General features: G+C 44.8%; 1 protein-coding gene across 6 annotated transcripts; it reads left to right on the plus strand.

Annotated features, from left to right (window-relative positions):
* The first annotated feature begins 617 nt into the window (after window positions 1–617).
* On the plus strand, window positions 618–65,264 carry COX18 (cytochrome c oxidase assembly factor COX18). 6 transcript variants are annotated; one of them, XM_073590449.1, is made up of 8 exons: window positions 618–717; window positions 1,912–2,002; window positions 20,652–21,141; window positions 22,012–22,112; window positions 52,163–52,329; window positions 55,282–55,397; window positions 55,836–55,943; window positions 65,039–65,264. In XM_073590449.1, the coding sequence occupies exons 3-8, from the start codon at window positions 20,662–20,664 to the stop codon at window positions 65,210–65,212; spliced, it is 1,146 nt and encodes a 381-aa protein (XP_073446550.1). In that variant the 5' UTR covers window positions 618–717; window positions 1,912–2,002; window positions 20,652–20,661; the 3' UTR covers window positions 65,213–65,264. The 6 variants fall into 6 exon arrangements, with proteins under 6 accessions (XP_073446550.1, XP_073446564.1, XP_073446573.1 ...); XM_073590463.1 differs by lacking the exons at window positions 618–717; window positions 1,912–2,002 and adding an exon at window positions 10,771–10,949; XM_073590446.1 differs by lacking the exons at window positions 618–717; window positions 1,912–2,002 and adding an exon at window positions 11,003–11,374.
* The last annotated feature ends 78,915 nt before the right edge of the window (window positions 65,265–144,179 follow it).

Below are 144,179 nucleotides of genomic sequence, written 5' to 3' on the forward strand. Positions count from 1 at the left end.
CATCGGATCGACTTTTTTAATACGCTAGTGTGACTCCAGGCTTAGACTGTGCGCCCACGATAAATCTGTGCTGAGTTTTTGACACTACATACTTACACTGCGTCAAAAATGCAGTATATTTCCAGCAAAGTGGATGGGATTCATAGAAATCTTATTCCCAATGTGCTTTTTTTTTTTTTACCATAGTAGTGCAGTTCGCAGGTGTCGGGAAAGGTCAGAGAGGCCCAGCACCTGCGCACTGCAGTGCTTTGCTCTGCCCTCAACAGGGCAGATCAGTAAGCCTGCGCAGGAGCCAGGGCAAGAAGCAAGAAAGATGACGCCATCGCAAGAAGATGGGAGGCGCCGGACAGGGCCGCCATCAGGGCATGACAGGCCTTACATGTGTATGGGGCCCGGTGATTAGGGGGGCCCGACCATGCTGGCAGCCCGATCCGCGCTGGGGCCCCCATACATTTTATACAGGCTTCTGCAGCTTTATTTTAAATTCAGACTCAGCGCCTGCCGGGCCCCCCCAGGCCCCTCGGGCAGGCCCCCCCCCACACCATGGTCCAGCCAGCGCCGAAATCCCCCCCTGCACAATGGTCCAGCCACAGCTCCGCCCTCACCTGACGTCACACACTGCTCTGCTCCTCCACTTCCTCATTCAGTCAGTGAGTGTGCCACGTGGGACTGGGAGAGGGAGGGAGCCTCGCCGCTGGAGCACAGCCAGATAACAAGGTAAGAAGAATTTTTTTTTTTTTTTTTTTTTTTTGAGAGCGGCTATCCAGGGGGCCTGGGGCAGAATGCTGGGGGCAGAATGCTGGACGCTGGGGGCAGAATGCTGGACGCTGGGGGCAGAATTCTGGAGGCAGAATGCTGGACGCTGGGGGCAGAATGCGGGGGGCAGAATGCTGGACGCTGGGGGCAGAATGCTGGATGCTGGGGCAGAATGCTGGACGCTGGGGGCAGAATTCTGGAGGCAGAATGCTGGGGGCAGAATGCTGGACGCTGGGGGCAGAATGCGGGGGGCAGAATGCTGGACGCTGGGGGCAGAATGCTGGACATGGGGCAGGAATGCTGGGGGCAGAATGCTGGACGCTGGGGGCAGAATGCTGGATATGAGGGCAGACTGAGACGGGGCAGAATGCTGGACATGGGGCAGAAGAATGCTGGACGCTGGGGCAGAATTCTGGACATGGGGCAGAATGCTCGAAGCTGGGGCAGAATGCTGGAGACTGAGGCAGAATGCTGGACGCTGCGGGCAGAATGCTGGACATGGGGGCAGGCTGTGAGCTGGGGCAGAATGTTGGACGCTGCGGGCAGAATGGTGGACGCTGGGGGTAGAATGCAAGAGACTGGGGCAGAATGCTGGACATGGGGGCAGAATGTGACAGTGAGACAGGAGGGGGCAGAATGTGACAGTGAGACACAGGAGGGGGCAGAATGTGACAGTGAGACACAGGAGGGGGCACAATGTGACAGTGAGACACAGGAGGGGGCACAATGTGACAGTGAGACACAGGAGGGGGCAGAATGTGAGACACCGGGCATGATTTGAGATAGATGGAGCAGGGTCATGGGGCAGGATGGATACGATTTAGACAGATTGGTCAGGAGGGGAGATCATATGGGGCAGAATGGATACTGATGAGGGTGGGATGGGAGAACATATGGCTGAAGCCAAAAATGAGACACACGGGAGTCAGGATGGGGGATATTATTACCATAGGGGCTAATTAAGGGATATTATTACTGCAGTGATGTATTTTACTTTCTTGAGGATACTGTTGTAAATGGGGGGGCGGTCCTGTTACTGTGTAGAGTGATACTATGTCGCCTTTTTTTCTTCATGTGGTGTAATGTAGAAGTTGGGAAAAAATAAGTAATGTGTTCTGCAAGCGGAGCTCTAGATAACTGTGTTATTTCCTGCAGAGACAAGTCCTGGCTGGAAGACGTGATGGCGATCTGTGCTGGATGAAAGATGAAAAACAAAGATGAAGGACTTCACCTAGAGACATCACTGGTGAGTTAGTGTGTTACCTGTACACTGACACTATGTACAGAGGTCCTGTGTATAATGTCACCGGTGATCACTGTGTTTACCTGTACATTATATACAGAGCTCCTGTGTATAATGTCATTGATCACTATATTACCTGTACACAGACACTGCATACTAAGTACAGATCTTGTGTGTATAATGTCTCTTATGGTCATAGTATTATGTTTTTTTAATTAATGTCAGTATTGTAGTATTCAGTCTCCATGTGGTGGTAATATGTGGTCTGGGCGTGGTGCAGTGGTATTTGTCCCTTGTATATTCTATTATTTGGTCACTTTGTGGTGGTAATTTGCGGTCTGTTCATGGTGCGGTGGTATTTGTTCGTTGTATGTGATATTATTCGGTCACTATGGTAGTAATATGTGGTCTGGTCATGGTATGGCGGTATTTGTTCCTTGTATGTCTTATTATAGGTCACTATGTGGTGGTAATATGTGGTCTGGACATGGTGTAGCGGTATTTGTTCCTTGTATGTGATATTATTGGTCATTTTAAAAAATTGAAAAATAAATAAAAATATACCTAAATTGTATTACATATTTTAACAAATATTTAATAGGTTACAGTAGAGTAGGGCCTGGCCAAAAGTGTCTACCCTGTTATGGTGGCGACTTAAAACAATCTTTTGGCCAAAGCAAAAGCTGCTGGCTATATGTGTGACCTGGTGATGGGAACTGTTAATGTGTGATAGGTGAGAAGTGGAGTTTATCCAAGAGAGCGGTGGGACTGTGGACAGTTCGAGTGGTGGAGGCGGGGCTGGATGGAGCCTGGGCGGAGTCTAAAGGGGGCCCCGAAAATGTTGCCAGTATGGGGCCCCGAAATTCCTAGTGGCAGCCCTGGCGCCGGACATGGACCTGCGATGCCCATCAGACCGGAGCGCATCGGACCGCCCCCGGATGAGTATCATAAAACTTGTTTTTCTTATGTTCCAGGTTAGATCAGGGGCTTATCTACAGCATTATAGAATGCTTGTTGATAAGTCCCAAAAGGCAGTGGCCGCAGTTCATAGCTCAAAAACGAGGTGACAGGTTCCCTTTAAAATCCCCAACATGTCATTTTCTTTTGCGAGTACTACTTTTGAGTTTTATGTGCAGATCTTTCCCATAAACTTGCATGAGATATAGAAAACTCATAGGTAAAAAATGTACATGCGTTTTTAGTGTGTTTTCGATGCAGAAATACATCAAAAACTAGTGTAATCTGACCATGACTATCAATAATGGTGTTTGGCTTTGACAAACCTTTAAGTATCAAAAATCAAAGCAAGGACGCAGTGTCACAAACACAATGAAAACCTGTCAGAAGATTATGACTGCTTGTGGTTTGACTGCATTATTGCAATCAGATTTGTTCTACACTGAAAGACTACGGCATTTCAGAGTAAACATACCTTGCAATACTAGCCAGGGACTATGGACTCAATTTATTATTGCATCTGCACCTTTTTTTTTTTCTTAGTTTTTAGTGTTTTTCGACTCTTTCTCATTTCCACTGTATTCTTTTAACTTGCATTTTTTTTTAAGTCTACTTTTATATGTTCGCCTAATTTTTTTTGTTCGTCATTGTAGCCGGCGTTTTGGCTTTTTTTTTAAAATTGCTAAATTTTTGCCCAAATGTACTCTAGTCTTCCCTTGAAGTGATTTTATGTACAGTACTGTGCAAAACTTTTAGTCAAATGTGGCAAAAAAAAAATGTATGTTTTCAAAAATAGAATTGTTTAGTTTGTTTTGACAGTTAAAATGCAAACTGAAAAAACAAGAGTTTAATTTCATCCAAATTTGGCGTTGCCGCTCAAAATTGCATTAAAACATCAATTCTTCTAGGTACACTTGTAGACAAGTTATTGATGGAACTCGGCTTGTGCAAATCCTTTGCTTCCCTTCATGTAATCCAAGACATATTCTATCACTTCCAGGACTCCTTGTTCTTAGTTACCCTGAAGATAGCAGTTTATAACATTGGCTGAATGTTTGGGGTCCTTGTCCTGTTGCAGAATAAATGGGGAGGCAATCAGACACCTCCCTGATTGTATTGCATGATGCAGTACCTGTTGTACCTGTATTTCTCTGCATTGTGGACGCCAAGAAGTGGGCGAACCTGAGAACTATAGATGTAGCAGTTGGCCAAGGAAACCTAGCGCAGTGGATGAAAGAATATCTCTCTTCCCTTCAAAATTGTTAAATGTCTAGTAGTGCCAATAGCTCAGAACTGGCAGCAACTAGTGGTACCCAGCTACACTCATCTACTGTTTGGAGAAGACTGACCAAAAGAGGTCTGCATGAAAGAATTGATGCAAAAAGCTTTGACATGGAGACAAGGCCATGTGACTTAACTGTGCTTGAAAACAAAACGGGTGCAGAAAAATGGCACCAGTTGCTCGACTGATGAATCAAAAATTGAAATATTTGTGTAGATTCAGTGCAAGTTTGGTATTGTATCACAGCCAATGGAATTGTGGATTTGGTCAAAAAAATTGCCCGTTTCCTTTTTAGCTGTCAGGCTGTCCCGTGTGGCAAGCTAATGCCTTAATTTCTTGCAGCATCCAGTGGTAATCCACGAGGCACCTTTTTTTTTTTTTCTTCTCCCTTTTCCTCAAGGAAGCCACGCCGTGTGGCAATACGCGTGGGGCTCCTTTTCCTCCACACACCATAATGTGACCGGGTGATTTCTATCTTAAATTTCTACTAGCAGGTCCTACACAGCTTTACTTTCCTGGGCCCCTGTGTCCCTCTATTGTTTTGTTGCATATCCCTTACTGTTTGGATACTACAAAATTTGCCTCTATCCTATTTTTCAACCTCCTAGGAGTTACTATTGTTTGGGGGCCTAACAACACTGGACCATGTAGTAGTTGCCCATCTTCTACTGTTCATGTTTATTATTTATGAACTGTACTGTCTAGACTATTTTTGTCTTTGAACAGTTACCTTTTCAGGACATTTTTTTTGTGAGTGCAATATCTTAAGCACACAGTGGAGGAAACTGGTTGGCCCCTACATGGTCCTCCTGCAGTTATTTACACCTAGCCTTTTTTATTGTTTTTAAAATGTGTTTTTGTCTTCCTTGTATTTTTGAATCTCAATAAACCTTATGTATTTTTCATGTGTAAAGATGATCCTTGCCTTAGTTTACACACTCCTTTGTTTTTTTTGTTCATTTGTGCTTTTTTATGTGAGTGGCTAGTGCCTCCCGTATATATTTCTACACGTATTCGTAGTGCCCTCAGTTTGTTTTCATCCATCAGTTCTGATATAATACACACAAGTGTTAAATGTTATAAAAAAGGAATATATATTATCAGCACACTTTGAGTGCATCAGCCATATATAATTCTTGTGACTGTATATACATTATATAAATATGTCAATATAAGAGTGAGGTATATAGTTTTTTCTGCTTCTGTTTTCCTCCTACTTGTTGATGATGGTTATCTATTTAGGTATCCCATTGTATGTAATATTATTTGTAAATAATACATTTGGATACTGTTTTTGTAAACTTGGATCCCAGAAGCTCTATATGAACTCAGCAGATTATATATGTTCGCATGTAGGAGGGCATTGGATTTATATAGAGGTTTATGGCTTATCACAGTGCTGAACCAGGGCTTGTGTTTTCAGACTGCGAGGTACTGACTGTACAGAGTGTAGGGATGAAACAGGAGCTTCTGCATATTAGGAGACCCTGTCAGCTCTGCTATGCAGACAGAAAGCTGAATTTCCCTTGTACTGACATAAGTAATAAAAAGTATGTATTAATATGTAAAAATGCTCTTCAGATGTCTTTTAACCCCTTCACGACCTATGACGCCTACGTAGGCGTCATGAAAAGCAGTGCCCAAATGACCTATGACGCCTACGTAGGGGTCATGCTATAAATAGCCCCCCTGCGGGTCGGGTGACCGGGGTCACTGAAAGGTCACCCGACCCGCACACAAAGGACCCTTCAGAGTTAACACCTGGGGGTGTGGCTTAGCCCCACGTGCCTACGATCGCTCTGATTGGCTGTTAAAAGTGAAACTGCCAATCAGAGCGATTGTAATATTTCACCAATGAAAATTGGTGAAATATTACAATCCAGCCATGGCCGATGCTGAAATAGCATCGGACATGGCTGGACACCGAGACCCGACCCCCCCCACACCGACTGACGGCACCGATCGGCTGCCGCCACCTTCTGACGGCACCGATCGGCAGCCGCCGTCATGATCTGCCCCCCCGCCTTCTCTCCGCCCCCCCAGCCCTCCGATCATCCCCTCTCACCCTCCGATCACCCCCTCACCCTCCTTTGTGCCTCCGATCTCCCGCTATCCGTCCCGGTGTCCTGCCGTCCAGCGTCATGGGCGCTGCCATCTTGCAAGATGGCGGGCGCATGCGCAGTGCGCCGAATCGAATCTGCAACGCTGCAGATTCATTCATTTATTTTGATCACTATAATAAACTTTCATAGTGATCAAAATAAATAAAAAGTAAATCACCGCCCCCTTTATCACCCCCATAGGTAGGGACAAATAATAAAATATTTTTTTTTTTTTTTTCCATTAGGGTTAGGTCCAGGGCTAGGGTTAGGGCTAGGGTTAGGGTTGGACTAAGGGTTAGGGTTGGACTAAGGGTTAGGGTTGGACTAAGGGTTAGGGTTGGACTAGGGGTTAGGGTTGGACTAAGGGTTAGGGTTGGAATTGGGATTAGGGTTGGGGTTGGGATTACGGTTAGGCTTGTGGTTAGGGTTAGAGTTGGGATTTCGTTAGGGGTGTGTTGGGATTAGGGTTGTGGTTAGGGTTTTGATTAGGGTTGGGATTAGGGTTAGGGGTGTGTTGGCGTTAGGGTTGGAGATACAATTGAGGGGTTTCCACTGTTTAGGCACATCAGGGGCTCTCCAAACGCGACATGGAGCCACCATTTATTCCAGCCAATTTTGCGTTCAAAAAGTCAAACGGTGCTCCCTCCATTTCGAGCCCCGACGTGTGCCCAAACAGTGGTGTACCCCCACTTATGGGGTATCAGGGTACTCAGGAAAAATTGCACAACAACTTTAGGGGTCTAATTTCTCCTGTTACCCTTGGGAAAATAAAAAAATGGGGGCTAAAATAATTATTTTTGTGGAAAAAAAATTTTTTTTATTTTCACGGTTCTGCGTTAAAAACTTCTGTGAAGCACTTGGGGGTTCAACGTGCTCACCACACATCTAGATAAGTTCCTTGGGGGGTCTAGTTTCCAAAATGGGGTCACTTGTGGGGGGTTTCCACTGTTTAGGTACATCAGGGGCTCTGCAAACGTAACATGACGCCCACAGACCATTCCATCAAGTCGGCATTTCAAAGCGTCACTACTTCCCTTCCGAGCCCCAACGTGTGCCCAAACAGTGGTCCCCCCCCCATATATGGGGTACCAGCGTACTCAGGACAACCTGGACAACAACTTTTGGGGTCCAATTTATCCTGTTACCCTTGTGAAAATAAAAAATAGTGGGCTAAAAATCACTTTTTGAGGAAAAAAAATATTTTTTTATTTTCACAGCTCTGCGTTATAAACTTCTGTGAAGCACTTGGGGGTTCAAAGTGCTGACCTCACATCTAGATTAGTTCCTTAGGTGATATAGTTTCCAAAATGGGGTCACTTGTGGGGGGTTTCCACTGTTTAGGTACATCAGGGGCTCTGCAAATGTAGCATGACGCCCACAGACCATTCCATCAAGTCTTCATTTCAAAGCGTCACTACTTCCCTTCCGAGCCCCAACGTGTGCCCAAACAGTGGTCCCCCCCCACTTATGGGGTACCAGCGTACTCAGGACACACTGGACAACAACTTTTGGGGTCCAATTTATCCTGTTACCCTTGTGAAAATAAAAAATAGTGGACTAAAAATAATTTTTTGAGGAAAAAAAAATATTTTTTTATTTTCACGGCTCTGCGTTATAAACTTCTGTGAAGCACTTGGGGGTTCAACGTGCTCACCACACATCTATATTAGTTTCTTGGGTGATCTAGTTTCCAAAATGGGGTCATTTGGGGGGGGTTTCCACTGTTTAGGTACATCAGGGGCTCTGCAAACATAACATGACACCCACAGACCATTCCATCAAGTCGGCATTTCAAATCGTCACTACTTCCCTTCTGAGCCCCAACGTGTGCCCAAACAGTGGTCCCCCCCACATATGTGGTACCAGCGTACTCAGGACAAGCTGGACAACAACTTTTGGGGTCCAATTTATCCTGTTACCTTTGTGAAAATAAAAAATAGCAGGCTAAAAATTTATTTTTTGAGGGAAAAATTTTTTTTTATTTTAACGGCTCTGCGTTATAAACTTCTGTGTAGCACCTGGGGGTTCAAAGTGCTCACTATGCATCTAGATAAGTTCCTTAGGGGGTCTAGTTTCCAAAATGGGGTCATTTGTGGGGGAGCTCCAAAGTTTACGCACACAGGGGCTCTGCAAACACAACATGGTGTCCGCTAACGATTGGAGCTAATTTTCCATTCAAAAAGTCAAATGACGCTCCTTCCCTTCTGAGTCATGCCGTGCGCTCAAACAGTGGTTTTCCCCCACATATGGGGTACCAGTGTACTCAGGACAAACTGGACAACTTTTGGGGTCCAATTTATCCTGTTACCCTTGGGAAAATAAAAAATAGCGGGCTAAAAAATCATTTTTGAGGAAAAAAAATTATTTTTTTATTTTCACTGCTCTGCGTTATAAACTTCTGTGAAGCACTTGGGGGTTCAAAGTGCTCACCACACATCTAGATAAGTTCCTTCGGGGGTCTAGTTTCCAAAATGGGGTCACTTGTGGGGGAGCTCCAATGTTTAGGCACACAGGGGCTCTCCAAATGTGACATGGTGTCCGCTAACGATTGGAGCTAATTTTCCAATCAAAAAGTCACATGGCGCTCCTTCCCTTCCGGGCCTTGCGGTGCGCCCAAACAGTGGTTTATGACCACATATGAGATATTGATGTACTCAGGAGAAATTGCCCAACAAATTTTAGGATCCATTTTATCCTGTTGCCCATGTGAAAATGAAAAAACTGAGGCCAAATAAAATTTTTGTGAAAAAAAAAAAAGTACTTTTTTTTTTTTACAGATCAATTTGTGAAGCACCTGGGGGTTCAAAGTGCATACTATGCATCTAGATAAGTTCTTTGGAGGGTCTAGTTTCCAAAATGGGCTCACTTGTGGGGGAGCTCCAATGTTTAGGCACACAGGTACTCTTAAAACAAGACATGGCAACCGCTAAACATTCAAGCATATTTTACATTCAAAAAGTAAAATGGCGCTCCTTGCCTTCTGAGCCCTGCCGTGCGCCCAAACAGTGGTTTATGACCACATATGAGGTATCAGTGTACTCAGGAGAAATTGCCCAACAAATTTTAGGATACATTTTATCCTGTTACCCATGTGAAAATGAAAAAACTGATGCTAAAATAAAATTTTGGTTGGAAAAATTAAAATGTCCATTTTTTCATTCCATGTTGCTTTAGTTCCTGTGAAGCACCTGAAGGGTTAATAATCTTCTTGAATATAGTTTTGAGTAGCTTGAGGGGTGCAGTTTTTAGAATGGTGACACTTTTGGGTATTTTCTGCCATATAGACCCCTCAAAGTGACTTCAAATATGATGTGGTCCCTAAAAAAAAATGGTTTTGTAAATTTTGTTGTAAAAATGAGAAATTGCTGGTCAACTTTTAACCTTTATAACTTCCTAACGAAAAAAAATGTTGTTTCCAAAATTGTGCTGATGTAAAGTAGACATGTGGGAAATGTTATTTATTAACTATTTTGTGTCACATAACTCTCTGGTTTAACAGAATAAAAATTCAAAATTTGAAAATTGCAAAATTTTTGCCAAATTTCCATTTTTTTCACAAATAAACGCAAAAATTATTGACCTAAATATACCACTATCATGAAGCCCAATATGTCACGAAAAAACAATCTCTGAATCGCTAGGATGCGTTGAAGCGTTCCTGAGTTATTACCTCATAAAGGGACATTGGTCAGAATTGCAAAAAATGGCCAGGTCATTAAGGTCAAAATAGGCTGGGTCATGAAGGGGTTAAGACCTTATGGGAGTCACAATGTGCAAAATATGTGAAGAAAATAGCACAGATCAAATAGAAAACGAAAGCATCCAAAAGAGGAGTCTGAAATGTTGTTCTAGCCTCGGTCCCACTGAAAAGAACGTACAATATATAAACATTTCTATTGACAAAGGAATACAATTTAACATGTTTTAGTGATCTCAAGAAAAAAAATATATGAAAAGTAATGTAATAGACACATATTTACATTTTTTTCTTTACATTCCCGATATCAGCAAAAAAAAAAATATAAAAACTGAGACCGTTGTGTCATCAAAAAAAGTGGCGCAAATTGTTATTTTTTTTTTTTAGAGCCGTTAAAGGCGCAACACGAAAAAATAAATAGAGCAAAATGTGCCCAGCCAGGAAGGGTGAAAATGGACTGGTCATCAAGTGGTTAATCAAGACTCAACACAAGGGGGTCTTTTGCACTTAGACAGAAATCGTGTTGGGGGTCCCCAGAGCTGACAGCGCTCTTACCACACCAATGCCATGAGCTCTGCCTGGTGCAGACAGCCCACAGCAGCGCTAGAAAGGGGCGAGAGAGCGGGCAGGTTGGCAGCTAGCCGCTGCACAGCTATAACACAAAACCACTGTTCACACAGCGAGAACGTGAGCGCCGCCATCACGGGAAGTTCAGTGGTGACGTCACTGATAGGCGCCGCCTGCACTCAGGAAGTCGCACAATGACGTCTGCGAGGGCGATCATAGAGTTAGACGAGCGCACAGGACTGATTGCAAGCGAGGTCAGCCCGATGAGTCTGCAAGACGGCGCCATCTGCCGGCTGCATTGTTGTACTGCAGACGTGGCGGTCAGATTGAATGGACGTATCTCCAGTAAGTGACGGGCGTGTCATACTGTGCGGCGGGTCAGGGCTCAGTCATAGAGCTCAGGGTCACGGGGTAAAGTGGCATCAGGCACACCAGGGTTAGTAAGGTTTGCCCGGCATGCCAGCTCCTCATCTCGGTGCCACCACTGGGCAGAACCCACGTGCACAAGATCGTTTCAGATTATTTCTGCTTTTAATGATAAGATTTTGTGCATGTTCTATATGGCCAGGAGTCATTTCTACCCAATGTGTACCCAGTCACATAGTTCAGGGGAACGGCGGCATCCATAGGAGCCCAGCTCTGTGCAGCTACAGCGGCAGAACCCCCACACAAAGCATCCAGTGCTCACCTGTCCCCGGGGTAGCGGCATCTATGGCACCGCCTCATGACCGTGCCGATTCTTACAATTCTGACCACTGTCCCTTTATGAGGTAATAACTCTGGAACGCTTCCATGGATCCCGTTGATTCCGACATTGTTTTCTCGTGACATATTGTACTTCATGTTAGTGGTAACATTTCATTCAATACGACTTGTGTTTATTTATGAAAAAAACAATTCTGGTGAAAATTTTGAACAACTGCAATTTTCAAACTTTTAATTTTTATGTCCTTAATTCAGAGAGTCATATCACACAAAATAGTTAATAAATAACATTTCACATATGTTTACTTTACATCAGCACAATATTGGAAATAATTTTTTTTGTTAGTAATTTATAAGGGTTAAAGCTGCGTTCATACGTCTTGTTTTTGCAGCGGTTTTTACCGCGCTTTTTTTGCCGCGAACACACAGAAATACAGCATCCCGTGCATTCCTATGGGATTCCGCAATGCTGTGCTAATGCTGCGGACTTTTCCGGAAACGCATCGCGGAAAAATACGCAGCTTGCTCATTAATTTTGCGGAATCGCGGCGATCCCGCACCCATAGGAATGCATTGTTCCGCTTACTTCCCACCAGCGAAAAGTAAGCAGAACATTTGCAGATGGTACCCACGGTCCGGAGGAGAGGAGACTGTTCTCCGGGCTGTGGGTACCATATCCCTGTAAAAAATAGAATAAAAAATGGTGTTATATTCACCTTCCGGCGTCCCGTGCAGCGTCCCCAGGCCTCAGCGATGCTTCCGTTCCCAGTAATGCCTTGCGAGACCTTTGATGACGTCACGGTCTCGCGATTACTGTAGCGGTCCCTATTCCTCGTGAGATCGCTACATTATCGCGAGACTGCAACGTCATCAAAGGTCTCGCAAGGCATTACTGGGAACGGAAGCATCGCTGAGGCCTGCGGACGCTGCGCGGGACGCCGGTAGGTGAATATAACCTGATTTTTTATTTTTAACATTAGACCTTTTTACTGCTGACGCTGCATAGGCAGCCTCAATAGTAAAAAGTTGGTCATAGTGTTTGACGAGTGTGACCAACCTGTCAATCAGTTCTCCAAGCGATGCTATAGATCGCTTGGAAAACGCTAGCATTCTGCAAGCTAATTACGCTTGCAAATTGCTGTTTTATCGCGGGAATTCCGCAACGTGTGCACATAGCCTAAGAGTTGACCAGCGATTTCTCATTTTTACAATACCATTTTATTTTTAGGGACCACATCACATTTGAAGTCACTTTGAGGGGTCTACAGTATATGATAGAAAATACCCAAAAGTGACACCATTCTAAACTGCACTCCTCAAGGTGCTCAAAACCACATTTAAGACATTTATTAACACTTCAGGTGCTTCACAGGAATTTTTAGAATGTGGAACTAAAAAAATGAACAGTTAATTTTTTTCACGAAAACATTAGGCTATGTGCCCACGTAGCGTTTTAATCCGGACACTGAAAACCGGACTCCTTCCCAGAAATCGCGCGATTTTACCGCGATTATGTTCGCGATTTTTCAGCGATTTTCGCGTGCGATATTCAAGCACTTTCCAAGCGATTTGAAGCATCGCTTGGAAAGTGATTGACAGGTTGGTCACACTCGTCTAACATAGTGTTTGACAAGTGTGACCAGGTTTTTACTATTGAGGCCGCCTATGCGCATCAATAGTAAAAGATAGGATGTAAAAAATAAAAAATCGGGGTATATTTACCTTCCGACGTCCCACGCAGTCTCAGCGACGCTCCCGTTCCCAGCGATGCCTTGCGAGACCTGTGATGATGTTGGTCTCACGTTGCTATAGCGATCTCGCGAGACCACATCATCTCAGGACCTTGCCGCAAGGCATTACTGGGAACGCTGAGGCCCTGGAATGCAGCGCGGGACTTCGGAAGGTAAATATACCCCGATTTTATATTTTCTATTCTTTTTTTTTACAGGGGTATGGTACCCAGGGCCTGGAGGACAGTCTCCTCTCCTCCACACCGTGGGTACCAACCGCACGAGACGCTTAACTTCCCGCATGGTGGGCATAGCCACATGCGGGAAGTAAGCGATTCTCATGCATTCCTATGGGTGCGGAATCGCGGCAATTCTTTGCGATTCCGCACAAAAGAATGAGCATGCTGCAATTTTTTCCACTATGCGATTCCGCCACGGAAAAAAGCGTAGCATTAGCACAGCATGTGCGGAATGCCATAGGAATGCATGGGGTGCGTTCTGTACAAGATTTTTAAACGTTTTCACAGCGTTTTCGCGCCGAAAATCGCGGCAAAAACGCTTAAAAATCGCATCGTGGGCACACAGCCTTACTTTAGACCCAATTTTTTTTTTATTTACAAAGGTAACATGAAAAAAACTTGTGCAATTTCTCCTGAGCATGCCAATACCCCATATGTGGGGGAAAACCACTATTTGGGTGCATGACAGGGCTCGGAAGGGAAGGAGTTTACAAGACCAAATGGGCCCAACTGCACCAGGAAAAATGAAGTGCAAAAAACACATAAAAAAATGTGAGGTATTAGTTGATATTTTGGCCAAAACACGTAAGCTCGTAACCCTCGTCACGGATCCCCACACTAAACAGCAATAGCACAAAAAGAGGACTTGAAAATCCTCAAAAAATTCAAAAATACAGCAAAGAGTGGTCTTGTAAACTATGGTGTCTATTCACATGACATGCATTTTGATAGCTCTGGGCAGCACGCCTGATCTAATAGAATGGCGTAAATAATAGGCTGTTAACCTGGATGCTGTGCATTGCCATAGTGGGAATAACGCTGCATACAAGTCTTCATTGTGCATTAATATACTAAGCAACCGCCCCTTCCATGGATTGGTAGGATATGAGCAGTTGCCTCTTCGGTATTCTTGCACCTGTGTTGCCCCCATTTTAACTATATGGGTCCACTGCATCCTGATAGTGCATTTGTTTGGAGGCCTGGACAGGGAAGCATCTCTGCCTTTTTGCTGTGTTTCTGCAAACAGCAAAACCAGACCTGCAATTCAGCACTGAGGCTACCACCATTTGGCAGCAGAATACTCAAAACAAACTGGGTTGATATAAGACTGTAGCGCAGTACAAAAAGAATAAGCAAACACAGTCAACAACAAGCCAAGTTGGTCAGTACCAGTCAGGAACAGATATGCCAAAGACAAGAGACAAAACAACAGGTCAGGGTCGAATCCAAATCAAAACTAGGGAGTCAATACACGAAAGGGGAACACAGAGTTGGGAAGGGAAGAGGGGATAAACAAACACGGGTTCAGTAAGCAAGCAGCAGGACAAATCAGGGCAAACGGAGTCAGCTACAAACGCCGTAGGCAGAAACTAAAACTAACATGGTCTGCAGTACACAGTGGAGATAAATAGCAAACCTGAGGCCAGACTGAGGCTGAGAAAGTTAACCCCTGGCATGACCAGACCGGAATAAAAGGAAGACAGGACTCAAAACCTGGTCTGGATCATGACAAAGGTAGCAATGATTTTAACTTTTGACTTTCAGCCTCCATATCTCACCATCCACTACTGCTTCGAATGTGAGACTACTATCATTTTATAGACAATCATCTTGTCTATCTCATACATAAATTTGACTTGCAGTGATTTATCATATGATTAGTTATGCAGATTTTTGTTATGTCACTGCATTGTTACTGTTTTGCTCCTGGCGGTGGACATTTTTTTTTCTTCCGGTAAACTACAAAATAAAACTTGTCACATTTCCTAATAGCTCAGTGTGTTATAAGGTTGATTCTCAAGTTAAATGGCCACCTGATGCATTAGCTGACTGTTGGTGATAGTGTTATTATATGGAGACCAGCCTTGCACTTGCAGCTTTCTGGTTTCAGCTACTTCTGGAGTTTGGAGTCCTGTTTCTGTGTCCTCTGTGGTGTGGAGCTTGGCAGCTGAGTCTGGAAGCTAAGTGTGGTGTTCTTACCTTGTCTGTCTCTTGTTGGTCACTGTCTCCTGCGTTTTAACATCTTCATTGGTGTAGCTAGCATCCTTGCCGGCCAGTGCTCTAGCCAGGGCAGTGCGTGGTGACAGCGAAGGGCAAGATTTGTGACAGCGGTGGGAAGGACCCGCGCTTAGGGCATTAGGGGATTGAAGGAACAGGCTCAGGTTGGAGCTCAGGAGGTGTCCACCCCTCATTTCCTATCGTTTGGGCCTTCCTCTCCCCAGTTCCATCCCGGTTTTTGTGTCATGCCATCCGCTGACCGACCCCCTGGTGGGATCATGATATTATCACCAACCATAACTTTTTTCCAGTGTACCTATGGCTCAAGCATAGGCTATTGCTCACCTGATCCTGACCCTCATGGATGAGGTTAAGGAGCTGCAGTGTCAGGTGGTGCAGCAGCTTCAGCAGGTGTCGAGGTTCTTGGTCTCGGCTCATGTCCAGGCTCAACTGGAACCCAAAATATCTCTCCCTGACAGGTTCTCTGGAGGGAGAGATAAGTTTATTGTATTTAAAGAAGCCTGTAAGTTGTATTTCAGGCTTTGCCCTCATTCTTCAGGGAGTGAGGAACAGCGTGTGGAGATTATTGTCTCCCTTCCTCCCTTCTCAAGGATGATTTCCAATCCTGGGCCTTCTCCCTGCTGACCGATTCACCATCTTTGTGGTCGAAGGACCAGTTTTTGCTGCATTGGTGCTGTTGTATGGGGATCTTGATGGAGTCTCCCTGGCTGAGTCTCGACTACGTAGGATCAAGCGGGGGGGGGGGGGGGTCGGCCAGCTGAGGAGTACTGCTCAGAGTTTCGGACATGGGCCACTGACACACAGTGGAATGACCTGGCTCTTGGGAGCCATTTTCGTCAGGGTCTGGCAGCTAGGCTTCAGGATACTATGGTGCAGTATGCTACTCCTGGGTCGTTGGAGGCAGCCATGGCCCATGCTATACAGATAGATAGATGCCTCAGGGGCATACACCGAATCAACTCCCTGTTGTTCTTTCTAGGGAGGTGAACACACTGGTGCAGACGGATGAACCCATGTAGGTGGGAAGAGTCTCCTCTCAAACTAGGCTGCCTGCGGTTTGCCGTGGGACGGGTGCATGTTTCTACTGTGATCTTATGGATCATTTCATCAGTGTCTGCCCTGCTCACGCCAAAGTATGTTCCTCATCACAAAAGCCACGTTCCCCTGGTCGTATGGAAGGAGACAACCAGGGTATGTACCATGTTTTTCGGACTATAAGACGCACCGGACCATAAGACTCACCCCAATTTTCAGAAGGAAAATAGGGGAAAAAAAAATAATGTGTCAAATGGGGGTCCGTCTTACAGTCCGAATTCAGCTTACCTGGGAAGGGATCCGGAACAGGTGGAGAAGTAGACACAGGGGTCACTCAGTGGTCCAGGCTTGTGCGGTGGCGGCGCTGTGCTGGGGCAGGTGGGCTGGGGTAGGTGCAGCTGTGCTGGGGCTGTGGCAGCTGTGCTGGGGCAGGTGGGCTCTGCGCTGGTGGCAGCGGGCGGCGCTCTGCGGTGCGGTGGTGGCAGCGGGCTGTGCTCCGGTGCAGGGGCGGCGGCTCCGCCGGCATTTCTTCGCAGCCCGGGGCCCCCCCGCACAGCCCTTGCTGGCCGCCGCCATGTTGCGGAGGAGGGATCCAGGGGAGGGTGATGATTTCCTCTGTATGTAGTGAGGGTATGAGTTTGGTGACACAGGGGGATGCCTCTGTTGTTGGTTCCTCGAAGCGTTCACCATCATTCGGCAAACGCATGCATGAAAATAAACATTCAGGTCTGGACCTGTGTGTGAATGAGTACGTGTGGTTGTCCACTAAAACGTCAGGTGGAAGTAGTCATCAGGGACCTGGAGTCCTAGGGTGATCGGGCCGTATGGGGTGTCGGCCATCCTCAGCCCGGGGACTTTTCAGCTGGAGTTACCCCCAGTAATGCACGTCCACAACGTATTCCTCAGGTCGGTGCTCTGGAGACTTGTTGCATCTCTGGAATCTACGTTATTGCCATCTCCATTGGGCTGTGTTTGACATAAACCTGACGATCAAGTGACTGCAGAGGTAAATCTTAGTGGATCAAGTCGACCTCACCATACGTCGTTTGCGGTGAGGTCATGTGTTATGTTAAGGGTCCAAATGCCCCTCATTGAAGGGGGGGTAGTGTCACGATCCATTTTTGGATTCGTGACAGCTGTGGTTCCACTATGATTTAAATGTAGCTTTTTTCCTTTCAAACCAGCGGGGGTTAATGTCAGTTTCCCTTGCTGCAACTGCAGAGTTGCTAGGTCAGCTGATGTGGGTGGTGACCACTCCCACCATCCTTCAAATGGTCACCTGATGCATCAGCTGACTTTTGGCAATAGAGTTATTCTATAGAGACCAGCCTTCCATTTGCAGCTCTCTGGTGTCAGCTACTTCTGGAGTTTGGAGTCTTGTTTCTGTGTCCTCTGCGGTGTGGAGCTTGGCAGCTGAGTCTGGAAGCTAAGTGTAGTGTTTTTACCTTGTCTCTCTCATGTTGGTCAATGTCCCTTGTGTTGTACCATCTGCAGTGGTGATGCTAGCACCCTTGCCGGCCAGAGCACTAGCCAGGGTAGTGCAAAATGACAACGAGGGATGAGGATTGTGACGACGGCAGGGGGAAGGACCCGCTTAGGGCATTTGGGGAGTGCAGAGACAGGCACAGGTTGGAGCTCAGGAGGTGTCCATTCCTCATTCTCTATCGGTAGGGCCTTACTCTCCTCATTTCCATCCCATTGTGTGTGTGTCATGCCGTCCTCAGTTCTGGCGTGACAAACACAGCAGTGGAGGTGGCTCTTATGCTTCCTAATAGTGAGATCACTGACGTCTGTGCAAGCACCGTGTGACGCACATTACACAAGTATGGAATGGCGGCCATAAAAAAGGTGACTAAGCTTCGACTTCAGTATAATCTTAAGAAGCATTTGCTTGAGTTTGCAAGAAAGTACAAGAAGTGGATTGTAGAAGATTTGGAGCGATGAGAGCAAAGTCAATAGACTAGACTTGGATGGGTTCCAATGGATATGCAAAAAACAAGTATGGGAAAGGGGCTAATGGATCGAGAAATTGAAGAAATTGTCAAGTTCAGTAGAGGAAGTCTGATGATATTGGGTTGTTTCACAGCCAAAACTTTGGATCCTTGACAAGGAACGATGGTGATCTCAATGCTGAGTTATATGTGAGTATCCCACATGATGAGTTATTTCGTACACTTGAGTACTATGGGTATGAAAAGGACAACGAACAAATGGTTCAATAACAATGAAGTAGAGATGCTGGATTGGCCCTCACTTTCCCCAGACCTCAACCCATTCGACCACTTGTGGGTTGAATTTAAGAAATCGCTGTATACATACCCAAGTAAGTCGACCAGTTAACACCAACTTTAGGATCATCACAACTTTTGTGGTAGCAACATAATACAAAATTGATACCACACAATGGTGTATACTTTATAAAAATATACTTTATTGAAACATAAAGACAAAGTACACAAGAAAAAATGCTGGAAAATACAAATGAAGGACTATACGTCCATGGAATCTCACCTCACAGCATTACACCATAAAATGATGCAATAGTATTTATAACCTTTGCATCTACTAATATAAATGAGTCACATGGCAAGGGTAATAACATAGTTAGTAAATAAAAACGTTGCAGCAATATATCATAGTAAGAAATATATCCAAAAATGGGTGTACCTATGTCTAAATGTAAAAGACAAATGCCCAACATATGTTTAAAGCCTGAAAATTACCCTATGAAAAGGTTTTCCCGAGGAAGCAGTGCGAAACGCGCGTCGGGGCAGAAGGACGTCCAGGCATCTCCACCAGCACACATAGGTATGGATTTGTCCAGCGTTTACATTTAATATTTGTGTTGGTCTACTTTTAGATCCATTCACATGAGTTAGAACCTTTTCATAGCCAAGCTGAGCTATCTCTGTTAGTTCCACGTGCATGTGTGATGCCTCCACTCCATTGAAGAACCTCCAGAATGGGAACTCAGGACCCCTGTTTTAGTAATCAGCTGGAACCCCATCTATCCTGTAGCTTGTTCTGTTTTTTTTTCTTTTGTGGGCTAATCTATTATTGTGCAGATCTGCTCAACAGTGGGCATCACTGAGAATCCAAGGACGGGTGCATGAAATTGGTGCTTGGTCAGGCTGTTTCTCCTGGATCTATTCCTGGCATTGTGCATTTATACGCAACACATGCCTCCTCTATACTCCCTTTCTTGGTAATAAATGATTGTCCCCTACTAGTGATTCTCCAGCGTTGTGGACCTCATGCCAATCAGGATAACCTTTCTCAGCCTTCACGGAGTATAATTCTGCTTTTGAGCTTGGGGTATTTTAGACTGGAGCGACATGACCACATTTAGTTGTAGGCCAGTATTACTGATTAGTGATCACAAATTTTCAATGTTCTGACTGTCTAAAAAAGCCTGATATTGTGTGTGATTATCACAAAACTGCATGCAATATTGTTCTTCTTTGAGGTACATCAAATTTACCATCACTCACAAGAAAGTAAATGTCTCCTTTTTAGCCCAAGTTTTAAAGGAGTCGTCTGATACTAAAAATGTTATTCTTAAAATGCCATTTTGAGTAGATGAGTATTTCTTCATCTACATTTATTCAAATTAAATGTACTCTTCTGCTAATATTGATCTTGGTCAAGTCTTGTTCTTCTCTCGGATGCCCTCTACTGCTGATGTTGTTCCATTCGAATGTCCCATCATACTTTGCACAATTTCAAACAGTTCTGAGAGCATGACATCTTGTGACCAGAATGAATATCGACAAAAAGGTACTTTTTTAATTGATGCAAATTTGAAAAATGCTTGGATGGGATATTAGGGTTAAGGTGTAACTAAACTTCATTGCATTAGTTTGTATTGTGTAAGCCCTTATATTCTCTGCAGATTGATTGAGGAACATGTCCTGAGTCCTCTTCTGATTGAAGTGCAGAGTTCTGAAGGCAGAAGTTCTCACCTTCTGCCTGAGTGTGCATAGAGCAGAGTACAGACTAATAGACTGCCGATTGCGACCATATGCCACTATGTAGACGCTCAGGTGAGCACTTCTGCCTTCTGAGCTGTGCACTTCTGAGCCGTCTTTTTAGCAGTCAGTGGGAGTGTCAGGACTCTAAACTTCACTGACCTACATTAAGGGCCTACACAATATATAAGGTAATGCACTAAAGTTTAGCTACACGTTGTCATTTTTAGTATCAGACAGCCTCTTTCATGTAGAGTTCCCTTTTAAGAGGAAATGTCTTGCCTTGTAAACAATTAATTTGGATAACTGCGTGAATGAAATTTATTATACATTGTGTATTTTTACTTTTAGTCTTAGAGCAATGTATTTTAAATACTTGAAGACCCTGACAACATGTACCACAACTACTGAACTTCATTCTTTGAAAATATTGTTATCCAAAAGATGTCACCAGGCACGGTCCTTTGGAATCGCCACTATCAAAAAACATCAGCAAGGACTGAAATTTCCAGCGCAGACCTTACCGCACAGCCACAGATGTATTTCTGTCAATGGCAAAAGTCTTTTGTGTGCAGCATATGTGGCTTCTGCATCCCATCACAGGACTATTACCTCTACAGGTGCTTCTGCCGCTGCTTCGACAGGGCAAGTGAACAGTGATTATGGCGTATTTGCAAAAATAGCCGACTCTGCTCCTGTTCATTTGGCTGAGAACGTATTACTGTCTGTTCAAGAAGTCACGGGTCTACCATGGTGGGTGACTATAATGTGCACAACGATAGTGCTGAGGACGGCTGTCACCCTCCCTCTGTCGGTATATCAGATGCACATCCTAGGCAAGGTGCGTATTTTACTGTCTCATACTTGCTGTAGTCTAGTGAATGAGAGTGTCCCATCATTTAAGGCTCTATATACATTCACTTTACAGAATGGAATATGTTTCTGTGAGATGGGGACTGACTGCGGAAACCCCCACCAATCCTGAGAACCAGGACTCTATAGTTAGTCCTGTGTAAATGGAGTGGTGGTAGATTGTGCCGCACTTCTGCTCCATTCGCTCTTAATAGGACCACCAGAGAGAGTTGATCTTCGGCACTCCCATAAAAGTGATTGGAGCAAAGGTATGCATGATCAGCCACTGCTCTTCTGCACCCTGGTTCTTTGAATCAGTAGGGGTCCCAGCGGCCGATCCCCCTAGTGACCAGGAAGTTAAAGCCCCGTCACACACAGCGATATCGCCAGCGAGATCGCTGATCTAATTTTGTGACGCCACAGCGATCTCACCAGCGACATCGCTGTGTGTGACATGTATCAGCGACCGGCCCCCCTGCCGGGTATCGCTGATCGAGCTCGAACGTCCTGGGCCGTTTTTTGATCATTGGTCTCCCGCTGGCCAGCGCGCATCGCTGCGTGTGGCAGCGAGAGACCAGCGATTAGCGACGCTGGTTTCCAAGGTAAACAGAGGGTATCTAAGAGCCGCACGGCTCTTATATACCCGCTGTTTACATTGGAAACCAGCTTGCTCGCTGGTCCTGATCGCTGGTGGGTCTGTATGTATAAGAGTTAAAATATATTCTAAAATGCATAGTCCATTTTTTCTGTGTAGGCTGTCTACATCTACAAGTTTAGGATGTCTATAGAGGTGGGATGGAGAGTGCAACACTTAGCTACAAGTCCTAATAACACTGACCTCTGCCTTATGTTCAGCTAGGTGGAGAAATTGCAACCAGAAATAAAAGATTTAGCAAAGGAGCTACAGTATGAAGTAGCGGTGTATGGGAAGCAGCAGGGCTGGAGTGACAAAGTTGCAAAGTAAGTTTTTTTTTAATATTTCTCTTATGTGTTGTGTATATGTAACTGCAGTTACCTATATTTGTCCAGCACACTTTGCTGCATATTTGTATTAGAAAGCAATCTTAGGTTTTTACCCCAATTATAACTATGGTGGCGGACACTAATTGTGGGTATAGGGGAATCTCAGTAGATAACCACATAATAACAGCGCTCCTCCTAGTGCCCCACTTAATAATGCCCAGCACTGTGTCCCTTACATAGTAATAACACCTCCTTTGTGTCCTTTAGATGGTAAAATTGTCCCCCTAGAAAATGTTAATGCCCTATGGAAGTGCCCTAGGAAACAGTGCCCAGATTTTGCCCCTAGAAAGTAATAATGCCCTCTATGCACCTTTGGCAGTCACTCTACTCTGAGTGTCACTATAACAATAATGTTTCTAAGTGCTCATATAGCATATAATAATGTCCCCTGAGTCTGCCAATGTACAGCTCCTCTATACACAATATGATGGGCACACAGCTTCCCTATACACAGTATAATGGGTCAACAGTTCCACTATACACAGTATGATGGGCCCACAGCTCCCATATGCAAAGTATAATGGGCCAACAGCTCCCCTCTGCATAGTATGATGTCCCCACTGCTCCCCCAAAATATAGTATAATGACCTTCACATTTATTTGATATATTAAAATTTTTTGCATCCCCTGAGGATCTGAGATAGTGGGTTATAATAATCACCTAGGAAGGTTAACAATGCAACTACTGTATTTTTTGGACTATATGATGCACTGGACCATAAGACGTACCTAGGTTTTAGAGGAGGAAATTGACAAAAAAAATTGAAGCAAAAAATGTCAATTCTGTACTTTAATATCATGGTAAATATCCCCATCCTGATACACATGGCCCCCTCATCCCTATCCTGGTATGCATGGCCCACTCATCCCTACCCTGGTAGGCATGGCCCTCTCATCCCTATCCTGGAGTGCATGGCCCCATTATTCCCATTCTGGTAGACATGGCCCTCATCCCCATCCTTGTATGCATGCCTTCTCATCCCGAGCCTGGTATGTATGTCCCCCTTATCTCTAGCCTGGTAGGCATGGCCCCCTCATCCCTATCCTGGCAGGAATGATTGCCTTCATCCCTATCCAGGCATGCAAGGTCCCCATCTCATTATAGTATGCATGGCCACATCCCTATCCTGTTATGCAGGTGCCCATCCCTATCCTGTTATGCAGGTCCCCACCCCTATCCTGGTATGCAGGGTCCCCATCTCGTCCTAGTATGCATGACCCCATCCCTATCCTGATATGCAAGGCCTCATCCTAGTCCTTGTATGCAGGCACCATCCTTAACCTGATATGATTGGCCCCCATCCCAGTTATGGTATGCATGGCCCCATCCTTATTCTGGTATGATTGGCCCCCACCCCAATCCTGGTATGCATGACCCCATCAGAAAACCTTAAAAGAAACAACAACAAAAAAAAATTACACTTGCCTTCCCAGTGCTCCTTCGCAGCATCTTGTTCCGATGCCAGCAGCTGCTTTATGCTTGTAAGCAGCGCATGGCAAGGCTGTCATGCGCTGCTTGCAAGCCAAAGGGCAGCTGCCGGAATATTCATTGCTCTGCATGCCGGGACTGTGTGCGTGCAGAGCAGTGAGTATTCATTGCTCTTCAGTAGGGCGCACAATGTCAACCACTGGCTTCCTGCAGTTGCTGGCTGTCACGTTTGCTGCTACTTAAGAGAAATGAATATTCATTTCACCATATTCCACTCCCATAGGCGTGGAAGGCGGTGAATATTCATTCTGTTTCGTAGCGCCTGACACCGTGCGCTCCACTGAAGAGCAATGAATACTCACTGCTCTGCGCGTCGGAAAAAGATGTTGCGAGGGAGCGCTGGCAAGCATTTTTTTAATGTTTTCTGATGGGGCCATACATACCAGGATTGGGGTGGGGCCAATCATACCAGGACAGGAATGGGTACATCCGGACTATAAAATGCACCCCACATTTCCCTCCATAATTCCGGGCAGATGACCAGCATATGGTTGGTAGTTCCACTGCCCCCATACCAGATGATGCCGACTGTCTCGAAACTTTATATTCCCTAGAGCTTTTGTATGTCCCGTCAGTATAGTCTGTAGTCAAAGTCCATGCTCCACCAGACGACGGATACCGCAACCGTAGCACGTATATCCAGCTTAAGCCAGCAACAACCCCCCGATTTCCTTGTCAGTGTCCTCAATACCCCAAGTCGTCCCACAGAAACTGAGCCCAGCCCTCAGGCCCAGCCCAATCACCTGGAACTGCATGTGAGACCCCCCTGTGTTGACGGCTCCACTGGATCTACTATACTCATACACAGAATGGAACTAGTGACTTGGAGAACATTGGAGTAATTGAGACCCCTAAGACAGTGATGAGTATTGGAATGATTGCTTTACTTGATTACCAATCTCCTGTCTGACCTTATGTATACATAAAATCTAGCCCCCACGTCTTCCTCTTCTTGTTATCACAGAATGGAAACAATGATTCCTGAGGCTGAACACTTTCCAGGAGAGATTTGTGCACCTTAAACTGATGAGCAAGCAAATATCTAGTAAAACACAAAAGTAAGATCAACATAACTGGTGCTCCGTGCTGGAAAAGTTTGCATCCCTTAGAGCCGAGAACTCTGCTGTAGTTCCATTGGTCCAATAGTCCTTAGTCCATGGCCAGCTCTTCGCACATCCATTCATCTTCCTTGTGGGACATGTTCTCATGAGGGTCCTTGGTCTTCACCATATTATATAATTATGCCTATATTTTGGTATATCATACTTTCATATCTATTTCAGTACTTTAGTACTTACATGCAGTGTTGTTCTGGACATTCCTACCAATTATACTATTATAGCTGTTGCATTTTGAGTCTGTATGATTTTTTATACTAGCTGTGTGAATTTATGTATGGTATATATAATTTTCACTAGTGTTGTTTTTGGATAACTTGAATATTATCATTATTATTTGATTGGCAAATGTGGATAGGTGTTAGCCTTATTATAGCCTCTCCTCTGTATCCATAATGGCCGTTTGGCTTTTTAAATGTTTTTAAATTTCCGTGGGGTTTTTTTGTCACTAGCTTAGTGTCTTTTGTATTAATATTAATAAAAATTATGTACAGTTCTGCTCAAATGTTTACATACCCCGACAGAATTGTTGCTTTCTTGGCCTTTTTTCGGAGAATATGAATGATAACACCAAAACTTTTTCTCCAATCATGGTTAGTGGTTGGGTGAAGCCATTTATTGTCAAACTACTGTGTTTTCTCTTTTTAAATCACAATGACAACCCAAAACATCCAAATGACTCTGATCAAAAGTTCACTTACCCTGGTGATTTTGGCCTGATAACATGCACAGAAGTTGACTCAAATGGGTTTGAATGGCTACTAATGGTAACATCCTCACCTGTGACCTGTTTGCTTGTAATCAGTGTGTGCATAAAAGCTGAGTGAGTATCTGGGATCCAGACAGAGTCTTGCATCTTTCATCCAGCCACTGACTTTTCTGGATTGTGAGTCATGGGGAAAGCAAAAGAATTGTCAGTGGATCTATGGGAAAAGGTTGTTGAACTGTATAAAACAGGAGAGGGGTATAAAAAGATATCGATATCAACAAATTGATAATGCCAGTCAGAAGAGTTCAAACTGTGATCAACAAATGGAAAATCAGGGACTCTCTAAAAGCAAAACCACGGTCAGGTAGACCAACAAAAATTTCACCCACATCTGACAGGAAAATTGTTCAAGATGCAAAGAAAAACCCTCATATAACATCAGCTGAAATACTTGCCTCTCTGAAAGCTAGCCATGTGGCTGTTTCAAGATGCACAATAAGGTGGCACTTGAAGAAAAATGGGCTGCATGGTAAAGTCGCCAGAAGAAAGCCATTACTCCGCAAATGCCACAAAATATCTCACCCACAATACGCAAAACAGCACAGAGACAAGCCTCAAAACTTCTGGAACAAGGTAATTTGGAGTGATGAGACCAAAATTGAACTTTTTGGCCACAATTATAAACGTTACATTTGGAGAGAGGTCAACAAGGTCAATGATGAGAGCAAAACCATTCCTACTGTAAAGCAAAGAGGTGGATCGCTGATGTTTTGGGGATGTATGAGCTACAAAGGCACAGGAAACATGGTCAACGTTGAAGGAAAAATTAATGCAGCAAATACTGGAGGTAAATTTGCAATCATCAGCCCGGAAGCTGCGCATGGGACGTACTTGGACATTCCAACATGACAATGATCCAAAACACAAGGCCAAGTTCAGAACAAACTAAAGATTCTGGACTGGCCATCTCAGTCTCTTGACCTCAATATCATTGTGCCACTCTGGGGAGATCTCAAGCACGCAGTTCATTCTAGACAGCCCAGGAAATAACAGGAACTGGAGACTTTTTGCCAAGAAGAGTGGGCAGCTTTACCATCTGAGAAAATAAAGAACCTCATCTACAAAAGAGACTTAAAGCTGTCATTGATGTTGTCGGATGCTGCCAATCATACAGCTTATTACAGTTCTGTGGTTTACAAGCATTTCTCTTGCATTCATAAAGGGGATGTATCCATACTAAAATTTGCTTTAGGTTATAAACCAGCAAGGGGAAGGGATATTAAAAGAAAAATCTTGAACAGAGAATCGTATTGGATCCTTAAATTGGAAATTAGAACCCTGTCAAGACTTGTCTATGCAAAATATCCTTTGCCAAATCTGTGCTGCCTGCTATGTAATTCCATTGTATGTGTGTGCCTTTGTGCCACCATTTGCCCCGATATTTGTTTTAATAAAGGCTATTTTACAATATTTACTACTTTTTTGTTCTCCTACTTTAAAACTACCGTTAGACCGGTACTCATTTTTCCCCCTTTTTTTGTTCTTTTCTGTGAGAAGAGTAGGCTTGATAGCTTTTCTGAAGGAAGCGTAGGCTTAATATCCTTTCTTAAGGAAATGTAGGCTTCATAGCTTTCTGGTAGAAAACGTAGGCTTCATAGCCTGTCTGTAGAAAGCGTAGGCTTGATAACTTTCCTGTAGAAAGTGTAGGCTTGAGAGCCTTTCTGTGGGGAGCGTAGGCTTGAGAGCCTTTGCTTTTCATTGAATCAATACTCCTTCTGTCTGCGTGCTCAGGAAGGGTTTGTGCACTCCTGTTTGCAGAGCTGCACACTTAGGGGTCAATTATTGACAATTTCTGTATCTGCTAAAGATGAAAAATCAGGAATAATGTTTGGTTACATTTCAAAGGGAACCTGTCATCAGGTCAAAAGTTTGCAGTTTGTTCTCTTAGTTTATTCCCGCTGTTGTCCTGATTTGTTCTACTTTTTTTGGGGGGGAGGGGGGATTCTGTACATTATTAGTCTTTTTTTTTTAATATGTAAAGTAGTTTCATCCAAAACCTGTAGAAACACTTGTCTTGCTGTCCTCATATACCAAAAGTTAGAATAGTATTACACCAGTACTATAGTTGGGTGGACTTTTTCCCTCTTTTACCAGCATGCATTGCTTCCGGCTTTATGACATTTGACTGACAGGAGAATAAGTCCCCCAACACTTCTTTTCAGCAGTGTCTGTGCCTCTGCTGCTAGAGACGGATTATGTTTGACAACAGGCAGTAGACAGCAAGTCAGACCGAGAAGAGATGCCTTTTTTTTTTTTTTTTTTAATAAATTATCTTTAATAAAGTTTTCCAACAGTTTTTACACAAACATATTAGGCCTGTTTCACACTTCAGTTTTTTTGTGTCAGTTAAAATCCGGCAAAATGGCGGAAAGCGGATCCGTTGCTAACTGATGTGAACGGATGCCACCGGACCGTTTTTTTGACGGATCCGATGAATGAAGAATTTTAAAGGAACCGCAGCCCGGGTAGGAAGAGGAGAGAGAGAGATTTTTTTTTTCCAGGCGCCAGAACAGACTTTAGGGTTAAATTTCAGGCTGAGTGAAGTCTTTCGGGCATGCGCAGTGTGAAGTGCGGATCCTGCCACCCGAAAAAACGTTACATGCTCCGTTCGGGCATGTCGGCGGACAGCAAAATTTTGGCGGATCTGCAAAAAAACGGATCCAACGGATGTCCGTCAAGATCCTCCGGTAATGCAACTCAATGGGAAAAAAAAACGGATCCGCCAATCAAAATAGCGGATCCGTTTTTTTTTTTTTTGCAAAACGGCGGATCTTGACTGATGGACAAAAACCCGAGTGTGAAACAGGCCTTAACCTCTTCGGGTAAACACAGAAAATTAAGAACAACTGGGAAGGAGGGGGGGCAATGGGACAAAAAAAAAAGAGGACAAACATATAGTCACCATCACCACGGTAATACCTAGAAAGAAAAAAAATCTCCTTTTGGAGCTTGTAGCAGTGCAATCGTTATTATTGTTCATGGTATAAACATGGATCATATGCTCTTTAATAAATCAAGGTCAATCTATATCTCACTAAGTCCCTCGACGTGAGCCCTGGTTAATCCATACAAGAAGCCCAAAGCTGATCAAATTTAGTAATATTGCCTCTTTTTTGTACACAGCTTTTTCCAAACTTATAAACCAGTTTTTGTTGATATATTCCTTTCTTGTTGGGCTCTCAGTATCCAACCAGTGTTGCGCTATTAGATTCCTTGCTAAATACAGCATTTATGCTATAGCTATTTTACCCGGCTCAGTTGTCTGTAGATCTTCCACATATCCCAGCACACAACCTAAGGGCGTAGTTTCCAATACCACCTTAAACACTCATTTAATTTATCCTAGTACTTTCCTTCAGTATCCCTGCAGTTTATGAAGTAGAGTATACGGCTCCACCCCATGCCTAGGACAGCATGCGTCTGCTCTGGCACCAATGTTGCACATAAACTCCGGTTTTCTATACACCTTATGTATTAGATCAAGTTGAGAAAGTCTATGCGCTTCACTAAGAGTGAGTTGAGGTACCCTTTCCAATATCTCTGTCCATTGACCTTCTTCTATTGGGACGATCTCTGCCTCCCATCTCTCTTTACTATGAATTGGGTGTTTGCTTAGCACTAATGTTAATAAAGATCTAAATAGCCGCGATATTATCCCAGATGAACTATTTGGTCTGCTAATTAACTGTATAACAGTATTTGGTATATAGACTTTCAAACCACTCTCCATAAAGTCCGCATTGAACGCATGACGTAGCTGGAGGGTTTGTAAAAGTCCTTTGGATTGAGATCAAACTCCTCCTATAATTGTGCATAAGATTTGAGTACATTCTCTAATAGCAGTTGGGATACCCAGCCCACCCCCCTCTCCCTCCACCTCCCAAAACCCACCAATCTTCTCAGATTAACAAACCATCGGGTGTCCCATATTGATTGATGTAAATTGTGAACAACTCTATTTGTTGCAGATCTCTTAATTTCCACCATATTTTATGCATTAACGATAATGTGGGAAGTTTTTTGTAGAAGATTTGAATTTGTTACCCTCTAGTGCTTCATATAAATATCGGCTATTTACCCCCCACTGCAAGAGATGCTTTAACACATTTTTACCTGTATCCATGTATCTGTACCCATCCTCTAAAATATTGAGCTTGGACTGCCAATAAATAGACCCACGGGTTAGGAACCCCTAACCCCCCATCTGATTTGTTCCTCTGCAGAGTTTCCAGTTTACTATGAGCCATTCCACTCCTGCAAACCAGAGATCTAAATACCCCTTCAATAGCCCAAAAGAACCTAAAAGGTCCTAATATCGGTGAATTGTGAAGAAGTTACAGCAGCTGGGGCATCCATATCATTTTAATTAAATTGGCTCTCCCTACAACTGATAAAGGATGTTTAGACCACGCATCCCTTTTCCGTGTAAACTTAGTGAGGATTGGGGCTAAATTTAGTTTTTCATAATCTAGCGAGCTAGATGAGACCATCACTTCCAAATATGTAAATATTGATACCTGTTGCAGTCCAGAGAAACATTGATTGACAACCTGATATTCCCCCTCATCTAATGGCATCAACACCAATTTAAACCAGTTAATCACCAGCCCAGAGTAGGTCCCAAAAGACTGGATCACCTCCATTGCCATCGGCAGAGACTTAGACGCATTAGCTAGAAAGAGTAAAATGTAATCAGCATAAAGTGCAATTTTATCTTCCAACCCCCCTCTTCTAAACCCCTCTATCCCAGAATGTTTCCGTAGCAGAATCCCTAGGGGCTCAACCACCAATGCGAAAAGCAAAAGGTGACAAGGGACAACCTTGTTTAATACCTCTCCCCAATGCGGTGCTTCAGAGAAGGAACCATTCACCCTGAACCTGGCTGTAGGATTGGTACAGTGCCTTGCGAAAGTATTCGGCTCCCTTGAACTTTTCAACCTTTTCACACATATCATACTTCTAACATAAATATACCAAATGTAAAATTTTGGTGAACAATCAAAATCAACAACAAGTGGAACACAATTGTGAAGTTGAACAAAATTTATTGGTTATTTAAATTTTTGTGGAAAATCAAAAACTGAAAAGTGGGGCGCGCAATATTATTCGGCCCCTTTACTTTCAGTTCAGCAAACTCACTCCAGAAGTTCATTGTGGATCTCTGAATGATCCAATGTTGTCCTAAATAACCAATGATGATAAATATAATCCACCTGTGTGTAATCAAGTCTACGTATAAATGCACCTGCTCTGTGATAGTCTCAGGGTTCTGTTTGAAGCACAGAAAGCATCATGAAGACCAAGGAACACAACAGGCAGGTCCGTGATACTGTTGTGGAGAAGTTTAATGCCTGATTTGGATACAAAATGATTTCCAAAACTTTAAACATCCCAACGAACACTGTGCAAGCGATGATATTGAAATGGAATGAGTATCATACCCCTGCAAATCTACCAAGACCCGGCCGTCCCTCTAAACTTTCATCTCAAACAGGGAGAAGACTGATCAGAGATGCAGCCAAGAGGCCCATGATCACTCTGGATGAACTGCAGAGATCTACAGCTGAGGTGGGACAGTCTGTCCATAGGACAACAATTAGTCGTAGACTGCACAAATCTGGCCTTTATGGAAAAGTGGCAAGAAGAAAGCCATTTCTCAAAGATATCCATAAAAAGTGTCATTTAAAGTTTGCAACAAGGCACCTGGGAGACACCAGACATGTGGAAGAAGGTGCTCTGGTCAGATGAAACCAAAATTGAACTTTTTGGCAACAATGCCAAACGATATGTTTGGCATAAAGACAACACAGCTCATCACCCTGAACACACCATCCCCACTATCAAACATGGTGGTGGCAGCATCATGGTTTGGGGATGCTTTTCTTCAGCAGGGACAGGGAAGATGGTTAAAATTGATGGGAAGATGGATGGAGCCAAAAACAGGAACATTCTTGAAGAAAACCTGTTGGAGTCTGCAAAAGACCTGAGACTGGGACGGAGATTTGTCTTCACACAAGACAATGATCCCAAACATAAAGCAAAATCTCCAATGGAATGGTTCACAAATAAACATCCAGGTGTTAGAATGGCCAACTCAAAGTCCAGACCTGAATCCAATCGAGATCTGTGGAAAGAGCTGAAAACTGCTGTTCACAAACGATCTCCATCAAACCCCACTGAGCTCGAGCTGTTTGCCAAGGAAGATGGGCAAAAATTCCAGTCTCTCGACATACAAAACTGATAGACATACCCCAAGCGACTTGCAGCAGTAATCGCAGCAAAAGGTGGCACAACAAAGTATTAAGTTAAAGAGGCCGAATAATATTGCACGTGAGGATATGTATGATGGGTATATGGGCATGGGACTATGAGATGAAGGATGTGTGATGGGTATATGGGCACTCGACTATGGGATGGCGAATATGTATGATGGGTATATGGGCATGGGACTATGGGATGGAGGATGTGTGATGGGTATATGGGCATGGGACTATGGGATGGAGGATGTGTGATGGGTATATGGGCACTCCACTATGGGATGGAGGATATGTATGATGGGTATATGGGCAACGGGCATATGGGATCGTGGATATGTATGATGGGTATATGGGCACGGGACTATGGGATGGAGGATAATTATAATTTGCTATAACTAACCACAGTTAGTTACTATGCCCGGGCAGCACCGGGCTCTTCAGCTAGTTTTGTATAAAATTCAATGGGGATCCCATCAGAGCCCGGTGATTTATTATTTGCCATGCCTGCCAACGCCCCCTCCAACGTGATTGGCTTGTCCAAGAACGTCCTATCCTCATCTGAGATCTTAGGGAGACTTATTCCTCGCACAAACTCCTGCGTCTTTGATTGCGTCCCAGTTGCCCTAGATGTAAACAGGGATTCATTGAACGTTTTAAATTGTTTTAATATTTGTGGAGTTTCATACATAATCTCCCCAGTCTCATCCCTCAGTGCCGCAATATATGTTGCCCCCCTCTGTGTGTTTGCTATTAATGCTAGGACATGTGTTAGGGTCGGCGGAACGCACCAGATATAAATAATAGGAGGTGCGTTCGCCGCCCGGGGTCCACCGTGGGGTAGGTGACAAGACCGCTGCTGAGTAATGGCGTATGCACCGAAAGGTGAGGTACTGCGCTCGGGTTAACGTCACCCGAACGCTAAGTACGGCTCTGTTCACACACAGAGTCGCTAACACAACAGAGTTGTATGAGGACGCTGGCCCTGTTTACTTCACAGGATACCCAGCGAATGACGCTGCAACCGGAGACGCCAACAACGCTGCAACCGCAGCGCGGCAATAACTATCGCTGCTGAGCGACGGCGCCGGAACGACCGAGCACCGTCGGACGCTAGTGTGTCGTGCAGGAGGCACAGTGGCGTGTAGCTGGCCACAACCTGGAGCTGACTACCCAACAATCTGTCACCATTCGTAATAACCGAGGGAAGGGGTTTCAAATGAGTCAATCACCAGTCCATGCATCCATCACCATACACACACAGCATAATATGCTACACTAGCGCATGGCCGAGCCGCCATGCGGGCTTTTTATAGCCATGCGCTTCCGGGACCTTCCAGTACTATAGGAAGGACCAATCAGATCCGACATAGGACCTGCACATGTGACCCCTGCTCTCCACTGAGAGGACAAGTTGTGGGCATGCCTAGTAGCACGGCATGAGGACTTAGCCTTGGGAGCAGTTCCCTGCAAAGCAGGTTGCGTCACCATTGCTGCACCAGAGGTGGCAGCAACATCCAGGCTCACAGAACGAGTCAGAGGGAGATGCCTGGCCAGCCGAGATTGCTGAGCAGGAGTCCGAGCGGTCGGAGAGGAATGGGAGACCGCAGGATGTCTGGCTCTGGATTCCTGCTGTGCAGTGCCAGGAATCCGGCGCCTAACATTACCCCCCCTCCTAGGGCCCCCTCCCCTCTGAGCCTCACTGCGCTCAAAAGCCGCGATCAGGAGCGGTGCGTGAATGTTTTCCACCGGCTCCCAGGTCCGAGCCTCGGGACCATGACCCTTCCAGTCCACCAAATAAAATTTTTTGCCACGGACAAACTTGCGCCCCACGATGGCATTAACCTCAAACTCGTCAGACGATAAGTCTGATGACCCGGCAGATGGCTCGGAAAACCGGGCCATGTGAACTGGTTTGAGGAGGGACACAAGGAACACGTCCGAGATGGCCAAATGTGGGGGAAGAGCCAGACGGTAGACCACCGAGCTAAGTCACTCAAGGACCTTGAATGGGCCAATGTATCGTGTTGCGAACTTGGGCGACTCAACCCGCAGTTTAATGTTTCGGGTAGAGAGCCATACCATGTCGCCAGAGGAGAAGCTTGGAGCAGGACGCCGGTGTGCGTCAGCGGAGATCCTCATTCTCTCCTTGGAAGCTCGGATAGCATCCTGGGTGCGATCTCAAATGTCACGTGCCTCCACCGCCCAGTCTGCCACCCTGGAGTCGGTGGAAGACACGGGCATGGGCACAGGAACGCGCGGATGCTGACCGTAATTTAGGAGGAATGGGGTTTGACCGGTAGAGTCGGCCACAGCATTGTTCAACGCGAACTCTGCCCACGGCAGCAAGGATGCCCAGTCGTCCTGCCTGGCTGAGACAAAATGTCGAAGATATGTTATCAAGGTCTGGTTGGCTCTCTCTACCAACCCATTCGTCTCGGGATGATAGGCCGAGGAGAGATTCAGCTCAATGCTGAGTAGAGAACAGAGCTCTCTCCAAAACCGGGACGCAAACTGAGGACCTCGGTCACTGACAATCTTGTCCGGCATGTCGTGCAGGCGGAAAACGTGCTTGATGAACAAGACTGCCAGGCCCCGCGCTGATGGTAACCGGGAGAGAGGTACCAGGTGCACCATCTTAGAGAAATGGTCGGTGACAACCCAAATGACCGTGCTGCCGCTGGACTTGGGTAGCCCCACCACAAAGTCCATACCGACCATCTCCCAGGGCCTGTCTGCTATCGGCAGCGGGAAAAGAAGCCCAGCGGGCCGCTGCCGAGAGGACCTATTCCGGGCGCAAGAGACGCATGCCTCAATATAGTCCTTGACGTCACGGGCCATATGTGGCCACCAGTACGTCCTCACCAAAAGGTCGGAGGTCCGTTTTGTCCCAAAATGTCCACCCACTCTGGACGAGTGAGCCCAAGAGAGGACCTCCGGTCGCAGACGGGCAGGGACAAATGTCTTGCCCGGAGGCACAGACTCAAGGGCAACCGGAGCCACAGTCCTCAGACTTTCGGATGGGACGATCAGCCGAGGCTCCTCCTCCTCTTCCTCCGATGACACCACGGAGTGGGAGAGAGCATCGGCCCGGACGTTCTTCTCCCCGGAGAGAAAGTGGAGGGTGAAATGGAACCGGGAAAAGAACAAGGACTATCTAGCCTGGCGAGAGTTTAGCCGCTGGGCTGTTTGTAAATACACCAAGTTTTTGTGGTCAGTGAACACCTGGAAAGGGTGACGAGCCCCCTCCAGGAGGTGTCTCCACTCCGAGAAGGCCAACTTCATCGCTAGCAACTCCCTGTCCCCGATGGCATAATTCCTCTCTGCCGGTGTGAAGGTCTTGGAGAAAAAGAAGCATGGATGCTTCCGACCTTGCGTGTCCTTCTGGAACAGGACTGCTCCAGCACCGACGGAAGAGGCATCCACTTCCAGAATGAAGGGCTTGTCTACATCGGGGCGATGTAGAATGGGAGCGCTAGCGAAATGGGACTTAATGGTGGAGAAGGCCTTGGAGACCGGTTCCGACCACAACTTGGGATTTGCACCCTTCTTGGTGAGGGCTACCAAGGGTGCTACCAAAGTCGAGAAGTGGGGGATGAATTGGCGATAATAATTTATGAACCCCATAAAGCGCTGCCAATCCATCACCGCCTGTAGCTTGGCAGGATCCATGGCCAATCCCTGGGCCGAGATGATATAGCCCAGGAAAGGCAAGGACTCCTGCTCAAACACACACTTCTCCAACTTGGCATAGAGGGAGTTCGCCCGCAGGCGATCGAAAACTTTGCAAACTTCTCTCCGGTGGGAGTCAATATCTGGAGAGTAGATGAGGATATCATCCAGATAGACTACAACCGAGGTGGTAAGCATATCCCGGAAGATATCGTTCACAAAGTCCTGGAAGACGGCCGGGGCATTACAGAGCCCGAAGGGCATCACCAGGTATTCATAGTGCCCGTCCCTGGTGTTAAATGCCGTCTTCCATTCATCCCCATCACGGATGCGAATCAGGTTGTAAGCCCCCCCCCGCAGATCAAGTTTGGAAAATACCCTCGCTCCTCGTAGCCTATCAAACAGTTCTGATATCAGGGGCAGTGGATATTTATTCTTAACGGTGATGGCGTTAAGACCCCTGTAATCAATGCAAGAACGTAGTTCCCCACTCTTCTTCTGGACGAAGAATCCCGCCCCCGCTGGTGACACTGACTTCCTAATGAATCCTCTTGCCAGATTCTCCCTGATGTACTGAGACATGACCTCAGTCTCCGGGAGAGATAGGGGATAGACTCGACCCCGGGGAGGCTCAGCACCAGGCAAGAGGTCAATAGGACAGTCATAGGGGCGATGCGGTGGAAGGGTCTCCGCCGCCTTTTTGGAGAACACGTCTGCATACTGCCAATAGTGTTTGGGGAGCGAGGAGCGATCAGCGGGAACCTCGGTGGAGGCAACCTGAACGCACTCCCTCAGACATCTACCCTCACATGACTTACTCCACCCAATAATCCTCCCTGAGGACCACTCTATATGGGGGGAGTGATACCGCAGCCAGGGAACCCCTAGAAGTACCTGGTCAATACCCTCGGGCATGACGAGGAGGGATATCGTCTCCTGATGAGACGGAGCCACAGAGAGTACCAAGGGGACGGTCTGGTGAGTTATCTGCGAGGGTAGAGTGGTGCCGTTTACCACTCTGACGTTGACTGGTGTAGACATCATAACCAGAGTTATAGCGTGCCGTTGGGCGAAGGCTGACGACATAAAATTGCCCTCCGCCCCGGAATCCACGCAAACCTCCACCGCCAGAGTGGAAGAATTAAACCCAAGAGTCCCCTTAAAGGACAGCTTGGAGGAAAACGTCGCTGGCTTTAGTGCGCCGCCTCCTACGGCCACTAGGCGCGAGCGTTCTCCCTGCTGCTGTGGGCACCGGTTGGCGAGGTGACTGGCCTGCCTACAAATATGACAGCTCACAGGAGCTCGAGCGGACCGGAGTCTAGATCCCTCACGGGAAGCCCCCTGACGCTCGGACGCCCGATCGGGGGATTCCAGAGGTCTAAAAAAACAAGGTGCCAACCTAAACCTCTGCCTACACTGGTCCCGTTCCAACCTTCGCTCGATGAAGCGAAGATCGATTCGGGTGGAGACAGAGATAAGCTCCTCCAGTGTAGCGGGAATCTCCCTGGTGGCCAGAGCGTCCCTCACATGGCCAGCCAAACCTCTCCAGAATGCCGGAATGAGGACCTTATCTGGCCACTCTAATTCTGAGGCCAGCGTCCGGAACTGGATGGCGAAGTGACTGACCATGGACGAGCCCTGTGACAGTGCCAGCAGCCGGAGCGCGGTGTCATGGGTGACTCGTGGTCCCAGGAAGACCTGTTTCAGAGTGTCTAAGAACCGCGAAGCACCCTGCACCACATGATCACCACGCTCCCACAGCGGTGTGGCCAACTCCAAAGCCCTGCCCGACAGAAGGGAAATAATAAACCCCACTTTAGCCCGCTCGGAGGGGAATCGGGCGGCCAGCAGCTCCAGCTGTATAGAGCACTGGCTTACGAAACCCCTACAAGCTGCACTATCACCCGAGAACTTTTCGGGCAGCGGGAGGTGGGACAAAGTCGGGGCAGGGATGGCAGTGGTCACACGGGAAACAGCCTCTGTGGCTGCCTGAACAGCGACTGCAGTAACATCCGCAGCTGAGGCTGAACGCTCGAGAGCCGCCAACCTGCCCTGCAGCTGCCGGATGTGCTGCAGCAGTCGCTGTTCATCCGCCATTACTAGCCAGACCCTGGCGCTAGTGTAATGTTAGGGTCGGCGGAACGCACTAGATATAAATAATAGGAGGTGCGTTCACCGCCCGGGGTCCACCGTGCGGTAGGTGACAAGACCGCTGCTGAGTAATGGCGGATGCACCGAAAGGTGAGGTACTGCGCTCGGGTTAACGTCACCCGAACGCTAAGTACGGCTCTGTTCACACACAGAGTCGCTAAAACAACAGAGTTGTATGAGGACGCTGGCCCTGTTTACTTCACAGGATACCCAGCGAATGACGCTGCAACCGCAGACGCCAAGAACGCTGCAACCGCAGCGCGGCAATAACTATCGCTGCTGAGCGACAGCGCCGGAACGACCGAGCACCGTCGGACGCTAGTGTGTCGTGCAGGAGGCACAGTGGCGTGTAGCTGGCCACAACCTGGAGCTGACTACCCAACAATCTGTCACCATTCGTAATAACCGAGGGAAGGGGTTTCAAATGAGTCAGTCACCAGTCCATGCATCCATCACCATACACACACAGCATAATATGCTACACTAGCGCATGGCCGAGCCGCCATGCGGGCTTTTTATAGCCATGCGCTTCCAGGACCTTCCAGTACTATAGGAAGGACCAATCAGATCCGACATAGGACCTGCACATGTGACCCCTGCTCTCCACTGAGAGGACAAGTTGTGGGCATGCCTAGTAGCACGGCATGAGGACTTAGCCTCGGGAGCAGTTCCCTGCAAAGCAGGTTGCGTCACCATTGCTGCACCAGAGGTGGCAGCAACATCCAGGCTCACAGAACGAGTCAGAGGGAGATGCCTGGCCAGCCGAGATTGCTGAGCAAGAGTCCGAGCGGTCGGAGAGGAATGGGAGACCGCAGGATGTCTGGCTCTGGATTCCTGCTGTGCAGTGCCAGGAATCCGACGCCTAACAACATGTCCCGCTTTTTCGCCTTCATTAAAGTAAAACTGTTTTTGAAATTATTTATTAACTTTAGCTAATTATAATACATGTTAATTGTAAGCATCTTGAGCAACCTTCATCTCAAGAAGATGCGCTCTTTCTCCACTTGAGGCAAAACGTTTTTCTGTGTGATGAACCCTGACTCATTCTATCCAACCCTGGATTTATAACATTATTAAAATCTCCCAACATTAGGATTGGCAGCATCAGTAAAGTATTTACAGTTGACATAACCTCCCTCATTACTGAATAGTTGTATGGGGGAGGTATATACACTGAGACAAGTAGATATTCCTGCCTGAAGATTCTACAGTGGAGGCCTTCCCCATCTATCTTACAGCAGAGAAGATCAAACTGAGTATCTTTGTGTATATATATATCTACATAAATGGACTGGCAGCAGCCCTGGAATTCTCCTCCACCCCAGGCCTCAGTCTGCATGACCAAGAGGTGAAGTTCCTGCTGTACGCAGATGACCTCCTGTTACTCCCCCCCAACCGAGAGAGTCCTCCAAGATAGCCTGGCAGTGCTGGAAATATTCAGCACCACCTGGGCGCTGCCCATCAACCAAAAGAAGAGCAAATTCATGATGTTTCAGAAGAGGAAACAGAATAAAATCCCCACTCACTCCCTCACATTAAATCGTACCATACTGGAGAAGACCAACAGCTGTATCTACCTCGGTCTGGAGCTAAGCCAAAACGGGATCCTCAAGTAAGCAGCAGAGGCCCTGAAAAGAAAAGTGTGCAGAACCTTCTATGACATCAGAAGACAACTACAGTTATGTCCATATATATTTGGACAGAGACTACATATTTCTAATTTTGGTTCTAGACATTACCACAATGAATTTTAAACAAAACAATTCATATGCAGTTGAAGTTCAGACTTTCAGCTTTCATTTGATGGTATCCACATTAAAATTGGATGAAGGGTTTAGGAGTTTCAGCTCCTTAACATGTGCCACCCTATTTTTAAAGGGACCAAAAGTAATTGGACAATTGACTCCAAGGCTATTTCATGGACAGGTGTGGGCAATCCCTTCGTTATGTCATCCTCAATTAAGCAGATAAAAGGCCTGGAGTTGATTTGAGATGTGGTGCTTGCATTTGGAAGGTTTTGCTGTGAAGGAAACATGCTGTCAAAGGAGCTCTCCATGCAGGTGAAACAAGCCATCCTTAAGCTGCAAAAACAGAAAAAACCCATCCGAGAAATTGCTACAACATTAGGAGTGGCAAAATCTACAGTTTGGTACATCCTGAGAAAGAAAGCACTGGTGAACTCATCAATGCAAAAAGACCTGGGCGCCCACGGAAGACAACAGTGGTAAATGATCGCAGAATAATCTCCATGGTGAAGAGAAACCCCTTCACAACAGCCAACCAAGTGAACAACACTCACCAGGAGGTAGGCGTATCAATATCCAAATCTACCATAAAGAGAAGACTGCATGAAAGTAAATACAGAGGTTCACTGCATGGTGCAAGCCACTCATAAGCATCAAGAATAAAAAGGCTAGACTGGACTTTGTTAAAAAACATCTAAAAAAGCCAGCACAATTCTGGAAGAACATTCTTTGGACAGATGAAACCAAGATCAACCTCTACCAGAATGATGAAAGGAGAAAAGTATGGCGAAGGCGTGGTACAGCTCATGATCCAAAGGATACCACATCATCTGTAAAGCACGGCAGAGGCAGTGTGATGGCTTGGGCATGCATGGCTGCCAGTGGCACTGGGTCACTAGTGTTTATTGATGATGTGACACAGCACAGAAGCAGCCGAATGAATTCTGAGGTATTCAGAGCCATACTGCGTGCTCAGATCCAGCCAAATGCAGCCAAACTGATTGGTCGTCGTTTCATACTACAGATGGACAATGACCCAAAACATAAAGCAAAAGCAACCCAGGAGTTTATTAAAGCAAAAAAGTGTAATATTCTTGAATGGACAAGTCAGTCACCTGATCTCAACCCAATTGAGCATGCATTTCACTTGTTAAAGATTAAATTTCAGTCAGAATGGCCCACAAACAAACAGCAACTGAAAACCACTGCAGTGAAGGCCTGGCAGAGCATCAAAAAGGAGGAAACACAGCGTCTGGTGATGTCCATGAGTTCAAGACTTCAGGCAGTCATTGCCAACAAAGGGTTTTCAACCAAGTACTAGAAATGAACATTTTATTTACAATTATTTAATCTGTCCAATTACTTTTGGTCCCTTTAAATACAGGGTGGCACATGTTAAGGAGCTGAAACTCCTAAACCCTTCATCCAATTTTAATGTGGATACCCTCAAATGAAAGCTGAAAGTCTGAACTTCAACTGCATCTGAACTGTTTTGTTTAAAATTCATTGTGGTAATGTCTAGAACCAAAATTAGAAAAATGTTGTCTCTGTCCAAATATATATGGACCTAACTGTATACCACCTCAAACCACCGGTGAGAGTTTGGCTTAAGCTATTCGATAGCGTCATCACTCCTATAGTGCTGTATGGTAGCGAGGTTTGGGGCCCAGCAACATACCCAGACCACACAAAGTGGGATTCCAGCCCAACTGAAGTCTTCCACCTGGATTTCTGCAAATATCTCCTCCAAGCAGGGCTGTGGAGTCGGAGTCGTGGAGTCGGAGCTCATTTTGGTGGAGTCGGTATAAAATAGTCCGACTCCGACTCCTAAAATATATAATAAATTGGGTACAGTAGTTCAATGCAGAATGTGCTGAATATTTTTTCATAGGAATTTGGGAAAATTATGAAATGTTTTTGCTGCGTTTTTTGAGGATATGTTTTTCAGCTGCAAAAGCAGAACAGCTTTTTAAAAACCGCATCACCTGAAAGGTTTTTGAGCTCATAGATAATGTTTTCAATAGCAAAAGCAGATTAGAAATCTGCTCTATATATCCATTTATCCATATCTGTCTATCCATATCTTATCTGTACCAAAAAGAATGAAAGCCGGGTAGCACACAGACTAACACTCCTTTTTTTTTTTTTTTAACACCAGTCAGGTACATCTCATAGCTGCCCAAAAGGACGCCCAGGACAGGCATTGCTCGTCTTCAGTAACACATCAACATCAATTGATAGTTGGAATAAATATACTGCATTCACCACATCTTAAGGTGCAGGCTTTATTTTCAAGTGTAGGGGTGTGCAGTATAAGGTTCTGCAGCAGCTGAGGTGTGCACTATGAGATTCTGCGGAACAGTATGAGGTTCTGCCCCCCCCCCCCCCCCCCTAGTTTTGATCCTGGCTAAAACCGTTTCTTATAGATATGGCGAACCCTCAGGTAACCCTAAATAAAGGTCAATGGACACAGGTGGCTGAATTGAAGGAATTGCTTAATCACCTATTTACCGTGACTAAAAAATTACAAGCTGAGGATTTAACTCCTGGCATTTTCATAAGGGAGTGGAAGAACTTGCTATTTTGCCTGTCCCAAAGAGGAGATTTAATCGCAGACGGCATTTCTGCTTCAATGAAATGGAGAGAGACACAGCTATTGGAAAATAAATTTTTTCTGGCAGCTGTTTGTGGACCCAAGTCATCGTATATTGCTTGATGATCAACAGCTTACTAAAGGAAAAGAAGCTCTGACTGAGATAGCAGTTAGGATGAGTGGCCTACAGGAGGACTGCCAAGCGCAAGAGGACTTGGGTCCTGGCAGTGCTACTGCTGCCATATCTTCATCCTCATCAGATGAGGAGTTTGACTTTCACAAGTATTTGGATGATATGGAGCAGGCAAAGCGTTGCTGCAAGGAAAAATATTTCACTCCGTCTCCTATAGCAAGCAGATTGACCATATTTCAGCAAAATGTTTCACTTGCTCTCAAAGAAAAAGAAAAATTCAACCATTCATCAAAACTCACTGTGCATGAGGCAATTCCTTTATACTTGGGCAACATCTCTAACAATTTCCATGTGGTTACGGCTTTGCCTCCAATTCAAGTTAGTGTAGAGAGGTTGTTCTCTGGCCTTAAAATTATTAGGTCAGATTTTAGGTAATCTATGAAGGAGGATCTGATGGAAGCAATTCTATTTCTTAGAACAAATTCATAGACTGCACAAATGTTATTTAGTATGTTTTTGTTGAAAACTGTTTTTTTGCCACTTACGTAGTTTATTACATAGTGTTATATATATATCGATATTACATAGTGTATTACATATTTACAATTTATTACAGTTTTTTGTGTTCTAAAGTTGTATTACAATAAATATATATTATGTTCTATCTAAATGTCTTGATTATTGTATTATAAAAATGATTAAATGTCTGATGTTCACATTGTACTACAATAAATTTTTCAATTAAATATAAGCAATATATGTTGGAGTCAGAGTCGTGGAGTCGGTGGAAGGGAAATTGAGGAGTCGGAGTTGCAGGTTTGGCTTACCGACTCCACAGCCCTGCCTCCAAGTATATTGCAACAGCTCAAACATAGCCTGTCGGGCAGAGTTGTGCCGATTCCCTTTATGGCTAACTATAAACAAGAGGGCGCTATCAGACCAGGTGCACATACAGAGAAGCAACCCCAGCTCCTACCATCAATATGCCCTATTGAGCCAAAGCCCAGAGTAAGCCACGAACCCCAGCAGCCAGTCCCCCCAAAGTCAGCTACACACCCTGACAAAAGCCAAAATAAAGAAGATCTCGGAGAGCTGCAAGAAGCAATATATAGAGGGTTGGCAGATTGAATTAGAGTACTCCCCAGAATCTCACTGTCTACCGGTCACTGCGGAGGGACTATACTCTGGCCCCATATCTGGAGAGGTTACATCACCCCAAAGACAGGCAGACCCTGAGTCTATACAGACTGAGTGCCCACAGTCTAGAGGTGGAAACAGGGCAGCACTGACAGACATGCAAGCCACAGGAGAACAGACTGTGCCGGCACTGCCAGCAGGATGCACTGGAGGACGAGGCGCACTTCCTGCTTCACTGCAACAAATACTCAGCAGTGAGGGCCTCCCACTTCCAGAGACTTTCCATTCACAACCCGGACTTCCCATCCATAGATGGATGAGGAGAGGAAACTCTGCATCCCACTGGGGGAAGAGGAATCAACAGTGGAGATCGACGCCCAATACGTCACCATATGTCATAAGCTGAGAGGAACTTAAAACACCCAAATGGACTATTATTTCCCAAATTGTGCCCCCGTCACCCCATTCCCCTAATCCCCAATTCTCTCCACTGTCACATCTATTTTCCTTGCTTTGGGAACACTAAATGTATTTTGGTCCTGCCAATAAAACCTGTTTGAGTACAAGAATCCAACTCTACGATTCTATGAATCTATGAATCGAAACTCTTCTTGCATATATAGATCCCACTGATTGAACAGTATGACTCAGCCAGGCCCTGTCAAGTATTGAGAGATTTTCTCTACTCATGTGTGTCTCCTGAAGACACGTGATGGAAGGCGCTGTTTCCCTGATTTTAGTATTGCTGTACGTTTAATAGGGTCTCCCAATCCCCGCACAATCCAGCTCATCAAAGATGCTTAGCCATTTTTTAGAAGAATGATCCATAAATGACCCATATTTTTAAGAGAAAACCCCTTTAACCAAAACACGAAAAGAAAAGCAAAAAATACAATGATACTATGTGAACTTGTATCACACTTTAGAGAACAAAATCTGGGGAACCTGTCCTCCAGTAAACAGTACATGTTGTTTGTACGTTTTCATTGCCATTCCAGCAACTGGCAATGTAAAACCTCCGGACTCTTGTTCAAGGTGCAAATACAATACCAGTCCTCATTTCAGCAGATAATAAATTAAAACTCGAACAAGAAAAAAAATGGAACCATACAGAGCCTTTTGTAGATAAAGCTGATTCACCAAGTCTCTTATTGTTACGTTTCCTCAGTTGTTGTTCATGCTGTTCCAGCCAGTCCATGGCATTTTTTGGATTGTCAAAAAGCTGAACTGACCCCAATGTTGCCACCTACAGCTTAGCTGGTTATAGCATTGAGTATTGGACTTCTGCTTAGATGCCTCTTGACATCAAAGAATTGAAGCCTCTTTTTTTTTTTACATCCGCCGAATAATCTGGATAGAAGGATATCTTTTGGCCGTCGATAGTAAAATCTGGGTTATTTCTGGCTGAACGAAGAATAACGTCTCTGTAATGTAGCAATTTTATTAGAACGGCTCTGGGATGTGCACCCAGCTGCATAGGACAAGATGGGACTCTGTGAGCCCATACCACTGCATAGAGTGAGGACTGTGTGTCTGACCCAAACACTTTCTTAAGACAGGCCTCAATGTATTCAGTGGGGTACCCACTCTCCATCTTTTCCTGAACTCCCACCAGCCTAATGTTTCTCCTTGAATGATTTTCCAGGTCATTCGTTTTTGCAAGCAGATAGGCAATCTGATTAACATGTTGTCTCTTATCTTTAGTGAGGTCTGGCAGTTTATCCTCTATAATGCTGACTCTATTTTCCACTTCCACTATTCTCTCATTTACCTTCCTTAAAGCTTGTCTTATGAACGAGAATTTCTCTTTAAGGCTAAGTGCACACGTAGCATTACATTTCTGCTGAAAAACCTGACTCCCTTCCCAGAAACCGCACGTTTTTTTCTGTGCGTTTTCCGCGCGTTTTCAAAATGCATAGAAATACCCAGAAACGTGGAAAAATCAGCGAAATTAATGAGCATGCTGCGTTTTTTACCGCGATGCGTTTTTTTCACGGTAAAAAACGCATCAGTGTGCACAAAAAGTGCAAAATGCATAGAAATGAATGGGAAGCTTATTTTTAGCGGTTTTATTGGAAAAACTGCTAAAAATACCGCTAAAAAAGCGCTGTGTGTGAACACAGCCTAAGTGTCCCCACTTGCTGACTTATTGTAGAGAGAGCTGTTACAATTGGTGATTAGCTTTAAAGATGTCACTCAGCCTTGGCTCCTTGTCTACCGGAAGACTCTGTCTCTGATTAGGTGTCTGTTCCTGAGTCAGTCTGTTAGGTTTATTACTATTTTGTAGTCTCCCCTTCCTCAGAATTCCTTTTCCCTGGTCAGGGGAGGTCTCTGCACAGCCGGATTCTACATTTCAGCAGTTCTAGCAAAATGTGCAAGTTTTGCCACTGCATTCTGTGCTGACACTCTTCCTCCACGAGTGCTGTGTCAGGCCACTGGAGGAGTTACGGTGATCTCGGTCGCCGGCATCCGCCATCTTCCCCTTCCTTGCCGTGGCACCAGTCATATTGCATTACCCCGTGTAATATTCTCCTCTTCACTAATGATAGACACCAGGCAATCTAGCCGCCGAGCACAGGACCCTTTTTAGTGCCTCAGTTACTCAGCAGCCCCGCAAGTTGGGGGTGCCAGTCAGGTGACCCATGGTTGGTCCAGCACCTCCAGCAACTCACAAATGAAAGTCTCTGATAACCGCTGACAATGTCCCGGGGTAATATATCCTAGGATCGTAACTACGTGTTGATCCTCACCTCTGCGACCCGTTAGCATTAGGCAAATTTCTTATGAAGGCAGGAAACCTTGTACCAGGGATATCATTGATTAACTTGAATCTGCTATTTTAAAATATTATGAGTCCAGAAAATGCAATGTTTTTTGGCTGGAGCAATGGTTTCTAGACTTTCACATGGCTGTAAGGATTATTCCCTCCTCTGGTTGGTGCTGTACAACAAGGTCAAGTCTGTAATGTCACTTTCGATGTTACACTAAGAATAAGAAACAGCTCAACTGTAAAGTCCTCTGTATAGCTTGACAAAGACTCTTGCTTTGACTGTAATTTTAGGATCAGCCACTATGTGGAGGCAGAGCCCCAGTAAACAATTTTTTGAGATAAGGGTGTAAGTACATAAAACATAGACTGGATGTCAGCAGAGAGCGCACAAGAGTCTCTTGTAATAGCAAGGGAATTTTTTACTATAATGGCGTCTCTCCTCACTCACCAGGAAATCCCCTCTGCTCTGCCAAGCCACCCCCGCAGCCTCCACTGTAGATAGTGAGTCCTGTCCCGGACCCAGCGAGGGAGGGGGAGGAAGGAATATGGCCACAGACAGCTCTTGCACTTCTGCTTTGAGGCTTCACTGGGGTTCCGATCATCTTCTAGGGGTTCACAACGGCCGCAGTGTCATGTAACTGTGTCCCTCTGCTCCTATTAGCAGTAGGAATACTGTGCACCCCCTTTTGTTCATCTTGGGGGGCAAATGCCAGCATGAAACAGACACTTTAGCTGATTTTTTAGAGGAGCTGATGTGAGGCATGTCTGTTCAGCTCCAGGTTCCCAAGAGGAGACCTCTCTCTAGTGATTGGCAAGGAGGGGATTTTGATGTTTGGACATCCCAAATTTTAAATAAGGGGATTTGTGGATTGTCTATCACACGTTATCAACGTTATCTAAAAGTACAGGGACCATTTATCAGCCAATTTTCCTGCACTCACAATGAACCTACTACGGTAGCTCTCATGTCACACGTGCATCAGTCAAGGAATGTAAAGTGGTTTTTGTAGTTTATGGGGGGTCCTTAGCCTACACTAGTGACAGATTTTGATGACAAATTTTCATGTTCGAATTTCTAACAACCATTATTCCCATTCACATAGCCATGTGTGGACTTGTTTTTGTGGGACAAGTTATAGCTTTAAGTGACACCTTTTTACCATGTGATATACTTAAAATGAGAAAAAAATCCAAGTGGGGTGAAATAGTGTGTTAAAAAGAAGTAGTTCCACTATTTTTTTGTGTTTCATTTTTACTGCATTCATTATGTAAAATTTGGTAAAATTTTCATTATGGTAAAATTTCGGTGATGCCATGATCCTTGAGGTCAGTACTATTACAGCTATACCAAACTTGTATAATTTAGTTTATTAATTTTCTTCATATATATTTTAGTAATTCTTTCATATCAGAAAATAAACATTAAAAATCTTTCAATTTTCACTCTGTTCACTATTCTAGACCTCTTTTTGTTTCAGGAAACAACACATGTACATAGCCACAATGGTCAGATCCTGAACCTATCTTTATATTGATGTATATAATGAGCATGTTCAAAGGTCATTGTGAAAGGATGGGGAACAGAGTCAGCTGTGACATCACATATTATGATTGGTGGATTGTCATCCTGCCTTTGGTGATAAGGAGCCTGCTGAATACTCTTCCTGAAAGCACAGGAAGTATGAGTTTAAAATAGCGCTAGAGGCCACAGGAAACAGAAAACCTGATTTAAACAATAGGTGATATTCCCTTGAAATAAAACCTTAACCCCTTACCTACAATTGACGTAATATTCCGTCCATGTGACCATGGACCTAATTACCATGGACGGAATATTACGTCATCGCGATCAGCGGCGTCCACGTGGTGAGCGCCGCTGATCGCGGCCGAGTGTCAGCTAATTATCATAGCTGACACCCGGCACAATGTGTCAGGGGCGGTCACGGACCGCCCCCGACACGTTAACCCCTTGCACACCGCGATCAAACGCAATCGCGGTGTACCGGGGGTTAAAGGGAAGCATCGGCAGGGAGGGGGCTCCCTCCGTGCTTCCCTGAGCCCCCCCACGGCAGCGCAATGTGCAGCGCTGCTGCGGGGGGCTCTTTCCCTACAGGCCCCCGGATCCAAGATGGCGACGGGGGCCTGCAGGGAGCTGACTTCCTCACTGCCTGCAAAGCGCAGGCATGAGGAAGTCTGCAGCAGTGCCTGTGACAGATCGCTGATCTGTCACAGTAATCTGTGATGTGACAGATCAGCGATCTGTCACAGGACAGTGATGTCCCACCTGGGACAAGGTAATAAAGTAAAAAAAAAAAAAGTGTTAAAAATAATTTTAAAAAAATCGCTAAATAAATTAGTAAAAAAAAAAAAATATATTCCCCAATAAATCCATTTTTTCAAAATAAAAAAAACAAAAACAATAAAAGTACACATATTTGGTATCGCCGCGTCCAAAATGACCTGCCCTATAAAACTGTCCCATTAGTTAACCCCTTTAGCGAACCCCTTAAAAAATAAAAATAAAAAACGAAGCAAAAAATGAGTTATTATCATACCACCGAACAAAAAGTGCAATAACGCGCGATCAAAAAGACGCATATAAATATGCATGGTACCGCTGAAAACGTCATCTTGTCCCGCAAAAAACGAGCCGCCATACAGCATCATCCGCAAAAAAATAAAAAAGTTATAGCTCGCAGAATAAAGCGATACAAAAATAATTATTTTTTATATAAAATTGTTTTCATTGCAAAAAACCGACAAAACATAAAAAATACGACCTAAATGAGGTATTGCTGTAACCGTACTGACCCGAAGAATAAAAACGCGTTATCAATTTTACCGCACGCGGAACGGTGTAAACGCACCCCCCCAAAAGAAATTCATGAAACGCTGGTTTTTGTTCATTCTGCGTCCCAAAAATCGGAATAAAAAGCGATCAAAAAATGTCACGTGCCCGAAAATGGTACCAATAAAAATGTCAACTCATCCCGCAAAAAATAAGACCTCACATGACTCGGTGGGTCAAAATACGGAAAAATTATAGCTCACAATATGTGGTGATGCAAAAACTATTTTTACAATAAAAAGCGTCTTTTAGCGTGCGACAGCCGCCAAACATAAAAACCGCCATAAATCGTAAATCAAACCCCCCGTTATCACCCCCTTAGTTAGGGAAAAATAATAAAACTAAAAGAAAATGTATTTATTTCCATTTTCCCGCTAGGGTTAGGGCTAGGGTTAGGGCTAGGGTTAGGGCTAGGGCTAGGGCTCAGATTAGGGTTAGGGGTGTGTTGAGGTTAGGGTTGGAGTTATAATTGGGGGTTTCCACTGTTTGGGCACATCAGGTGCTCTCCAAAGGCAACATGGCGTCTGATCTCAATTCCAGCCAATTCTGCGTTGAAAAAGTCAAATGGTGCTCCTTCCCTTCCAAGCTCTGCCATGTGCCCAAACAGTGTTTTACCCCCACATGTAGGGTATCAGCCTACTCAGGACAAATTACAAAACAACTTTTGGGGTCCAATTTCTCCTGTTACCCTTAGGAAAATAAAAAATTGGGGGCAAAAATATAATTTTGCGGAAAAAAATGTTTTTTTTATTTTCACGCCCAGGCGTTATAAACTTCTGTGAAGCACTTGGGGGTTCAAAGTGCTCTCCACACATCTAGATAAGCTCCGTGGGGGGTCTAGTTTCCAAAATGGGGTCACTTGTGGGGAGTTTCAATAGTTTAGGTACATCAGGGGCTCTCCAAACGCACATGACACCCGCATACCAATCCATCAAAGTCTGCATTCCAAAACGTCACTACTTCCCTTCCGAGCCCAGACGTGTGCCCATACAGTAGTTTTCTCCCACATATGAGGTATCAGCGTACTCAGGACAAATTGGACAACAACTTTTGGGGTCCAATTTCTCCTGTTACCCTTGGGAAAATAAAAAAAATGGGGACTAAAGATGATGTTTGTTGAAAAAATACGATATTTTTATTTTCACGCCCGGTCGTTATAAACTTCTGTGAAGCACTGGGGGGTTCAAAGTGCTCACCACACATCTAGATAAGTTCATTAGGGGGTCTAGTTTCCAAAATGGGGTCACTTGTGGGGGGTTTCCACTGTTTAGGTACATCAGGGGCTCTCCAAACGCACATGACACCCACAGACCAATCCATCAAAGTCTGCATTCCAAAACGTCACTACTTCCCTTCCGAGCCCCGACGTGTGCCCATACAGTAGTTTTCTCCCACATATGAGGTATCAGCGTACTCAGGACAAATTGGACAACAACTTTTGGGGTCCAATTTCTCCTGTTACCCTTGGGAAAATAAAAAAATGGGGACTAAAAGATCATGTTTGTGGAAAAAATACGATTTTTTTATTTTCACGCCCGGACGTTATAAACTTCAGTGAAGCACTGGGGGGTTCAAAGTGCTCACCACACATCTAGATAAGTTCCTTGGGGGGTCTAGTTTCCAAAATGGTGTCATTTGTGGGGGGTTTCTACTGTTTTGGTACATCAGGGGCTTTCCTAACGCGACATGGTGTCCGATCTCAATTCCAGCCAAAAACGTCAAATGGCGCTGCTTCCCTTCCGAGCTCTGCCATACGCCCAAATAGTGGTTTACACCCACATGTGGGGTATCAGCGTACTCAGGATAAATTGCACAATATCTTTTAGGGTCCTGTTACTTTTGGAAGAATAAGAATTGAGGGTGAAAAGATCATTTTTGTGGAAAAAATATGATTTTTTAATTGTACTGCTGTACGTTATAAACTTCTGTGAAGCCCTTGGGGGTTCAAAGTTCTCACCACACATCTAGATAAGTTCCTTGGGGGGTCTAGATTCCAAAATGGTGTCATTTGTGGGGGGTTTCCACTGTTTTGGTACATCAGGGGTTTTCCAATCGCGACATGGTGTCCGATCTCAATTCTAGCCAAAAACGTCAAATGGCGCTGCTTCCCTTCCGAGCTCTGCTATGCGCCCAAATAGTCATTTACACCCACATATGGGGTATCAGCGTACTCAGGACAAATTGCACAATAACTTTTAGGGTCCTGTTACCCTTGGAAAAATAAAAATTGGGGGTGAAAAGATCATTTTTGTGGAAAAAATATGATTTTTTAATTGTACCGCTGTACGTTATAAACTTCTGTGAAGCCCTTGTGGGTTCAAAGTTCTCACCACATATCTAGATAAGTTCCTTGGGGGGTCTAGTTTCCAAAATGGGGTCACTTGGGGGGTTTCCACTGTTTAGGTACATCAGGGGCTCTCCAAACGCGACATGGCGTCCGATCTGAATTCCAGCCAATTTTGCATTGAAAAAGTCAAACGGCGCTCCTTCCCTACTGAGGTCTGCCATGCGCCGAAACAGTGGTTCCCCCCCACATATCAGGTATCAGCGTACTCAGGACAAATTGCACAATAACTTTTGCAGTCCAATTTCTCCTGTTACCCTTGGTAAAATAAAGAAAATTGAACCTGAAGTATTTTTTTTGTGAAAAAAAAGTTAAATGTTCATTTTTTTTTTAATATTCAAAAAATTCCTGTGACACACCTAAAGGGTTAATAAACTTCTTGAATGTGGTTTTAAGCACCTTAAGGGGTGCAGTTTTTAGAATGGTGTCACTTTTGGGTATTTTCTATCATATAGACCCCTCAAAGTGGCTTCAAATGTGAAGTGGTCCCTAAAAATAAAATGGTGTTGCAAAAATGAGAAATCGCTGGTCAATTTTTAACCCTTATAACTTCCTAACAAAAAAAAATTTTGGTTCCAAAATTGTGCTGATGTAAAGTAAACATGTGGGAAATGTTATGTATTAAGTTTTTTGTGTGCCTTGTCGCTGTGATTTAAGGGCATAAAAATTCAAAGTTGGAAAATTGCGAAATTTTCAAAATTTTCGCCAAATTTCCGTTTTTTTCACAAATAAACGCAAGTTATTTGAATGCAATTTTACCAGTAACATGAAGTACAATATGTCACGAGAAAATAATGTCAGAATCACCGGGATCCATGAAAGCGTTCCAGAGTTATGACCTCATAAAGGTACAGTGGTCAGAATTGTAAAAATTGGCCCGGGAGTTAACGTGCAAACCACCCTTGGTAGTGAAGGGGTTAAAGGTACTGTTTATTTGTATATTGGCTTCTGTTTTTGCATGCAGGTTTCATTTCCGCAAAAACATGAAAAGGATAATAAAAGAGCTCTATGTACGGGATAATTGTCATCCGTTTAAGGCCAGCCTGATCATGTGGATCCAAATACCCATGTGGATCTTTATTTCTCTGGCTCTAAGGAATTTCAGCTTTAATTCAAGTGGTTCAAATACAGGTAAATTCTGTCTCGCCTTTTTATGTGCATATAGCCTGATATCTTTCACGAGTGCCATTTATATTTGGTAAATAATCAGGCTATTAGTTCAAATTAATAAAGTTTTGTCATATGCCCCTACAAGGTATTGTTATGTAGTACAGCATGTTTGCTATATACAAAATTTGCTTGGGAAAAAATGCAAAACAGCTGCAATACATGGTACGCACCCAGCCTTAGTGTATGTTCACACTTCTGTTCTTTCAGTATTGTGCTTAAAAAATGGTGGGGAAAAACTCTAACAAAGCAGTAAAAGAAACAGTTCTAATAATTAGTATCTTGCTGTTTATATATTGTGGCTTTTGTACGTTTTTTAACCATTTCAAGCTTTCAAAGACGCTAAACGTTTAAAAGAAGCAACCTGTACACCTTTCTGGCGTTTTTTGCTAGGAAAATGCTCAATACTTTTTAATATAAGCCAATGTAAAGGCTAAAAGATGCCAGGGCACCTTTTTTTTAGTGTTTTGTCAGTGTTCTTGCTTCAAGACGTGCGAGTATTTTCTTTAATAGATTTAAAAAAAACTTCTCATACGCTAGTAATAAAGCTCAGGAAATGACCAAAAAGTGCTAAAAAAAAGACGCTTCAGGTTTACAAAACTCCAGAGTAAAGGAACAATTCCTGATGCATCTTCATCACAAAAAACGGATGGTTCATCTTTGACAGGTAGTCATGAGCCACGTTCAGCCCTCTTCCCCCAATGACACAGAGAACCTGGTATAAAGACTGCAAAATCTTCGCCACAAAAAGCACATTGTGACTTTGTGCCCCTACCCTTATAGGCAGGATACTTACATCTGGGAGCGCCCACTATACCCCCCATTCAACATTGTAAACTGTACATTCCTGCACATAATAGCAGGAATGTAGATGAAAATGTTTTTGTCTTTTTTTTTTTTTCCCTCCACTCCATTGCGGAGATACAAGGAACTGAAATTACTGGCACCAATTTTCTTATCCTTCAACTGAGTGTTTCATTTTGTTCTCCTCTACTTTTACATCTCTATAGTGCCTCCTTTTTCTGATTGGACAGCGTCATAGTGCAATGAAAGTAAACACCCACAGAGCTGAACCAAATGAAACGCCCAATTAAACAATAAGAAAATTAACACCAGGAAATTTCAGTGCCCTTTATCTCCACAAAGGAGTGTTGAAAAAAATGGAGAAAAAATAAAAAGTTTTTGCATTCTGCTACTACAGGTTATAATAACATTTGTGAAAGTTCATCTCTAAGGGAAGTCCAGAGTTCTGTTGTATAAGAATGGTTCGAGCGTTACTGACTGCAGACTGTACTTTGCTACAGCTTTATGATATGTTGTATTTGCAACAGGACAAACTGCTAACCAGTTTGCTGGAAATGTATTGATTTCGTAAATGCAAATCCTAAATCTTATCTTGGAGAAATATGCTGATGTCTGCTGCATTGTGAAAAAATACAGTCTACTACACATAGCATTTTTAGAGCATTCATTTGCAAAACTGAGCTGTTTTAGTTGTGAATTTTGAAAAATCTTTGCAACAACAATAAGAAATGTAGCCGGAGCTATAGTAAAGACACAGTTTAGGTGGTTGATGGGTAGGGTCTCAATGGCTAAATTCTCATTTTTTCCAATATACTTTTATTCTTTTAATCAATTTTTAGTTATTGTATTGAAGCCTGCAAAAATAGTAAACTCTATTGATATTTTTACTCTGTATACCTTTTGCGCTTACATCTTGTAAACCAATGCTAAAATAAGGTCTAGAGTAGTCACCTCTCTATTCTCTTTCCATAGCTTGGTCTATGATGTGATGATTAGTTTTCAATGCTTGGTCCACAAATAGTGTATAAATGGGGTGGGAGGGTGAAGGGCACTTTTAATAACCCCAAAATTAGTAATAACCTTTCCACTGGGATAGGTACTAACTACTAGATCGGTGGGGTTCCGACCATTAAGACCCCACCTCCGTTTGAATTGGCAGTGACACGAGTTGGCTGCCAAATTGGCTGAAAGTTGTGAATATTTCATTGGTTGGCAGTAGACATGCGCGGTCGCCCCTCGACTGAATCTAACAAGCCTCCCATTAGGATCAGTCGGGGTCTCCGCAGTCAGACACCTCTGATCTAGTAGTAATCTCTGATCCTATTGATAGATAGATAACTTGTAATAGCTGGAATACACTTCTACCTATTTTCATATATAGAAATTCATAGATATTCCACCTTCATCATTTTTGTTGAATGTTTGTAATACCTCTACAGTCATTTAAAAAAATCCACATGCTGCTGCTTACTGATCGAATATTGTTATTCTTTGTTTAATATTTGAATATACTGAATAATTGGAATAAGAATAAGGCCGCAGTGATGTCTGTAAGCTGAAGCTAGCTTGCAGGGATGCTGTTGATGTCTTTCCTTCTTATGTATGACTATTTTGAACCTACATTTGATTGTAGACAATTCTCCATGTCAAACGTCAAGATGACTCAGTGCATCACAATACACGTAGTCCTTGGATTATTGCATTGTAGTTGGCATTGCAGCCACTAGGTGGCATTTTACTTTCTCCCATGGTTTCCTTGCATTTCTACAAGATTACATATTCTTCCTACCGTAATGTAGGTACGTTCTCCCTCTGGTGGCAATGCCTCCATATGAACAAGATGTGCCTTAAATATGTGGTGCAGGTCCTTTTTTTGGGACCTGCACCTGTGTTAAGATTTGGTGTTCTCCAATCACTGTTCCTAATGAGGTTCTGACTCATTCCAGACAGAGAATGAGGGTTTTTTTTTCCATCAATATGGATATTTTTAGTCACACGTAACTTAATTTTAGTAAAACACTTTGTTATTGTACATATTTATTTTAACTACTAGAAAAAAAGACCTTATATTATCATGGCTAATTTCAATGAACTCTTCCATGCTTTTTCCAGATGTTCACATGCAGCTGCAGAATGGGGGAGCATTGTGGTTCCCGGACCTCACAATGCCAGATTCCACTTGGATCCTTCCAGTTCTTCTGGGCTCTATCAACTTGCTTCTAGTTGAGGTATACATAACAAAACAGTGCACACTCCTTTTTTCTTTATTTTCTATACTATTTCTTTTTGTACACTATTCTACTTTTTATAGAAGACTTTGAAACCAAGGTGTGATGAAACGTGAAGGGTCCATACCACGCCACCCCACCTGACTTCAATATTACGTTCCCTATACATCAGCTTTCTATCATAAAAAGTCTAAAAGTTTGTGTGAACTCAACCTAACTCTTCCTAAGCAGACGACAAAGAGGCTCATGAGTTGGACATTTTCTATTTAATCTACATCTCTTTGCATTACTTTTCTGTGGTACTCGGCCATATTTCTAGCTTCGGGCTCATAACAATTAAAAGCTTTACAGATGATACCAATTTATAATGCATAATGATAGTTTCAAATTTAATCCCGGTGCTATTTCTAAATGCTCCATTTTCTCACTTCTAAACAGATGTTTGCCTTACGGACAGTGGAGATGTCTAGATTTCAGAAATACTTAACCAACATTGTTCGAGGAATTTCAATCCTAATGATTCCAATTGCAGCCAGTGTTCCCTCGGTAAGTAACGCACTTTTCTACTTATGTGTGTAGTGTGTATCTTAATTAACATCTTAATGGAAGACTGTATTTGTGAAGTCGTCTTACATCATCTCAAAATGGAAACGTTTTTTGTATTTGAAATTATACACCCTTTTTAATGTGAATAGATACAGTGGGGCAAAAAAGTATTTAGTCAGTCAGCAATAGTGCAAGTTCCACCACTTAAAAAGATGAGAGGCGTCTGTAATTTACATCATAGGTAGACCTCAACTATGGGAGACAAACTGAGAAAAAAAAATCCAGAAAATCACATTGTCTGTTTTTTTTTCATTTTATTTGCATATTATGGTGGAAAATAAGTATTTGGTCAGAAACAAAATTTCATCTCAATACTTTGTGATATATCCTTTGTTGGCAATGACAGAGGTCAAACGTTTTCTGTAAGTCTTCACAAGGTTGCCACACACTGTTGTTGGTATGTTGGCCCATTCCTCCATGCAGATCTCCTCTAGAGCAGTGATGTTTTTTGCTTTTCGCTTGGCAACACAGACTTTCAACTCCCTCCAAAGGTTTTCTATAGGGTTGAGATCTGGAGACTGGCTAGGCCACTCCAGGACCTTGAAATGCTTCTTACGAAGCCACTCCTTCATTGCCCTGGCGGTGTGCTTTGGATCATTGTCATGTTGAAAGACCCAGCCACGTTTCATCTTCAATGCCCTTGCTGATGGAAGGAGGTTTGCACTCAAAATCTCACGATACATGGCCCCATTCATTCTTTCATGTACCCGGATCAGTCGTCCTGGCCCCTTTGCAGAGAAACAGCCCCAAAGCATGATGTTTCCACCACCATGCTTTAGAGTAGGTATGGTGTTTGATGGATGCAACTCAGTATTCTTTTTCCTCCAAACACGACAAGTTGTGTTTCTACCAAACAGTTCCAGTTTGGTTTCATCAGACCATAGGACATTCTTCCAAAACTCCTCTGGATCATCCAAATGCTCTCTAGCAAACTTCAGACGGGCCCGGACATGTACAGGCTTAAGCAGTGGGACACGTCTGGCACTGCAGGATCTGAGTCCATGGTGGCGTAGTGTGTTACTTATGGTAGGCCTTGTTACATTGGTCCCATCTCTCTGCAGTTCATTCACTAGGAACTGGGAGCGCAGGTGGTCTTCTCTTCCATCCTCCCAGTGGATGGCCATGGAACAAGGAGGTGGAATAAGATTCTGCAGGTGAACAACTGGCTACGTCGATGGTGCCGTCAGCAACGATTTGGATTTCTGGATCACGGAGTGAACTACTTATACGATGGACTACTTGCTAGAGATGGGGTGCACCTTACGAAGACTGGAAAGCATGTATTTGGAAGTCGCCTTGCTACACTTGTAAGGAGAGCTTTAAACTAGAACAACATGGGAAGGGAAGCAAAAGACCAGAAAAAGCCATACACCTGACAAATGCTATTGAGAACTCTGCTATTAGAAGTGGAAGGGAAGAACAAAGACAAAATAATCTAATTAATAAAAATAATGGAGAAAGAGAAACCAATCACAAACTAAAATGTTTCTATACTAATGCACAAAGCATGGGCAACAAACAAGGAGAATTGGAACTACTAACACAGGAACAGAAATATGATGTAATTGGAATCACTGAAACTTGGTGGGACAATACACATGATTGGAATACAAGACTAGAAGGATACAACTTATTTGCAAGAAATAGACTTGATAAACGAGGAGGGGGTGTCGCATTGTATGTTAGAAACGCGTATATCTGCACAGAGATTGAAGCTTCAGAGACTGGGAGTTCTGTGGAAACTGTTTGGGTAAGAATACAAGGACAGAACAATGGGAAGGACACCATTGTAGGCATTTACTACAGGCCGCCTGTGCAAGCCGAAGATATAGATGAACTCTTTATGCATCAGATGGCCAAGTTCTCCAAAAAATATGACATAGTTGTCATGGGAGATTTCAACTATCCAGACATTTGTTGGGAATCTCTCTCAGGCAAAACTAACAGGTCAAGGAAATTCTTATCCTCTCTTGCTGACAACTTTATCTTCCAAAAGGTAAGGGAGAAAACAAGGGGAACTGCTACCTTGGATCTAATCCTTATAAACAGGGAGGAAATGGTTGAGGAGGTAAAAGTGGCTGGGACCCTAGGAGGTAGCGACCATGCTATTTTAGAATTTTGGATTACTAGAGGTGGAAGACCTGTGAAGACTCAGACGTCAAGGTTAGATTTCAGAAAGGCAGATTTTAAGGGATTCAGAAAGAGAATTGGAGGGATCCAATGGCTGGATATCCTTAAAGACAAAAATGTCCAGGAAGGATGGGAAATCTTGAAAAATGAAATTCTCAAAGCACAGTTGTTAACAATTCCGAAAAGAGGGAAGAATAGGAAGCATTTAAGGAAACCAGGATGGATGAACACAGAACTTAAGCACATGCTAAAAAGGAAGAAAAAAATGTTTATAAAATGGAAAGAGGGAGGCATATCTAAAGAAGAATATAATGCTGTCTGCAGAACCTGCAGGGCACAAATCAGATTAGCTAAAGCTGAAAATGAACTGAGGCTTGCAAGAGATGTCAAAAGCAATAATAAAGGATTTTGGGGATATGTCAAAAGTAAAAGAAAAGTCAAAGATGCTATAGGATTTTTACAGGATGAAAATGATGAAATGGTAAGACAGGATGTTGAGAAGGCTGAACTTTTAAATTCCTATTTTGCATCTGTTTTCTCTCAGAAAGGAAATGCAACATCAACTGTTATTCACTGTCCTATTAAGGGAATAGAAGAATCCAGGATATCTATAAACAGAAAGATAGTGAGGAAACACTTAGCTAACCTAAATGAATTCAAGTCTCCAGGTCCAGATGAATTACACCCCAGAGTACTGAAGGAGATAGCAGAAGAAATTTTTGAACCCCTCTCCATAATCTTTGAAAATTCTTGGAGAACAGGAGAAGTGCCAGAAGACTGGAGAAGAGCAAATGTTGTTCCTATCTTCAAAAAGGGGAAGAAGGTGGACCCAGGCAACTATAGGCCGGTGAGTCTGACTTCTATACCAGGAAAGATCTTTGAACAAATTATTAAACAACATGTATGTCAATACCTGGATAAGAATGAAGTGATTAAACAGAGTCAGCATGGGTTTGTAACTAATAAGTCATGTCAGACTAACTTAATTTCCTTCTATGACGGTATCACTGATTGGGTGGATCAAGGAAATGCTGTAGATATAGTATATCTTGACTTCAGCAAAGCATTTGACAAAGTCTCTCATACAATCCTTATTGAAAAAATGACTAAGTATGGAATGGACAAGGCAACTGTTAGGTGGATTCATAACTGGCTTAGTGATCGGACCCAAAGAGTGGTCGTAAATGGCTGCACATCCAGTTGGAAGAATGTCTCAAGTGGGGTACCACAGGGCTCTGTCCTGGGCCCTGTATTGTTCAACATCTTTATCAACGATTTAGATGAAGGAATTGAGGGTAAACTGATTAAATTTGCTGATGACACAAAGCTAGGAGGGATAGCTAATACTAGAGAAGAGAGAGAGAGGATTCAAAAAGATTTAAATAAACTGGAGAAGTGGGCAGCAACTAACAGAATGGTTTTTAACAGGGAGAAATGCAAAGTACTACATCTGGGCAATAAAAATGAAAAAAGCATATATAGAATGGGAGGAATAGGGCTAAGTGACAGCACATGTGAAAAAGACTTGGGTATACTAATAGATCACAGACTGAATATGAGTCAACAGTGTGATGCAGCAGCAAAAAAGGCAAATGCAATTCTAGGATGTATTAACAGAAGCATACAGTCTAGATCACGTGAAGTCATTATTTCCCTCTACTCCTCTTTGGTCAGACCTCATCTGGAATATTGTGTCCAGTTTTGGGCACCACATTTTAAAAAAGACATCAACAAACTGGAGCAAGTTCAGAAAAGAGCGACCAGAATGGTGACCGGTCTGCAAACCCTGTCTTATGAGGAAAGGTTGCAGGATTTGGGAATGTTTAGTTTGCAAAAGAGAAGACTGAGAGGAGACTTAATAGCTGTCTACAAATATCTAAAGGGATGTCACATTGTAGAAGGATCAACTTTATTCTCATTTGCACAAGGAAAGACTAGAAGCAATGGGATGAAACTGAATGGGAAGAGACACAGATTAGATATTAGAAAAAACTTTTTGACAGTTAGAGTGATCAATGAGTGGAACAGGCTGCCACGAGAAGTGGTGAGTTCTCCTTCAATGGAAGTCTTCAAACAGAGGCTGGACAGACATCTGACTGGGATGATTTAGCGAATCCTGCTTTGAGCAGGGGGTTGGACCAGATGGCCCAGGAGGTCCCTTCCAACTCTACGATTCTATGATTCTATGATTCTATGATTCTAGGTCCCCCCGCGTGGTTCTGGGATTTTTGCTCACCGTTCTTGTGATCATTCTGACCCCACGGGGTGGGATTTTGCGTGGAGCACCAGATCGAGGGAGATTATCAGTGGTATTGTATGTCTTCCATTTTCTAATTATTGCTCCCACAGTTGATTTCTTCACTCCAAGCTGGTTGGCTATTGCAGATTCAGTCTTCCCAGCCTGGTGCAGGGCTACAATTTTGTTTCTGGTGTCCTTTGACAGCTCTTTGGTCTTCACCATAGTGGAGTTTGGAGTCAGACTGTTTGAGGGTGTGCACCGGTGTCTTTTTATACTGATAACAAGTTTAAACAGGTGCCATTACTACAGGTAATGAGTGGAGGAAAGAGGAGACTCTTAAAGAAGAAGTTACAGGTCTGTGAGAGCCAGAAATCTTGATTGCTTGTTTCTGACCAAATACTTATTTTCCACCATAATATGCAAATAAAATGAAAAAAAAACAGACAATGTGATTTTCTGGATTTTTTTTTCTCAGTTTGTCTCCCATAGTTGAGGTCTACCTATGATGTAAATTACAGACGCCTCTCATCTTTTTAAGTGGTGGAACTTGCACTATTGCTGACTGACTAAATACTTTTTTGCCCCACTGTATACAGTTGAAACCAGAAGTTTACATACACTATATAAAAAGTCGCATATGCCTGTTTTTCTCAATATCTGACATGAAATCAGAATAAACCTTTCCCGTTGTAGGTCAAGTTAGGATTACCATAATTATTAATATTTTCCAAATGCCAGAATAATGAGAGAGAATGTTTTCAAGCATTTTTATTACTGCAAAGTCAAAAGTTTATATACATTAAGATTACTATGCCTTTAAACAATATGATGATGTCATGTGTTTGGAAGCTTCTGTTTTTGCCAACATCTGAGTTAATTAGAGACACACTTGTGGATGTATTATAAAGAAATCAGCCAAGATATCAGGAAGAGAATTGTGAACTTGCACAAGTCTGGCTCATCCTTGAATACAATTTGAAGATACCTGAAGGTGCCTCTTTCATCTGTACAAAAAATGTCCCAGAGATGAACGTGATTTGGTAAGACATGTGCATATCAACTCAATGACAAAAGCAAAAGACCTTGTGAAGATGATGGTGGAAGCTGGTAAGATTGTGTCAATATCCAGTGAAACGAGTACTGTATCAACATGAGCCAAAAATCCACTCTGCCATGAAGAAGCCATTGCTCCAAAAGAAACATAAAAAAGCCAGATTAATATTTGCAAATGCACACAGGAACAGAGACCTTAATTTTTGGAGACATGTCCTGTGATCTGATGAAACTAAAACTGCATCATGTTGTGGGGCTGTTTTGCTGCAGGAGGGACTGGTGCACTTCACAAAATAGATAGCATCATGAGAAAAGATTATGTGGCAATACTGAAGCAACATCTCAACACATCAGCCAGGAAGCTAAAGCTTGGGCGGAAATGGGTCTTCCAAATGGACAATGACCCGAAGCATACTGCCAAAATGGTAACAAAGTGGCTTAAGGATAACAAATTGTTTTGGAGTGGCCATCACAAAGCCCAGATCTCAATCCTATTGAAAATTTATGGGCAAAGCTGAAAAGGCAGGTGCGAGCAAGGCAACCTACAAACCTGGATCAGTTACAGCAGTTTTGTCAGGAGGAATAGGCATAAATTCCCACCAACTATTGTGAGAAGCTTGTGAAAGGATATCCCATGCGTGTGACCCAAGTCATTCAGTTTAAATGCAATGGTACCAAATACTAATGAAATATATGTAAACTTTTGACTTTACAGTAAGTAATAAAATGCCTTAAAACATTCTTTCTCTCTCATTATTCTGGCATTTGGCAAATGATAATTATTATAATAATCCTAATTGATGGGAAAGATTTATTCTGATTTCATGTCAGATATTGAGAAAAATATTCTTATGTGTCTTTTTATATAGTGTATGTAAACTTCTGGTTTCAACAGTAGTGAGAACCCTTTATGATAAGGTGTGTGTTTTTATCTTATTTTGTCTCATAAAGAAAATGCATCTCAGAAAATCGCCTATTGTTTAAATTGTGATATGCCTTTGCAACCATGTTGCATAAATACCATAATTTTCAGACTATAAGATGCACTTTTTTCCACCAAAAATGTGGAGGAAAATTGGGGGTGCATCTTATAGACCGGATGTACCTGCTGTGTTAGGGAGGTGGGGGAGCGGTTTTGGCGGAGCAGCCGGTCACAGAGGCAGGAGTCGTCTGCTGCGGCTAACTCCTGTGCCCACTGCTAAAGAGAAATGAATATTCACGGCATTCCACGCCCTTGGGCGTGGACAGCCATGAATATTCATTTCTCTTTAATGGCATCCTGGTATGATTGGCCCCCACCCCTTCCTGGTATGCATGGCCCCTTCAGAAAACATTAACAAAAACAAACCATTACACTTCCCGGCGCTCCCTCACAGTATCCTGTTCTGATTCCAGCAACTGCTTTATGCTTGTAAGCAGCGCATGGCAGGGACGTCATGCACTGCTTGCAAGCCAAAGGGCAGCTACCGAAATACTCAATGCTCTGCATGCCGGGACTGTGTGCGCGCAAAGCAGTGAGTATTCATTGCTCTCTAGCGACCAAAGTGTCAGCCGAAGCCTTCCTGTTGCTGCCGGCGGTCACATGTGCCGATACAGACCAAATGAGAATCATGAGGTCAGAGGAACTAGCCAAGGAGCTCAGAGACAGAATTGTGGCAAGGCACAGATTTGGCAAAGGTTCCAAAAGAATTTCTGCAGTATTTAAGGTTCCTAAGAGCACAGTGGCCTCCATAATCCTTAAATGGAAGAAGTTTGGGACCACCAGAAGTCTTCCTAAACCTGGCCGTCCAGCCAAACTGAGCAATCGTGGGAGAAGAGCCTTGGTGAGAGAGGTAAAGAAGAAACCCAAGATCACTGTGGCTGAGCTCCACAGATGCAGTAGGGAGAAAGTTCCACAAAGTCAACTATCACTGCATCCCTCCACCAGTCGGGCCTTTATGGCAGAGTGGCCCTACGGAAGCCTCTCCTCAGTCCTAGACAAATGAAAGCCTGCATAGAGTTTGCTAAAAAACACATGAAGGACTCCCAGACTATGAGAAATAAGATTCTTTGGTCTGATGAGACGAAGACAGAACTTTTTGGTGATATTTCTAAGCAGTATGTGTGGAGAAAACCAGGCACTGCTCATCACCTGCCCAATACAATCCCAATAGTGAGACATGAGGGTGGCAGCATCATGTTATGAGGGTGTTTTTCAGCTGCAGGGACAGGACAACTGGTTGCAATTGAAGGAAACATGAATGTGGCCAAGTACAGAGGTATCCTGGATGAAAACCTCTTCCAGAGTGCTCTGGACCTTACACTTGGCTGAAGGTTCACCTTCCAACAAGACAATGACCCTAAGCACCCAGCTAAAATAACAAAGGAGTGGCTTCAGAACAACTCTGTGACCATTCTTGACTGGCCCAGCCAGAGCCCTGACCTAAACCCAATTGAGCATCTCTGGAGAGACCTGAAAATGACTGTCCACCAACGATCACCATTCAACCTGATGGAAATGGAGAGGATCTGCAAGGAAGAATGGCAGAGGATACCCAAATCCAGGTGTGAAAAAAAAACTTGTTGCATCATTCCCAAGGAGACTCCTGGCTGTACTAGCTCAAAAGGGTACTTCTACTCAATACTGAGTTCCTGGACCGGGCCCTGCCTGAGGAGACCTGGAAATTCGGCAAGAACCCAGTGCTCTGCCAAGGACATGCTCCTCATCCAAGAAAACCGTGGTCTCTTAGGCCAGAGGGGAGCAATGAGGATGACATCGGCCGTCTCCTCCCGAATCTTCCTCAGCACTGTCGGGATCAACATTAATGGGGAAATGCACAGGCCAGTCGGAAATCCCAAGGGATCTGTAGTACATCTACTGCGTATGGTCATTCTCTTGGGTTCAGGGAACAGAAGCTCCTTGTTTTCCTGTTCTTTCTGTTGGTAAATAGATCTATCTCTGGCTTCCCCCAAAGATTCACAATCTGATGAAAGATAGATGGATCTAGCTCCCATCTTTCTTCTGTAGGCTCCCACGAGGACAGGAAACCGAACTGATGTGGAGGAGAGGTATCGCCTTTTTATTCAGTAGGTTTCCTGTACTAGTGGGTGGATATCCTCTCTCAGGTGGTGCTGTCATGGGCTCTGTAAAATCCCGTTAACGGTAGGTAACTTAGATTTTTCTGTCCCCTAGCATGATTTGGCACACTTTTTTTTTGTGATCGCCGTTATTCACTGATTAATGGCGATCACATGATTGGACATCTGCAAATCTGGCCCTGATCATGTTCTCTGGGTTCTCAGCTACCCCCCCCGGTGATTTTCCAACTCTGGGGGATGCTACAGCCTTATTCCTGATTGCCTTTTTAAAACTGCTATGAGGGAATAAGTACCCTTAGCAGCTGCCGTTTTAATGCTTATCGGCAGTCAGTAAGTGGTTAAGCAAAGTATTAATGATCTTTTTCTAAAGTTCTTCCGAAGAAATATCTATGGATGAAAGATCCTCTTCTAAGAAGAATAGATCTTTTGACCAACTACAAGATGAAAATGTCAAACATTGAAGATTTCCAGAAGTCTATTGTATATGGGATCTTAGAACATTGCTAGGCTTTTATTGTATTTTTTCTTTTTGCAGTGTATGGCGCTCTATTGGGTTTCATCCAGTCTTGTGGGTCTGGTCCACAATCTACTCCTGCGTTCTCCGGTTGTTCGCCGACTCCTCCGGATTCCACCCACAAAGTTAGATTCTGACACTCCATATAAAGACCTTCTGGCGGCATTTGTAGCAAAATACATCCAAAGGAAATAGCTTTTTATGTAATGTCATCTACATCAGTTCATTAAAATGTTCCTTTTAAAAATGTGTAAGCCTCATCTTTTACTCTATTCCTGAGTTATATTATTGACTGATGATACATAATACCAGAATCTAAATCCAGTCTGCACCTGTAGCATTTAATAATTTTACAAAGCGGCTTATAATGAGCAACAACATACTGATAACACTCTCCACATCACTCAATCCCACTTTAAGGAGTTGATAACCTGAACTTGGAATAGGTCATTACTATCAGATGAGTGGAAATCTGAGACCCAGCATCTCCACCAATCAGCTGTCGTCAAGTTCCACTGCTGCGGGATCTGCTCAGCATAAGGCGACTGGACAGCACTTTCATAGGCTGTATAGCGGCTATTCTCGAGTACTGATGCTCAATTTCTACTCATGGTCACTACACACTGGGTCTGTAATGTTACTGGTCCTTCAATTAAGTGCTTCCTACGGCCTTGGGACCTGCCAACAACTGATACTGTTCGGGCAGAGTGTGAGACTCCCACTAGCCTTGTAATACTGACCTATCCTAAGGATAGGTTATCAATATTTTAATTCTGGACAACCCTTTTAAGGGGCATACTAAAATTATGCTATAGCTTTAAACTACAATTAGAGCAAACGTTGCAAGCAGTGCTTTGCATGCAATATTCTTAGGGTATGGAATAATATTGTTAGCAGTAATATTATGCTGTCAGACAACATAACTCCTTTCAATAATCAGAACTGGACTATACAAACGGAGGACCTTGCCGCTGTACGGAGCATTTACGGGATAAGCTCCGTCCATCATGTCCATCTGGAGCAATCCTACTAACCAGTGCACATACTCCATTTGGATAACTTTTAATTTTGCTACCTACCAAACCTATAGAAGCAATGGTCTAAAGCAGTGTCCATCATCTGGCAACTGTGGCATAGTAGAGCCCAAACTGCTCTATTCCCAACAGGCAGGTTGAACAGCACCACTGGACACTTTAACAGACCTCTATCACCATCATTACTGGATTTATTTATTTTACCTTCTTATATAGCGCCATTAATTGCACATTGCTTTACAGACCTTATTGGCATTATCCCCATTGGGGCTCACAATCTAAATTCCCTATCAGTATGTTTTTTGGAGTGTGGAAGGAAACCGGAGAACCTGGAAAAAACCCACGCAAACACAGGATGAGAACATACAAACTCCTTGCAGATATTATCCTTCCTGAGATTTGAACCCAGGATCCCACAGTGCTGTAATGCTAACCACTGAGCCACCTTGCTGTGCATGGATCCCTCCATCTCATCTATAATCTGCACTGCTAGAATGTGTATTACAGGCGAGAGGACTCTGTACCATTTACACCTCTTGATAAAAGATGCCGTCCTGCTGTGACTTCTAGAGGGATTCCAAACAGGTGACTTATATCTTGCACTTTATCCAACTCTGGTCTTCAGCCTCCTACACGTATGACCATGGCAAACTGAGGTTGCATATTTCCTGAGCATCAGGACAGCAACTTCATTAACTGGACCTTCATTTCATACCTCAGCCCACAAATTATGCAAAAGCCAGGAAAATTACACCATTGATACCCCAATGTTTGCTTTCTCTCGTTACATCCACTACCTTTTGCCGTAAATTCCCACTGTCCACAGACCCATCATGGCATTTTTGTTATTGGGTCTATGTTGGTGATGATTTAATACCCCTCCCACTCTCATATCCCCACCTAAAGTGGTGTAGGTGCCATCAGTGGCCGAGTTAATGTTAACCAAATATGCGTCTTGCATTTTTTTTTTCTAGCACCTACTTGGTTAACCTCATTATTATTCCCCTCATCCTTTGCAAGAATTGTATTGCAAATAAAGTTATGTTTTAATAAAATTGCTTGTTCAGGACAAGGGTATTTTCCTTTCGTGCTTCCCATATATGCTTCGCTATGATGCTTTAAAAACCACCGTCACCTCTGGTTTCCATTTGGGAGTCCCTAACATGGTAATACCTCACCTTTGACTACCTTCCCTAATGGCCCCACTATGACTCAATTTCCATCATTTTTCACATTTTGTTCCTGTGGCATTTCTATAACAGTCCAACTTCTGTAGGGATCAAATTCCTACACTAATGAATAGAGGGTGGCAAAATGATTATCATAAACCATGGGTTGGACGACCAAAGGGGTTTCAATCCTTGTTGCTCTAAACCCTGGGAATTCCTAGATTATTACAGTGACAAGATTGGGAAGTTTCTGTTTGTGAAGAACAGGAAAATGTGTTCAGTGAGCACTTTCAGCATCTGGTCAATAGGCCTTTTTGGACGGCATGTTTAGGAAAACTTCAAAATGGCATCTTGCTAAATGTGTCATCTAGCACCTCATGTTTTTCTGCTTTTATTGTACGTAAAACTAAACAAACCTATTATGAACTACAGTGGACACATGGCATCTTCACGAGTGTTTTAGACGACACATATAGTCTCATCCAGTAATCTCACTGTTCTATTGAGAGAAGCAAATGAAAATCTAGTTGATACGTGACCATCAGTATGAAAACTGCATACTGTTGGTCCTGAGACCACCAGCTCTAGCAACTAAGAGGAATCCTGACATTGTGCTTAATGCACACTGGCAGAATTCACCAATCTACAGTTACCAGAAATTTAGCGGAAGCCCAGAAAACCCCTTTAAGATTAGAATCCATCTTTTAGAAGAAATTCCCCGAAGATAGTACTTATTTCGCAAATCACAAACCTCTAAAATGTCCATAAATGCACTCTTTTACAGTGTATTTTTATATATATTGTATGTCCCTCAAGACCCTGCATATTGATGGGGGTTTGAATCCTGAGGCCACTGGTGGGTCAAAAACACTTTTCCAAAGGGTTATCTTCAGAAGGAAAGTGTCATGCTCCTGAATGACTTCGGAAGTCTTGCACCATTGCCTGGAAAAGAAGCCTCCGCTCTGTAGACATGATGTCAGCTGAACATTCTGTGACCACTATGTGCCAGAGAAGAAAGGCGCCATGCACATCAGGCAGGTAAGTGGGAATTATCGTATCTGCCTGTTAGTGCTTAGATACATTTTTTGTTTCTGTAAAGTCCCGCATATCCCCTTTAGCGTGATAGCTTCCTCTCAGACTACTTCGCAATCACAAGCAGAACTCGAAAAGGATGCCAATTCTCCCCTTATAATTATTCTCACCCTGGAACTTTTTCTTCATTGCATCAGACTAATTCCTGACATAGCTGGTCTCTCCCTGAAAGATTCAGTTTACAAAGTAGCTGGTTATATCAGTGATTTAATATGATATGAGTGTGTTCTTCTAATCGCGAAGCGCGCTCATTTTTAATTTTTGCTATGTTTTGCAATGTATTTTCATGTTGTTCGTTTAATGTAATAGTTAAAGGGGTCGGTTCTAGTTATTTAAACAGGATCCCCGGTATCTCCCCTTTACCTTGGGCCCGTGGAAGAGCTTGCAGCACAAAGCAGCCGTAGTCCTACCTTGTCTCCACCTCTTCTCCCGCACCGTAATGGTTTTACCTGCATGTGAATAAAGAATCAACACCCGGAAAGATGAGTGCTGCCTTTTTTTTCTTTGTGGACATATCAATGATTTAGGCTATGGGCACATGTTGTGGATTTAGATGCGGATCCGCAGCATTTTTGGCCACACGGATTCACATCAAATCCGCAGTGTAGTGCACAGCCAATGTTAGTGAATGGGAATTTCGAGTTTGTTGTGCACATGCTGCGGAAAAATCTACGCAGATTTGCAGCATTTTTTTTCCCGCAGCATGTCAATTCTTTTTGCGAATCTGCAGCGTTTCTGCACCCATTGACTTCCATTGAGTCAGGTACATCCGCAGCAAAACCGCAGGTGTAAAAAAGATCTTCAGATTTGCTGCGGATGTGTGTGCTAGAAACGCTGCAGATCCGGAGGGAAGTGTGTGGGTGGAGACTATGTGCGTGTCTGTGTGCAGGGCACTGCGTGTATGTGTGTGTACTGGTCTGTGTATCTCTGTGTGTGCATGTGTCCCTATGTGTGTGCTGGTTTGTGCGGGTGTGTGTGGCTAGGCATCGTGTGATGGGACTACTGCTCCCATTCGGCAATGAATGCTGTCATATATGACAGTGACAGCATTGGCCGATGATGGAACAGTAGTCCCATCACTCATTGCATGTAAAATGTAAAAAAAAAAAAAAAAAACAAACAGTACAGACACATACATATAATATCGAGTACATACTCACCAATCACCTCTTCCCTGAAGCCCTCGCTCTCCTGTAACCAAAAACAAAAAAATAATACAACCTATACATACTTTTCCGCCATAGTCCAGTTAATAACGAGTGTCCCACGACGATCTCCCGTGTAGGACAGTGACATTTGGTGATGTCAGTGTTCTACAGGGCCTCCACGATGCACTGACAGGTGGAGGTAATCCTCCACGTTGTACCCCTCCGCTGCCGGGAGAGAGGTCCCCTAACCCTAAGTTCATTCTCTCACCTGCAACGCTGTGTGAGAATATTCTCACACAGCATTTCCGTAAAGTGAGAGAATGAACTCGGGTAACCTCTTCAGTGATGCACTGCAGGAGCCATTGTCTCCTGTCAGTGCATCGTGGGAGGCCCAGTAGAGCAGTAACATCACCCGATGTCACTGTTCTATAGGGGGGATCATCGTGGAACACTCGTTATTAAATACACTGTGTTCCAAATTATTATGCAAAAAGAGTTTAGGAGTGATAAGGATAGAATTTTTTTGTTTGTCATTTAAACGCATTGATGGTGATGTGTGTCAGGGCTCTTTATATCACTGAAAGCAATTGCAGATACCTGTGTAAATTAGTTTGGCAGGTGTGTCCAAATAAAGGTAATACTACTTAAGAAGGCTGTTCCACATTATTAAGCAGCCTACATTTTTTGCCAAAATGGGAAAGAAAAAGGATGTGTCGGCTGCTGAGAAGCAACAAATTGTGGAGTATTTAGGTCAAGGCATGACTACAATCAACACTGCCAAGACACTTCATCGTGATCAAAGCACAATCAAGAAGTATATAGCTGATTCCCAGCACACACGTGTGTGTGCTGATAAGGAAAAATTGAGGACTCTTTCCAACAGGCAATTGCCTCAGGTTAAAAGAGCAGCTGCAAAAATGCCTTGTCATAGCAGCAGACAAGTTTTTGAAGCTGCTGGTGCCTCCAACGTCCTCCGAACAACAAGATGCAGGGTCCTTCAGAGGTTTGCAGCTGTGCATAAGCCATCCTGTCGACCACCTCTATCCACTGCACACAAGCAGAAACTGCTCCAGTTAGCCAAACGATACATGAAGACTGACTTCCAAACTGTTTTGTTCACCGATGAGTGCCGTGCAACGCTCAATGGTCCAGATGGATGGAGTGGAGGATGGCTGGTTGATGGACACCCCATGAAAACACGGCTAAGGCGCCAACAAGGAGGAGGTGGAGTAATGTTTTGGGCTGGAATCATGGGAAGAGAGATTGTCGGCCCCTTTAGGATCCCTGAAGGGGTAAAGATGAACTCCATAATCTATGTGGAGTTTCTAAAAGAGCACTTCCTGCCATGGTTCAAGAGGAAGAACCGTGCTTTCCGCAGCAAGATCATTTTTATGCATGATAATGCACCGTCTCATGCTGCAAATAACACATCTGCATCTCTGGCTGCTATGGGCATAAAAGAGGACAAACTTATTGTGGCCACCATCTTCCCCTGACCTCAACCCCATTGAGAACCTCTGGAGCATCATCAAAAGGAGTGTCTATGATGGAGGGAGGCAGTTCACATCTAAGCAACAGGTCTGGGAGGGTATTCTGTCCACATGCAAAACAATTGAAGCACAAACCATCCAAAAACTGACAAATTCAATGGACGAGAGAGTTCAGAAGCTTCTTTCGAACAAGGGGTCCTATGTGCAAATGTAACATCACCTAGAATAAAGTTTTGACTTGAAAACTGTTTGATTTCATTTTGTAATAAGCTGATAATGCTTATAATTTCACAATTGACCATTTTTTTGTTCAAAATAAAAATAAAAAGGTTGAAAACTCTGCTGTGCATAATAATTTGGAACATGCATTTTGAGTGTTAATTATTTTTAAACATATACTGTTTTCATAGGCAGTTTGTTCAAAAACATTGCAATTATACTAGAATATTAGATGACTGGAAAATAACAATGACTGCAATTCATCTAGGTAATTTAGAGAAAATATGAGGAAATATTTTTTGCATAATAATTTGGAACACAGTGTATACTACTTCAGAACGGGGAGTATTTGTTTATTTTATTTTTTATTTTTTTGCAGGAGATCGAGGGCGTCGAATGGATTAGGCATCTAATAAATATGGCAAAACTGTGTAGTGTTTTATTTCATTAAAAGACTTTTTTCTGGCTGTGTATTTTTTTTAACCCTTAACAATTATAAGATTAGTAATAGATAGGTGTCTTATTGATGCCTCTCCATTACTAACCGGCTTGATGTTTCCATACAATACAAAGGTGACATCAACCCCACAAATATTACCCCATATGCCACGCTACACGGCATCTTAGAGATGCGCCATTTCTGGGGCGGCTGGGGGCAGATGTTTGTAGCCGGAGGGGGGGCAATAACCATGGTCTCTTCCTAGGCTAAGAATATCTGCCCTCAGTTGTACACATTTTTTTTTTCATTTTTTTTTTCAAAATTAAACATTGTTCATTAATAAACATTGGCCTTGGTATTATATATCTACCTATAGATCTATCTGTGTGTGTAAACATTATTCTTCAATGGAGTATGCAAAATAAGAGGTTGGACAAAGAAATGACATCACAACTCTTTTTTTGTTAAATAATAGATCTTTATTTAGCTTACAAAAACACATACAAATCTGCATGAAAAAATGCATGAAAATCCACATCAAACCCGCTCGGATTTTTACCTGCGTTTTCTGCCAAGAGATGCAGATTCTGTGAAGAAAATTCTGCAGTCAAATCTGCAACGTGTGCACATACCCTTACTTTTCTCTCTTCTCTAACCTTTCTCAAGATTTGGCTTTGCGGGACAGTCTAAAGAGTGAGGCACTCACTGTCTCCCTACGGGCCTCAAGCATCATGTCAATCTCATCCTTCACTTTCCATTGAGTCAAATCATCATTACAGTAACTTGAAAAACAAAGATGGAAAGCGCACATAGGGTGTATTGTCTAGAAGAACCACAATAGTAAGCAAGCCCAATCAGTTAGACTCACCTGCTGAAGTTGTGTGAGTCACAACAAACTGGGAATCACTCATAAAAGTCTAGTCGTCGCTGGTATCCCGCTGGTAGTGAATGAAACAAATCCAAAATGGAAAAAAAATCCAAAGTGGAAAAAAAGAGCCGGGCTGAATAAACCGAGCTGACCAGAAAAAAACGCACCTTCGGCAGTCCATATAATAATAAACTTCTTTAACCCCTTCACCCCCAAGGGTGGTTTGCACGTTCATGACCGGGCCAGTTTTTACAATTCTGACCACTGTCCCTTTATGAGGTAATAACTCTGAAACGTTTCCATGGATCCCGGTGATTCTGACATTGTTTTCTCGTGACATATTGTACTTCATGTTAGTGGTAAAATTTCATTCATATAACTTACGTTTATTTGTGAAAAAAACAGAAATTTGGCGAAAATTTTGAAAATTTCGCAATTTTCCAACTTTGAATTTTTATGCCCTTAAATCACAGAGATACGGCAAACAAAAAACTTAATAAGTAACATTTCCCACATGTTTACTTTACATCAGCACAATTTTGGAACCAAAATTTTTTTTTTGTTAGGAAGTTATAAGGGTTAAAAGTTGACCAGCCATTTCTCATTTTTACAACACCATTTTATTTTTACGGACCACATCACATTTGAAGCCACTTTGAGTGTTCTATATGATAGAAAATACTCAAAAGTGACACCATTCTAAAAACTTCACCCCTCAAGGTGCTCAAAACCACATTCAAGAAGTTTATTAACCCTTCACTGGAATTTTTTGAATATTTAAAAAAAAATGAACATTTAACTTTTTCACAAAAAAAATAATTCAGGTTCAATTTTTTTTATTTTACCAAGGGTAAAAGGAGAAACTGGACTGGAAAAGTTATTGTGCAATTTCTCCTGAGCACGCTGATACCTGATATGTGGGGGGGGGGAACCACTGTTTCGGCGCATGGCAGAGCTCAGAAGGGAAGGAGTACCGTTTGACTTTTTCAATGCAAAATTGGCTGGAACTCTGATCGGATGCCATGTCACGTTTGGAGAGCCCCTGATGTACCTAAATAGTAGAAACCCCCCACAAGTGACCCCATTTTGGAAACTAGACCCCCCAAGGAACTTATCTAGATATGTGGTGACAACTTTGAACCCACAAGGGCTTCACAGAAGTTTATAACGTACAGCGGTACAATTAAAAAATCATATTTTTTCCACAAAAATGATCTTTTCACCCCCAATTTTTATTTTCCCAAGGGTAACAGGACCCTAAAAGTTATTGTGCAATTTGTCCTGAGTACGCTGATACCCCATATGTGGGTGTAAATGACTATTTGGGCGCATGGCAGAGCTCGGAAGGGAAGCAGTGTGAGGCTGTGAAGACTCCAAAGGTGAACCCACAGGAAACGCGATGACGAACCTACCCCCGGGCGAGCAGGCCAGGTGTACCACCCCCTATACAGGGAGTGTTAGGGGCAGGCCCAGAGGAGACTATCGCCGCGGAAGCTGGTACTTGGGGACAACTGGAGGCGTAGACAGGCGAACACCGGGCTGGCCGGCAGGCTGGCGAACACAGGAGGGACGGCTGCAGGACTGGACGGAGAGCAGGCAGGAGGAACCGGAGTAGGCAGGAGCGGATCAGGAAGGCACACACGGGTGACGGCAGGAACCGACAGGAATGGCGGACTCTGGAAGGGAATACAAAGATGGTGAGGGATCAATAGAATACACAAGGCGGGATAGGCACAAGGCTGGGTGCTAGCGAGAGAAACGCAGGAGACGGAGGACCCGAGAATCTGTCGTGGGACACAATAGATAATCAGGCATGGGTCTGAAGGGGCAGCTCCCTTTTATAGGAGCAGGACTTCCAGGTCAGGCCTCCAAGGTCACGGGGGCGGAGAGATGGGCTGAGCCAGTCTGTGCTGAGGTCTGGGGTGAGAGGCGCGCATGCGTCCTGGGCTGATCAGGGAGGCTGACCACGGGGCAGGACGCAGGAGAGCGGGCGGGTGTGTGCCTGCTACAGAAGCGCACCGGGAGGGGCGGACTGACCGCGAGGCAGGATGCAGGAGAGCCGGCGGACGCTTGCCTACTGCAGGAGCGCGCGGGGAGCGGCGGACGCGCCTGGAGGCTGTGGTCAGCGTGGGACCAGGAATGGGAGCAACGGCAGGAGCCGTGGACGTGAAGGAGGCACTCTCCTGCGTCCTGCCCCATGGTAATCCTCTCTGATCAGCCCAGGACGCATGCGCGCCTCTCACCCCAGACCTCAGCACAGACTGGCTCAGCCCATCTCTCCGCCCCCGTGACCCTGGAGGCCTGACCTGGAAGTCCTGCTCCTATAAAAGGGAGCTGCCCCTTCAGATCCGGGCCTGATTATTCTGTGAGGCTGTGAAGACTCCAAAGGTGAACCCACAGGACCGCGACGACGAACCTACCTCCGGACGAGCAGGCCAGGTGTACCACCCCCTATACAGGGAGTGCTATGGGCAGGCCCGGAGGAGACTATCGCCGCAGAAGCTGGTACTTGGGGACAACTGGAGGAGTAGACAGGCGAACACCGAGCTGGCCGGCAGGCTGGTGAACACAGGAGGGACGGCTGCAGGACTGGACGGAGAGCAGGCAGGAGGAACCGGAGTAGGCAGGAGCGGATCAGGAAGGCACACACGGGTGATGGCAGGAACGGACAGGAATGGCGGACTGTTATGAATGAGTCACCGTAGGAGGCAAAAACAGAAATACTAGCTAAGTCCAGAAAACCAGAGAAGTTGGCAGCTATTGGATTGCAGACCCCTGAACCTAACAACAACTAGCAGTAGCCGTGGGGGGTTCCTACGGTGCCCTAGACCGCTCGATCACAGCCGGAGAACTACATAGCCTAAAGACAGAAAGGGAAATCTAAACTGCCCCAGAGCAGACCCCAAAGCAATACGCAGCCCCCACCGTATAAGGACGGTGAAGCAAGATGAAAAAACACACAGAAAGATAGGCTGAGCAAATGATGGGGCCCAAGCTAACTAAATAGGACAGAATAGAAAAGCTGCTGTCTGCAATCCGCCAAAACCCTCTCTAAAACAAGAGCCAACAGACTGATAGGTAAAAAAGCCCTGAAGACGCTAGGCTTCAAAAAGACTATATCAGTACTCAGGTATTTTCTGAAGACAGAGCAAAAAGGATTTCAGCTCACCCAGCAGGGGAAGGCAGAAATCCAGAAAAACAAGGCAAAACAAAACCAAAGCACAAATGCAAAAAAGAGAGCAGAAAACTTAGCTTTTGAGGAGCAGGAATCAGACTGGTCTCCTAGAATCCCTCAGAGAAATCACCCGCAAGGCAGAAGGGTGTCGGCTGCCTTATATCCAGTCAGCAATTCCAGTCACCCAGTCATCATCATTCTGCTCAGGTGCTTTGTAATCAGCCTCACTACCTTCCTTCACCAGAAGAGGGAGTTCATCAGACCTCAATGGTGAAGGGGAAAATGAACTCACAACAGTACCTCCCCCTTGAGGAGGGGTCAACAAACCCTCATCCACGCCACCAGGGCGATCAGGGTGAGCCCGATGAAAGGCACGCACCAATCTTTTGGCATGAATATCAGAGGCAAAGACCCAGGAATTATCCTCCTGACCATAACCTTTCCACTTAACCAAATACTGGAGTCTCCGTCTAGCCAGATGGGAATCCAGTATCTTCTCTACCTCATATTCCATGTTACCTTCAAATAATACAGGGTGCGGAGGTGCCACCCCAGGAACAACTAGTTCAACAAACCTCTTCAACAAGGACTTATGAAACACATTATGAATTTTAAATGTGACAGGAAGAGCCAAACGAAAAGAGACCGGATTAATAATCTCCAAAATCTTGTAAGGTCCAATAAATCTAGGCTTGAACTTAGGAGAAGCCACCTTCATAGCGATATTTTTTGATGATAACCAAATCATATCACCAACCTTAAACTGGGGACCAATGGTCCTATGTCGGTTGGAAACCGCTGAGCCTTTTCCTGGGAGAGAGATAACTTTCCACCACTTGGTCCCAGATCTGGTGCATTCTCTCCACCACTGTGTCAACACCTGGGCAGGCAGAAGGCTCCACCTGCCCTGAAGAAAATCGAGGATGAAACCCAAAGTTACAAAAAAAAGGTGACATCAAAGTGGCAGAACTAGCTCTATTATTTAAAGCAAATTCGGCCAAGGGCAAAAATGAAACCCAATCATCCTGATCAGCCGAAATAAAACATCTCAAATACGACTCCAAGGTCTGGTTTGTTCTCTCCGTCTGCCCATTGGTCTGAGGGTGAAAAGCAGAGGAGAAAGACAACTGAATTCCCAGCTTGGAACAGAAAGTCCTCCAAAATCTAGACACAAACTGAACTCCTCTGTCAGATACAATGTTCTCAGGAATCCCGTGCAAGCGAACCACCTGTTGCAAAAACAGGGGCACCAACTCAGAGGAAGATGGCAACTTAGGGAGTGGTACAAGATGAACCATCTTAGAGAACCTATCACAAATCACCCAAATAACAGTCATTCTCTGAGAGACAGGCATATCAGAGAAGAAATCCATTGAAATATGGGTCCATGGCCTCCTGGGGACCGGCAAAGGCATCAACAACCCATTAGACCGAGATCAAGGTTTAGACCGGGAGCAAGTCCCACAGGACTGCACAAAATTCCTGACATCACGAGACAAGGCGGGCCACCAAAAAGACCGACTCACCAGATCTCTAGTACCAAAAATACCTGGATGACCAGCCAATGCAGAGCAATGAACTTCAGACATCACTCTCTTCTTCCACTGGTCAGGAACATACAACTTTCCACTGGGACAACGCTCAGGTTTGTCCTCCTAGAACTCTTCCAGAGCACGTCTCAAATCCAGCGAAATGGCAGAAAGAACTACCCCTTCGCCTAAGATGGTAGCAGGCTTGGTCACCACAGGAGAATCAGCAAAGAAGCTCCTAGAGAGGGCGTCTGCCTTGACATTCTTAGTGCCAGGAAGAAAAGAGACCACAAAATCAAAACGTGTAAAAAACAAGGCCCACCTAGCCTGTCTAGGGTTCAAGCGTTTGGCCGACTCCAGGTAAATCAAATTCTTGTGGTCAGTGAGGACCACGACTTGATGTTTAGCTCCCTCCAACCAATGTCTCCACTCCTCAAATGCCCATTTCATGGCTAACAGTTCCCAATTCCCCACATCATAGTTACGTTCGGATGGAGAGAACTTTCGGGAAAAGAAAGCACAGGGATTCATTTTAGATGTTACAGGATCCTTTTGGGACAAAACAGCTCCTGCACCAATCTCAGAAGCGTCCACCTCTACCTGGAACGGGAGTGAGACATCAGGTTGCCGCAAAACCGGGGCAGAAGTGAATCTTCGCTTCAGCTCCTGAAAGGAAGAAACAGCCTCCGGAGACCAATTCAACACATCAGCACCCTTCTTAGTCAGATCAGTCAATGGCTTGGGCAATACTAGAAAATTTTGCAATAAATTTCCGATAAAAATTAGCAAAACCCAAAAACTTCTGGAGGGCCTTCAAAGAAGTGGGCTGAACCCAATCATAAATGGCCTGTACCTTGGCCGGGTCCATTTCAATAGTTGACGGAGACAAAATGAATCCCAAAAATGAAATCCTCTGTACCCCAAAAAGGCATTTCGATCCGTTGACATACAGGGAATTCTCCCTCAAGATCCGGAACACAGTCTGAACATGTTCCACATGAGAATCCCAATCCTTGGAGAAGATCAAAATATCATCCAGATAGATAATCAAAAATTTATCCACAAAGTCCCGGAAAATGTCGTTCATGAAGCGCTGGAAGACAGAAGGGGCATTAGTGAACCCAAACGGCATCACCAGGTACTCAAAATGTCCCTCCGGAGTTTTAAACGCCGTCTTCCATTCATCCCCCTGCTAAATGCAGATAAGATTATACGCCCCCCTGAGGTCAAGCTTGGTAAACCAGCAAGCACCTTTAACTCTGGAGAATAGATCTGAAATCAGGGGTAACGGATACTGATATTTAATAGTAATTTTGTTGAGGGCACGATAATCAATACAAGGCCTTAATGAACCATCCTTTTTGGCCACTAAAAAAAAACCGGCACCTAAGGGTGAAGAGGATGGTCTAATATGACCCTTCTCCAACGCCTCCTTAATATAGGATCGCATAGCCTCGTGCTCGGGTACAGATAAATTGAAGAGCCGACCCTTGGGAAATTTACACCCCGGGCTCAGTTCAATTGCACAGTCATAACTCCTATGAGGAGGCAAAGACGCAGACTCATTCTCACTAAATACATCATAAAAGACCGCCAAATAGTCAGGAACATCATGCGACTGAGGAGAGGTGGAAAAAACCGGAGCCTCACTAAGGGCACACCGACAACCCCAGCTCACCACAGACACAGATTTCCAATCCAAAACTGGATTATGAATTTGCAACCAGGGAAACCCCAGAACAATGGTATCATGCAAATTATGCAACACCAAAAATCTGCAATTTTCTTGATGGTCTGGAGCGACCCGCATTACCACCTGGGTCCAAAACTGAGGTTTATTTTTCGCCAAAGGAGTAGCATCAATCCCCCTCAAAGGGATAGGCGTCCGCAGAGGTGTCATGGGAAATCCACAACGTTTAGCAAAATCCAAGTCCATTAGGTTCAGGGCTGCTCCCGAATCCACAAAAGCCTTGGCGGAAAATGTGGACAGGGAGCAGATCAGAGTAATTGCCAGAAGAAACTTAGGTTGAACACCACCCACAGAAAACGTGTGTGCAAAATGTTTCTCTCGTTTAGGACAGAAAGAAATAATATGCGAGGCATCTCCACAAAAAAAACACAGCTTATTACGCCTACTGAACTCCTGACATTGCTCCCTGGACAAAACTCTATCATATTGCATAGGTTCAGACACTTGTTCAACAGGTGGCAACACCTCTCGTGCAGTCCTGCGTTCACGTAAACGCCGATCAACCTGAATGGCTAATGACATAAAATCGTCAAGAGGGAACAGGAAATCCCACCATAGTATCTTTTACGGCTTCTGACAAAACCTTTCGAAAGAGAGCTGCCAAGGCATTATCATTCCAGGTAGTAAGAATTTTTGACAGTACAATTCTGCAGAATCTCGACCCTGGCTCAATGCCAACAGGGTCTTTTCTGCCTGATCAATAGCATTAGGTTCGTCATACAACAACCCCAAAGCTTGAAAAAATGCGTTCACATTAGACAGAATAGGATCATCTGGTTTCAAAGAAAATACCCAATCCTGGGGATCGCCATGCAGCAAAGATGACAAATTTAACCTGCTGCACGGAGCTCCCTGACGAGTTAGGCTTCAAGGCAAAAAATAATTCACAATTATTTTTGAAATTCAAAAATTTAGACCGATCCCCAAAAAACACATCAGGAGTAGGAATCTTTGGTTCAGCAGCATGTGAATGAGCAAGGTAGGCGGAAATTCCCCGCTCTTCCGCAGCGAGCTGCTCCACACGATCAGACAATTGCTTTATCTCCATTGAGAGAAAAAAAAATTCCCCCTACGGCCTCAGAGATATAGAGGAAAAAATATACCCTTTTTTTTTTTAACAATTCTTTCCTGCTATTGAGTACCCTAGGATCTGCGGTATGGCGGGTGATTCTGTTATGAATGAGTCACCGTAGGAGGCAAAAACAAAAATACTAGCTAAGTCCAGAAAACCAGAGAAGTTGGCAGCTATCGGATTGCAGACCCCTGAGCCTAACAACAACAACTAGCAGTAGCCGTGGGGGGTTCCTACGATGCCCTAGACCCCTCGATCACAGCCGGAGAACTACATAGCCTAAAGACAGAAAGGGAAATCTAAACTGCCCCAGAGCAGACCCCAAAGCAATAGGCAGCCCCCAACATATAAGGACGGTGAAGCAAGATGAAAAGCACACAGATAGAAAGATAGGCTGAGCAAATGATGGGGCCCAAGCTAACTAAATAGGACAGAATAGAAAAGCTGCTGTCTGCAATCCGCCAAAACCCTCTCAAAAGCAAGAGCCAACAGACTGATAGGGAAAAAAGCCCTGAAGACACTAGGCTTCAAAAAGACTATATCAGTACTCAGGTATTTTCTGAAGACAGAGCAAAAAGGATTTCAGCTCACCCAGCAGGGGAAGGCAGAAATCCAGAAAAACAAGGCAAAATAAAACCAAAACACAAATGCAAAAAAGAGAGCAGAAAACTTAGCTTTTGAGGAGCAGGAATCAGACTGGTCTCCTAGAATCCCTCAGAGAAATCACCCGCAAGGCAGAAGGGTGTCGGCTGCCTTATATCCAGTCAGCAATTCCAGTCACCCAGTCATCATCATTCTGCTCAGGTGCTTTGTAATCAGCCTCACTACCTTCCTTCACCAGAAGAGGGAGTTCATCAGACCTCAATGGTGAAGGGGAAAATGAACTCACAACAGCGGACTCTGGAAGGGAATACAAAGATGGTGAGGGATCAATAGAATACACAAGGCGGGATAGGCACAAGGCTGGGTGCTAGCGAGAGAAACGCAGGAGACGGAGGACCCGAGAATCTGTCGTGGGACACAATAATCAGGCATGGGTCTGAAGGGGCATCTCCCTTTTATAGGAGCAGGACTTCCAGGTCAGGCCTCCAGGGTCACGGGGGCAGAGAGATGGGCTGAGCCAGTCTGTGCTGAGGGCTGGGGTGAGAGGCGCGCATGCGTCCTGGGCTGATCAGAGAGGCTGACCACGGGGCAGGATGCAGGAAAGCGGGCGGGCGCGCGCCTGCTACAGAAGCGCAGCGGGAGCGGCGGACTGACCGCGAGGCAGGATGCAGGAGAGCCGGCGGACACGCGCCTGCTGCAGGAGCGCGCGGGGAGCGGCGGACGCGCCTGGAAGCTGTGGTCAGCTTGGGACCAGGAATGGGAGCAGCGGCAGGAGCCGTGGACGTGAAGGAGGCGGCGGGCACGGGAGTCGCGGTAAGTGTGACAGGCAGCGCCATTTGACTTTTTTGGCTGGAATTGAGATCGGACACCATGTCGCGTTTGGAAAGCCCCTGATGTACCAAAACAGTGGAATCCCCCCACAAATGACACCATTTTGGAAACTAGACCCCCCAAGGAACTTATCTAGATGTGTGGTGAGAACTTTGAACCCCCAAAGGCTTCACAGAAGTTTATAACGTACAGCCGTACAATTATAAAATCATTTTTTCCACAAAAATGATCTTTTCACCCTCAATTCTTACTTTCCCAAGGGTAACAGGACCCTAAAAGTTATTATGCAATTTGTCCTGAGTACGCTGATACCCAACATGTGGGGGTAAACCACTATTTGGGCACATGGCAGAGCTCGGAAGGGAAACAGCGCCATTTGACTTGTTTGGCTGGAATTGAGATCGGACACCATGTCGCATTTGGAAAGCCCCTGATGTACCTAAACAGTGGAATCCCCCCACAAGTGACACCATTTTGGAAACTAGACCCCCCAAGGAACTTATCTAGATATGTTGTGAGAACTTTGAACCCACAAGGGCTTCACAGAAGTTTATAACATACAGCAGTACAATTAAAAAATCAGCAATCTGTCACAGGCAGTGCAGAAGGCTTCCTCATGCCTGCGCTTTGCAGGCACTGAGGAAGCCAGCTCCCTACAGGCCCCCGATGGTCCCCGTCATCATCATGGATCCGGGGACCTGCAGGGAAAGAGCCCCCCACAGCAGCGCTGCAGATTGCGCTGCTGTGGGGGGTTCAGGGAAGCACGGATGGAGCCCCCTCCCTGCCGATGCTTCCCTTTAACCCCCCGGTACACCGCGATCGTGTTTGATCGCGGTCTGCAAGGGGTTAACGTGTCGGGGGCGGTCCGTGATAATCAGCTGACACCCGGCCACGATCAGCGGCGCTCACCACGTGGGCGCTGCTGATCGTGCTAGACGTACTATGCCGTCCATGGGCATAGGGGCCCGGGTCCCATGGACGGGATAGTACGTCTGATGTCAGAAAGGGGTTAATAAGCCTACACGTTTCGTGGCAAAGCCAGCCACTTCATCATGCCCTGATGAAGTGGCTGGTTTTGCCACGAAACGCGTAGGCTTATTAAAGAAGTTTTTTATTATATGGACTGCCGAAGGTGCGTTTTTTTCTGGTCAGCGCGGTTTATTCAGCCCGGCTCTTTTTTTCCACTTTGGATTTTTTTCCATTTTGGATTTGTTTCATTCATTACAATAACTTGTGATTCAACTTCCTTCAGACACCTCCACTTCACCTTAAGCCTTCAACCTCTTAAAGCAGATTTAGACCAATGGTCTATAAGATCCTTATCATGCTTTGGCTTGTGTTCTATAATCAAGATTACTGTCCTTTCTGGGATACTTTTATCTTTGTAAATCCATGTTGATCCAAATCTCTAGACATTTCTTCGGCTATCTTTCTACAAAAATGGCCATCAAATTCATATGGAATAACAGCTCACCTTGAGTTGATCAGGCCTAAAAAATGTACAGTGGGTACGGAAAGTATTCGGACCCCTTTAAATTTTTCACTTTGTTTCATTGCAGCCATTTGGTAAATTCAAAAAAGTTCATTTTTTCTCATTAATGTACACTCTGCACCCCATCTTGACTGACAAAAAAGCAGAAATGTAGAAATTTTTGCAAATGTATTAAAAAAGAAAACACTGAAATATCACATGGTCATAAGTATTCAGACCCTTTGCTCAGTATTGAGTAGAAGCACCCTTTTTAGCTAGTATAGCCATGAGTCTTCTTGGGAATGATGCCACACCTGGATTTGGGTATCCTGTGCCATTCTTCCTTGCAAATCCTCTCCAGTTCCATCAGGTTGAATGGTGAACATTGGTGGACAGCCATTTTCAGGTCTCTCCAGAGATGCTCAATTGGGTTTAGGTCAGGGCTCTGGCTGGGCGAGTCAAGAATGGTCAGAGTTAGAGTTGAGCGACTTTTGGTTTTTTAGGGTCGAGTTTCGTTTCGGTCGAGCAAGATCGGCCGATTATAGGGAAAAGTCGGGGTCGTCCCGAAACACGAAACCCAATGTAAGTCAATGGGGAATAAAAGTCGGCAGTGAGAGGAGGACAGGAAACACACCTACAGTGCCCATTTGAATGCCAAAAGCATCAATTCTTCTTACTTAAGCTTGTCAACCTTAATTAACTTTATAATACAAGTTACGCACTGAAAAATGGGGGTTATTTGGCTAAAGTTGTGGGGGGGGTAGGGCTGACTCCAGGTTTTCATGTGCCCTGGGTGAAAGAGCGCCCCTTTAACACATACCACAACTCATCATGCTCCGATACGGCAGAGAAATAGCGGTATAGTACAATGAAAAATACTTCACTTTTTACATCTCATGACGAGGCCCATCTATTTCTCCATACAGAATCATTGGTCCCATATAATGTTTGAAACAGTATATGATGAGCTCCACATAATGCTACAGTATATGTTGGTCCCCATGGATGAAGCTCCACTGTTTTATGGGCCCAAATAATGCTCCAAACATAATGGGCCCCATTTCTAATGCTCTAGTGTATAATGGGCCCTGTAAATGCTCCAGTGTCTGTTGTCCACCTTTGGAATGTTCCAGTGTATGGTAGGCCCATCTATCTTTCTCCAGAGTATAGTGCTCCCCAAAAATTGCTGTCCCAACATTGAAAACAATCAAATAAGTCTCCTCACTAGGGAATCCCTGTACTAGTCTGGACTCCTCGTCGTCCCCATCTTCCATCTCACTGCACAGTATTTCAACCTTGCAAGTGCTGTGATCCTGAGCAAGCAGGGGGGGCCCCACTCGTTGGTGACGGCACTGGCACAGGGCCCCTGATAGTACGGTGGTGTGTCTGATGGCGGGTGGGCCGAACCTGCACTTTCATCTGCAGCTTCCTCTTTATCACCGTGTAAGATGGAACTGTATATGGGAAGGGTAACCTGAGTTTCATCAGGGTCAGATTCAGGCCGTGTAGCGTGCGAGGGGAATGTAGTGGTCTGGGTCAATGTACCAGCAGATTCATCGAGCAGTGGCTGGGCATCAGTGCACTTGTGTCGCCCCCAGGAGTACGGTCGCCACAGTGGCATTACCTTCCTCCTAGGGAGTGTGATGTCATGCTTGGGAGCAACGAAGGATCTCTCTAGCAGGTTAACTGATTGGGCGGCGTTATTCCCACGAGTCATGACCCTCCAAACAGCGTTCATGAAGGCAAAGTGTTTGTTTTATGTGGGCAGTATGGTTACAAAGCTGAACCTTAAAGGAATGTCCAGAAGGGCACCACCAGGAGTGGAGCCTACGGTTAAATTCGACTCCACCTGGGAAACCTCAACCATGCCAGCTACAGAAAAGATGCACACATTGCAAGCTTAATTCCGTTAACGAACGAGACTCCGTCATGCCCTGCGGTCCGAGTCCGGCTTACTAGAGGGACACGTGAGGCTCTGGCACATGAGATTGGCCAATAACTGGTGTGTCTTGCCCTTACATGTCCGTGGCTGCATGTGCGCTACACTGAAAAGGCCAGCGTTTGTCGCTTACAGGTGCAGATAACCCGCTGAACAACGTTAGTGATGGGGATCACTGATTACAATTATTACCCGCGAACGATGATTTCCCAGTAAGTGTAGGTCAACCGCAGTTCTGGAATTAGGCCTAACCGTCATTCCTGAAAAAATGAAAAACTTACGTGTGCAAACCACAGGTGCTGTAGCTTGCTTAACAGCTCGCCAGCCGTTCTCACGCCCAGTATGGATTACACGTGATTGCACAAAGGTGAGAAAGGGTACCGTATCCACGGATAACATGTATGGATAGCGTACACATTCAAAATATATGTCAATACATCAGGAGGCAGGCTCAGACGGTGTTAGGCCCAGTATGGCTTGCACGTGATTGCACAAAGGTGAGAAAGGGTACCGTATCCCCGGATAACATGTATGGATAGCGTACACATTCAAAATATATGTCTATACATCAGGAGGCAGGCTCAGACGGTGTTAGGCCCAGTATGGATTGCACGTGATTGCACAAAGGTGAGAAAGGGTACCGTATCCCCGGATAACATGTATGGATAGCGTACACATTCAAAATATATGTCTATACATCAGGAGGCAGGCTCAGACGGTGTCAGGCACAGTATGGATTTGACGGCCCAGACTACACAGCGGAGGAGCAGGTAGAGGTAAAGATTGCAAATGCTGGGGCCCTGCCCAAGCAAGGGGGGCCCACTCGTGGGCGTCGGTACTGGCACTGGGCCCCTCATAGTACGTCGGTGTGTCTGATGGCGGGTGTGCACCACCACCGTCAGAGACACTTGATTGCACTATGAGGGACCCTGTGCCAGTGCCCGTGCCCAAGAGTCGGCCTACCCACCTGTCCAGGGCAACGGCACTCGCACGGTGTCGTGCGCTAGGTGGTGACACCGGCCATGGTGGGGGGAGGCAGCACAGTTAGGGAGTTTTAGAAAGTGGCATATGTTGATGTTGGACATTCAGCTGATGCAAAAGGCGAAATAGGTCAAGTCCCAGGAAGAGGTGGACCAAAGCAAGACATTTTTCTGTCACCCTATGTGTCATCAGGGGAAGGTGGGACAAAATCCTTGGAAACCCATGCATGGTTCATTTTAATGAAGGTTAGATCATCCACATTTTGGGTTGACAGACGGGTCCTTTTTTCTGGCAAGATTGATCCAGCTGCACTGAAGACTCTTTCCGATAACACACTTGCAGCTGGGCAAGCGAGCTCCTGTAAGGCATATTGTGCCAATTCAGGCCAGGTGTCCAGTTTAGCGGCCCAATAGTCAAAGGGGAATGACCTGTGTGGGAGAACATCAATATGGGAGGAAAAGTAGTTTGTAACCATAGTTGACAACTGCTGTCTCCTGTCACTTTCCATCGATGCAGTATTACCAGTTGTGTGAGCGGTACTTGAAAAATCAGTCCACAACATTGTCATGAAACCCCTGTCTCCAATGCCACTTCTGCTGTGTGCACCATGAACACCTCTGCCAAGCTGCCCCCGGCCCGTACGGCTCGTGTGAGAACCATCACCGCCGCTGTGTGCTGGGAATGCCTCAAGCAACCGATTTACCAGAGTTGCTTGTTTATTAGCCAATATTAGGTCAAGGTTCTCCTGTGGCATGATGTTTTGTAATTTGCCTTTATAGCGTGGATCCAGGATGCTGGCCAACCAGTAGTCGTCATCGTTCATCATTTTGGCAATGCGGGGGTCCCTTTTTAGGATCTGCAAGGCATAATCTGACATGTGGGCCAATGTTCCCGGTGTCAATGATGCACTGCGAGTGCTGGTTGGAGGAGCACTTTCTGGCAAATCCACATCCCTCCAGTCACGCACAAACCCTGTACCAGACCTTGCCACGCCAACATTTTCACTTGCCCCACGAGATGCATCCTCCTCCCCTAAGTAATCATCCCCATCATCATCCTCCTCGTCCAGGAGAGGTCCCTGAGCAGACAATGGCTGAATGTCATCCAGGATTCCCTCCTCCTCCTCATCAACATTGGCTGCAGACGCCTGCTCCTTAAGGTGCGTTAAAGTTTGCATGAGCAGACGCATAAGTGGGATGCTCATGCTTAGGATGGCGTCGTCTGCGCTTACCAGCCGTGTGCATTCCTCAAAACACTGAAGGACTTTACCGAGGTCTTTCAGCTTCGACCACTGCACACCTGTCAACTCCATGTCTGCTCTCAAAGTGCCTGGCCGTGTATCCTCCCACAAATGCATTATGGCCTGCCTCTGCTCGCACAGCCGCTCCACCATGTGCAGGGTGGAGTTCCACCTTGTTGCAATGTCGATAATGAGGCGGTGGTTGGGAAGGTGGAGCAATCGCTGCAGCTTCTGCATACGAACGGAGTGTACAGGCGACCGGCGGATGTGCGCGCACAGTCTTTGCACCTTCTGGAGCAGGGCTGTTAACTCTGGATAATTTTTGAGGAAGCACTGCACCACCAGGTTCAAGGTGTGAGCCAAGCAAGGTATGTGGCTGAGTTTTGAAAGGGCTATGGCTGCCACAAAATTACGGCTGTTATCACTAACTACCTTGCCTGCCTCAAGATGTACACTGCCCAGCCATGACTCAGTTTGTCGCTTCAAGTACTCGGCCAGCACCTCGGCGGTGTGTCTGTCGCCCAAACACATCATCTGCAACACAGCCTGCTGATGCTTTCCACTAGCTGCTCGATAGGGGGACACCTCGTGTGCAACAGTGGCAGCTGCAGATGGAGTGCTCGTACGACTGCGCTCTGTGGACGAGCTTTCGCTTCTGGAGGAGGAGGAGGGTCGAACGCCTACAGCCAACTGTTTCCTATACCGTGGGCTAGGAAGCACTGTCCCACCACCGCTGTCTCCTGTGGACCCTGCATCCACCACATTAACCCAGTGCGCAGTGATGGACACGTAACGGCCCTGGCCATGCCGACTGGACCATGCATCAGTTGTGAGGTGCACCTTTCCACTCACTGACTGCTTGAGTGCATGGACAATGCGGTCTTTTACATGATGGTGGAGGGCTGGGATGGCTTTGCGAGAGAAGAAGTGGCGACTGGGTAGGTCATAGCGTGGTACTGCATAGGCCATGAGTTGGCGGAAAGCTGCGCTTTCTACCAACCGATAGGGCATCATCTCAAACGAGATTAGTTTGGCAATGTGGGCGTTCAAACCCAGTGTACGCGGATGAGAGACTGAGTACTTTCTTGACCTACTCATAGTGTCTGGGAGGGTGAGCTGGACTTGAGAGCTGCATATGGTGGAAGTAGCGGTGGACAGGGTGGACTGAGAGAGAGTTGATGATGGTGATGGAGTTGGTGTTCTTTCTGATGTCCTAGATTCAGTATTTCGTTGATATAACAGTGGGATTCCCTGACTGCTGTGGCCTTGCAACGACACCTCAACATTTGCTGCTGTGCTATCCGGTGGGCTTACAGTGGGGGAAACAATGTAGCGTTGCTGACTACCTTTGTGATCAGTTGCACATGTGGCACTTGAGGTTTGGTGTTGTGTCCACGCTTGCAAGTGCATGGTGGTTAAATGTCTAAGCATGCAACTGGTATTCAAATTTTTCAGATTTTTCCCTCGGCTAAAGGTCTTTGTGCACTTCTTACAGATAACCTTGGTCTGATCATGAGGATTTTGTTCAAAAAAGTGCCACACTGCACTCTTCCTACTTTGGCAGACATTTTGCGGCCTAGCACGCTGTGATCTTTTGACCCTCTGGACAAGCTGTCCAGCAACTCTTTTGATTTTTGGAACCTGTCTTTGGAGTGCTCCGGGCCTGCCAGATAACAGCTGTTGTGATGTCGATGTCTGCTGTGGATGCTCCTCATCTGAGCTATTGGAAGCAGCACCCTCTTCCCCCAATGGATGCCAATCTGGGTCAACAACTGGGTCATCCATCACCTCCTCTTCAATGTCATGTGCACCTTCCTCTGTGTCACAGTGTATGGTGGTATAGTGTGCGGGAAGGGGCACCTGAGTCTCATCAGGGTCAGAATCTGGCTCTGTACACTGCGAGGACAATGTAGTGCTCTGAGTGAATGTACCAGCAGAATCATCTATCACCGGCTGTGCATCAGTGCACTCCATGTCAGATTCATCTTGGCCTGGGTAATTCACCATTTCACTTGATAATCCAGGCATGGTATGTGAAAACAGCTCCATGGAGTAATCAGTTTTATGGCCTGCGTCATCCTTCAATCTTGGTTGGGGTGAAGGACACAAGGAAAGGTGTGGTTCATGAACATGAGCCTCCAATGACGACTCAGTGCTTTCACTTTTTACAACTTCAGAAGAGGAGGCGATAGAGCTGGAGGCTGAGTCAGCAATGTAAGACAAAACTTTTTCCTGATGCTCTGGCTTTAAAAGCGGTTTGCCAACTCCTAGAAAACTAAGCCTTCGAAGCCTTATGGAGCCAGACGATGACACAGGCTCAACACCTCCTGCATTCGGTCCTATTTTGCTCTTGCCACTACCATCAGATCCACCACCAACACCATCATTACCAGCTGTCAACCCCCGCCCAATTCCACGGCCTCTTCCACCAGCCTTCCTCATTTTTTGTAGAAATGTAGACAAAATCCAACAAACTATATAGTAATGTAAAACAAGGTACAAGGTGTCTATAGGACAGGGGAGATTTTGAATTTCTGCACACACTTGTGGACACTGGACACTTATGGATTGTGAGGCCCACTGAATATCACAGCGCTATGTCACAGGCTCGATGGCACAGGTGTGAAAAAAGTGACTACAGGATAAGGGAGATTTTGAATTTCTGCACACACTAGTGGACACTGGACACTTTTGGATTGTGTGAGGCCCACTGAATATCAGAGCGCTATGTCACAGGCTCGATGGCACAGGTGTGAAAAAAGTGACTACAGGATAAGGGAGATTTTGAATTTCTGCACACACTAGTGGACACTGGACACTTTTGGATTGTGTGAGGCCCACTGAATATCAGAGCGCTATGTCACAGGCTCGATGGCACAGGTGTGAAAAAAGTGACTACAGGATAAGGGAGATTTTGAATTTCTGCACACACTAGTGGACACTGGACACTTTTGGATTGTGTGAGGCCCACTGAATATCATAGCGCTATGTCACAGGCTCGATGGCACAGGTGTGAAAAAAGTGACTACAGGATCACAGAGATTTTGAATTTCTGCACACACTTGTGGACACTGGACACATGGATTGTGTGAGGCCCACTGAATATCACAGCGCTATGTCACAGGCTCGATGGCACAGGTGTGAAAAAAGTGACTACAGGATAAGGGAGATTTTGAGTTTCTGCACACACTAGTGGACACTGGACACTTTTGGATTGTGGGAGGCCCACTGAATATCAGAGCGCTATGTCACAGACAGAAATTGGCTAGTGTATCACAAACTACAAGGTGTATGTAGAATTGGGCAGAATAGGAATCTCCCTAGAGTGTAGGTCTGTAAGAACTGAACAAGTCCTCCACTTATCCTTCCACAGTGACACACAGATAGCTTCACTGTGGCCGTGATAACAGCCGTTACACGGTACTGAGAGGAGCATACACGTACACGGCTGTCCGGTGTACGTAAAATTGTCAAGCTCCGTGTTTTTTAAGTATACGGACTGACACACGCTGTCTCTCTATAGTTTTGAATGTGATCAAACAGCAAATATATTTAACTGTTTGAAAGCTAGACAAAACTAGTAGGTGCAGGTCTGTAAGAACGGAACATGTCCTCGACTTATTCTCACAGAGTGACACACAGATAGCTTCACTGTGGCTGTGATAACAGCCGTTACACGGTACTGTGTGAGGAGCGTACACCGCTGTATGGTGTGAAAAAATGCACGCTCAGTACCTCAGCAGGACAAAAAAAAAAATTGGGATTGCTTTTAAAAAAGCAGTTTGCAGAGCAGTGGGTAAACAGCAATGCAGCTGTCAGGAAGCCTTAGAAGGCAGCCTAACAACCAACACCGCTGATCCACCACAATATAGCCTCCCCTTGCACTGCACACACAGTGACTGGTGTGTTGTACAGGCAAAATCGCTAGCAGCAGAAGCAGTTTTTTTTTCTTCTTCCCTGCCTAACGCTCTCCCTACAGAATCAGCAGCAGCAACCTCTCCCTATGCTAAGATCGGCAGAAGTAAGATGGCGGTCGGCGTGCACGCCCTTTTATAACCTCTGTGTCGCCCACCAAAGCAAGCCAATCACTTGCATGCCCTTCTGAAAGATGGTGGTGACCCCTGCCTATGTCATCACGTTGCCCACAGTGTCCGTGGATCCTGATTGGCTGAAAAAGAGCGCAAAACAAACTTTTGAAACGCGACTTTGGCGTGTAAGTCGCCGACCTCGTGGCTGACTTATGAAACACATTATGAATTTTAAATGTGACAGGAAGAGCCAAACAAAAAGAGACCGGATTATTAATCTCCAAAATCATGTAAGGTCCAATAAATCTAGGCTTGAACTTAGGAGAAGCCACCTTCATAGCGATATTTTTTGATGATAACCAAACCATATCACCAACCTTAAACTGGGGACCAATGGTCCTATGTCGGTTGGAAAACCGCTGGGCCTTTTCCTGGGAGAGAGATAACTTATGCACCACTTGGTCCCAGATCTGGTGCATTCTCTCCACCACAGTGTCAACACCTGGGCAGGCAGAAGGCTCCACCTGCCCTGAAGAAAATCGAGGATGAAACCCAAAGTTACAAAAAAAAGGTGACATCAAAGTGGCAGAACTAGCTCTATTATTTAAAGCAAATTAGGCCAAGGGCAAAAATGAAACCCAATCATCCTGATCAGCCGAAATAAAACATCTCAAATACGACTTCAAGGTCTGGTTTGTTCTCTCCGTCTGCCCATTGGTCTGAGGGTGAAAAGCAGAGGAGAAGGACAACTGAATTCCCAGCGTGGAACAGAAAGTCCTCCAAAATCTAGACACAAACTGAACTCCTCTGTTAGATAATATGTTCTCAGGAATCCCATGCAAGCGAACCACCTGTTGTAAAAACAGGGGCACCAACTCAGAGGAAGATGGCAACTTAGGGAGTGGTACAAGATGAACCATCTTAGAGAACCTATCACAAATCACCCAAATAACAGTCATTCTCTGAGAGACAGGCATATCAGAGATGAAATCCATTGAAATATGGGTCCATGGCCTCCTGAGGACCGGCAAAGGCATCAACAACCCATTAGAGCGAGAACAAGGTTTAGACCGGGAGCAAGTCCCACAGGACTGCACAAAATTCCTGACATCACGAGACAAGGCGGGCCACCAAAAAGACCGACTCACCAGATCTCTAGTACCAAAAATACCTGGATGACCAGCCAATGCAGAGCAATGAACTTCAGACATCACTCTCTTCTTCCACTGGTCAGGAACATACAGCTTTCCACTGGGACAACGCTCAGGTTTGTCCTCCTAGAACTCTTCCAGAGCACGTCTCAAATCCAGCGAAATGGCAGAAAGAACTACCCCTTCGCCTAAGATGGTAGCAGGCTTGGTCACCACAGGAGAATCAGCAAAGAAGCTCCCAGAGAGGGCGTCTGCCTTGACATTTTTAGTGCCAGGAAGAAAAGAGACCACAAAATCAAAACGTGTAAAAAACAAGGCCCACCTAGCCTGTCTAGGGTTCAAGCGTTTGGCCGACTCCAGGTAAATCAAATTCTTGTGGTCAGTGAGGACCACGACTTGATGTTTAGCTCCCTCCAACCAATGTCTCCACTCCTCAAATGCCCATTTCATGGCTAACAGTTCCCAATTCCCCACATCATAGTTACGTTCGGATGGAGAGAACTTTCGATAAAAAAAAGAAAGCACAGGGATTCATTTTAGATGTTACAGGATCCTTTTGGGACAAAACAGCTCCTGCACCAATCTCAGAAGCGTCCACCTCTACCTGGAACGGGAGTGAGACATCAGGTTGCCGCAAAACCGGGGCAGAAGTGAATCTTCGCTTCAGCTCCTCAAAGGAAGAAACAGCCTCCGGAGACCAATTCAACACATCAGCACCCTTCTTAGTCAGATCAGTCAATGGCTTGGCAATACTAGAAAATTTTGCTATAAATTTCCGATAAAAATTGGCAAAACCCAAAAACTTCTGGAGGGCCTTCAAAGAAGTGGGCTGAACCCAATCATAAATGGCCTGTACCTTGGCCGGGTCCATTTCAATAGTTGACGGAGAAAAAATGAATCCCAAAAATGAAATCCTCTGTACCCCAAAAAGGCATTTCGATCCTTTGACATACAGGGAATTCTCCCTCAAGATCCAGAACACAGTCTGAACATGTTCCACATGAGAATCCCAATCCTTGGAGAAGATCAAAATATCATCCAGATAGATAATCAAAAATTTATCCACAAAGTCCCGGAAAATGTCATTCATGAAGCGCTGGAAGACAGAAGGGGCATTAGTGAACCCAAACGGCATCACCAGGTACTCAAAATGTCCCTCCGGAGTTTTAAACGCCGTCTTCCATTCATCCCCCTGCTTAATGCCGATAAGATTATACGCCCCCCTGAGGTCAAGCTTGGTAAACCAGCAAGCACCTTTAACTCTGGAGAATAGATCTGAAATCAGGGGTAACGGATACTGATATTTAATAGTAATTTTGTTGAGGGCACGATAATCAATACAAGGCCTTAATGAACCATCCTTTTTGGCCACTAAAAAAAACCCGGCACCTAAGGGTGAAGAGGATGGTCTAATATGACCCTTCTCCAACGCCTCCTTAATATAGGATCGCATAGCCTCGTGCTCGGGTACAGATAAATTGAAGAGCCGACCCTTGGGAAATTTACACCCCGGGCTCAGTTCAATTGCACAGTCATAACTCCTATGAGGAGGCAAAGACGCAGACTCATTCTCACTAAATACATCATAAAAGACCGCCAAATAGTCAGGAACATCATGCGACTGAGGAGAGGTGGAAAAAACCGGAGCCTCACTAAGGGCACACCGACAACCCCAGCTCACCACAGACACAGATTTCCAATCCAAAACTGGATTATGAATTTGCAACCAGGGAAACCCCAGAACAATGGTATCATGCAAATTATGCAACACCAAAAATCTGCAATTTTCTTGATGGTCTGGAGTGACCCGCATTACCACCTGGGTCCAAAACTGAGGTTTATTTTTCACCAAAGGAGTAGCATCAATCCCCCTCAAAGGGATAGGCATCTGCAGAGGTGTCATGGGAAATCCACAACGTTTAGCAAAATCCAAGTCCATTAGGTTCAGGGCTGCTCCCGAATCCACAAAAGCCTTGGCGGAAAATGTGGACAGGGAGCAGATCAGAGTAATTGCCAGAAGAAACTTAGGTTGAACACCACCCACAGAAAACGTGTGTGCAAAATGTTTCTCTCGTTTAGGACAGAAAGAAATAATATGCGAGGCATCTCCACAAAAAAAACACAGCTTATTACGCCTACTGAACTCCTGACATTGCTCCCTGGACAAAACTATCATATTGCATAGGTTCAGACACTTGTTCAACAGGTGGCAACACCTCTCGTGCAGTCCTGCGTTCACATAAACGCCGATCAACCTGAATGGCTAATGACATAAAATCGTCAAGAGGGAACAGGAAATCCCACCATAGTATCTTTTACGGCTTCTGACAAAACCTTTCGAAAGAGAGCTGCCAAGGCATTATCATTCCAGGTAGTAAGAATTTTTGACAGTACAATTCTGCAGAATCTCGACCCTGGCTCAATGCCAACAGGGTCTTTTTTGCCTGATCAATAGCATTAGGTTCGTCATACAACAACCCCAAAGCTTGAAAAAATGCGTTCACATTAGACAGAATAGGATCATCTGGTTTCAAAGAAAATGCCCAATCCTGGGGATCGCCACGCAGCAAAGAGATGACAATTTTAACCTGCTGCACGGAGCTCCCTGACGAGTTAGGCTTCAAGGCAAAAAATAATTCACAATTATTTTTGAAATTCAAAAATTTAGACCGATCCCCAAAAAACACATCAGGAGTAGGGATCTTTGGTTCAGCAGCATGTGAATGAGCAAGGTAGGCGGAAATTCCCCGCACTTCCGCAGCGAGCTGCTCCACACGATTAGACAATTGCTTTATCTCCATTGAGAGAAAAAAAAATTCCCCCTACGGCCTCAGAGATATAGAGGAAAAAATATACACTTTTTTTTTTTACAATTCTTTCCTGCTAATGAGTACCCTAGGATCTGCGGTATGGCGGGTGATTCTGTTATTAATGAGTCACCGAAGGAGGCAAAAACAGAAATACTAGCTAAGTCCAGAAAACCAGAGAAGTTGGCAGCTATCGGATTGCAGACCCCTGAACCTAACAACAACAACTAGCAGTAGCCGTGGGGGGTTCCTACGATGCCCTAGACCCCTCGATCACAGCCGGAGAACTACATAGCCTAAAGACAGAAAGGGAAATCTAAACTGCCCCAGAGCAGACCCCAAAGCAATAGGCAGCCCCCAACATATAAGGACGGTCAAGCAAGATGAAAAGCACACAGATAGAAAGATAGGCTGAGCAAATGATGGGGCCCAAGCTAACTAAATAGGACAGAATAGAAAAGCTGCTGGCTTCAAAAAGACTATATCAGTACTCAGGTATTTTCTGAAGACAGAGCAAAAAGGAATTCAGCTCACCCAGCAGGGGAAGGCAGAAATCCAGAAAAACAAGGCAAAACAAAACCAAAACACAAATGCAAAAAAGAGAGCAGAAAACTTAGCTTTTGAGGAGCAGGAATCAGACTGCTCTCCTAGAATCCCTCAGAGAAATCACCCGCAAGGCAGAAGGGTGTCGGCTGCCTTATATCCAGTCAGCAATTCCAGTCACCCAGTCATCATCATTCTGCTCAGGTGCTTTGTAATCAGCCTCACTACCTTCCTTCACCAGAAGAGGGAGTTCATCAGACCTCAATGGTGAAGGGGAAAATGAACTCACAACAGCGGACTCTGGAAGGGAATACAAAGATGGTGAGGGATCAATAGAATACACAAGGCGGGATAGGCACAAGGCTGGGTGCTAGCGAGAGAAACGCAGGAGACGGAGGACCCGAGAATCTGTCGTGGGACACAATAGATAATCAGGCATGGGTCTGAAGGGGCAGCTCCCTTTTATAGGAGCAGGACTTCCAGGTCAGGCCTCCAGGGTCACGGGGGCAGAGAGATGGGCTGAGCCAGTCTGTGCTGAGGTCTGGGGTGAGAGGCGCGCATGCGTCCTGGGCTGATCAGAGAGGCTGACCACGGGGCAGGATGCAGGAAAGCGGGCGGGCACGCGCCTGCTACAGAAGCGCAGCGGGAGCGGCGGACTGACCGCGAGGCAGGATGCAGGAGAGCCGGCGGACACGCGCCTGCTGCAGGAGCGTGCGGGGAGCGGCGGACGCGCCTGGAGGCTGTGGTCAGCATGGGACCAGGAATGGGAGCAGCGGCAGGAGCCGTGGACGTGAAGGAGGCGGCGGGCACGGGAGTCGCGGTAAGTGTGACAAGCAGCGCCATTTGACTTTTTTGGCTGGAATTGAGATCGGACACCATGTCGCGTTTGGAAAGCCCCTGATGTACCAAAACAGTGGAATCCCCCCACAAATGACACCATTTTGGAAACTAGACCCCCCAAGGAACTTATCTAGATGTGTGGTGAGAACTTTGAACCCCCAAAGGCTTCACAGAAGTTTATAACGTACAGCCGTACAATTATAAAATCATATTTTTTCCACAAAAATGATCTTTTCACCCTCAATTCTTACTTTCCCAAGGGTAACAGGACCCTAAAAGTTATTATGCAATTTGTCCTGAGTACGCTGATACCCCACATGTGGGGGTAAACCACTATTTGGGCACATGGCAGAGCTCGGAAAGGAAACAGCGCCATTTGACTTGTTTGGCTGGAATTGAGATCGGACACCATGTCGCATTTGGAAAGCCCCTGATGTACCTAAACAGTGGAATACCCCCACAAGTGACACCATTTTGGAAACTAGACCCCCCAAGGAACTTATCTAGATATGTTGTGAGAACTTTGAACCCACAAGGGCTTCACAGAAGTTTATAACATATAGCAGTACAATTAAAAAATCAGCAATCTGTCACAGGCAGTGCAGAAGGCTTCCTCATGCCTGCTCTTTGCAGGCACTGAGGAAGCCAGCTCCCTACAGGCCCCCGAAGGTCCCCGTCATCATCATGGATCCGGGGACCTGCAGGGAAAGAGCCCCCCGCAGCAGCGCTGCAGATTGCGCTGCTGTGGGGGGTTCAGGGAAGCACGGATGGAGCCCCCTCCCTGCCGATGCTTCCCTTTAACCCCCCGGTACACCGCGATCGTGTTTGATCGCGGTGTGCAAGGGGTTAACGTGTCGGGGGTGGTCCGTGACCGCCCCTGACACATAGTGCCGGGTGTCAGCTGTGATAATCAGCTGACACCCGGCCACGATCAGCGGCGCTCACCACGTGGGCGCTGCTGATCGCGCTAGACGTACTATCCCGTCCATGGGCATAGGGGCCCGGGTCTCATGGACGGGATAGTACGTCTGATGTCAGAAAGGGGTTAATAAGCCTACGCGTTTTGTGGCAAAACCAGCCACTTCATCATGCCCTGATGAAGTGGCTGGTTTTGCCACGAAACGCGTAGGCTTATTAAAGAAGTTTTTTATTATATGGACTGCCGAAGGTGCGTTTTTTTCTGGTCAGAGCGGTTTATTCAGCCCGGATCTTTTTTTCCACTTTGGATTTTTTTCCATTTTGGATTTGTTTCATTCATTAGAATAACTTGTGATTCAACTTCCTTCAGACACCTCCACTTCACCTTAAGCCTTCAACCTCTTAAAGCAGATTTAGACCAATGGTCTATAAGATCCTTATCATGCTTTGGCTTGTGTTCTATAATCAAGATTACTGTCCTTTCTGGGATACTTTTATCTTTGTAAATCCATGTTGATCCAAATCTCTAGACATTTCTTCGGCTATCTTTCTACAAAAATGGCCATCAAATTCATATGGAATAACAGCTCACCTTGAGTTGATCAGGCCTAAAAAATGTACAGTGGGTACGGAAAGTATTCGGACCCCTTTAAATTTTTCACTTTGTTTCATTGCAGCCATTTGGTAAATTCAAAAAAGTTCATTTTTTCTCATTAATGTACACTCTGCACCCCATCTTGACTGACAAAAAAACAAATGTAGAAATTTTTGCAAATGTATTAAAAAAGAAAAAACTGAAATATCACATGGTCATAAGTATTCAGACCCTTTGCTCAGTATTGAGTAGAAGCACCCTTTTTAGCTAGTATAGCCATGAGTCTTCTTGGGAATGATGCCACACCTGGATTTGGGTATCCTGTGCCATTCTTCTTTGCAAATCCTCTCCAGTTCCATCAGGTTGAATGGTGAACATTGGTGGACAGCCATTTTCAGGTCTCTCCAGAGATGCTCAATTGGGTTTAGGTCAGGGCTCTGGCTGGGCGAGTCAAGAATGGTCAGAGTTAGAGTTGAGCGACTTTTGATTTTTTAGGGTCGAGTTTCGTTTCGGTCGAGCAAGATCGGCCGATTATAGGGAAAAGTCGGGGTCGTCCCGAAACACGAAACCCAATGTAAGTCAATGGGGAATAAAAGTCGGCAGTGAGAGGAGGACAGGAAACACCTACAGTGCCCATTTGAATGCCAAAAACATCAATTCTTCTTACTTAAGCTTGTCAACCTTAATTAACTTCATAATACAAGTTACGCACTGAAAAATGGGGGTTATTTGGCTAAAGTTGTGGGGGGGTAGGGCTGGCTCCAGGTTTTCATGTGCCCTGGGCGAAAGAGCTCCCCTTTAACACATACCACAACTTATCATGCTCCGATACGGCAGAGAAATAGCGGTATAGTACAATGAAAAATACTTCACTTTTTACATCTCATGACGAGGCCCATCTATTTCTCCATACAGAATCATTGGTCCCATATAATGTTTGAAACAGTATATGATGAGCTCCACATAATGCTACAGTATATGTTGGTCCCCATGGATGAAACTCCACTGTCTTATGGGCCCAAATAATGCTCCAAACATAATGGGCCCCATTTCTAATGCTCTAGTGTATAATGGGCCCTGTAAATGCTCCAGTGTCTGATGTCCACCTTTGGAATGTTCCAGTGTATGGTGGGCCCCATCTATCATTCTCCAGAGTATAGTGCTCCCCAAAAATTGCTGTCCCAACATTGAAAACAATCAAATAAGTCTCCTCGCTAGGGAATCCCTGTACTAGTCTGGACTCCTCGTCGTCCCCATCTTCCATCTCACTGCGCAGTATTTCAACCTTGCAAGTGCTGTGATCCTGAGCAAGCAGGGGGGGCCCCACTCGTTGGCGACGGCACTGGCACAGGGCCCCTGATAGTACGGTGGAGTGTCTGATGGCGGGTGGGCCGAACCTGCACTTTCATCTGCAGCTTCCTCTTTGTCACCGTGTAAGATGGAACTGTATATGGGAAGGGTAACTTGAGTTTCATCAGGGTCAGATTCAGGCCGTGTAGCGTGCGAGGGGATATGTAGTGGTCTGGGTCAATGTACCAGCAGATTCATCGAGCAGTGGCTGGGCATCAGTGCACTTGTGTCGCCCCCAGGAGTACGGTCGCCACAGTGGCATTACCTTCCTCCTAGGGAGTGTGATGTCATGCTTGGGAGCAACGAAGGATCTCTCTAGCAGGTTAACTGATTGGGCAGCGTTATTCCCACGAGTCATGACCCTCCAAACAGCGTTCATGAAGGCAAAGTGTTTGTTTTACATGGGCAGTATGGTTGCAAGGCTGAACCTTAAATGAATGTCCAGAAGGGCACCACCAGGAGTGGAGCCTACGGTTAAATTCGACTCCACCTGGGAAACCTCAACCATGCCAGCTACAGAAAAGATGCACACATTGCAAGCTTAATTCCGTTAACGAACGAGACTCCGTCATGCCCCACGGTCCGAGTCCGGCTTACTAGAGGGACATGTGAGGCTCTGGCACATGAGATTGGAAAATAACTGGTGTGTCATGCCCTTACATGTCCGTGGCTGCATGTGCGCTACACTGAAAAGGCCAGCGTTTGTCGCTTACAGGTGCAGATAACCCGCTGAACAACGTTAGTGATGGGGATCACTGATTACAATTATTACCCGCGAACGATGATTTCCCAGTAAGTGCAGGTCAACCGCAGTTCCGGAATTAGGCCTAACCGTCATTCCTGAAAAAATGAAAAACTTACGTGTGCAAACCACAGGTGCTGTAGCTTGCTTAACAGCTCGCCAGCCGTTCTCACGCCCAGTATGGATTACACGTGATTGCACAAAGGTGAGAAAGGGTACTGTATCCCCGGATAACATGTATGGATAGCGTACACATTCAAAATATATGTCTATACATCAGGAGGCAGGCTCAGACGGTGTTAGGCCCAGTATGGCTTGCACGTGATTGCACAAAGGTGAGAAAGGGTACCGTATCCCCGGATAACATGTATGGATAGCGTACACATTCAAAATATATGTCTATACATCAGGAGGCAGGCTCAGACGGTGTTAGGCCCAGTATGGATTGCACGTGATTGCACAAAGGTGAGAAAGGGTACCGTATCCCCGGATAACATGTATGGATAGCGTACACATTCAAAATATATGTCTATACATCAGGAGGCAGGCTCAGACGGTGTCAGGCACAGTATGGATTTGACGGCCCAGACTACACAGCGGAGGAGCAGGGAGAGGTAAAGATTGCAAATGCTGGGGCCCTGCCCAAGCAAGGGGGGCCCACTCGTGGGTGTCGGTACTGGCACTGGGCCCCTCATAGTACGTCGGTGTGTCTGACGGCAGGTGTGCACCACCACCGTCAGAGACACTTAATTGCACTATGAGGGACCCTGTGCCAGTGCCCGTGCCCAAGAGTCGGCCTACTCACCTGTCCAGGGCAACAGCACTCGCACGGTGTCGTGCGCTAGGTGGTGACCCCGGCCATGGTGGGGGGAGGCAGCACAGTTAGGGAGTTTTAGAAAGTGGCATATGTTGATGTTGGACATTCAGCTGATGCAAAAGGCGAAATAGGTCAAGTCCCAGGAAGAGGTGGACCAAAGCAAGCCATTTTTCTGTCACCCTATGTGTCATCAGGGGAAGGTGGGGCAAAATCCTTGGAAACCCATGCATGGTTCATTTTAATGAAGGTTAGATCATCCACATTTTGGGTTGACAGACGGGTCCTTTTTTCTGTCAGGATTGATCCAGCTGCACTGAAGACTCTTTCCGATAGCACACTTGCAGCTGGGCAAGCGAACTCCTGTAAGGCATATTGTGCCAATTCAGGCCAGGTGTCCAGTTTAGCGGCCCAATAGTCAAAGGGGAATGACCTGTGTGGGAGAACATCAATATGGGAGGAAAAGTAGTTTGTAACCATAGTTGACAACTGCTGTCTCCTGTCACTTTCCATCGATGCAGTATTACCAGTTGTGTGAGCGGTACTTGAAAAATCAGTCCACAACATTGTCATGAAACCCCTGTCTCCAACACCACTTCTGCTGTGTGCACCATGAACACCTCTGCCAAGCTGCCCCCGGCCCGTACGGCTCGTGTGAGAACCATCACCGCTGCTGTGTGCTGGGAATGCCTCAAGCAACCGATTTACCAGAGTTGCTTGTTTATTAGCCAGTATTAGGTCAAGGTTCTCCTGTGGCATGATGTTTTGTAATTTGCCTTTATAGCGTGGATCCAGGATGCTGGCCAACCAGTAGTCGTCATCGTTCATCATTTTGGCAATGCGGGGGTCCCTTTTTAGGAACTGCAAGGCATAATCTGACATGTGGGCCAATGTTCCCGGTGTCAATGATGCACTGCGAGTGCTGGGTGGAGGAGCACTTTCTGGCAAATCCACATCCCTCCAGTCACGCACAAACCCTGTACCAGACCTTGCCACGCCAACATTTTCACTTGCCCCACGAGATGCATCCTCCTCCCCTAAGTAATCATCCCCATCATCATCCTCCTCCTCCTCTTCTTCCTCCACCTCGTCCAGGAGAGGTCCCTGAGCAGACAATGGCTGAATGTCATCAAGGATTCCCTCCTCCTCTTCCTCCTCATCAACATTGGCTGCAGACGCCTGCTCCTTAAGGTGCGTCAAAGTTTGCTTGAGCAGACGCATAAGTGGGATGCTCATGCTTAGGATGGCGTCGTCTGCGCTTACCAGCCGTGTGCATTCCTCAAAACACTGAAGGACTTTACCGAGGTCTTTCAGCTTCGACCACTGCACACCTGTCAACTCCATGTCTGCTCTCAAAGTGCCTGGCCGTGTATCCTCCCACAAATGCATTATGGCCTGCCTCTGCTCGCACAGCCGCTCCACCATGTGCAGGGTGGAGTTCCACCTTGTTGCAATGTCGATAATGAGGCGGTGGTTGGGAAGGTGGAGCAATCGCTGCAGCTTCTGCATACGAACGGAGTGTACAGGCGACCGGCGGATGTGCGCGCACAGTCTTTGCACCTTCTGGAGCAGGGCTGTTAACTCTGGATAATTTTTGAGGAAGCACTGCACCACCAGGTTCAAGGTGTGAGCCAAGCAAGGTATGTGGCTGAGTTTTGAAAGGGCTATGGCTGCCACAAAATTACGGCCGTTATCACTAACTACCTTGCCTGCCTCAAGATGTACACTGCCCAGCCATGACTCAGTTTGTCGCTTCAAGTACTCGGCCAGCACCTAGGCGGTGTGTCTGTCGCCCAAACACATCATCTGCAACACAGCCTGCTGACGCTTTCCACTAGCTGCTCGATAGGGGGACACCTCGTGTGCAACAGTGGCAGCTGCAGATGGAGTGCTCGTACGACTGCGCTCTGTGGATGAGCTTTCGCTTCTGGAGGAGGAGGAGGAGGAGGAGGGTCGAACGCCTACAGCCAACTGTTTCCTATACCATGGGCTAGGCAGCACTGTCCCACCACCGCTGTCCCCTGTGGACCCTGCATCCACCACATTAACCCAGTGCGCAGTGATGGACACGTAACGGCCCTGGCCATGCCGACTGGACCATGCATCAGTTGTGAGGTGCACCTTTCCACTCACTGACTGCTTGAGTGCATGGACAATGCGGTCTTTTACATGATGGTGGAGGGCTGGGATGGCTTTGCGAGAGAAGAAGTGGCGACTGGGTAGGTCATAGCGTGGTACTGCATAGGCCATGAGTTCGCGGAAAGCTGCGCTTTCCACCAACCGATAGGGCATCATCTCAAACGAGATTAGTTTGGCAATGTGGGCGTTCAAACCCAGTGTACGCGGATGAGAGACTGAGTACTTTCTTGACCTACTCATAGTGTCTGGGAGGGTGAGCTGGACTTGAGAGCTGCATATGGTGGAAGTAGCGGTGGACAGGGCGGACTGAGAGAGGGTTGATGATGGTGATGGAGTTGGTGTTCTTTCTGATGTCCTAGATTCAGTATTTCGTTGATATAACAGTGGGATTCCCTGACTGCTGTGGCCTTGCAACGCCACCTCAACATTTGCTGCTGTGCTAACCGGTGGGCTTACAGTGGGGGAAACAATGTAGCGTTGCTGACTACCTTCTTTTTGATCAGTTGCACATGTGGCACTTGAGGTTTGGTGTTGTGTCCACGCTTGCAAGTGCATGGTGGTTAAATGTCTAAGCATGCAACTGGTATTCAAATTTTTCAGATTTTTCCCTTGGCTAAAGGTCTTTGCGCACTTCTTACAGATAACCTTGGCCTGATCATGAGGATTTTGTTCAAAAAAGTGCCACACTGCACTCTTCCTACTTTGGCAGACATTTTGCGGCCTAGCACGCTGTGATCTTTTGACCCTCTGGACAAGCTGTCCAGCAACTCTTTTGATTTTTGGAACCTGTCTTTGGAGTGCTCCGGGCCTGCCAGATAACAGCTGTTGCGATGTCGATGTCTGCTGTGGATGCTCCTCATCTGAGCTATTGGAAGCAGCACCCTCTTCCCCCAATGAATGCCAATCTGGGTCAACAACTGGGTCATACATCACCTCCTCTTCAATGTCATGTGCACCTTCCTCTGTGTCACCGTGTATGGTGGTATAGTGTGCGGGAAGGGGCACCTGAGTCTCATCAGGGTCAGAATCTGGCTCTGTACACTGCGAGGACAATGTAGTGCTCTGAGTGAATGTACCAGCAGAATCATCTATCAGCGGCTGTGCATCAGTGCACTCCATGTCAGATTCATCTTGGCCTGGGTAATTCACCATTTCACTTGATAATCCAGGCATGGTATGTGAAAACAGCTCCATGGAGTAATCAGTAGTATGGCCTGTGTCATCCTTCAATCTTGGTTGGGGTGAAGGACACAAGGAAAGGTGTGGTTCATGAACATGAGCCTCCAATGACGACTCAGTGCTTTTACTTTTTACAACTTCAGAAGAGGAGGCGATAGAGCTGGAGGCTGAGTCAGCAATGTAAGACAAAACTTTTTCCTGATGCTCTGGCTTTAAAAGCGGTTTGCCAACTCCTAGAAAACTAAGCCTTCGAAGCCTTATTGAGCCAGACGATGACGCAGGCTCAACACCTCCTGCATTCGGTCCTATTTTGCTCTTACCACTACCATCAGATCCACCACCAACACCATCATTACCAGCTGCTAACCCCCGCCCAATTCCACGGCCTCTTCCACCAGCCTTCCTCATTTTTTGTAGAAATGTAGACAAAATCCAACAAACTATATAGTAATGTAAAACAAGGTACAAGGTGTCTATAGGACAGGGGAGATTTTGAATTTCTGCACACACTTGTGGACACTGGACACTTATGGATTGTGTGAGGCCCACTGAATATCACAGCGCTATGTCACAGGCTCGATGGCACAGGTGTGAAAAAAGTGACTACAGGGTAAGGGACATTTTGAATTTCTGCACACACTAGTGGACACTGGACACTTTTGGATTGTGTGAGGCCCACTGAATATCAGAGCGCTATGTCACAGGCTCGATGGCACAGGTGTGAAAAAAGTGACTACAGGATAAGGGAGATTTTGAATTTCTGCACACACTAGTGGACACTGGACACTTTTTGATTGTGTGAGGCCCACTGAATATCAGAGCGCTATGTCACAGGCTCGATGGCACAGGTGTGAAAAAAGTGACTACAGGATAAGGGAGATTTTGAATTTCTGCACACACTAGTGGACACTGGACACTTTTGGATTGTGTGAGGCCCACTGAATATCAGAGCGCTATGTCACAGGCTCGATGGCACAGGTGTGAAAAAAGTGACTACAGGATAAGGGAGATTTTGAATTTCTGCACACACTAGTGGACACTGGACACTTTTGGATTGTGTGAGGCCCACTGAATATCAGAGCGCTATGTCACAGGCTCGATGGCACAGGTGTGAAAAAAGTGACTACAGGATCACAGAGATTTTGAATTTCTGCACACACTTGTGGACACTGGACACTTATGGATTGTGTGACGCCCACTGAATATCACAGCGCTATGTCACAGGCTCGATGGCACAGGTGTGAAAAAAGTGACTACAGGATAAGGGAGATTTTGTATTTCTGCACACACTAGTGGACACTGGACACTTTTGGATTGTGTGAGGCCCACTGAATATCAGAGCGCTATGTCACAGGCAGAAATTGGCTAGTGAATCACAAACTACAAGGTGTATGTAGAATTGGGCAGAATAGGAATCTCCCTAGAGTGTAGGTCTGTAAGAACGGAACAAGTCCTCCACTTATCCTTCCACAGTGACACACAGATAGCTTCACTGTGGCCGTGATAACAGCCGTTACACGGTACTGAGAGGAGCGTGCACGTACACGGCTGTCCGGTGTACGTAAAATTGTCAAGCTCCGTGTTTTTTAAGTATATGGACTGACACATGCTGTCTCTCTATAGTTTTGAATGTGATCAAACAGCAAATATATTTAACTGTTTGAAAGCTAGACAAAACTAGTAGGTGCAGGTCTGTAGGAACGGAACATGTCCTCGACTTATTCTCACAGAGTGACACACAGATAGCTTCACTGTGACTGTGATAGCAGCCGTTACACGGTACTGTGTGAGGAGCGTACACCGCTGTATGGTGTGAAAAAATGCACGCTCAGTACCTCAGCAGGACAAAAAAAAAAATTGGGATTGCTTTTAAAAAAGCAGTTTGCAGAGCAGTGGGTAAGCAGCAATGCAGCTGTCAGGAAGCCTTAGAAGGCAGCCTAACAACCAACACCGCTGATCCACCACAATATAGCCTCCCCTTGCACTGCACACACAGTGACTGGTGTGTTGTACAGGCAAAATCGCTAGCAGCAGAAGCAGTTTTTTTTTTTCTTCCCTGCCTAACGCTCTCCCTACAAAATCAGCAGCAGCAACCTCTCCCTATGCTAAGATCGGCAGAAGTAAGATGACGGTCGGCGTGCACGCCCGTTTATAACCTCTGTGTCGCCAACCAAAGCAAGCCAATCACTTGCATGCCCTTCTGAAAGATGGTGGTGACCCCTGCCTATGTCATCATGTTGCCCACAGTGTCCGTGGATCCTGATTGGCTGAAAAAGAGCTCAAAACAAACTTTTGAAACGCGACTTTGGCGCGTAAGTCGCCGACCTCGTGGCTGACTTATGAAACACATTATGAATTTTAAATGTGACAGGAAGAGCCAAACGAAAAGAGACCGGATTAATAATCTCCAAAATCTTGTAAGGTCCAATAAATCTAGGCTTGAACTTAGGAGAAGCCACCTTCATAGCGATATTTTTTGATGATAACCAAACCATATCACCAACCTTAAACTGGGGACCAATGGTCCTATGTCGGTTGGAAAACCGCTGAGCCTTTTCCTGGGAGAGAGATAACTTTCCACCACTTGGTCCCAGATCTGGTGCATTCTCTCCACCACAGTGTCAACACCTGGGCAGGCAGAAGGCTCCACCTGCCCTGAAGAAAATCGAGGATGAAACCCAAAGTTACAAAAAAAGGTGACATCAAAGTGGCAGAACTAGCTCTATTATTTAAAGCAAATTCGGCCAAGGACAAAAATGAAACCCAATCATCCTGATCAGCCGAAATAAAACATCTCAAATACGACTCCAAGGTCTGGTTTGTTCTCTCTGTCTGCCCATTGGTCTGAGGGTGAAAAGCAGAGGAGAAGGACAACTGAATTCCCAGCTTGGAACAGAAAGTCCTCCAAAATCTAGACACAAACTGAACTCCTCTGTCAGATACAATGTTCTCAGGAATCCCGTGCAAGCGAACCACCTGTTGCAAAAACAGAGGAAGATGGCAACTTAGGGAGTGGTACAAGATGAACCATCTTAGAGAACCTATCACAAATCACCCAAATAACAGTCATTCTCTGAGAGACAGGCATATCAGAGATGATATCCATTGAAATATGGGTTCATGGCCTCCTGGGGACCGGCAAAGGCATCAACAACCCATTAGAGCGAGAACAAGGTTTAGACCTGGAGCAAGTCCCACAGGACTGCACAAAATTCCTGACATCACGAGACAAGGCGGGCCACCAAAAAGACCGACTCACCAGATCTCTAGTACCAAAAATACCTGGATGACCAGCCAATGCAGAGCAATGAACTTCAGACATCACTCTCTTCTTCCACTGGTCAGGAACATACAACTTTCCACTGGGACAACGCTCAGGTTTGTCCTCCTAGAACTCTTCCAGAGCACGTCTCAAATCCAGCGAAATGGCAGAAAGAACTACCCCTTCGCCTAAGATGGTAGCAGGCTTGGTCACCACAGGAGAATCAGCAAAGAAGCTCCCAGAGAGGGCGTCTGCCTTGACATTCTTAGTGCCAGGAAGAAAAGAGACCATAAAATCAAAACGTGTAAAAAACAAGGCCCACCTAGCCTGTCTAGGGTTCAAGCGTTTGGCCGACTCCAGGTAAATCAAATTCTTGTGGTCAGTGAGGACCACGACTTGATGTTTAGCTCCCTCCAACCAATGTCTCTGCTCCTCAAATGCCCATTTCATGGCTAACAGTTCCCAATTCCCCACATCATAGTTACAGAAGTGGGCTGAACCCAATCATAAATGGCCTGTACCTTGGCCGAGTCCATTTCAATAGTTGACGGAGACAAAATGAATCCCAAAAATGAAATCCTCTGTACCCTAAAAAGGCATTTCGATCCTTTGACATACAGGGAATTCTCCCTCAAGATCCAGAACACAGTCTGAACATGTTCCACATGAGAATCCCAATCCTTGGAGAAGATCAAAATATCATCCAGATAGATAATCAAAAATTTATCCACAAAGTCCCGGAACATGTCGTTCATGAAGCACTGGAAGACAGAAGGGGCATTAGTGAACCCAAACGGCATCACCAGGTACTCAAAATGTCCCTCCGGAGTATTAAACGCCGTCTTCCATTCATCCCCCTGCTTAATGCGGATCAGGGGTAATGGATACTGATATTTAATAGTAATTTTGTTGAGGGCACGATAATCAATACAAGGCCTTAATGAACCATCCTTTTTGGCCACTAAAAAAAAACCGGCACCTAAGGGTGAAGAGGATGGTCTAATATGACCCTTCTCCAACGCCTCATTAATATAGGATCGCATAGCCTCGTGCTCGGGTACAGATAAATTGAAGAGCCGACCCTTGGGAAATTTACACCCCGGGCTCAGTTCAATTGCACAGTCATAACTCCTATGAGGAGGCAAAGACGCAGACTCATTCTCACTAAATACATCATAAAAGACCGCCAAATAGTCAGGAACATCATGCGACTGAGGAGAGGTGGAAAAAAACGGAGCCTCACTAAGGGCACACCGACAACCCCAGCTCACCACAGACACAGATTTCCAATCCAAAACTGGATTATGAATTTGCAACCAGGGAAACCCCAGAACAATGGTATCATGCAAATTATGCAACACCAAAAATCTGCAATTTTCTTGATGGTCTGGAGCGACCCGCATTACCACCTGGGTCCAAAACTGAGGTTTATTTTTCGCCAAAGGAGTAGCATCAATCCCCCTCAAAGGGATAGGCGTCCGCAGAGGTGTCATGGGAAATCCACAACGTTTAGCAAAATCCAAGTCCATTAGGTTCAGGGCTGCTCCCGAATCCACAAAAGCCTTGGCGGAAAATGTGGACAGGGAGCAGATCAGAGTAATTGCCAGAAGAAACTTAGGTTGAACACCACCCACAGAAAACGTGTGTGCAAAATGTTTCTCTCGTTTAGGACAGAAAGAAATAATATGCAAGGCATCATCCACAAAAAAAACACAGCTTATTACGCCTACTGAACTCCTGACATTGCTCCCTGGACAAAACTCTATCATATTGCATAGGTTCAGACACTTGTTCAACAGGTGGCAACACCTCTCGTGCAGTCCTGCGTTCACGTAAACGCCGATCACCCTGAATGGCTAATGACATAAAATCGTCAAGAGGGAACAGGAAATCCCACCATAGTATCTTTTACGGCTTCTGACAAAACCTTTCGAAAGAGAGCTGCCAAGGCATTATCATTCCAGGTAGTAAGAATTTTTGACAGTACAATTCTGCAGAATCTCGACCCTGGCTCAATGCCAACAGGGTCTTTTCTGCCTGATCAATAGCATTAGGTTCATCATACAACAACCCCAAAGCTTGAAAAAATGCATTCACATTAGACAGAATAGGATCATCTGGTTTCAAAGAAAATGCCCAATCCTGGGGATCGCCACACAGCAAAGAGATGACAATTTTAACCTGCTGCACGGAGCTCCCTGACGAGTTAGGCTTCAAGGCAAAAAATAATTCACAATTATTTTTGAATTTCAAAAAATTTAGACCGATCCCCAAAAAACACATCAGGAGTAGGGATCTTTGGTTCAGCAGCATGTGAATGAGCAAGGTAGGCGGAAATTCCCCACACTTCCGCAGCGAGCTGCTCCACACAATCAGACAATTGCTTTATCTCCATTGAGAGAAAAAAAAAATCCCCCTACGGCCTCAGAGATATAGAGGAAAAAATATACACTTTTTTTTTTTTTACAATTCTTTCCTGCTATTGAGTACCCTAGGATCTGCGGTATGGCGGGTGATTCTGTTATTAATGAGTCACCGTAGGAGGCAAAAACAGAAATACTAGCTAAGTCCAGAAAACCAGAGAAGTTGGCAGCTATCGGATTGCAGACCCCTGAACCTAACAACAACAACTAGCAGTAGCCGTGGGGGGTTCCTACGATGCCCTAGACCCCTCGATCACAGCTGGAGAACTACATAGCCTAAAGACAGAAAGGGAAATCTAAACTGCCCCAGAGCAGACCCCAAAGCAATAGGCAGCCCCCAACATATAAGGACGGTGAAGCAAGATTAAAAACACACAGATAGAAAGATAGGCTGAGCAAATGATGGGGCCCAAGCTAACTAAATAGGACAGAATAGAAAAGCTGCTGTCTGCAATCCGCCAAAACCCTCTCAAAAGCAAGAGCCAACAGACTGATAGGGAAAAAAGCCCTGAAGACACTAGGCTTCAAAAAGACTATATCAGTACTCAGGTATTTTCTGAAGACAGAGCAAAAAGGATTTCAGCTCACCCAGCAGGGGAAGGCAGAAATCCAGAAAAACAAGGCAAAACAAAACCAAAACACAAATGCAAAAAAGAGAGCAGAAAACTTAGCTTTTGAGGAGCAGGAATCAGACTGCTCTCCTAGAATCCCTCAGAGAAATCACCCGCAAGGCAGAAGGGTGTCGGCTGCCTTATATCCAGTCAGCAATTCCAGTCACCCAGTCATCATCATTCTGCTCAGGTGCTTTGTAATCAGCCTCACTACCTTCCTTCACCAGAGTGGAGGGAGTTCATCAGGCCTCAATGGTGAAGGGGAAAATGAACTCACAACAGCGGACACTGGAAGGGAATACAAAGATGGTGAGGGATCAATAGAATACACAAGGCGGGATAGGCACAAGGCTGGGTGCTAGCGAGAGAAACGCAGGAGACGGAGGACCCGAGAATCTGTCGTGGGACACAATAGATAATCAGACATGGGTCTGAAGGGGCAGCTCCCTTTTATAGGAGCAGGACTTCCAGGTCAGGCCTCCAGGGTCACGGGGGCAGAGAGATGGGCTGAGCCAGTCTGTGCTGAGGTCTGGGGTGAGAGGCGCGCATGCGTCCTGGGCTGATCAGAGAGGCTGACCACGGGGCAGGATGCAGGAAAGCGGGCGGGCGCGCGCCTGCTACAGAAGCGCAGCGGGAGCGGCGGACTGACCGCGAGGCAGGATGCAGGAGAGCCGGCGGACACGCGCCTGCTGCAGGAGCGCGCGGGGAGCGGCGGACGCGCCTGGAGGCTGTGGTCAGCGTGGGACCAGGAATGGGAGCAGCGGCAGGAGCCGTGGACGTGAAGGAGGCGGCGGGCACGGGAGTTGCGGTAAGTGTGACAAGCAGCACCATTTGACTTTTTTGGCTGGAATTGAGATCGGACACCATGTCGCGTTTGGAAAGCCCCTGATGTACCAAAACAGTGGAATCCCCCCACAAATGACACCATTTTGGAAACTAGACCCCCCCAAGGAACTTATCTAGATGTGTGGTGAGAACTTTGAACCCCCAAAGGCTTCACAGAAGTTTATAACGTACAGCCGTACAATTATAAAATCATATTTTTTCCACAAAAATGATCTTTTCACCCTCAATTCTTACTTTCCCAAGGGTAACAGGACCCTAAAAGTTATTATGCAATTTGTCCTGAGTACGCTGATACCCCACATGTGGGGGTAAACCACTATTTGGGTGCATGGCAGAGCTCGGAAGGGAAACAGCGCCATTTGACTTGTTTGGCTGGAATTGAGATCGGACACCATGTCGCATTTGGAAAGCCCCTGATGTACCTAAACAGTGGAATCCCCCCACAAGTGAAACCATTTTGGAAACTAGACCCCCCAAGGAACTTATCTAGATATGTTGTGAGAACTTTGAACCCACAAGGGCTTCACAGAAGTTTATAACATACAGCAGTACAATTAAAAAATCAGCAATCTGTCACAGGCAGTGCAGAAGGCTTCCTCATGCCTGCGCTTTGCAGGCACTGAGGAAGCCAGCTCCCTACAGGCCCCCGAAGGTCCCCGTCATCATCATGGATCCGGGGACCTGCAGGGAAAGAGCCCCCCGCAGCAGCGCTGCAGATTGCGCTGCTGTGGGGGGTTCAGGGAGGCACGGATGGAGCCCCCTCCCTGCCGATGCTTCCCTTTAACCCCCGGTACACCGCGATCGTGTTTGATCGCGGTGTGCAAGGGGTTAACGTGTCGGGGGCGGTCCGTGACCGCCCCTGACACATAGTGCCGGGTGTCAGCTGTGATAATCAGCTGACACCCGGCCACGATCAGCGGCGCTCACCACGTGGGCGCTGCTGATCGCGCTAGACGTACTATCCCGTCCATGGGCATAGGGGCCCGAGTCCCATGGACGGGATAGTACGTCTGATGTCAGAAAGGGGTTAATAAGCCTACGCGTTTTGTGGCAAAACCAGCCACTTCATCATGCCCTGATGAAGTGGCTGGTTTTGCCACGAAACGCGTAGGCTTATTAAAGAAGTTTTTTATTATATGGACTGCTGAAGGTGCGTTTTTTTCTGGTCAGCGCGATTTATTCAGCCCGGCTCTTTTTTTCCACTTTGGATTTTTTTCCATTTTGGATTTGTTTCATTCATTAGAATAACTTGTGATTCAACTTCCTTCAGACACCTCCACTTCACCTTAAGCCTTCAACCTCTTAAAGCAGATTTAGACCAATGGTCTATAAGATCCTTATCATACTTTGGCTTGTGTTCTATAATCAAGATTACTGTTCTTTCTGGGATACTTTTATCTTTGTAAATCCATGTTGATCCAAATCTCTAGACATTTCTTCGGCTATCTTTCTACAAAAATGGCCATCAAATTCATATGGAATAACAGCTCACCTTGAGTTGATCAGGCCTAAAAAATGTACAGTGGGTACGGAAAGTATTCGGACCCCTTTAAATTTTTCACTTTGTTTCATTGCAGCCATTTGGTAAATTCAAAAAAGTTCATTTTTTCTCATTAATGTACACTCTGCACCCCATCTTGACTGACAAAAAAACAGAAATGTAGAAATTTTTGCAAATGTATTAAAAAAGAAAAAACTGAAATATCACATGGTCATAAGTATTCAGACCCTTTGCTCAGTATTGAGTAGAAGCACCCTTTTTAGCTAGTATAGCCATGAGTCTTCTTGGGAATGATGCCACACCTGGATTTGGGTATCCTGTGCCATTCTTCCTTGCAAATCCTCTCCAGTTCCATCAGGTTGAATGGTGAACATTGGTGGACAGCCATTTTCAGGTCTCTCCAGAGATGCTCAATTGGGTTTAGGTCAGGGCTCTGGCTGGGCGAGTCAAGAATGGCCAGAGTTAGAGTTGAGCGACTTTTGTTTTTTTAGGGTCGAGTTTTGTTTCGGTCGAGCAAGATCGGCCGATTATAGGGAAAAGTCAGGGTCGTCCCGAAACACGAAACCCAATGTAAGTCAATGGGGAATAAAAGTCGGCAGTGAGAGGAGGACAGGAAACACACCTACAGTGCCCATTTGAATGCCAAAAGCATCAATTCTTCTTGTCAACCTTAATTAACTTCATAATACAAGTTACGCACTGAAAAATGGGGGTTATTTGGCTAAAGTTGTGGGGGGGTAGGGCTGGCTCCAGGTTTTCATGTGCCCTGGGCGAAAGAGCGCCCCTTTAACACATACCACAACTCATCATGCTCCGATACGGCAGAGAAATAGTGGTATAGTACAATGAAAAATACTTTACTTTTTACATCTCATGACGAGGCCCATCTATTTCTCCATACAGAATCATTGGTCCCATATAATGTTTGAAACAGTATGTGATGAGCTCCACATAATGCTACAGTATATGTTGGTCCCCATGGATGAAGCTCCAATGTCTTATGGGCCCAAATAATGCTCCAAACATAATGGGCCCCATTTCTAATGCTCTAGTGTATAATGGGCCCTGTAAATGCTGCTCCAGTGTCTGATGTCCACCTTTGGAATGTTCCAGTGTATGGTGGGCCCCATCTATCATTCTCTAGAGTAAAGTGCTCCCCAAAAATTGCTGTCCCAACATTGAAAACAATCAAATAAGTCTCCTCGCTAGGGAATCCCTGTACTAGTCTGGACTCCTCGTCGTCCCCATCTTCCATCTCACTGCACAGTATTTCAACCTTGCAAGTGCTGTGATCCTGAGCAAGCAGGGGGGGCCCCACTCGTTGGCGACGGCACTGGCACAGGGCCCCTGATAGTACGGTGGTGTGTCTGATGGCGGGTGGGCCGAACCTGCACTTTCATCTGCAGCTTCCTCTTTGTCACCGTGTAAGATGGAACTGTATATGGGAAGGGTAACCTGAGTTTCATCAGGGTCAGATTCAGGCCGTGTAGCGTGCGAGGGGAATGTAGTGGTCTGGGTCAATGTACCAGCAGATTCATCGAGCAGTGGCTGGGCATCAGTGCACTTGTGTCGACCCCAGGAGTACGGTCGCCACAGTGGCATTACCTTCCTCCTAGGGAGTGTGATGTCATGCTTGGGAGCAACGAAGGATCTCTCTAGCAGGATAACTGATTGGGCGGCGTTATTCCCACGAGTCATGACCCTCCAAACAGCGTTCATGAAGGCAAAGTGTTTGTTTTACGTGGGCAGTATGGTTGCAAAGCTGAACCTTAAAGGAATGTCCAGAAGGGCACCACCAGGAGTGGAGCCTACGGTTAAATTCGACTCCACCTGGGAAACCTCAACCATGCCAGCTACAGAAAAGATGCACACATTGCAAGCTTAATTCCGTTAACGAACGAGACTCCGTCATGCCCCGCGGTCCGATTCCGGCTTACTAGAGGGACACGTGAGGCTCTGGCACATGAGATTGGCCAATAACTGGTGTGTCATGCCCTTACATGTCCGTGGCTGCATGTGCGCTACACTGAAAAGGCCAGCGTTTGTCGCTTACAGGTGCAGATAACCCGCTGAACAACGTTAGTGATGGGGATCACTGATTACAATTATTACCCGCGAACGATGATTTCCCAGTAAGTGCAGGTCAACCGCAGTTCCGGAATTAAGCCTAACCGTCATTCCTGAAAAAATGAAAAACTTACGTGTGCAAACCACAGGTGCTGTAGCTTGCTTAACAGCTCGCCAGCCGTTCTCACGCCCAGTATGGATTACACGTGATTGCACAAAGGTGAGAAAGGGTACCGTATCCCCGGATAACATGTATGGATAGCGTACACATTCAAAATATATGTCTATACATCAGGAGGCAGGCTCAGACGGTGTTAGGCCCAGTATGGCTTGCACGTGATTGCACAAAGGTGAGAAAGGGTACCGTATCCCCGGATAACATGTATGGATAGCGTACACATTCAAAATATATGTCTATACATCAGGAGGCAGGCTCAGACGGTGTTAGGCCCAGTATGGATTGCACGTGATTGCACAAAGGTGAGAAAGGGTACCGTATCCCCGGATAACATGTATGGATAGCGTACACATTCAAAATATATGTCTATACATCAGGAGGCAGGCTCAGATGGTGTCAGGCACAGTATGGATTTGACGGCCCAGACTACACAGTGGAGGAGCAGGGAGAGGTAAAGATTGCAAATGCTGGGGCCCTGCCCAAGCAAGGGGGGCCCACTTGTGGGCGTCGGTACTGGCACTGGGCCCCTCATAGTACGTCAGTGTGTCAGACGGTGGGTGTGCACCACCACCGTCAGAGACACTTGATTGCACTATGAGGGACCCTGTGCCAGTGCCCGTGCCCAAGAGTCGGCCTACCCACCTGTCCAGGGCAACGGCACTCGCAAGGTGTCATGCGCTAGGTGGTGACCCCGGCCATGGGGGGGGGGGCAGCACAGTTAGGGAGTTTTAGAAAGTGGCATATGTTGATGTTGGACATTCAGCTGATGCAAAAGGCGAAATAGGTCAAGTCCCAGGAAGAGGTGGACCAAAGCAAGACATTTTTCTGTCACCCTATGTGTCATCAGGGGAAGGTGGGACAAAATCCTTGGAAACCCATGCATGGTTCATTTTAATGAAGGTTAGATCATCCACATTTTGGGTTGACAGACGGGTCCTTTTTTCTGGCAGGATTGATCCAGCTGCACTGAAGACTCTTTCCGATAGCACACTTGCAGCTGGGCAGGCGAGCTCCTGTAAGGCATATTGTGCCAATTCAGGCCAGGTGTCCAGTTTAGCGGCCCAATAGTCAAAGGGGAATGACCTGTGTGGGAGAACATCGATATGGGAGGAAAAGTAGTTTGTAACCATAGTTGACAACTGCTGTCTCCTGTCACTTTCCATCGATGCAGTATTACCAGTTGTGTGAGCGGTACTTGAAAAATCAGTCCACAACATTGTCATGAAACCCCTGTCTCCAACACCACTTCTGCTGTGTGCACCATGAACACCTCTGCCAAGCTGCCCCCGGCCCGTACGGCTCGTGTGAGAACCCTCACCGCTGCTGTGTGCTGGGAATGCCTCAAGCAACCGATTTACCAGAGTTGCTTGTTTATTAGCCAATATTAGGTCAAGGTTCTCCTGTGGCATGATGTTTTGTAATTTGCCTTTATAGCGTGGATCCAGGATGCTGGCCAACCAGTAGTCGTCATCGTTCATCATTTTGGCAATGCTGGGGTCCCTTTTTAGGATCTGCAAGGCATAATCTGACATGTGGGCCAATGTTCCCGGTGTCAATGATGCACTGCGAGTGCTGGTTGGAGGAGCACTTTCTGGCAAATCCACATCCCTTCAGTCACGCACAAACCCTGTACCAGACCTTGCCACGCCAACATTTTCACTTGCCCCACGAGATGCATCCTCCTCCCCTAAGTAATCATCCCCATCATCATCCTCCTCCTCCTCTTCTTCCTCCACCTCGTCCAGGAGAGGTCCCTGAGCAGACAATGGCTGAATGTCATCAAGGATTCCCTCCTCCTCTTCCTCCTCATCAACATTGGCTGCAGACGCCTGCTCCTTAAGGTGCGTCAAAGTTTGCATGAGCAGACGCATAAGTGGGATGCTCATGCTTAGGATGGCGTCGTCTTCGCTTACCAGCCGTGTGCATTCCTCAAAACACTGAAGGACTTTACCAAGGTCTTTCAGCTTCGACCACTGCACACCTGTCAACTCCATGTCTGCTCTCAAAGTGCCTGGCCGTGTATCCTCCCACAAATGCATTATGGCCTGCCTCTGCTCGCACAGCCGCTCCACCATGTGCAGGGTGGAGTTCTACCTTGTTGCAATGTCGATAATGAGGCGGTGGTTGGGAAGGTGGAGCAATCGCTGCAGCTTCTGCATACGAACGGAGTGCACAGGCGACCGGCGGATGTGCGCGCACAGTCTTCGCACCTTCTGGAGCAGGGCTGTTAACTCCGGATAATTTTTGAGGAAGCACTGCACCACCAGGTTCAAGGTGTGAGCCAAGCAAGGTATGTGGCTGAGTTTTGAAAGGGCTATGGCTGCCACAAAATTACGGCCGTTATCACTAACTACCTTGCCTGCCTCAAGATGTACACTGCCCAGCCATGACTCAGTTTGTCGCTTCAAGTACTCGGCCAGCACCTCGGCGGTGTGTCTGTCGCCCAAACACATCATCTGCAACACAGCCTGCTGACGCTTTCCACTAGCTGCTCGATAGGGGGACACCTCGTGTGCAACAGTGGCAGCTGCAGATGGAGTGCTCGTACGACTGCGCTCTGTGGACGAGCTTTCGCTTCTGGAGGAGGAGGAGGAGGAGGGTCGAACGCCTACAGCCAACTGTTTCCTATACCGTGGGCTAGGCAGCACTGTCTCACCACCGCTGTCTCCTGTGGACCCTGCATCCACCACATTAACCCAGTGCACAGTGATGGACACGTAACGGCCCTGGCCATGCCGACTGGACCATGCATCAGTTGTGAGGTGCACCTTTCCACTCACTGACTGCTTGAGTGCATGGACAATGCGGTCTTTTACATGATGGTGGAGGGCTGGGATGGCTTTGCGAGAGAAGAAGTGGCGACTGGGTAGGTCATAGCGTGGTACTGCATAGGCCATGAGTTCGCGGAAAGCTGCGCTTTCCACCAACCGATAGGGCATCATCTCAAACGAGATTAGTTTGGCAATGTGGGCGTTCAAACCCAGTGTACTTTCTTGACCTACTCATAGTGTCTGGGAGGGTGAGCTGGACTTGAGAGCTGCATATGGTGGTAGTAGCGGTGGACAGGGCGGACTGAGAGAGGGTTGATGATGGTGATGGAGTTGGTGTTCTTTCTGATGGCCTAGATTCAGTATTTCGTTGATATAACAGTGGGATTCCCTGACTGCTGTGGCCTTGCAACGACACCTCAACATTTGCTGCTGTGCTAACCGGTGGGCTTACAGTGGGGGAAACAATGTAGCGTTGCTGACTACCTTCTTTGTGATCAGTTGCACATGTGGCACTTGAGGTTTGGTGTTGTGTCCACGCTTGCAAGTGCATGGTGGTTAAATGTCTAAGCATGCAACTGGTATTCAAATTTTTCAGATTTTTCCCTTGGCTAAAGGTCTTTGCGCACTTCTTACAGATAACCTTGGCCTGATCATGAGGATTTTGTTCAAAAAAGTGCCACACTGCACTCTTCCTACTTTGGCAGACATTTTGCGGCCTAGCACGCTGTGATCTTTTGACCCTCTGGACAAGCTGTCCAGCAACTCTTTTGATTTTTGGAACCTGTCTTTGGAGTGCTCCGGGCCTGCCAGATAACAGCTGTTGCGATGTCGATGTCTGCTGTGGATGCTCCTCATCTGAGCTATTGGAAGCAGCACCCTCTTCCCCCAATGGATGCCAATCTGGGTCAACAACTGGGTCATACATCACCTCCTCTTCAATGTCATGTGCACCTTCCTCTGTGTCACCGTGTATGGTGGTATAGTGTACGGGAAGGGGCACCTGAGTCTCATCAGGGTCAGAATCTGGCTCTGTACACTGCGAGGACAATGTAGTGCTCTGAGTGAATGTACCAGCAGAATCATCTATCAGCGGCTGTGCATCAGTGCACTCCATGTCAGATTCATCTTGGCCTGGGTAATTCACCATTTCACTTGATAATCCAGGCATGGTATGTGAAAACAGCTCCATGGAGTAATCAGTAGTATGGCCTGTGTCATCCTTCAATCTTGGTTGGGGTGAAGGACACAAGGAAAGGTGTGGTTCATGAACATGAGCCTCCAATGACGACTCAGTGCTTTTACTTTTTACAACTTCAGAAGAGGAGGCGATAGAGCTGGAGGCTGAGTCAGCAATGTAAGACAAAACTTTTTCCTGATGCTCTGGCTTTAAAAGCGGTTTGCCAACTCCTAGAAAACTAAGCCTTTGAAGCCTTATGGAGCCAGACGATGATGCAGGCTCAACACCTCCTGCATTCGGTCCTATTTTGCTCTTGCCACTACCATCAGATCCACCACCAACACCATCATTACCAGCTGCCAACCCCCGCCCAATTCCACGGCCTCTTCCACCAGCCTTCCTCATTTTTTGTAGAAATGTAGACAAAATCCAACAAACTATATAGTAATGTAAAACAAGGTACAAGGTGTCTATAGGACAGGGGAGATTTTGAATTTCTGCACACACTTGTGGACACTGGACACTTATGGATTGTGTGAGGCCCACTGAATATCACAGCGCTATGTCACAGGCTCCATGGCACAGGTGTGAAAAAAGTGACTACAGGATAAGGGAGATTTTGAATTTCTGCACACACTAGTGGACACTGGACACTTTTGGATTGTGTGAGGCCCACTGAATATCAGAGCGCTATGTCACAGGCTCGATGGCACAGGTGTGAAAAAAGTGACTACAGGATAAGGGAGATTTTGAATTTCTGCACACACTAGTGGACACTGGACACTTTTTGATTGTGTGAGGCCCACTGAATATCACAGCGCTATGTCACAGGCTCGATGGCACAGGTGTGAAAAAAGTGACTACAGGATAAGGGAGATTTTGAATTTCTGCACACACTAGTGGACACTGGACACTTTTGGATTGTGTGAGGCCCACTGAATATCAGAGCGCTATGTCACAGGCTCGATGGCACAGGTGTGAAAAAAGTGACTACAGGATAAGGGAGATTTTGAATTTCTGCACACACTAGTGGACACTGGACACTTTTGGATTGTGTGAGGCCCACTGAATATCAGAGCGCTATGTCACAGGTTCGATGGCACAGGTGTGAAAAAAGTGACTACAGGATAAGGGAGATTTTGAAATTCTGCACACACTAGTGGACACTGGACACTTTTGGATTGTGTGAGGCCCACTGAATATCACAGCGCTATGTCACAGGCTCGATGGCACAGGTTTAAAAAAAGTGACTACAGGATAAGGGAGATTTTGAATTTCTGCACACACTAGTGGACACTGGACACTTTTGGATTGTGTGAGGCCCACTGAATATCAGAGCGCTATGTCACAGGCTCGATGGCACAGGTGTGAAAAAAGTGACTACAGGATCACAGAGATTTTGAATTTCTGCACACACTTGTGGACACTGGACACTTATGGATTGTGTGAGGCCCACTGAATATCACAGCGCTATGTCACAGGCTCGATGGCACAGGTGTGAAAAAAGTGACTACAGGATAAGGGAGATTTTGAATTTCTGCACACACTAGTGGACACTGGACACTTTTGGATTGTGTGAGGCCCACTGAATATCAGAGCGCTATGTCACAGGCAGAAATTGGCTAGTGTATCACAAACTACAAGGTGTATGTAGAATTGGGCAGAATAGGAATCTCCCTAGAGTGTAGGTCTGTAAGAACGGAACAAGTCCTCCACTTATCCTTCCACAGTGACACACAGATAGCTTCACTGTGGCCGTGATAACAACCGTTACACGGTACTGAGAGGAGCGTGCACGTACACGGCTGTCCGGTGTACGTAAAATTGTCAAGCTCTGTGTTTTTTAAGAATACGGACTGACACACGCTGTCTCTCTATAGTTTTGAATGTGATCAAACAGCAAATATATTTAACTGAAAGCTAGACAAAACTAGTAGGTGCAGGTCTTTAAGAACGGAACATGTCCTCGACTTATTCTCACAGAGTGACACACAGATAGCTTCACTGTGGCCGTGATAACAGCCGTTACACGGTACTGAGAGAGGAGCGTGCACGTACACGGCTGTCCGGTGTACGTAAAATTGTCAAGCTCCGTGTTTTTTAAGTATACGGACTGACAAACGCTGTCTCTCTATAGTTTTGAATGTGATCAAACAGCAAATATATTTAACTGTTTGAAAGCTAGACAAAACTAGTAGGTGCAGGTCTGTAAGAACGGAACATGTCCTCGACTTATTCTCACAGAGTGACACAAAGATAGCTTCACTGTGGCTGTGATAACAGCCGTTACACGGTACTGTGTGAGGAGCGTACACCGCTGTATGGTGTGAAAAAATGCACGCTCAGTACCTCAGCAGGACAAAAAAAATAATTGGGATTGCTTTTAAAAAAGCAGTTTGCAGAGCAGTGGGTAAACAGCAATGCAGCTGTCAGGAAGCCTTAGAAGGCAGCCTAACAACCAACACCGCTGATCCACCATAATATAGCCTCCCCTTGCACTGCACACACAGTGACTGGTGTGTTGTACAGGCAAAATCGCTAGCAGCAGAAGCAGTTTTTTTTTTTTCTTCCCTGCCTAACGCTCTCCCTACAGAATCAGCAGCAGCAACCTCTCCCTATGCTAAGATCGGCAGAAGTAAGATGGCGGTCGGCGTGCACGCCCTTTTATAACCTCTGTGTCACCCACCAAAGCAAGCCAATCACTTGCATGCCCTTCTGAAAGATGGTGGTGACCCCTGCCTATGTCATCACGTTGCCCACAGTGTCCGTGGATCCTGATTGGCTGAAAAAGTGCGCAAAACAAACTTTTGAAACGCGACTTTGGCGCGTAAGTCGCCGACCTCGTGGCCGACCTCATCCTAGGGTCGGGTTTCGTTTCATGAAACCCGACTTTGCCAAAAGTCGGCGACTTTTGAAATTTTTCGACCCGTTTCTCTCAACTCTAGTCAGAGTTGTTTTGAAGTCACTCCTTTGTTATTTTAGCTGTGTGCTTAGAGTCATTGTCTTGTTGGAAGGTGAACCTTCGGCCAAGTCTGAGGTCCAGAGCACTTTGGAAGAGGTTTTCATCCAGGATATCTCTGTACTTGGCCACATTCATGTTTCCTTCAATGGCAACCAATCATTCTGTCACTGCAGCTGAAAAACACCCCCATAGCATGATGCTGCCACCACCATGTTTCACTGTTGGGATTGTATTGGGCAAGTAATGAGCAGTGCCTGGTTTTCTCCACACATACTGCTTAGAATTATCACCATAAAGGTCTATCTTCGTCTCATCAGACCAGAGAATCTTATTTCTCATAGTCTGGGAGTCCTTCATGTGGTTTTTTTTAGCAAACTCTATGGGGACTTTCATATGTCTTGCACTTAGGAGAGGCTTCCATAGGGCCACTCTGCAAACAACATTATGACATAGCGTGACGTCACTTCCGGTGACATACTTCCGGTTTTCAGCCGGGACTTTGGTCCCGCCCCCAGCCTTCATTAATGGCGTGGGTACACTGTCTCTCTGCCCATAAACAAGCGGTGGACGCTGCGTTCCCCTGTGGCAGGAGACACCACTATCTACAACCGGTAAGGGACATCATTATTACCCCTTCAGGATTTGGTTATTCATTTATTTGGATACATACATCGACCCATGTTTATTTATATAGACAGCCTCGGTGTTCAGGCTCCTGAGTCCGTTCTGCATTAGAAAAGTTACTATATGGTGTGTATACACACATTTCCTTTTTTATTGGGGTTATTGTCTGTCTGCTGACGTTATGATGTGCACTATCATTTTAGGTGATAAAGACAAAGTGAGACACAGATACAATTTATTGCAGATGCAATTTAGTTTGGTTATATATGGTATGTTTCTACATAGGGTTCACAGTATATTATATTATATATACTTTGGACATTACTAATTTATATTTCTACTACATATTATTCAGGTGAACAGATGCTAGTACTTAATGCCACATGAGATATGAATTCTGTGCCTTTGTATACTTAACAGCAGGTTGGTCACTACACATACATAAATATATACATTTATATATATATATATATATATACAGTGGGGCAAAAAAGTATTTAGTCAGTCAGCAATAGTGCAAGTTCCACCACTTAAAAAGATGAGAGGCGTCTGTAATTTACATCATAGGTAGACCTCAACTATGGGAGACAAACTGAGAAAAAAAAATCCAGAAAATCACATTGTCTGTTTTTTTTTTCATTTTATTTGCATATTATGGTGGAAAATAAGTATTTGGTCAGAAACAAGCAATCAAGATTTCTGGCTCTCACAGACCTGTAACTTCTTCTTTAAGAGTCTCCTCTTTCCTCCACTCATTACCTGTAGTAATGGCACCTGTTTAAACTTGTTATCAGTATAAAAAGACACCTGTGCACACCCTCAAACACTCTGACTCCAAACTCCACTATGGTGAAGACCAAAGAGCTGTCAAAGGACACCAGAAACAAAATTGTAGCCCTGCACCAGGCTGGGAAGACTGAATCTGCAATAGCCAACCAGCTTGGAGTGAAGAAATCAACTGTGGGAGCAATAATTAGAAAATGGAAGACATACAAGACCACTGATAATCTCCCTCGATCTGGTGCTCCACGCAAAATCCCACCCCGTGGGGTCAGAATGATCACAAGAACGGTGAGCAAAAATCCCAGAACCACGCGGGGGGACCTAGTGAATGAACTGCAGAGAGCTGGGACCAATGTAACAAGGCCTACCATAAGTAACACACTACGCCACCATGGACTCAGATCCTGCAGTGCCAGACGTGTCCCACTGCTTAAGCCTGTACATGTCCGGGCCCATCTGAAGTTTGCTAGAGAGCATTTGGATGATCCAGAGGAGTTTTGGGAGAATGTCCTATGGTCTGATGAAACCAAACTGGAACTGTTTAGTAGAAACACAACTTGTCGTGTTTGGAGGAAAAAGAATACTGAGTTGCATCCATCAAACACCATACCTACTGTAAAGCATGGTGGTGGAAACATCATGCTTTGGGGCTGTTTCTCTGCAAAGGGGCCAGGACGACTGATCCGGGTACATGAAAGAATGAATGGGGCCATGTATCGTGAGATTTTGAGTGCAAACCTCCTTCCATCAGCAAGGGCATTGAAGATGAAACGTGGCTGGGTCTTTCAACATGACAATGATCCAAAGCACACCGCCAGGGCAACGAAGGAGTGGCTTCGTAAGAAGCATTTCAAGGTCCTGGAGTGGCCTAGCCAGTCTCCAGATCTCAACCCTATAGAAAACCTTTGGAGGGAGTTGAAAGTCCGTGTTGCCAAGCGAAAAGCCAAAAACATCACTGCTCTAGAGGAGATCTGCATGGAGGAATGGGCCAACATACCAACAACAGTGTGTGGCAACCTTGTGAAGACTTACAGAAAACGTTTGACCTCTGTCATTGCCAACAAAGGATATATCACAAAGTATTGAGATGAAATTTTGTTTCTGACCAAATACTTATTTTCCACCATAATATGCAAATAAAATGAAAAAAAAACAGACAATGTGATTTTCTGGATTTTTTTTTCTCAGTTTGTCTCCCATAGTTGAGGTCTACCTATGATGTAAATTACAGACGCCTCTCATCTTTTTAAGTGGTGGAACTTGCGCTATTGCTGACTGACTAAATACTTTTTTGCCCCACTGTATATTCTTGCAGACCATATCATTATTACACAATGTTCCCTAGTTTATAGCAATGTTCCTTTTTCATATCCATTATTTTAGGACCAAACTAGGACCCAGCGTAATTAATTTACGGACGTTTGAGATACCAATTATACCTCTCATGTGAGTTGTCCCCCTATCTGATAACCTCTGTCCTACCACTTAACCATCATTTGACACATATATTTATATTGATTATTCAGATTGATGTTACCCATCTCTACATCACAAGAGCAAGTGGGTATGTTCTTTTTCTTTTTTTCTTGTTTCTTTTTCTGCTTACTTTTTCACCACCCGTGCACAATTTTTGGAAATCGTTGTTTCTTGATTAGACTCTCGGATAAAATATCCATAGTTATTTTTTTTTATTGATTTATGTATTATTTGTATTATTGCAGTATATTGAGGAAGGTCAAAATATACTGACCGAAACGTTTATTGTGACTGCGAATAAAATTCATCTACTATTCAAAGTTGAGTGCCAAAAATTTACTTATATACTACTCTGGTGTGGGAACCATTTTTGAGCACCATTTCAGCTGTGCCATGCTATACATTTACATAGTCACTCTGTCATAAAGGCCCGACTGGTGGAAGGCTGCAGTGATAGTTGATTTTATGGAACTTTCTCCCATCTCCCTACTGCATCTGTGGAGGTCAGCCACTGTGATATTGGGGTTCTTCTTTACCTCTCTCACCAAGGCTCTTCTCCCATGATTGCTCAGTTTGGCTGGATGGCCAGGTTTAGGAAGCCTTCTGGTAGTCCCGGTTTTGCATTTCTGTTTTTCGCTCCCCTTCTTCCCAGAGCCATAACTTTTTTATTTTTCCGTCAATATGGACATGTGAGGGCTTATTTTTTGCGGGACGAGTTGTACTTTTGAACGACACCATTGGTTTTACCATGTCTTGTACTCAAAAACAGGAAAAAAAATTCCAAGTGTGGTGAAACTGCGAAACAAGTGCAATCCCACACTTGTTTTTTGTTTGACTTTTTTGCTAGGTTCACTAAATGCTAAAACTTACCTGCCATTATGATTCTCCAGGTCATTACGAGTTCATAGACACCAAACATGTCTAGGTTCTTTTTTATCTAAGTGTTGGGGAAAAAAATCCAAAATTTGCTTAAAAAAAAAAAATTGCACATTTTCGGAGACCCATAGCATCTCCATTTTTCGTGATCTCGGGTTGGGTGTGGGCTTATTTTTTGCGTGCCGAGCTTAAGTTTTTAGTGATACCACTTCTGTGCAGATACGTGCTTTTGATCTCCCATTATTGCATTTTAATGCAATTCACGGCGACCAAAAAAATGTAATTCTGGCGTTTTCATTTTTTTTTTTCTCATTACGCCGTTTAGCGATCAGGTTAATCCTTTTTTTTATTGATAGATTGGGCAATTCTGAACACAACGATACCAAATATATGTTGATTTGATTTTTTTAATTGTTTAATTTTGATTGGGGCGAAAGGGGGGTGATTTGAACTTTTATGGTTTTTTTATATTTTTAAACACTTTTTTTTTTTTTTTTTAACTTTTGGCTTGCTTCAATAGACTTCATAGGAGGCTAGAAGCATCCACTACTCAATCGGCTCTGCTACACAGAGGATCGCAAGGAAATGGACAGCATGTGTCTTAAATATGAGTGTCTGAGCAAAGGGTCTGATACTTATTACCATGTGATATTTCACTTTTTCTTTTTTAATACATTTGAAAACATGTCTACATTTCTGTTTTTTTAGTCAAGATGGGGTGCAGAGTGTACATTATTGAGAAAAAATTAACTTTTTTGAATTTACCAAGTGGCTGCAATGAAACAAAGAGTGAAAAATTTAAAGGGGTCTGAATACTTTCCGTACCCACTGTATAGGAGTCAGATTATTGAACATCTACTCTCTCATTTGGCTAGGATTGTTAATTGGCGTCATCATGGTGAAATAAATCTCTGGGTGTCCTGTTTTCTGTCTTGTCCCCTTGTCAGCTATTCTATGGAGAAAGTTTATTGCACAATATTTATTCATGTACCATCGTATACATTAAATTACTGTACAGTATATTGCTATTTTTTGTTCTACAATGGCAGGCTTCGCAACTGTGAATACATACATACAGCTGCATAGGACAAAAAACATACATTTTGTAAAAAATCATCCACTAAACTAGCGACCAAGTGTGGTGTGAATCTAGACCTACGAATGCTGGAAGCAATATAGATGTGCTAAGCTTAGTTTAGTTAGTTATCTGCGATTCCCTTCTCCATTAGGATAACTATATTTTTCATTCTCGAAGCTAACATTTTACAGTACAGATAAAAGGCATTTATATATAAGCTACATATATGGTGATTAAAGGTTAATGAAATCAAAACTGCACAGCTCTAAATTAACAGCTCCAACATAATTCTAGATTTCTACACCGTGGATAAAGTTCAATCATTTTCATAATTACTTCCTTGCAGAATACTTAGAAAAGGTCTAAGAAAAATGTAATACCTTCCGCTAAGTCTCCATAACTTGCAACGCAGCTAATTAAGAGCATCAGACCTTGCAGTGTGTTACAGAAAGTGAGTCTCTTTCAGCTAAATATCGGAGATACAGTTCATTCACTTTGTTGTTACTGCCAGCAATAGGGTCAAGTTTCAGTAAAATAAAAATCCCTATTTTCTAACCCAAGACTTTCATCTACCTTAAACCCTAATCACTGCTTCTTTGTAATGAGTGTTACATTTCCACATTGTTGTTTGACGTCTTTGATGTGAATAAGAGTATTCAAATTGCTGATCTTTAAAAGATTAGAATCTCTGTTGATTTTGCCTTTCAAAGACCAGATATCATATGAAACTTTGACATGTGTTAAAAGGTAATCCAGTACTGGTATCAGATCCACTGCATTTTCAGTCATTAACTTACATTGCTACTAATGCAAGAGCAAGAATTAAAATCAATGTTGTCTAGCTGGGCTGGAATTAGTTACTTTAAAGGTATATGCTGGATCCATATTGCATGTCTTGTGACTACATATTAATAGGACAGTTAAGAGATCATGGCATTTAATTCTCCAAGTATTTTAGTCTTATTAATCCAAAATTTGAGCACTGTAAACTACCTTCCATTAAAAGTCTCAAGCATACTGTAAAGTAGCACCTTAGTGTTAGTACTTGAAAATCGACAGCTAAGTACCTGGATAAGAATACAGTAAATAAGCAGAGCCAACATAGGTTTGTAGCAAACAAGTCATGCCAAAGAAATCTAATTTCCTTCTGTGATGGAATCACTGACTGGGTGGATCAGGGAAATGTGGTAGATATAGTATATCTTGACTTCAGCAAAGTATTTGATAAAGTTTCTCATACTATCCTTATTGAAAAAAATGACCACGTATGGAATTGGCAAGGCTACGATTAGGTGAATTCATAACTTGCTCAGTGATCGTACTCCAAGAGTGGTGATAATTGGTTGCACATCCAGTTGGAAAAGTGTTTCAAATGGAGTACCACAAGACTCTTTCCTGGCCCCAGTGTTGTTCACCATTTTTATAAATGATCTAGATAAGGGAACTGAAGTTAAACTAATCAAATTTGCAGACAATGCAAAGATAGGACGGATAGCTAAAGGGGGTTTTACACATAGCGATATCACTAGCAATATCGCTAAAGCATCACCGATTTGGTGACGCAGCAGCGATATCGCTATGTGTGATACTTACCTCCGACCTGCTCCCCCACTGTCTGTCGCTGATCGCGCGAGATCGCGCAGCTCCATTTCTCGTCGGGCGCTTCCTGCTGGGCTTCCTGCTGGCCCAGACGAGCGATGCGTGGACGCGGACAGGAGGACGTCAGGATCGCCTCGTCTGGAAGGTAAGTAACGACCGCTGTATCGATGCTGCATCGCTGTGAGATCTGCCTGTGTGGCAGCTCACTAGCGACCATTTAGCAATGCACCAGCGATCCTGACCACGTCATATCGTGGTCGGGATCGCTGGTGCATCGCTAATTGTAAAGGGGCCTTAACACTTGAGAAGACAGAGAAAGGATTCAGAAAGATGTAGATAAGCTTGAACAATGGGCAGTGACAATGATCTTTGTGATATCTCCTGATGAAGAGGTATGACCACATGTGAGAAATAAAACAGTGTCCATACCGCATCTGGTTTGCTATCGTATATTGGATCCTTGGCATCGCAGGTTTTATATTCAATTTCATCTCCAAAGTTCGCTTACTATCCATTGGCCATGAAAGAGAAACTTTAGCTAATGAAATGGGCTGTCATTCAGTCCCCTTCACATACTGCTTCGGTCACATGCCAACACAGAAAATGCTATTGAGCACAGGACCACAAGTTGAGCATAGGACCACAACTGAAGTTGTCAGAGCCCAGGATGGAGTGGCTGCATGACATTGGAGGGAACATGGCATATTTAAATCACATTTGTAGCTTGTTTAACTTACTGTTTTAATCTGTAGTGTCCTGAAATCTGAAAGAATTGTTCTAGACAATTTTAAAAGCCTTAAAGCACCACTGAAGTTTTTTTTTTTTAATTTACCACTGGATTGGTCATAAATTTAAATTCCCTGCCTCTACTAACATACTTAAAAGCTGCTGTCTTCGACTGCTCCCAGTGCCGCTTTGGTCATCTTCAGCAGTTTGTGACCTGCTGCATCGCTACAGTTTTTGCTGGGCGAGCCGGAGGTCACTTCTCGTAAGTTTATGAAAGCCAGAATGAGGCTCTCATAGAGTTGCATTGAGAGCTTGTGACTGTTACCTCTGACTCCCGGTTGGTCAGAAGTTGCAGTAACAAGATGGCGGAACAGGACTGGAGTACCGTCGGGAACAGCTGAAGAGAGTGACTGGTAAGTGTATTACTAGGGTCAGGGAACACGGATTAAGGCTACCACTTCAGCAATGAAGTAAATAAAAATGCTGGAATGCTTCTTTAAGACAAAATTAACACTAAGGTTTTGTTTAGTTTAAGCCCATTTCAGATGGCTGTTGTAATTTTCATGTCTGACTGGGCTCATGTGCAGATCCATCAGCTTGTCCATATTGTGGACACGTGCATTATTTTTGTCCATAAAATGAATGAGAATACTGCAAACTGCAATTTTTTTGCTCCAAAAATTTAATCCGTGCAGAAAATTGCTCATTTGCACTAACACACAGCCTACAACTGATCCATCTGCTGTCCATAGTCCAAAAATATGCCTGTCTGAACTCAGCCATAAAGATGTAAAAGGAACACCTCAGATAGTTTATCAACCAAAACAGTGTATACCACGCACTTGAATTTGTTTCCAAAATTACAGATTAGTTATCACCAGTTTTTCATCTGCCCTCGGAGATAGTCCCGCTTCTCAACATCCCCGTGTCTGCCCTCGGAGATAGTCCCGCTTCTCAACATCCCCGTGTAGAGATTATGGATGGAATACAAAAGTACAAAGTAGACAGTTCAGGAAAACTTAACTTGTGGAATAGGCAACAAGCTTGATGTTTATATAGTCTTTCAAGAGCCAGCATTCTTGGAGGTTACAACAGCCTTGCAAAAATCAATGGCTTTGCTTAAACAGAGGCAGAATGTTGGCGTTTACAATTCAGGTGTAGCTGCTTCTTCTGCTCCCTCATTGGTTCTTATCTAGCAGGAACCATATTGCTTTTCATCTAACAGAAGTTACTGACATGTATATTAAGTGAAATGTACCTGATATTTAGAAAGCAAAGCAAGTTTTCCAGTTACACTACAACATTTCATTTTTACTTTTGCTGTTTCTAACTTATCATTTTGATTTTTTTGTTTAGTCTACTGTGCTGTTTCGACAATCTGTCTTTTATTAGTAAATCTGTAATCATTTCTATTAATATACAGAATAAATCAAATATCCATGTTTTGTGTTTCTCTCATTCTCACCTTCTAAGACAAGACCATAGCACCTGTCCAGTCTATGTTACTGAGAACACAGATAACAGGAAACAAAACAACAACACTTGTGGATCTCGTCTGGCAAAGAAGGTCCTTGTACAAAGAGCACAAATTATGGGAGCTGCTTCAATTTTCTAATGGCATAGAAACAGCATGGGGAAGACTCCAGAAAGCATCCCCAAATCCCAGGTTGTGCTGGGAACAATGTCAGAAAATGGATTTGACTGGAAAAAATGTTAAGAAAAATTCTTTCCAGGATAATGAATTGTATCTAAGACAAAATAAATAAGAGAAAAAAATGCTCCTCCACACCTTGGGCTGCGTTTACACGCAGTGTTTCTGTTGCGTTTTAGCACGTTTGCATTGCTTTCAATGGTGAAAAAAATATTCAACAGGAAATGTAATTATATAATTTTAATACCTTATCTGGCCATGTGGTGTGTGGGACATGATCAGACACATTGAAAGTCACAATATATATTTTTTTCAGGGCCATCGCTATTTGTAGAGGGCCATCAGGTGGCCCTTTCTATTGTTAGAGGGCCAGCAGATGTCTTGTGGACTGCATCTGTATGTAAGTGGTGGGAGACTTTATGGTACTGGAGCTGGAATTACCACTTATGAACTCTCCAGTGCTTTGTTTCCATCTATTTCTGGGAGGTTCTTGAACTATGTTTGGGGTCATTGTCCTGCTGAAAGACCCATGAGCTTCTATGATGCAAACCCCGCTTTATGACCCAGGCACTAAATTGCAACCCAAAATCCTTTGGGAATTTAACAGTACAGATTACTGTAAAAAACATGAATCGATCAATGAGTCCATGGAAAAAAGCAGCATCAGGAAGGCTTAGAATTTATAAGGTAATAATCCCTGACTGGATGCCTGTCATACGCTATACCTACAGCCACACCTCACCCTACACAAATTGCAGATAAGAGTGGTATTATTATGACAGAATAGCATCTATTTGAATTAGTCCTGAAGAAAATGATAAGTTAATGTAGCAGCATCAAGGACTGTTATTTCATCAACCCTGCTGGCGAATATAGATGAGCGTTTCACATCTACTCAGCCTGATATGGAGGATATTAGTGTCTTCTGTTCTTACTGTGCAAACTCTCCTGTCCCTGCTGTTAAATCCTGTATGCAGTGTGAGAACTCCCTATTTGACGTCGACCATCTGACAGCCAACAGCAAGGCACTGGATCATATAATTATTGAACCCATCAGCTCTTTTGGTTTAAAAACATTTCCCTCAACTAGAAGGTGGATCCACAGAAATGGATATTTTTTCCCATTACTAAGGCGTGGGTCTCCTACACTGGTAAAGCATTTGCACTAAGTGCAAGGGATGCCAAAAATTAGAAAGAGGCAATCTAATACCCATTTGAAGAGACATAGTGAAGGGCCTCAGAATTTTTTTTCCTGTTATTAAGGAGTGGGTACCCTAGACTGGGAATGCCCATGCACTTAGTGTATGAGTTGAAAAACATTTACCCCTGGGGTATATACATACATAAATAAAAGAATGTTTGAGGTACTCCTCTAAAAATTGTTAATGCAGCCATCGTAAGCACCCTTAAAAATTTGTAGCGAGGGTAGCATGATCACCCTGTTGATATGGTGGTGGAGGAGGAGGATGACAAAAAAAAGACAAGATCCTGAAGTATATATTCATGTTTGAGTGGGAAGGTGTACCGTACATGTGAATAGACCAAAAACAACAAAAAAAACACTGGATTTGAGTTTGTCTTGCTGTTGTCATCTGGTGGTGTACAGAAGTCTGGCCCAATTCCGCCCTTCTTCATTTTAAACAAGAGTCAGCCTGTCAGCATTTTCAGTTGACAGGTGGATGTGCCTATCTGTTGTAATACCCCCGGCAGCACTAAAAACGCTAGCGACAGGGCAGGCCAGGACCTTCAAGTTGTAGAGAGACCGTTCATGCCACGTGTCCAGCTTGGATACCCAATAGTTGTAAGCCTCAGAGGAATCATGGAGGATGGTGGTATTGTTGGCAAGGTACTCCTTCAGCATCTTCCAAAACTTTTCCCTCCATGTCAGTATCCCACGCATCAAGGCCTGGGCGCTGGGAGAGTCTGAGAAAACTGTCCCAGACATTTGAGAGTGTTCCCCTGCTGCATCTGGCCTGTGTCTCCCTAGTCTCCACTCCTTTGTTGTCCAAGGAACTGTGAGCTCTGCCGCCAGCATTGTCAGATGGGAATTTTTTTAATAATTCTTCAACTAAGTCCTTCTGGTACTGCAACATTTTATTAGACCTCTCCGCCACGAGAAGTAGAGATGTAAAGTTCTCCTTGTAGTGTGGATCTAGAAGGGTCACGAATCAGTAATTAATGTTTTCTAAAATGTGTACAGTGTGAGGGTCACGGGAAAGGCAGTGGAACATAAACTCAGCTATGTGTGCCAGACTGCCAACAGCCAAAACTTCCCTGTCCCCACCAAGAGGGCGACTGTCCATATTGTTCTCCTTGTCCCCTATCTCCTCATCTTCAGGCCATCCACGCTGAACAGGCGGGATGAAGGTGGTGTGGGTTCTGTCATCTTTAGGGCAGTCAACCAGCTCCTGTTCCTCATCCTCCACCTCCTCATGATCACCTAATATGTGTTGAGAAGATGAGATGAGGCTGGGTTGTGTAGCTCACCCAGTATAGTCCATCTCAACTTGCTCCACCTGCAAAGCCTCCTCTTTTATTGTGAGCAGTGAGCATTACAGTAGACAGAGAAGTGGAATGGTGATGCAGCTATGCTTATTATGGCATCATCACCGCTCACCATCTTGGTAGAGTCCTCAAAGTTTTGGAGAACTGCATACGTCAGACATCCATGCCCACTCATCGGCTCTGACTGGACTACCGACATGCATGGTGTAGCTGGTATTCAACTACTGCCTTCTGCTGTTCACAAAGCAATTACAACATATGTAATGTTGAGTTCCAATGCATGGTGACATTGCTCACCAGTTGGTGAGCTGGAAGTTGCAAATGCTGCTATAGCACTGCAAGGGCATTGGCAGCTGTAGCTGACTTGCGGAAATGGGCTCACATGCATCGTACTTTCACAATTTGCTCAGACATATTTGGGTTAGTTTTGAGAAACCGCTGAACCACTAAGTTGAGCACATGGGCCAGGTATGGTACTTTAGCGAGGTTGCCAAGCTTTAGAGCTGCCACCAGATTACGGTCATTGTCACACACAACCATGCCTGGCTGTAGGTTCAGGGGAGAGAGCCACAGATCAGTTTCAGTTCAGTGCCGACAGCTGTCTATGACAGCTGAGAAGCACAGTTAGGGGGGCAGGGATCCTTGCACTCCGTCCCTGCACCCACAGCGCTGTGATTGGTCGGTCAATCTGACAGACCAAACACAGCAGTGATCAGCAAGAGAAGCAGAAATTTGAGCTTCTCCTTGCCTGATCAGTGTAGGAGCCCAGCGCTGCAGTGGCTGAGCTTCCTGCACTGACAGCTAGGAGCGGAGCCCCCACCACCCCTGGCTGTTAACCCCCTCACTGCTGCGATCGAGCGTGATAGCAGTGTTCAGAGAGGGAGGCAGAGGGTAGGGGGCTCCCTCTGCCTCAGGTCGGTGTCCCTGCGATGTAATCACGGGGCCCGACCTGTGCCATGATGACCCGGAGGTGTCATGACAACCTCCGGGTCATTTACCTACGGAGAGCTGGTGAGATCATGCTCGCAGCATGGTGTCAGCAGCTCTCAGCATTGGTATAATGCATTACAATGCTGGAGCATTGTAATGTATTATACCTAAAGTGAAAGCGAAAGTGAAAGTCCCAGAAAGGGACAAGGTAAAAAAAAAAACATTTAAAAAAAAAAATGTAAAAAAAATTATTAAAAAATAATATAAAAAATTCCCTAAAAATTACACATTTTTATGTAAAAAAAATGAAACAAACAAAAAAAATACACATGTTTGGTATCACCACGTCCGTAAAAATCCCATCTATAAAAGTATCACCCTAGTTAACCCGTTCAGTGAACGCCGTAAAAAAAAACGCAAAAAAGTAGCAAATTATACTTTTTCCAAGCAGTATCATCATACCGCTTGGAAAAAGTGCAATAACACGCGATCAAAAAGACAAATATAAATAAACATGGTACCGCTGAAAACGTCATCTTGTCCCGCAAAAAACGAGCCACTATACAGCATCATCAGCAAAAAAATAAAAAAGTTATAGCTCACAGAATAAATCGATGCAAAAATATTTTTTCTATAAAAGTTTTTGTGGAAAAAATATGATTTTTTTTAATTTTACGGCTCTACGTTATAACCTTCTGTGTAGCCCTTGGGGGTTCAAAGTGCTCAACACACATTTAGATAAGTTCCTTGGGGGGGTCTAGTTTTCAAAATGGGGTCACTTATGGGGGGTTTCCACTGTTTAGGTACATCAGGGGCTCTCCAAACGCGACATGGCGTCCGCTCTCGATTCCAGCCAATTTGACATTCAAAATCTCAAATGATGCTCCTTCCATTCTGAGCACTGCCGTGCGCCTAAAGATTGATCTTCCTCCACACATGGAGTATCAGTGTACTCAGGAGAAATTGCACAACAAATATTGTGGTTCATTTTCTCCTGATACCCTTGACAAAATAAAAAAAATTGTGTCCAAATAAAAATTTTTGGGAAAAAAAGTTAAATGTTCATTTTTTCCTTCCACATGGCTTCAATTCTTTTGAAGTACCTAAACGGTTAATAAACTTCTTGAATGTGGTTTTGAACACCTTGAGGGGTGCAGTTTTTAGAATGGTGTCACTTTGGGGTATTTTTTGTTATATTGACCCCCCAAACTCACTTCAAATGTGAGGCGGTCCCAAAAAAAATGGTTTTGTAAATTTTGTTGGAAAAATGAGAAATCGCTGGTCAACTTCTAACCCTTATAACTTCCTAAGAAAAAAAAATTTTGGTTCCAAATTTGTGCTGATGTAAAGTAGACATGTGGGAAATGTTATTTATTAACTATTTTTTGTGACATATCTCTCTGATTTAAGGGCATAAAAATTAAAAGTTTGAAAATTGCAAAATTTTTGCCATATTTCCATTTTTTTCATAAATAAACGCAAGTCATATCGAAGAAATTTTACCACTAACATGAAGTACAATATGTCACGAAAAAACAATCTCAGAATCAGCAGGATACATTGAAGCGTTCCAGAGTTATAACCACATAAAGTGACAGTGGTCCGATTTCAAAATTAAGGCCTGGTCTTTAACCTACAAAATGGCTTGGTCGTTAAGGGGTTAAAGGGAACCTGTCAGGTCCCCCATGCCCTCCAACCCAGCAGCATTCACCTATATATGAGCAAATTCCCTGCCTAACCAGCCCTTTATAACATTACTGAGTGAACACAAGGTATAAAAAAGCATTTATAATGTCCCCATTTCTTTTGCTAATGAGGGCTTTGACTAGTTAATGGAGCGTCAGTTGCCCCAGAATAATCAGCCCTCTTTCCACGTTATCACTCCCCTGTGGGCGTGATAGCATAATTTGCACAACGCCGCTCCTGCAAATCTCGAGCATGCGCTCCGCTCATTCTGGCAGCGTCACTGCATCTCTGAAGCCAGGTGTACCTTTATTGGCTTCAGAGGCAAGCACTGTACATGACCAGTAGGTATCTTCTAAATTCTGGACATGTGCAGTGCTCGCCTCTGAAGCTGGGAAGAGTACACCTGGCTTCAGAGACGCAGAGACAATGCCAGAATGAGTGAAGTGCAGCTGCAAGATTTTCAGAAACAGTGATGACGATGCTCGTGCAAATTATGTTCTCACGCCTACAGTGGTGTTATAACATGGAAAGATGGCTGTCTACTCTGGGACAACAAACGCCCCATTGACTAGACAAAGGCCTGATTAGCATAGCTAACAGGAACATTATAAAGGCTTTTTATTATCATTGTTTATATTGTTTTCACTCAATAATGTTATACAGGGCTGGTTAGACGGGAATTTGCTCATACATATGTGAATGCTGCTGGGTTGGAGGGCATGTAGGACCTGACAGGTTACTTTAATCTTCAGTTAAATAGCATTAAAATAATCCCTGCCTTAAAGGAAGCATGGCTTCCTGGAGATAATGTACTCATATCCTACCCTGTAGCCGATTGCTTTCGGTAATTGGGGCGGTGCTGTGAGTGGCTACGGTTAATACGATCCCATCCACAAGGTCACTAATAAAGAGATTAAAAGAATCGGTCCTAGCACAGATCCCTGCGTTACCCCACTGCTGACTATATCTCATTTAGAGAATGTACCATTTATGATGAATATTTCCTGTCTTTTAGCTAGTTCCTTCCCATCTGCAAATAGTTTCCCCCAGTCCTTGCCTCTGTAGATTCAGTATAAAGCTGTTATGTGGAACAGTATCAAATGACTCCTCATACAAACCCAACATGTTGGTTAGACACAACCTACCATATTTTTCGCACCATAAGACGCACTTTTTTCCCCCAAAATGTGGGAAGAAAATGGGGTATGCGTCTTATGGTGCGAATGCAGGCTTTCTGTCCACGGTGAGCGCATCACCGGTTTACCTTCAGCCATCTTCCTGAAGCCGTGGGCCTCCGGTGGCCATTTACCTGAAGCCTCAGACGGCCCACAGCTTCAGGAAGATGGCCACAGGGAAACTGGTGATGTGGTCGCTGTGGACACCAGACAGCAGCGAGGACACCAGACAGCAGCGAGGACACCGGACAGCAGTGTGGACACTTTCCTGCCACCGGCATCTTGAGGAAGGGACCCTGCTCCGGTGCTCTGCCTCACCGCCGACATCGGACCCACAGCATCGCACCCCGGGACTTCAGCATTGCCCCACTTCTGCCGCCGCTGGCTTCCTGAGGAAGGAACCATGCCTCCTGTGACCCCGCTGTACCAGCACCAGCCCTCAGGTAAGATACCTTAAATTCGGACAATAAGACTGACCTCCATCTAGTAGTATTTCCTTAAACATTCCCCATTTATGTCCAATATCTTCAATTACCATGACTTAGTCCCAGTCAAAACGATTAAGCTCCTCCCTTAATTTGTTGAAATCAGCTTTTCTAAAGTTTCAAGTTTTTGTATTTTCTGTTATAAATGTTGCATTTTCGCCTTAACAAATTTCTGCTCTTTTTTCACTACATAAATAAAAGAAAAACTGCATGTTTGGTATCTATGTAATCATACTGATCTGTAGAATAGTATTGCCGGGTAATTTTTACAGTAAAATCAAAGCTGTAAATAAAAAACTCACAAAACAATTGCAGAATTGCACTTTTTTTTTGCTATTTCACTACCCTTTTTTTCCTACTTTCCAGTACATCATGTGATAAAATAAATGGAGTAATTCAAAGGAACCACTTCCCCTGCAAAAAAAGAAGTCCTCACATGGCTATCCATTTCCCATACCAAGGGCCTACTAGCCACTAGATCATTATTGGAAACTTCCAATATGTCAATGAAAGCTATCCAACTCTGTCTGGACCTTCTCACACTAGTATTGTATGAGAATTTCTTTTTATTTGAGGACACCTACTATGTTCAATTACGTGGGACCGCGATGGGGGTCTAACGTTACGCTGGCTTATGCCAACGCTTTTATGCACGCATTTGAGGAGAATTACATATACCCAATTGAGATTTTCAGGGAATCTATCAGATGCTATCATCGGTACATCGCTGATATTTTTTTCATCTGGACAGGCCCTCCCGATGCTTTACAATCTTTTCATACCTATCGGAACACACTAGATCCAGACCTCCAGTTCACGATCCATTACGATACCAATTCTATTCCTTTCCTAGATACTATGGTACAAAAGGACTCTCAGGGTAATCTCACCACCGATTTATATACTAAACCGACAGATTGCAACGGTCTCTTGCACTACTCTCGTCGTCACCCAAAATCCACTAAGAATAGCCTTCCCAGGTCCCAATTCACACGGGTTTCTAGAATTGTTACCAACTCTGATTTACTTTCGATCCGTTTAGATGAGATTTGCTCTAAATTCAAGGAGAGAAATTACCCATCCAAACTTCTTGAACAAGAGAAGTTACGAATCTTCAACCCTCCAGCTCCTGACTTAGCTATCTCCAATAAAGAAAGGGTTCCCATACCCATCACTGATGCCTAAGATACATTCCATCATCCGCAAACATTGGTCACGTCTTTCCAAAGCATACCCCAACATTGAGGCATTCGCCACACCTGCCCTAATGTGTAATAGGAGAGCGCCTAACATTAAGGACAAGCTGGTACGAGCTGACATTGGGAGTAAACACCCTGGTTCTACACAACGCCATCTAGCCACACGCCGATAAGGCACTTTTCCTTGCCTCAGTTGTGCTTCTTGCTCTAACATCATTAAGGCAGACACTGTCACTCACCCACGTGCAGGAAAATCATTTCCCATTCTTGGTTACTACACTTGCGATTCAAATTTTGTAGTTTATGCTATCAAATGCCCTTGTGGCCTCCTGTACGTGGGTGAGACAACACAACATGTGAAAGGCAGGATCGCAAGCCACAAATCGACCATACGTTGTGGCAAAGTCTGGTTACCCCTACTGGACCACTTTGGTAAATACAAACATACGGTTGCACAACTAAAATACCAGGTTATCGAGCAAGTACCCAAACCCAGGAGGAATGGCGACCATGTCAGACTATTGAAATTGAGAGAGACATACTGGATTCATAAATTGGATACCTTATCCCCAAAGGGCTTAAATAGGGAAATCAATTGGCTTCTATAATTAATAATTTTATGTCTATTAATTTTCAGACAGGTTGATGGTCTTCGATAACTGGTGAGTTTTACCACTAAAAAATTTTTTCAGCATTTTTTTCATTTATTTTTTGATTTTTTTCTTATCATTTTTCATTTACATATTATTTATAATTTTTCATTTATTATTAATTTTTCATCCATTTGATTCTTACTTGCTCTCAGCCATTTTTCTTTTACAGCAGTCTCAAACAACCCCCCACCTTGCTGGTTACCATCTATTATTTACTTATTTAATTTTTATTTTGTATTTATCTAAAAAATTCATTAATTTCTCTTTTTCCTAATTTTTCCATCGAACCTACATGTAACTTTATTTCACTATAGCCACCTCTAGTCCAATTATAGATTATATCTAGTCCCTATTTATTGCTCTATGCCTAACCTAGTAGCCCATTATAAACCTGCATTCCTTTTATTCCATTTATTTGTACCCATAGCCAGCTATTGTTCAAGTCTGCCCCTTTTAGTGCGCCTGACTTTGCCCTCTGCCAGCGCTTAATAATCTGCAGTATTCCTAGTTATTTAATGTCCCGCTATTGTTAGGTGTCCAAGTCTTTATCTACGCCCCCTTCTCCCTGGCAACTACATTACAAACAAAGATGGCAATCACAGCCGCTACCACGCATGCACGGTCTCATTACTCACTATAGCGCCGTGTCACTTCTGGGCCGGATGACGCACTTCCGTTCCGGCGGTACACGGCGTGGGCTTTTAAGGCTGGAGGTGCCCCACTTCTACACACCAACGCCTCCAGAGGACGGGGCAGGGCGCGGGAGCGCCTCCTCCGTCTTATGACCCACACCACCCTGGGCAGTACCGCAGGTAACTGGCGCAACTATATACTATATCCACCTTTCTGTCATTTACTGTAGTGGGGTTACCTAGCGTGCCGTTTCTGATCCATACAGGCCCTAAGCTTTCCACCACGGCCACTGCAACCTCTGCCTGGCCCCCTGGCAATCCCCCAGGTAACTATTGCAGCACTATATTATACCCTCATTTCTGCCATTAACACCATATGAAATTACATAGAGTGCCGTACTGGTTTATTTAGGCTCAAAGCTACTTACTACGGCCATTGCAGCCTCTGTCAGGCCTTATCCTCATATTCCAGCTACATCTCGTATTGTATTGCCCTCTTACTGTCATACTTACCTATATACTCAGGGTACATTTCACAGTGCATTGCCCAGGATCTTTCTGCTATATAGTTACCGATATACTTAATATCTATGCTTACTATTTTCTCTAGCTCCTGGGGACACCCTAAGGGGATTCACATTTATTATAAGTGCCACATCTCTGATACTGCAGTTACCAAGGTAACACAATTTTATCTCTTGTCTCTTCTTCCTTGTGTTCTTGCTTACAGCATTTCTTGATTAATACAATATATTTTACGTTTCATAATATATGTTGCTGTATTTTTTAATATATTTGAATATTTACAAATCCTGGATTTTTGTCGCTAGAATCCTCGTTTAAACCTTGGTTTCCCCTCCTCTTGAATGAACAGTCCTTTTAATGTACATAATCATTCTGTATATACTGTTTTTATGTATTAGTCATATGTATATTAATATATTGTCTTATAAGTTGTCTTACACTGTCTTCTCTTTATTTTTGTAGTACCCCATGACTAAGATCCGGGAGGATCGAAACGTTGGGTATCTAGGCTGTGTAAACTAATTTTTCTGTTTTGGCACATTTTCTGTGGACTGGATGTTTTTGAATAAAATTCACGAATTTTGCATAGTATCCAACAAAAGTGTGCAGTGAATTATATTTCTTGTGCATATCTGGGTCCTACGTGGTCCATTTGACCAGCACCTAGCCCCTTTAATGACCTGAGTGCCCGCCATCCTACCATTAGTCCAGATTGAAATCTCAGCGACAATCGGCATTGCCCCACTTCTGCCGCCGCTGGCTTTCTGAGGAAGGGACCATGCCTCCTGTGACTCCGCTGTACCACCACCAGCCCTCTGGTAAGATACCTTAAATTCGGACAATAAGACGGACCTCCATCTCATAAAAATCTTTTTTTCTGCTATTTTCCACCCCAAAATTTGGGGTGCGTCTTATGGTCCGGTGCGTCTTATGGTCCAGAAAATACATCTCATCTTTCTTATCTTCCATACTGGTTTTCAGTTATTATATTATTCTCTGCAATATATCTCTGAAGATCATCTCTTAGAATTCAGAAATTTTGCACACTACTGATGTCAGGCTTACCGGATGGTAGTTGCCTTGCTCCACCTTCTTATCTTTATTAAACATCGGTACCACATGAGCCATCCTCCAATCCTGTGGCACCACCCCTGTTACAAGAGAGTCTAAGAATGTGAGATACAGCGGTCTGTCAATTATTGAGTTAAATTCCCTCAGTAAACATGGATGAATGCCATCTGGTCTGGCGGATTTGTCAATGTTTAATTTGCTCAGACACAGGAATACTCGTTTTTGTGTTAAACTAGTTATATCAGGTTGGGAATTTTGATTATTGCCTTGTGGAATGATCCCTGGAACAGACAGTTCATTGGTGAACACAGATGAAAAGTACCTACTGTATTTAATATTTCAGTCTTTTCTTTGACCTTTATAATTATCTTGTTGTAATCATCTTTTAAGGGGCCTATACCATACTTTTTTTATATATTTGGCATTGATGTGTATATTTACATTTTTGTGGGATTTATTTTAATGTTGCTGGCAATTTGTTTCCCTGTGGAAAACTTTGCTAGCTTGATTTATTTTTTTTACATTTTTTATTGAGATTTTTAATCTTTATAGTCATGAAATGCTATTTCTGTATTCTCGTCCTTCAAGATTTTGCCTGCCTTTTGTTTTCGTATAATTAAATTTTGTACTGTCTTATTTTTCCATAAAGGTTTCTTTTTATTCGTGGATATTTTATTACCAGAGGGTATGTTTTCTACAGGATTCTAGTAGTATTTTCTTAAACATACCCCATTTATGTCCAATATCTACAATTACCATGACTAAAGGGCCCTTTACACATAGAGATATCGCTAAAGTGTCACCGATTTTGTGATGCAGCAGTGATATCACTAGCGATATCGCTACATGTGATACTCACCTCCGACCGCCCCCCCACTGGTTATCGCTGATCACGCGAGATCGGCCTGGTCCATTTCTCATCAGATTCCTGCTGGGCTTCCTGCTGGCGCCGATGAGCGAGCCATGGACGCAGGCGGAAGATGGTCTCTCTCGCCACGTCTGACAGGTCAGTACGACCACCAACCGCTGCTGCATCGCTAGTGAGATCTGCCTGTGTGGCAGCTCACTAGCGACCATTTAGTGATGCACCAGTGATCCTGACCGGGTCATATCGTGGTCGGGATCGCTGGTGCATCACTAAAATGTAACGGGGCCTTTAGTCCCAGTCAAAACGATTAAGCTCCTCCCTTAATTTGTTGAAATCAGCTTTTCTAAAGTTCCAAGTTTTTGCATTTTCTGTTATAAATGTTGCATTTCCGCTTTAACAAATTTCTGCTATTTTTTCACTACATAAATAAAAGAAAAACTCTGCATGTTTGGTATCTATGTAATCATACTGATCTGTAGAATCTTATTGCCAGGTCATTTTTACAGTAAAATTAAAGCTGCAAATAAAAAACTCACAAAACAATTGCAGAATTGCACTTTTTTTCTATTTCACCACAGTAAGAATTTTGTTCCCATTTTTCAGTACATCATGTGATAAAATATTTACATTTAGTGCTAATTTTTATGGTATTTTCCAAGGGGCGTTGGTTCTCACAGGGGAAAACTGCAGAGCAGCCTAAATACACCCCCCCTCAGGATCGTGTGAGCTATGCCCCATTGGTAAAGACTAGCACTAAATTAGCACTAAATTGAAAGGTCAATATTTTGGAATTATATGGTTGATTTTTAAAAAAAGCAATTTTCATGGGATCAGTTGGAATATAGTAATATCAAAAACTGCCCACTTTTGACTTGATACAGGAAAGATGTATATCTTTGTACCGTGTTAGCCAGTAGATAGAAAAATATTCAGACCTGAGAGTCCTCAGTGGTTGATACCTTTTCATGGCTAACTGAAAAGATGGTAACACATTGCAAGCTTTTGAGACTACTCAGGTCTCTTCATCAGGCATTGACTAATACAAAATCTGAAGAGTCACATATTTATGCACAACACAGCACAGAAAAAATGTAATAGATAAGACAAGTGACGTGAAGCAGAACTATCATTATGGGAGAGGGAGAAGCATAAATATTGGACCAGTTCATAGATAAGGAGTCTGGATGTTTTATTGTCCTCTGATTGGGGTCTCCTAATGTGTTGTGATGCCCCCATGAGGTCTTCAAAGTAATTGTGGGTGAGGATGAATTTTATAAGTTTCACCGCAGCATCAGCATCAGTCCCTGTGTTTTCCATAAAGAATTTGCAGGCATCCTGGTGTGGAATATTAGAGTACAAATATTCCACATCCATGGTGGCCAGGATGGTTTCTTCTGGTAGAGGACCTATTGCTGCTAGTTTATTCAATAGGTCAGTTGTGTCCTGAATGTAGCTGGGTGTATCACCCACAATTACTTTGAATTTGACAATAAGATCTATCTACAGGAGATTGGCACAACTATGGGAAGTAAAATGGCTCCACAATATGCAAATCTTTTCATGGCCAAGCTTGATAGCGACTTTTTGTCCTCATGTCCCAACAGGCCTCTTGCCTACTACCGCTTCATTGATGATATTTTAATCATCTGGACGGAGTCTGAGCAAC

The sequence above is a fragment of the Dendrobates tinctorius genome, unplaced genomic scaffold (genome assembly GCF_039654945.1).
Source record: "Dendrobates tinctorius isolate UK_male_01 unplaced genomic scaffold, ASM3965494v1 ptg000011l, whole genome shotgun sequence".
Taxonomy (NCBI): domain Eukaryota; kingdom Metazoa; phylum Chordata; class Amphibia; order Anura; family Dendrobatidae; genus Dendrobates; species Dendrobates tinctorius.

Bases quoted from the DNA above. Each gene is read 5' to 3' on its own strand.
- COX18 (XM_073590446.1), top strand. From the start codon at position 11,061: ATGCCAGCTCCTCATCTCGGTGCCACCACTGGGCAGAACCCACGTGCA. The intron at 11,375-20,651 runs GTAATAACTCTG...TTTTACTTTTAG, and splicing joins GACCACTGTCCCTTTATGAG to TCTTAGAGCAATGTATTTTA. The intron at 21,142-22,011 runs GTGCGTATTTTA...ATGTTCAGCTAG, and splicing joins AGATGCACATCCTAGGCAAG to GTGGAGAAATTGCAACCAGA.